Raw genomic sequence first — 144,179 nt, forward strand, 5'->3', positions numbered from 1 at the left:
TCTGAGTCAAACAAGCTTTACTAGAGATCCCAAAACTAATAGCGGAAGTGAGAGAGGGAGAGAGGAGGGCACAAGATATAGCTACATGTACGCTAAGTTGTATTGAACATGAACATGAAGATATACATGTGAACCCCTTAGGGTTAGGGTTAGGGTTAGGGTTTGTCCCTATTGCCCTAGTGGTATGGTGCAATTTACACCATCCTCAACACCCCCTCTAAATTGCACTGGGTAAGTAGAGGGTGCATGTACAAGACCTTTTGTGAATTTTGTTTGGTGCATATGATAGCATCCAAAACTGAAAAGAAATCAGAGTATATGTGTGTGTGTGTGAGCACGATGACTACATAGTGGAAGCATGTACAATAGTACAACTTATGAGATCATCATGCATTTCCCCCTCTTAAGTTGTCAGTCATCCTTAACCTTTGGGAATGAAACCCAGAAGATAGGCTGAAGGGAAGAGGAAGGAAATATGCAAAAAGTCAAGTCCACCACTGGTGACTGCATGAATGCCTGCATGTGGTTGCATGCTGAACATGTCATGTGTTGCCATGGATTGCGTAGTTGCTTTGGAGAAGAGGCATCTAAATCTAAAGCTAGTCAATGTAGCTACTATGAAAAAGGAATCTGATAGGTTGTGACAAACAAGGGTCTCACCAACCCAAAAGAACTGAGAGCAATGTGTGAGATATGCTACAGCAGAGCTATAACCTCTATTGAATAATGCGGGGTCAAAGAAGACCGCATAGTCGGTGTGGACAGAGTGATTCAGGGGCTAAAAATATGGGTCTGAAGGTGCAGGTATGATATAACGCTACTCTACTGAAGAAGAGGCCCGTAAAACTGACAAGGTATAGTGGCCTATCAAACCTATGTGCTCAACCATCATGAGCTAAAGGTTGTCTAATGTGTGCATGGCTAAACATCCATCAGCATGGAATGTAGCATTTGTCAAAGGCTTGTTAAGAAGGAGTTGATAGTTTAAAGGCCTAGAAGCCTAAAATATAACTAAAAATGCATAACATGTCCCTGAAGCATATGCGGTGCCGAATGCTGATGTCGGGATAGATTTATAGTCCTAGATCCCCAACCACTAATTTGCATCAAGTATGGACTGAATATGATAGCCATAAGTGCATGATGAAACATTGAGTCTCCCCATGTTGTGCTATGGTTGAACCTGAGGATGTCCATTGCACTGGGGTAGTACTGCACTGATGCATAAATATCCTTATGCTGAGGAATGATCTACTGATTGGAAAAGGTGGTGATCTGGATCCAAGGAAGGTGCAATGTGGCATGACTAAGCCGATGCTCGAATGTCTTGAAGAATGATGTGCTAATCTCTATTGCTCATGGAATCTATGTCTAAGGTATGCTCTATAGAGGTGAAAGCATCAATGATGGATACTAGAATGGAATTACCTAACGAGCTAAATGCACTATGGCATAAATTTCTACATGCGATAGAAGATGTGAGTGCCTCATACTGAGGACTTACCTACTACTGAGTAACTGCATGATCATAACTGCTAAACTCCTGCTACATATCTGCATCTGGTGTGATAGTAAGTGGGGTCAGATCCATGTATGAATGTGATGGTTGTACATCACTAGAGTCAGACTGCGCTGATCTAGATGGGACTACCTCATGCTGAGGGCTTAATGTCAAATGTGCCTCATGCTAAGGGTTTATCGAAAAATGTGCATGATCAAAAACTGTGAGATGATTGATGCTAACATGTGGAACATATGTGTCCAATCTCTCAAGGCCAATGAGGCTTGAGTCATCATCGTCGTAAATTGGTACATACCCTATGGCTTTAAATGGTCAAAGAAGTTTCTCTTTCCACTCACAAATCTCGTTCGGAGTCATGAATGGTGTAATATCAATTGCATGATGTGAATAGCTCCATGTTGGAGGCAGTCTAGTGCTTTGTCCAAGAGGCTTACCCATGTACGGCGCGAGTGTCTATCTACCAATGAGAACACTATAAAAGGCTAGCACTGAGGGGCTTATGCTGAACTGTCAAAACCAAGTCATGGTGAGAGAACTACATGTGTGTGCAAAGTATCAAGCCTATAAAATGATGGTGATAGCTGTGTGTCGAGATAGCCAAGAGGTTATGTAAGGTTAATTTGTATGCATGTAGGAACCAATGCCAAAAATAGTCAACAAATATGACTTTACATGGGTGGCATGTGTGTGTGCAAGAAGAATGAAACTATCCTAAATCCGAGAAGGAGAACTCTGCTAAGTGTCACACTGAGGTGCTGAAGTGCCAAATCCCAAGAGAACTAAACTGGTGTCAGATGTGTGAATGTGTATGCCAATGATAGATCCGATAGGACTGACATCCCTAGAGACTAATCGGGTAATGTGGCAATGGTTGACTTGGCTTGGTGGAGTTGGATCTCCTCTATGATTGTGCTAGTCTATAGCTAGACTACATGTCGAGGCGCAAAATGCAGCAAATGAATTTAGTTCTTTCATTTTTATGTGTTGGGCATACTGCAATGGATCAGGAGGTGGTTCAAATGATCAAGAATCAATGATACTGCCTTGTGGATAGTTAGATTTTAGATCTAAGGTGCTCACTGCTGTGTAGAGCACAATCTGGCAATCATTTTTTCTTTTGGATCACCATGAAATTCCACCTAGATCAAAAGTTATGGCTCCCAGAGGATGGCCAATTTTTTATCCCAAGAGGGTTATCAAAATGATGTGATGGCATGGAGGGTGATGTGGCAAACTGAGATCACATGTAGAAATGCATTTTTAGATTTCTCAATAATAAAGGCTCCTTCATATAAATAGGTGTTTTTAGAAGCCCATACATTGAAAAGATATGGGATGAAAGGAAGAGAAACATTATCCTATTATCCATCTAAAGAGATCACCAATGGTGTTGATTCATTAGAGGTACATTATATTATCTTAGTTTTATGAATATAATTAGTTCATATATGAAAGATAAGCATGGTTAAGATTAAATTGACTTATTTGTGTTTTTTTATTGCATAGGATCCTAATCCAAGTGATGTTTGGGATAATAACATTTCTTATCCAAGAATGCTTGTACCCACAAAAAATATTACATGTGGCTAATGGTTTTGTGAAATTGGTGATTGAAACCTATGTATAATGAGAAGACTATTGAGTTGCAAAGAACTTGCTTCAGGAAAAGGATAAGCTATGGATTCCTTACAAGAACAACTAACGATTTGAGAAAAAAATTACTGCTCCACATTTGGTGAATCTCTTACTTATTTTCACATGAAAGATGATTCACACACACACACACACAAAATGACATTAAAATTTTATTTATGAGATTCTTATTAATACCAAAAACATGACATTAAAGTTAACTTTTACTAGCTTTTAAAAATAGCCAAAAATTAACATGAATGTGCGATTTCAAAGGCTAAAATGTTACATTGAAGAACTGTTATCCATCAAAGAGGTTTATTGTCTATGTCTTAACAATTTCTCAAAATTCTTATGCATAGTAGTACTCATGTTATGCAGTGTAATGAATTCATCAAAACTTTTAAGCGCACTACTCAATTTACACTTGGTGTTTGAAAGAATAACTTGTAAGAAACTTAGCAAAACAAAACATTATACTTGATAACATATATTATTCATTAGTTGATTAAGAAATAATGAATAAATTTTGTCACACATATGTTAACAATATTATAGATTTTTTTCAAAAGGTTTATGGATCATTGAATATAGTAGAAAGAATTCACATGAAGAAGCAATATTGATTATAGTATTTAACTATTAACTGGAGTGGAAAATACAGTAGTGCAAACAACTGAGATACATGTTTGCCATGTAAAATCTATTTATTTTTCATAATTATTATTGCAAATACTATAACCTTTTTTTTTAACTTTATGTACAGATATCTTAAACAAATGATCTAATAATGAATTCTTTACCTTCTTGAATGTATCTTTGTAGGCTGCTATTTTTCAAAGGGGGCAATGAGTAAAGATTTTACACAAGGATTCACAAGACATAGTTGTATTAGGGACACGAATTAGTTTAGATTCTACATAGATTTCATAGTGTACCCACAAGAGTTGGTTATGTAATAGTTTGAGTTGGTTATGTAATAGTTTGAGTTGATGATGTAATCATTATGGATGCTTGTATATTCAAAGACAATGACGAGTCAAGCCATAGGCTTGAATGTTGCTTGGAAACTCTCCCAAGGGGTCACTAAGAAATATGTAAGATAGTGCGTGTGATCAATAGAAGGGGTTTAATATTTTTATGGAGTTACAAAAAATATACATACATAAGGGGTTTTTTAATTCAAAAAGTGAAAATTTTCATACATAAGACATACTTTAACCATCTAAAAACTTACAAAAGGGGTGTATATTATAGGTTATAAAAACTTGTAGGTAGGGGATTATTTTAATACCCCTTGATCACACGTGTTATATGGGATTTTTACATAGTAGCCCCCCCAAGGAAACTCTCCATGTAGCATCTTTATAATTTTACATTTCTTTTTAGTGTTAATAACGTTAGAAAAAATAGTACATTCGTATCAAATTTTACAATTAAAAAGCTCTTAAATGACACTTTTATGTTGTTTATGACATAAGAAATGTCAATTGTGTTTCCGTATCTTGCCATTTATAACATAATAAAGAGCAACTTACATGTCACATTATTGTGGCCATTTTCAACATGAAAAATGGCAATTTTTATGTCATCTTTTTCCATTTCAAATATAATAAATGCCAACTTTTATGTCACATTTTGCCATTTCAAACATAATAAATGGCAACTCTTATTGCATATTATTTCTATTTTTTTCACATTTGATCTCAAATGTAGTTTCATTTCATACATTAAAAATGGGGGGGGAAATGGTAGTTTTGGCCTGAGGGAGTCCCCCTTGTGTAGAAAATGTATACAATGTGCATTTAAAAGGTATATATAAAACCCTTCTGTAACCCCTTTTCCCTATTTCATACTCCTATTGCCAATTTTTGGGTCAATACTTGTATTTCTCCTATAAATATGAAATTTGGAAAGCTTGTATTTTTTCCCCTTCTCTTGTGTATGTCAATGCAAGTTAAAGTGGACACTACTTGTGTGTGTAGACACTACCTCTGTGTGTGTGTGTGTGTGTGTGTGTGTGTGTGTCCATTTGTACTTTTTCCTCTTGTACATTTCAATGTAGCTTGGAGGAGACACTACCTATGGATTTGGATTTGACCATATCCTGATCAAAATTAACCAATGATGTGATCACTTGGATTTAATTTGTGTGTCCATTTTTTGTAAATAATTTTCATTCCCCCTAGTTCTATGCGAATGCTCACATGAAACTATCGTAAAATCAATATTCCATTTTCCATTGTGGATCTTCATTCTTCATCATGCTAACCACTTCTAAAGCAAGCTCCACAAAATTATTCTCCGTTCCTCTTTTTCCCTAGTCAACATACTTTCCTACTCTTCATGAGTTTTAGATAGCAACCTATTACAAAGACACTTCGAGAATATTTTTCACATTCCACCATTGAGTTTATATTCATATTGTGAAAGTTTTTTACAACTCTCCATCTCATCCATGTTACCTTCTGCACATGACACAAACTTAGTTTTTCTCATAAGAGTCTCTCTCTCTCTCTCTGTCTCTCTGTCTCTCTGTCTCTCTCTCTCTCTCCAACTAGATGATTTATTCTCATGACCATTTACCAAGATTAGGAGGCCAAGAGATTCAAAAGTGCTTCTAATAACACATTGCCAAAAAACTACCAAATAACTATACAACCAGCTACTCTTATAGGTTGGAATGCTCCTTAGACTTGGGTCCAAACCATGCGGAGTGTTCCTAAGGCTATATTTCTTAAAGATGATGCACTATACGTCTTTATTTTTTTGATAATTTGGTGAGGGGAATGACAGACCATGTCAATAGACTTGAGTGCTCCTAAGCCTAGATTGCTTAGAGACTATGTAGTAGGCATTATTGTGAGCATTCTACTAGGGGAATTGTAGATCATGTGAAGAGATTAGAGTGCTCCTGAGATTAAACTACTTAAATAAAAGCATAAATGACTTGATTTGATGATCATTCTACGAGGGGTATTGCAGACCATGTTATGAGACTAGAGTTCTCTTGAGGCTAGATTTCTTACAAACTACACATTTGACTCTTAAGAACATTCTACTAGGGGAATCATAGACCGTGTTAAGAGACCAGAGTGCTCCTAAGGCTAGATTCCTTAGAGACATGCATTAGATGACTTAATTCTTGTGAGCATTATACAAAGGGAATCATAGATCATTATAAGATACCCGAGTGCTCTAGAGGCTAGATTGCATATAGGCTATACATTAGATGAAGTGACTCTTATGCTCAAGGGGGTCACTACATATAAAACCTATATATCACATGCGTTCAAGACCTATTTGTAAAACCCCTTATTTGTAAATTTAACTATCATGAATAAAACACACCCATTTTCTTTTCAATATGTAAATACTCCCTTGATATGATACCCTTCTATATGTGAAAAATGTGTAAAAAGGGAAATTTAAAAACTCCTTCTGTTGAACCCATGTTCTATGCTTACGTATTTATGAGTGACCCCCCTAAGCCCTTATGAACATTCTTCTAGAGGGCCATGTCAAGATATTGGAGTGCTCCCAAGGCTAGATTTCTTAGGGACTATGCATTACTTTGCTAGGGGATTCATGGATTATGTAGGGGCTATGCATTACTTTTCTAGGAGATTCATGCACTATGGTTAGACATAGTGCTTCCAAGGCTCTTACTACTCGTGCATGCAAGTCTGGTTCCATACACCACTTGCTTGATTTCCACTATAAGCTTTTATCTCCTCTCAAAATTAGTACCATCCATGCTATACTTATCAAGAATACTTAGGGAGAAGCTATAGAAAACATTTATGAAGAGCTTTAATGGCTTCCATCTCAAGAGCATAATGACCATTCAAGTTGAACTATTGTGATAGGATGTAGAGCATGAGCTTCACGACGGGTAATAGATGCAAAAGCCTTAGAGAGTTTTATATATTTCACTTTCCCTTACTCTATGAATTCTTCATCTCCTTAGCCTTCAAACACATATATTTAACACTAGTTTGATGGAAGGATAGAAAATGACGTAGGACACTTTTATATCTTGTTAGCTTAGCCAATTCCTATAATTATTCAAAGGCATTGATAAGGCATTTTGGATTTTGGTTATTTGCCATAATAGCTTATGTGTTTTAAAAAACTTGGATTATTATGGACGATTGAGTCTTGAACTTATTACTTTGAGCTCTACCTATTTAAGGTCAACCTAACACTAAAATTTCAAGCTATCTTGTCAGCTTTTAGACAAAATGTCCATAATTTACTAATAGTAATGATTTTTGTTAGAGTTTGTAAGTCCTAGATTCGAGGGATAAGTATAACACATATGTTTATATTTCTTTACTTATATATAATCATACTTAGTATGGCCTCAAATGTAATTTTAGTAAAGGATAACAACGAGGCGATATTCGATCTTTTGACATGTCTAACAAATTTCTAACTCAATTGTCCTTTGTATATGTTCAATTGTCCTTTGTATATGTTTTCAATAGGATATTATGGAGTAGCATGAGTATTTAGGGGACCTAATATCATGTAGACCACCAAATTCACACCTTATTTTGATTGTTACTTATGTTCAAGTCATACTAGTTTTAAATTTATATGTAGAACACTTACATATGAGATAATTCAAAACTATAAAAGCGAGATTTAATGTGCAACCTATTTTTATGGTTAAGCTTTAGACTAGTTAAGCTCTTTTGGTTGTAGACTTTATTGTGGTGTGGTTACTTTTTCCTATAATAGAATTTTATTATTGCTAAGATATGAAACTATTTGGCTTTTATGTGTAGTATATAAAGATGCTCATTTATGAAATGCGACTTACAAATGAAACCACCACTCTCGTTAATTGCTAAATCAATCTTGCCAAAATTATTTTTTAACAAGATTTTATCACTCTTAGATGTTTGAGATACTTATAAACACTTTGTAAAAAAATGCTAGCTCATTTAAATCATTGTTATTTTTAAGCAAGCTAGAAAAAATTTCTATTTCAATACTACCTGGGTGAACAACTGTGTTATCATACATTTATCAAAATTTTCTAACCACATGTAATGGCTCCTTTTATTATTCAAACATAGTCCTATGAGTCTAACTTAAGATCAAGCGTGGGGATCATCAAAAAGCACAGCTGCACCAAGTTGTAAGTTTTTGCCAAAAGGTGAAAAAGACACTTTTATGTCTTGTTATGCTACCGAAATAGTGTGAACTAAAATATTGGGGAGCCTAAAAAACCAAGAAGTCCTTTCTAGACATGATAGTTTAACACTAAGAAATGCTTCTACATCAATCCCTCGAAACCACAAATGAAGGAAGAGACTTACAGTGATGTAAACTATAAATATGATACTAATAGTAGAGATTGGTAGAGTATAGATCAAGCCTCTTCAAAATGGTCTCCTAGGAGAAAAACACGTGCAAGATCTCCTTTGTATAAGGGTTGTAAACCCCATGCATACATCACAAATATTTTTCCATAAACTGGAATTTGGAGCTTTGAATCTTTACCTTTCTATCACCACTGCTTGATGGTGAATGAGAAGTTGGTAATTGAGTCTCCAATGAAGTTTGCAAAAGTGTGTTGATGCATAATACAAATAGTAAGGTTTGGATCACTTGGATCTTATAGCCTTGGACATTCACAATAACTCATATAGAAAGACCAAGAGTGCTGGAAATCGATTTATGAAAGAAAACAATATGGCCTAATCGTGTCTTTCATTGCCATTGCCACTTAAAAAAGTCAATCATTTCCATAGAAAGAATGATTGTGCTAGAATTCAAGGGTGCACCCACTTTACATCTTCCTCTCTTGCTCTACTTCATACATATATATATATATATTTATATTTATATTTATATTTATATATACATACCTTTTAATATATATATATATATATATATATATATATCTTTTACACTACCACGTGAAGGAGTCAACTACCACATGAAAGGCTAGTACACCGAGTGTGTCATCATATGCATTAAAAGAATTCATAAGAACCCAAGGCATGCTACCAAGGACAAGTAGGCTTTAAAGGTTCTATTGTAATTCAAGCATAATTACATAAGGTATTTACTTAATTCTATCAAGATTGCAACTCAAAGATTATTTCCTTGTGTATTAGGAAGTTGCTAAAATTTTAAGGTTAACAATATATACGATTTGTATTTCTTCCCTCATCTAGACATCCATTTTAAAGCACCTCCTATTGAAGCTGAAACTTTGATAGTGCTTCCATTTTTTGTTCGAAACTTCGCTCGCATAGCACCAAGGGCTAGGAGCCTTAAATTTTTTTGCATAAAGCAAATCAAAAAATGAAACAACAATAGACCAAAGCACCAAGGACCAAGAGCCTCAATATTTTTTGCATAAAGCGGATCAAAAAATGAAATAAACAACATATGCTCATCAAAAGTAAAAGTTATCAATCGTCTAACTCTGATTTGAATGGGAAGTGTTGCCCTAGGAATCTATTGTCTCCCTCTAGATTTGTCATATAGTGTGAGTTTAGGGGAAAGTAGCAAATTTAGTATATCTTAAATGGCGGCTTCATAATATTCTCATTAGGCTTGCCAATGGTTGGCTAAGGTTGCAATGCCCAAAATTGCACATGAACCAAAGGTACACAAAACACAAATAATGCCATTAGCTTGGAGAAACATGCATATTTAATACTAGAAAGATATCAAATCATTGATAAGTCCCATTTACATTGTGTCCTTGCTACCTTCTATCAAATTAGAGTGGGCTTAGGAGATAAAGTGATCTATGACCTCACCAGCTAAAGAAACAAGGACTGTTACATTCTAGAAAAAATGCAAAAACTTGAATGGATCATTAAGATGACACCATCTTGATCTAAAACGTAAGATCATTTAAGATGACACTGTCTAGATCTAAAATGTAAATACATCAAATTTCCATCCTTGTAGACAACAAAGGAAAGAAGATCTACAAAAAGGAACACTAACTTGGTGGCTACTGATTTTCAAAGTAGACTCAGCACTCAGTTGACAATGTACATGACCATGAGCAATTGATATAGAGACTCCTTGGCCATGGCTTGCTATGAACACTAATTCAGCATCTCAAATAGGAGTGGATGAAGGAAAACAAGGGCTGAAGTAGAATGGACCAGAATTAAAGCTCAACCATAGCTTTTGACGATAGGATTTCATAAGACTCTAGCAATGCTCTGGATAATGCTTGTGTGATGCTTGATTCTATAAATAGGATGATGTTTCAAATACTAGCCAACTAAAATGTGACCATTTATCTTCTCTGTTGATGTTTGGACTAATCGGACACTACACCTTCATATGCTTTTTTAATGCCTCTCATGTACTCTATCAACACTCTATCCATCCTTCTTGTAACTCCTTATTTTTGCCCCTATCTTTTTCTATGGTGAAACTCCAATCGACATTGTTCACATGCTTGGCTTCTTACACTTGCAGCCCCACTCCTACTTTGTTGCTTCACTACCTTGCCAATATGATAATGGATTTATCCCTTTCCTTTTCCCTCATCTCTGCTTGTGCTTGAAAAAGATGAACAACTTTTATTCTCGCGGTCTTTCTTCATCAGGTTTCACTCTTCATTGTGCCATCTTGGGCTAGCATTTGGTCTGGTCTTATCTGGATGCGTTGACCTGGCTAATTTCCTAAAACCTTTGACAATTGAAATGATCAAAACCTTTACGATTAGTATATGCTATAGCAGTTGACGAATCTGCATCGCAATTGATCACATAAAATTATTTCACCACGTTTTAAGCTTCCTAAAACGTCAAGCTAATATAGCTCCCCAGATATGTAGAAGCCTTCAGTTTTGTAGCTATTCATTATAGTCGAAAGCCTTGGTCAATCACGCGGTCAAGGAATGGGGTTGACGAGAGGGGAAAAGCAATTGACAGAAAGAGGGAGGGTGAAATGGCAAGGAAGGCATGACAATGCATAGGAAGAATGGCAATGAGGAGACACAGAGGATGACAAGAGAAGACGAAGGATGGCAATGCCATCCAATAAGGCAAGGGACATAGGCATGACATAGGTTTAGGTTTCCCGCTACTATTCATTTTATTTGAATGTGACACGTATAAAGAGACAACCTAGAGCTATTGAGAGAGAAGTTAGTCAATTATAGATTGTATGAATTTTGTTAGAAAAAAAATTCTATAAAATTTTCCTTTTTTTATTAAATTCCTCATATGAAATCTATTTATACTAAGTAATTATTCCCTATGTTAAATGCATTTGTTAGTTTACGTGGACCTCTCATGCTTTGAGGACACCATGTTAATAAAAAAATTCAAAGGGGGTTACCATTATATTATGTACTGAAGATTTACCAGTATGCCCCCCCCCTTACATGAAAAATCAAAAGTGCCTACAACTCTTCAACACATGATACATCGCTATTGACTAATTTTTCAATCACATTGGGAACACTTCCCCCTTATGTACAAATACATTATAGCCCCATACATCAAGTATAAACCTAAAGAGTTCATAATTTTACACAATTTATATATGACTAATATTGTTAATTGATTAGTTAATTTTTTAAATACTATTATTTTAAAAATATATCTTTTGGTCATTTTTTAAAAGTTTTGCATAATTTGTAATACTAATATATTGTCAATACAATTGGGAACTATGTGTTTTTGGAAATACTATGTACGTTATGATTTGTAATTATATTAATAGTAACTATATCTTATTATTTTGAATTGTCATTGAGTTTCTTCAAAAACCAAAAACATTTCCTAATAATGAGTGTGGCTCCCATAAAAAATTAAAGAACTCTACAATACCAATTCCCATATAGATTAAATCAAACCAAGGAAATGGAGAAAAGGAACACTCTATCTACTATCTAAATCTAAAAGAATAAGAGCACAAGAAAAGAAGAGTCCCCTATTACCTCTAAGATGAAAGAAAGCCCTAGGAATCCTAAAAGATGGGTGAGGAGGAGCAATACTAATAAGAAAGGATCTAAGAAATCTTAAGCTCTCTTTTTGTATAAGCGTTTTCTAGAAACCTTCTTCAAAAAAGATAAGTATATGATGTTAGCCATGTATTTTGTTTATCACAATCAAAATTAAATGTACATTGATCATGATGTAAAACATGTAGTTTGTTTCTCAATAAAGAATTGCCTTCTCCAAGGATATCATATCAAATTTGTCCTTTGAAATTGGCAATGTGCATGGAATCTGCATAGGATACAGTCTAATTCTTCACACCATATGAAATACACCTGGTGAAGGTCTTTTTTGATCATGTTCTTTTTGCATACCATATTAAGGTTAGTATGTTATAACAATAAGTCAATTCTTTTTTTTTTGGGTTAATCATGATACAATGCATGCACAAAAAAGACATGGTTCCATTGATCTTAATTATCCTCCCAACAAAGCCAAAGGATTGGATTGAAATTTACAATCCACTTATAGGGATATACCACGGAAATGTGTAGGGAAACAAAAAAGATACACTTGTATCACACAAGTGGTGCTTGGTCCTTGCACTCACAAGGCACGGGCTAAGGGTCATCCATTGGCCCTAGTCAAAGTGTGCATTGAGTTACTTCTAGGATCTCCATGATATATTGGCAACAATAGCACGTTGTATTGATGATTTTATGCAATCTTGAATAGCCAAAATTTTAAATATAAACAACCCCCAAATTATTGTCATTCTAATGAACATTAAACATTAAAACCAAATTGTACTTGATTGTAGCAAGTCATCTTTTGGTGCTTAAGTGTAGCCTACTTTTCAAAACGAATATTTAATATTCTAATGAAAATTTCAAATGTATATATCTACTATATTATTTTTTGGTGAATTTTCATGGAATTGTTTAAAATTTTATAATCGTAAAGGCTAAACTTAGCTCTATTTTTAATTTCTGTTCAAAGATCCTTGCCCATGTATTGAGCTTCTTATTTGCATAGGAGCATATAAAATTTCACAAGCCTTATAAAACTTTGCTTATTGACAAAACTATGCAAAAAAGTCATCCTTGTTACTGACCCTTTTATTTCAAGTTCTCAACAACTGTTCTCCCATCAATTCTTAGGCTCTTGAGTCTCTCTCTCTCTTGTGATTTCATTCAAAATTAAAAAATCCAAATTCCATGCCTTACTGCTAATTCCTCACACACTAAGGTTTGACCTTTATGCCATTGCATATGCAATATTTTCTTGCCTTAGTAGTGCTTTATGCATATCACTTGTGTCAATAATGCATTATTCAAGTTGCTTGTCTCATTCTCTATACCTTGTCTTTATTGCTTTTGATTTGGAGGCAAGGAGGAAACCTAAACCTTTCATCAAGTGGTCTTGCAAACAAGCCTAGGGTACTAGTTATAGTTTTTCATCTTCTATTGATGCAAAATAAATCATAATATTTTTGGCCCAAAATGATGATGGTGCTTGATTTTTTCTACCACTTGGCTACCAAGAAGAGTCGAAGGAGTTTTAGCAACCTTGCTAAGGCACTCAACATCCAAGTGTCATCCTTAATGCTGTTAGTATTGCACAGCATCAACAACATGAATCCTAAGAGTTCAATGTCTTTGGTGGGAATCCGAAGAAAGAGCAAATGTGCGATGAGGTGGCACGATTAAGGGGAGGCAAACAACATCTAGAGGGCCAAAGCAATATCAAATGGCGCGATTACACTAGCAAGCCTTGGTACGCTGCCCAGTAAATGGGTAGGGGAACGTAACGCTGCCGTGAAGGTCCAGTTAAAGTGGCAGTGGCCATAATTTTTTTGAACGTGCCAAGTTGCCAACTCACCTGGGCACATGCAACCCAGGTGGTCTTCTCTCCAGAGTCATCCACACTCCAGTTTCACCTCCCCCGCTCACACCCGTCCTGTAGCCTCGTCCAATTTTCCCGCTTCATCCATCGCGCCTCCCTTCACCTGACAATGTGCGCGTGCCTCCCCTCCATTCGGACTCCCACTTGACAACACGTGCACGCGTCTCCCCTCCGTTCTGACTCCCGCCTAACAACACTTTGCTTGAAGTTCGTCTTCTCCCAGTACGTGGCGTGGATTTTCGTATTCTCCCCAGATTTCCATCTGCTCGAAGTCCATTCGTTTGATAGCTGTGCAAATTTCCATCACACTCGAAGTTGGTCCAGATCTCCCCAGCACTCAGATTTCCGTTTGACAGCATCCAGTCAAGATTCCCTCACTTGACGGAATTCCACCTGAGGAGTGAGCACATCATACATGTATTTGTGATTTTATTTTTATTTTTTTGAAATTAGAACATACTCACTCTCTAAAATCTCTCTCTCTCTGCACATTCATTCTCTCCACATTTGAGAAAGATATATTTCTACTAATAATTTAGTAGAAATATCTCTTTCTCAAATGTGGAGAGAATGAATGTGCACATTTGAGAAAGAGATATTTCTACTAATAATTTAGTAGAAATATCTCTTTCTCAAATGTGGAGAGAATGAATGTGCAGAGAGAGAGAGACAGAGACACAGAGAGAGAGAGAGAATTATTAATTTAAAAAGTTATTATTTCTAAAATTATTAATTAAAAAAGTTATTAGTAGAAATATCTCTTAGAAATATCTCTTTCTCAAATGTGGAGAGAATGAATGTGCACACAGAGAGAGAGAGAGAGAGAGAGAGAGAGAGAGAGAGAGAGATTTTAATATGTTTTTATAACAAAGAAATTTTTAACGTTATAATAATATATTTTTTATAAAATTTTTAAATATATTTTATGATCATAATAGTTCCATAATCATTTAAGATAATAATATTATAGTATGTTTTTAAGATAATATAAATTTATAAGAGAAATTTATTATGTTTTAAAGATACTATTTTTAAAGATGTTTTTAAATGAAGCAATTCGATAATAATAATTAATATTTTTAGTAATAATTCTTAGGTGTTGTACATCTTACTATGTTTTTAAATCTCTCTCTCTCTCTCCCTCTCTCCCTCCCTCCCTCCCTCCCTCTCTCTCTCTCTCTCTCTCTCCCTCTCTCCCTCCCTCCCTCCCTCTCTCTCTCTCTCTCTCTCTCTCTCTCTCTCTCTCTTTCTCTCTTAATATTATATCAAAAACATATAATATAAATAATTGTTTTAAAAACATATTTTAACATAAATTTTAAGCAATTGTATCTTAAAAAGATTAAAAATAATAGTATCTTGACAATTGTTAAGATACTATTATTTTTCCTATGTTTTTAATAATAATTCTTAGGTGTCGTACATTTTAATATGTTTTAAAATCTCTCTCTCTCTCTCTCTCTCTCTCTCTCAATATTTCAATATAAAAAATATATTATATTAAAACATTTAAAATTTAATATAAAAACATTATATGTTTTTATTATTTTAAAAACATTTTTTAACATAAAATTTAAGCAATTGTATCTTAAAAAGATTAAAAATAATAGTATCTTAACAATTGTTAAGACACTATCTTTTTAATATTTTTAAGATACTATTATTTTTCATATGTTTTTAATAATAACTCTTAGGTGTCGTACATTTTAATATGTTTTTAAATCTCTCTCTCTCTCTCTCTTTGTGTGTGTGTGCACGCGCATGCAAGGCAAAAAATGATATTTTATTGATTATGCTTTATTGAATGGTACTCTCTCTCTCTCTCTCTCTCTCTCTCCCCCTCTCCCTCTCCCTCTCCCTCTCCCTCTCCCTCTTCCTCCCCCTCGCCCTCGCCCTCTCCCTCTCCCTCACCCTCTCCCCTCTCTCCCTCTCCCTCGCCCTCTCCCCTCTCTCTCTCCCTCTCCCTCTCCCTCTCTCCCTCTCTCTGTCCCTCTCCCCCCCCCCTCTCTTTGTCTCTCTTTGTCTCTCTCTCTCTCTCTCTTTTAAGTAGACTTTGCAGTATAAACCAATTAATCATGCCATTTAAATTACTCCCTCTAAACCCTTCTCACTAGTTGATCATGGGATTTTATTTTTAGTAGACGTTGCCACATATAGTATTTGTGCCTTTCACGATTCAATTGCTTGAGGTAGCAATAGAAAGAAGATAGTTCAAAGCAAAGGTTCAAGAGGAGTGCAAATGACTAGGATCTTGCTATGAGAATGAAATGATCATGTACATGTGAAGGCATTAAAGAATGAATGAAGCATGAGAGAGACACATGAGGAGAATGTGAAATAGGGCACGTGGAGCTCACGGATGGAAGAGAGGTCACTTTTAACAAAATCATCAAGAGGGACCTAAACCATCTTACCAAAGACCATTTGGGATAGAACCCTTAGTGTTATGTTAATAAGAAGGACCAAAACCCACCTTTTACAGAAGTCAAGAACTCTTCCACTGCCCTGTTCAAGGATGTGGCCTGTGTTATTCCGTCCTGGCCAGGTGGCAAGAAGAGAGCCAAGGCTCTTCTTCCATGTCTAAGGAAAGTGACCCAAGTATCTTTATGAACAGAATATTTAGAACCCCCATAGACGAATCAGTATCTTCCAGCACAGCATTAGAGTGTTTGCAGCTGATTTGGAGCTGTGTATTTTTGGGTCTCTCTGCAATTCCCCCAGGGATAAATAAGTACAACGTTCGAACCAGAAATTTTGCTCTGAGGTGCAAAGCAGGGTTTTGAGATTGTGCAAGGATCTTCCTCTGTGTCACTTGCAAGCTTTGAAAGGGTTTTGAGATTGGGCTTTCAAAGGTATGTTTTATCTTTCTTGTATAGTGATCAGAGAGGTGCTTCTGCATGTTGTGTTGGAGACCGATGCATTTCCATCTTTCTGTATTCCTGTATCAGAATTTTGCTGATTACCAATACCAAGAGTGAAAGATCTTCTCCATAGTAGCGTAGATCTCTCTGTGCAGAGCCTTTCCTTCAAGCTCCTCTTTCTCCAGTTGGGTCACTCTGTCTCTCCTCTCTTTCATCATCCGCGCGATCTGCGCGGGACTTTGGATCTGTGATCGTGGTCCCTTTTCGCATAATGGGCGGAGACGCTTCGTTCGTTTTTGTTCTTTTCTTGAGATGACCTTCAAATCAACTGAGATTTTGGAAAGGTTGCGACGAGACTTTATCAACTTCGTATAGTGCTTATATTGTTGACAGTCTCCGCAGGCTTTGCAATCGCCTACACCATAGAAGTTTCAGGAGCTCTTGTCGACAATGGTGGCGAAGGGACCTGCGGCTCGCGAATATGAGTGCCAGCCGCTCCTCGGTAAGATTCGCTTTCCATGTGATTAGTCTTCATCTTGATGGTATCAACGGACTGTTCACCGCGAGAGATTCCTACGTAAACCGTTTTATGAGAAGATGGGCGGTTTTTGAAGCCTAATTTGAATGTTCATACATCGTCGTAAGAAGGATTAGAGATTTTACGGGGAACGTAGGTGCGGAGCATTTTCTTGATTTGGATCGCCCAGATTGTGAGATGAACGTTCCCGTTGATTTGATGACATGCAGAATACAGGACGGTCTCTGGAGTTGCTGGCCCTCTCGTGATTCTAGAAAAAGTGAAGGTACGATTCTGCCTGCTTGATATCATGGTTCAGAGTAGTCAGGTGATGATTGCTTGCCAAAATGATAGTTTGGATTTTAATATGACTGCAGACCACTATTTGGAATTTTTCCTACCCTAAAAAAGACGATGAATCATGTGGCAGGGCCCAAAATATCAAGAAATTGTTAATTTGAGATTAGGTGACGGCACAACGCGCCGAGGACAAATCCTGGAGGTTGATGGTGAGAGGGCTGTTGTGCAAGTAAGTTCAGACAGGACAGGATACTCCAATCTTATCTGTTTCTCTCGGTGTCACATTTGGCAATGCCTGCATGCACACGCACACGCACACAAACTGGACCATATGGCTCCTTAAATATAAACTCCCCTATGATCCGTTGGAACCTTCGGAGCTGATGTAACGTTAAAATCTTGTTCGTGCATGCACATGTGTGTGTGTGTGTGTGTGAGAGAGAGAGAGAGAGAGAGAGAGAGACACGTGAGGGGCTGAGGAACAGCTGGAGAACGATTGCTAAACAGTGGACTGAGACCAGGCTGATGTCCTTTGCATGTAACCACTCTCTGACAGACTCATAATGAACCTCAATGCACGAAGCATTAGTTTTATTGGCAATGGCTCGAGTGGGTCTGGTATCTTTTGACGGTACCTTCAATTAACCATCAACTGTCTCAACTATATCCATTCCCGTGTGCCTGTGGTCCTGTCCTTGGACTCCTATTATGAGATTGCTACACAGGTCCTGTCCTTCGACTCGTATTATGAGGGTGCTAGAGATGGTTGTTTCTTTCAGAGCCCAAGACCTAGGAGGAGAGATCCAGATGAGTAGCCTAATCAGAATCTGAGAAGCCACGAGCACATAGTATACTCCCTCCAGTGCTAACCAAGCTGTGAAGCTCCATATATTCCCTCCAGTGCTAACCAAGCTGTGAAGCTCCTTGGAAATAACAGGATTCCTTTTTTACCATTGTCTACTGAGTGGTCTGTTACATTATGAGCTAACCCTAGTTAGCTTGTATCTAACCTGGGTGATGCATCCACCTCGGTCATATTGGTACCAGACAGGGTGATCAATCCTTGAGATTAAGGTGTTAGAACATATAGGTCAATGCGCTCTGTGTGAGCCCCAAATGATGGTTGCAGGAGGGTTTGAGTTTAAGGTATCCTTATTGGGATTGATTGGCATCTGATGCATGTGCCATGGCAGTGTACGATGCCTATATGGAGGGTATAGTCTGCCACATGGGATGGGCAGCTTGTGGGCTGTCCTATGGGCAGAATGGAGCCTAAGTCCTGGAGCTGGAAGGGCTGGCAATATATTCTATCTATAGGGGAGGCCGTTGCCTGCCTTGTGACCTGACTAGGGGTCCGATCTGGCATTCTAAGAGGTCGGGCAAGAGCAGGGTGGGCTAGGTTGGTCCCTAGAGGACAGGTTGGGCTTCATGCAGGTGGCATCGGCCCCTTGATCTGGGGTGTCTAGATCTGCTGGTTGGCCAGTCGAAAAGGCCAGTTGGTCTGTTTTAGAGGGGGCCAGACAGCCCCTTCATTAATTATAAAGATCTAGAGAGAGAGAATAGTATTAGCACCAGTCTAGTTGGAGGCTGATGTAGGGAGTGAATAGGAGCTCTGGATCATAACCTTGTACTCTGTCTAAGACAGAAAATGACCCCACCCACAACCGACGGCCCCCCCTGCCAACCCCCTTCCCGGACGGCCCAAAAGAAACTATTAGAAATTTAAGAAAACGATACAGATCAGCAATCCATGGGATGCTTGAGTAATTAAACGAGGAAGCTGGATGCTATGCTATCTGCATCTCAGGACCCCAGCTCACTGCCTAGAGCATGCCCGAAACGTACGAAACGTTTTGAGCCACCCAAAAGTTCAAAAGGCCCAAAAGTGCATTGATTTTTAAAAGAAAAGTGTTGTGTATCGATTTTGCCGCCGTACTGATTCTCCATGTGTCAAATCGCCGTACAGCCCGTCCAATCATCAATTGCATGCTCCAGCCCTTTCATTGCAGTCCGTACACACCGTACATCATAGCCTATAATGGCACAATCTGTACACCCCGTTCGGCACAGGCCGTACAGCACGTACGGTACAGGCTAGCATGTACAAGCAGGCCCTTCAGCCCTTGCAAGATACAAGTTGCTGCTGCCAGCGTGGTAAGTTCAAGTTACCATAGTCATTTCTTATTGCAGGCTGCAGCTTATTATTGATCTTGATTCTCGTCTCAGCTCATTACTCTTCCATGGATCCTTGAGATCTTTTTGGACCATTATTATGCATCCACTCGAAATCCTTCACATTTCCTACATAGTGGAGGCTTCAGCTGCCAGCAAATTGTGATGTAAGCTAAGGCCATGGGCTTTTGTTTTTTTTCCTGATTTTGCAGGCAGCAAGATGCCTCGTGATTCGCTATGGGAAAATGTTACATTCGAGTCCAAGTATGGTGGCTCAGGTGCTAAAAAATGGAAGTGCAAGTTATGTGGTGAGCGGCATACTGGTATTGGGACCAGGCTGAAGGCACATTTCTCTCACACCTCAAGCTTTGGTGTTGGTCCGTGTGAGCAGGTTACTGAAGAGATTTTGAACCAACTTAAAAAGGTGGAAGTCCAAGGTAACATGAATGTTGACAGGACCCCAGTGTCTTGAGAACTTGGACCTGCAAACCAGCACAGAAAAGCAACCACAGAACAACGATGGAAATCGCAGGCATGCTCACCACCCAACCACAACATCCAGGTCCCGGATGTCCCCTCCGAGCTACAGGAGGAGCTGCTGGCACACAAACCAGCGTGGCATCCCATACCACCAGTGGCGCCCACAGGGGCCCTGGATCTACTGCTGGGCCTCAGGCTACGCTAGAAAATGGGTGCACGTCCATCCAGGATCCAGACCAGGCAGGAAAAGCCAAGCTTGCTTTGACTTGCGTGACTGATAACTCAACCCTTGGGCTCCTTATATACACTTGAGCCTAGTGCTACTAAAAATAGTAGAAACCCTAACTCGTCCGTTGCCCTTGCAACTCAACCTGAGAATTGCCTGCCTAGCCCCTAGCCTCCCCTGCTCCCCTGCCTACTTGAGCTAGTTCTATATGCCTAAAACACACGTCAGATATGGTCCATGCACATGACATGCTCCCCTTCCTCTAAGAACTCACTCCTGAGTTCATAAGAAAGTACAGAATTTCTCTTTGAAGGTTAGTCAATGTCTCCCATGTAGAATCCTCCTCGACATGATCCGTCCACTTAATCTTGTATTCAGTGATCGTCCTATTTCTATTTTGACGTTCACGAAATCCAAGAATAGTTTCAGGTTCGTGCAGTACAAAGGTGAAATCTTCAACATCTATAAGTTCTTGAGGAGTTACTGCTTGATCCTCAGCACCCAATACTTCCTTTAGTGTGCTGACATGAAGAATTGGATGAATTCTTACATTAGGAGGCAATTCCAGCTCATATGCAACTTGACCTTTTCTTCTAATAACCTTAAACGGACCACAGTATCTGGGGGATAATTTCCTAACCTGTCCAATACTTAGGCTCTTGGATTCCTTGGGAATATGCAAATATACCATTGTTCCATTAGAGAACTCCTTAGGTGAGCGATGTCTATTAGGATAAAATCTATCCCTTGTCTTGGGCAATTCTAGTAGGCTTCTTGGCAAAATGCAACATGTTGCATGTCTTGCAAGAATGTCCTAGCAGCATCATTCTTGATTCCTTTGAATCCAACCATTATTGGTGACTTAGGTTGAAACCTATACGTAAGCATAAAAGGACTCATACTAGTACTTGAATGCTTTGTACTGTTATAAGCAAATTCAACCATGGGTAAATATTCTTCCCATGAAGACTGCCTCTTGGAAACATATGCACAAAGCATATCCTTTAGAAGTTGGTTTGCAACTTCTGTCTGGCCATCAGTCTAGGCATGTTCAGAGGAACTCAAATCGAGAGTGGTATCTAACTTGTCAAAGACAAGTGTTCAGAAACTTAGAATTCCTATCACCGACTATGTCAAGAGGCAACCGAGGTCCCATACAAACAAAATAATTGGTTAACGAACTGCTGAGCCAATTGACTTGCCTTTGTGGACGGGTTACTTGATTCATATAAATTGCAGGTCAAGAACAATAAATGCACTTCTTTGCAAGAGGCCATGAATTACGCGCGTATCTATGATGACACAATGGCCATGGCAAAGGGTGCATCCACCTCATATAAAAGTTGGGAAGAACAAGCGAAAGTTCTTCCAATCTTCTATTGGCACCGGGGAGGGGAAGTCTTCAGACAACACCTCCTAGAAGAAACCAAATTCGACTCAGAATGGCAAAGCACGTTTCCTCCATACCTTGAAGTTGAAAAGGGAAAGAAGTTGTTTCATTTGTGAGGAGTGTGGCCACATGAAGGCGGAATGTCCAAAGCGCAAGAATCCTACAGCTGCTCCGGGACCAAAGTTGCCTCTGGGACAAGGAACTAAAGCCAAAGGGGCTACACAGGCGATGATGACAGGTATTTCTGTGAATGCTATTGCTAGCCAGCTTTCTTGTAATTGCACTTTTAATAACTCGTTAGGGACACCCAAATTCACATTCTCTTTGACACATGCAGTTCTTACAACTTTATTAACTATAAACTTGTGCAGAAGCTGAATCTACCTACGACACCTAGCCATTACACCTATGAGGTGCAGCTCCCCGCTAGGAAATAGTTTTGAGATCGCAAAATTCAAGATGTTTGCGCGTTTGTGGCAATACCGTGATAAAATCCATGGAGATACTTTCCCGTTTATTACTACCTGCACTTTGAAGGAGTTCAGCTTTGGTCGCTTGACAAGTGCAGCAACCTTACTATATAGTTCTAAATAAAATTTTGCTTCTTAGGCCAATAAATAGTATGTTTCACAAGAGAGAGTCATGTGTACTCCAGGATGTCCTGCACTAGGTGCATCAATCCCAGAGAATCTTGGATCTAAGATACGACACATCCGGTACACAAATTTTATCGTTTCGGAATAGCAAGCCATTCCAACTGATCCATTGACATCCTGCCACTTGTACAATAGGTGGCATAATCCCGGAGTCTTGTTCAATCATTGAGCTCCCATCCTGGACCTTCTTCCAATATTGACTGAAATGACTATCAGTCGCGCAAAGTCCTCTCAAGGATTGAAATAGGTCAAAGGATATCTCAATAAATGACAACGCATTTACAAACTTGATTTGACTTAAAGCATCAGCCATGCTATTCAATGAACCTTTATGATAAGGTATTTCAAAATCAAAATCTTGCATTAGCTCAGCCCATCTAGCCTTTCTTTCCCTCAAATCCGAGCCATCACATACACTACAACATAAAGTTCTTTTTCCATCGTTGGCCAACAATATTGAGTGTCATCTAGCTTTTTACTCTCAAAAGCTACTGGTCTACCCTCTTGGAATAACGATGTGCCAATTGCATAATCACTCGCATTGGCTTCTAAACATAAGGGCGGTTAGGATTAGGTAGTGCAAGAACAGGTGCTTCCTTGACACAATCCTTGTTTAAATCTTCATTGCATGAGATAGGTTGATTGGACTTACGTCCACGACCTTTCAATACGTTGGTCAAAGGAACTGTGATCTTGCAATAATCTCGGACGGACTTCCTAAGAAAGACAATAAATCCGAGGAAAGAACGAAGTTGTCTCACAGTCTAAGGTACTGGCCATATACCTAGATGAATCCAGGAACATTCCCAAACTCATCTTCTAAAAATACAACATAGTGCAGTGGAGAGTCACTCATAAGATTAAAAACCATAAACTCCATCACGCATAGCAGGGTTTAGCTACTATGACATCCTCACTGACGGTCATCAGCGCCCAAGAGTGGGTGTAGACCATAGTATAAAAGTATGCTCTCACACATACAAATCCACACACCCACACATACTTGAGTATCCATTTATACAAAGTCTTCGTACTGAGTTTCTGTCGGCACTCCGGAGGTGAAGGGCAAACTCAGCCATGACGAAGGCTAGCACTAAAGGAGAAGGCTAATCAAAAAGTAGTCCAAATCTCTTCATTCAAGCTACAATTCCTTGTGAAGTCTAAACGATTTCATTTTAGTCTCTCCCAAACGAGCATCTAAATCTAAATCTAGCTGATAGGGCAACGCACCATTTAAGATAGAAAGAATTATCGCAATACCAGCACGCCACAACTTGGACGAAAACTTCACAAGATGAAATTTGCATGTCCGCTAATACGGCAGAAGCATATACCTAGATGAATCCAAGAACATTCCCAAACTCATCCTCTAAAAACACAACATAGTGCAGTTTCAATCTCACGAGAGTCACTCATAAGATTGAAAACCATAAACTCCATCACGCATAGCAGGGACTAGCTACTATGACATCCCCACTGACGTCATCAGCGCCCAACAGTGGGTGTAGACCATAGTATAAAAGTATGCTCTCACACATATAAATCCACACACCCACACATACTTGAGTATCCATTTATACAAAGTCTTCGTACTGAGATTCTGTCGGCACTCCGGAGGTGAAGGGAAAACTCAGCCATGACGAAGGCTAGCACTAAAGGAGAAGGCTAATCAAAAAGTAGTCCAAACCTCTTCATTCAAGCTACAACTGCTTGTGAAGTCTAAACGATTTCATTTTAGTCTCTCCCAAACGAGCATCTAAATCTAAATCTAGCTGATAGGGCAACGCACCATTTAAGATAGAAAGAATTATCTCGGGGTCTTCAGCTACCACACTAGCTGTCGCGATGCGCAACAACTCCTCTACCTTCACCCATCAGCTCACACATGCGCCATATGACCTCCAACCACCCTACGAGCTCCTTTGACCCTCATCTCTCCCTCATTCAGCCAGCCCATGCCTGCTCATTGACCAACCATCCTAGAGATCCGTTGCTCATTCACTTTGGCTCGCCATGTGGACCTTGAAAGCACGTTGAGAGGTGAAATCCTTGAGGGCAGATTCTCTGATGGACCAGGAGGAAGAGCCACGAGGGACTGTGAGAGGACGGGAAGTGAGACAATGCCAATCACCTTGCTTTACAGATTGGAATCTTTACCAGAGCGTTGAGAAGAGTGGACTTCCCAACATTAGGCAACCCACCAATTCCTTGAAACTCTAATAGCTTGAGCTCTAGGGACTAAGTCAATGTGATGATCTACTGCCCTTTCGGGAGGTAGAGCCTTGGACAGTTGGTCTGGGAATACATCCAGAAATTCATTCAACAACTTCTTTAATTCTTGGTGTTCATACACGCTTAAATCATTCAGAAACAACAAATGAAGAAAGTGGAATCAAAACACATTGATACATGTCATAAGAAGAAGTTTGTGCATCGCATATACAATAGGTCCCTGAGAAGAGGGAATAGCATCACCATGAATAAAGATATGAGTCCAAAAAAGAAAGAGTATGATCCTTCCACCCTATGTGAATATCATGGGTTCTAACCACTCAATGCCTAACAACAAGTCTACATGGTCTAGGTGTGTCACATAGCACATCAAAATGTCAATGTATTCTTGAATCTGGAGTGGAGGGTCATGATTCCATATGGGTTACAGTGGACCGATTGACAAAGATGGCTAGATTTTTACCTACTAGATCAACCGTTACAAATCCCAATAATGTAATAGGATCCATCTTTGTGGCTCTTGTCTGTAAATTTGAATTTTTGGAGATAGACTTTAAAGGTGAGATTCTGCTTGGACATATCTAGGGCTTTCAATCCCTACAATATTGTAATCTTCATCTTTCTCCAAGAATTCTTTCCTTAAGACTACTTCAAATTCGGTCCAGGTGGAGTGTTTTGGCCGCAACTCCTTCCACCAGAGTAGAGCTTTTCCGCATAAATACCTTGCTACAAGTTGAATCTTCTTATCATTAGGATAAGGGTGGAATTGGAAGTGCACTTGCCACTTGTGCAACCAAGTGTCTACCACTTCCCTCGTCTTGGATTTTTGATCTCTAGGATAGGGATTTGGTGTAAATATTCTAACCCAACACTGAAGCTAAAGTGTAGGCCATCTTCTTCGGGTTGTATTGATGCCCTTTGGGCCCTGGTATGTGCCCTTCACCTCCGGAGTGCCGACAGAAACTCAGTACGAAGACTTTGTATAAATGGATGCTCAAGTATGTGTGGGTGTGTGGATTTGTATGTGTGAGAGCATATTTTTATACTATGGTCTACACCCCTGTTGGGCGCTGATGACGTCAGTGGGGATGTCATAGTAGCTAGTCCTTGCTATGCATGATGGAGTTTATGGTTTTCAACCTTGTGAGTGACTATCAGGAGATTGAAACTGCACTATGTTGTGTTTTTAGAGGATGAGTTTGGGAATGTTCTGGATTCATCTAGGTATATTGGCACTTAGGTCACCTAGTACTTTGAGTGTCTTATGACACCTAGTACAAGTGGTACCACTAGGACACTAGGTCCTAGGGTTCTCTTTTATAGTACTTAGTACTTTCATCTTCATTCTACTAGTTGATGTGACGGCTTCCACTTCTTGCTCCACTCTTGTGCATCCTTTTGCTTCCGTGAGCCTACGTAAAGCATCCACTTGAGTGAGTGCTTGAAATGGTGCCTGGTCAAAAGAGTAACAGAAGCTTGAATTGCTTGGAGTTCCTGTGTCAACTCCGAGTGATTCGCATTAACCAGATCAAACAGTCGCATTGAGAGTGGTCGTGAAATCACTGAAAGCTTCCTTTGTAACCAGATCATCATAAAGACCCTGGTCATCCCCTCCTTGAAAATCCATGTCATGCTTCCCCTTGGGAAGCTTGGGATTCGTTGTATCAGCCATGAGGGTGTCGTGGCAGAGAAAAGGAGGGCTTTGGCTGAATTCGAAAGAGAGAGCAGCCTAGGGAAAGAGGTCAGCAGGGCGGGATTGAGGTGACAATCCAAGCAGCGAGCTAGGGGCTGCCAGAGAGAGGAGGAAAGAGGCAAAATCGGCAAGGTTGAGAGAGAATATAGGGGTGAATGAACTGGGCTATGGAGTGGGCAGAAACTAAGCCCGTCTGAGACGAATGGGTGAAGGAGAGGCTGACGCAATTCCCTGCTGCATCAATAACTCGAATTCAAGGGGCTGGAGAAGGGTGGATTGAAAGCTTTATAGGCTGAGGTAAATCCTAGCTTTTAGAAAGCAAAGCTATTCTAAAGCTAACTTGATTTAGCCATCCACCTAAAGTGGAATGCTTTTGGCTTTTAGGGCTTCCAAGCAAGGTGACTCGTCCAGCGAAGTCCTAGGCCTGGCCAGCCCCAAAGATCTCCTTCCCTTTCCTTACAACGCCTACCCTAAATCCCTCAGCCAGTAAGCTCGTTGCCCCTCCTAACCTGATCCATGAATTCACATCATCCCTACATGGCTTCGCAACAGCCTTATACAAGTCTATGCCTTAATCGTATAATCCTCTACAACCACGTTTGCACGCCAAGGAGTCCCACTCTAATCCAACCCTTGTAATCACGAATCTTTCTCTACCTGGTTTTTCAACGATTCATGCACCATCTTCAACCATTTCTACCCAATCCTAATGTTGATGATTTCTTTGCCGTAACTGGTGCGTCCACAAGCACTTGCAAGGATCCAAAGCAAATTTCGAATTTGAGCCATATTTGGAAGAAATTTCGTCCACACCGTCTCTCTATGGAGATTTATACCTCAGGAGTTGGCTGTAATACCAAATGACATAACCCTAGAACTCGGACCTGCAAACAAACATAGAAAAGAAACCATAGAATAACGATGGAAATCGCAAGCATGCTCACCACCCAACCATGACATTGAGGTCCCGAATGTCCCCTTTGAGCCACGAGCTGAGCTGCTGGCACACTACCATATCTCCCAACTAGATTCCAACCAGCTTGGTGTCCCATACCAACAGATGGCCCCCACAAGGGCCATGGATCTATTGCTGGCCCCGGGTTATGCTAGAAAGCAAGTGCGCATGTGCAACACGATCCAAATCTAGACCACCAAGGAAGAGCCAAGCTTGCTTTGACTTGCGTGACTGAAAATCGAACCCTTGGGCTTCTTATATAGAGTGTTGCTAAAAATAGCAGAGACCCTAACTCGTACGTTGCCCTTGCAACTCAACTTGAGAATCGCCTGCCTAGCCCATATCCTCCCAAGGCTACCTGAGCTAGTCTTGTGTGCCTAAAGCACACGTCAGATATGGGCCATGCACATGATGAATCCCCCTCCATGAACTCTTGAATTGGGAATCCATTCGAGGAAATGCAGGTAATGCAGTATCTAGGAGATCTCGCACTATTTCAGAGGACTTGGAGGGAGATCTCTCACACATAGGTTGTGAGTGGGATGGCCCCTCTTATCACACCTTACGCACATCACACCTTTGCAAGGAAAAGGAGTCTTTGCAGAGGGAGCTGCAACCACTAAAGGCTACTTGGGAGAAGAATGGGTGCACATTGCGATGTGATGGTTGGTTGGATGTGAGGAGGAGAAGTGTATACAATATTCTTGTCTCGTCATGCAAAGGCATGTTCCTTCATGCCATTGATCCATCCATTGCTGGGATTGTGGTTACAGGTGAATTTATTTGGTCCCATATCCGCCAAGCTATCCTTGAAATCGGACCTCAAAACATTGTGCAAGTCATTATAGATAATGGCTCCAATTGTGTGTTTATGGGAGTCATGCTTGAGGAAGAGTTTCCTAAGATTGTTTAGTCAACTTGTGCAGGCCACATCCTTGATCTCTTGATGGGAAGCTTGATTGGATGAGCAAACTTTTCTCTGAAATTTATCACTAGGAGGCCCAAAGTTTTGAGCATGTTTAGGACAAACAATGATTTGGATCTCCTAAAGCCCACCACCACATGTTTTTCATACATGTTTATTGTGTTGGAGATATTGCTAAGAGTGTGACTTGGCTTGTCACGCATGTGGTGTGTGGTCAGTGGTGTAGATGGGATGATAGGGATGAACCCAAGTCTTGGGCAGTTTGCGAGACAATTGGTGGCGAGATGTACATGTAAAGCCTCTATATATGTCTTGTGACCCACATATATGGAGGGTAGCACCATTGGGCTTCTATATGAGTTCATGGACAAGATAGGGAAATCCTTGGATGCTTGCACTGCTTTACAGCCCAAGAGGTCCTTCTCTAACTAGTAACCATGCATATTTTGCCTTGGTGCTTGCATAATATTTATTTATTTTCCATTAGACGAATTGCAATGCTTGCTAAGGTTGTGTTGCATCCTTAACGTTTGAACTCTTATGTAGGGTTCAAGACATTAGGTAGATATGTAACAAGCATTGGGATTGGTTTCATAGGCCAATCCATGCGGCCGCACATATATTGCATCCTCTGTGGAGGAGTGAGAGCTAGGCATTGTGTGAGGAGCTTGAGGAGGGTTGGACAAGGTACGTTACCGCATTGGTGGATGGTGATGTAAATCTTATGAGGATCAAGGTCTCATGTTCCGCAATATAGTCTCCGTGTTTGGAAAACCAACTGCTTTGCTTCGTGACATGCAGTTGCAACTAGTTTCCTGGTGGGAGAAGTATGGCATTTCTACCCAGAACTGGTAGGTTTCTAAGTTTTTGGTAAGATGTTTCATTGTTTCTATTGTACTCTTTCTGTGTCTCTTTCATTGAATATTTGCATTTCTCTGCAAATTGCAGAGACACATTGCCATGAAATTTTTGTCCCAGGATTGTAGTTCCAGTCTGTGTGTGAGAGAAATTGGAGTACTTGGGCTCTCTCACACCAAGAAGAGAAATAGGCTCTCTTGGAGAGACTGGTTTTTGGTCATTGCAATTTGCGGTTGCTAGAGCAGAAGGGGAATCCCATCAAGCCACAACAAGTCAATCTAGATAGAATTGACATCAACAAAACAAAGGACATTCTAGACATTTCTCAGGAGGAGAGAGACATTTACTCCATGCTTTATGCGGAGATTACAGCTCCACTCATGCAGCACGATCTTCTCAGAGGGCAAGTACCAGTGCTACACCAATTGCATCAAATGCTAGTACCAGTGCTGCACCACCTGCAGCAAATGATGATACATTTGAGGAGTCATCTGTTGCTAGTGAGAGTGACGATGCTTGATTCTATTATGCTTTTTAGATTCATCATAAGTATTTAGTATCTACTACTTTCATATTTTGCTATGTACTCAAAGTACACCAATTGCATCAAATGCTAGTACCAGTGCTGCACCACCTGCAGCAGATGATGACACGTTTGAGGAGTCATCTGTTGCTAGTGAGAGCGACGATGAAGAGGCTGTGGAGGATGACTCATGAGTCATGAGTCATCACCACTGAGGAAGGACTTGACTCATGAGCTCATATCTGTCTTTAGTCCTTACTCTTGATTCTATTCAGCTTTTTAGATTCATCATAAGTATTTAGGATATGCTACTTTCATATTTTGCTATGTACTCGAAGTGCCTATTTAGTATTAGGCTTTAGCATCATTTCAGCTTTGAACCTCTTGTCATGACTCATGTGATACACGGTCATGAATCATGGTTCATGATTCCATGTATCTTTTTCAATTCTGAAATATATTATATGACCATTGATGCTTGAATCTACAATGATGTGTTGTTAATATCGATTCAGAAACTAGTAATATGTTTCAAGCATCCAATTTCAAGTTCTAAATGACATATCAAATGCATGTGCACTATGTTTCATTATTTTTTTTGAAGTATTGCATGGCAACGTACCTGCCAAGACTTCACCTAGGGCATGGCAGCTTGGTTGATGTAGGGACAACACGCTCTCCCCAGTGAGATGGTCTCTCCAACCTACAGGATAGATGGTTTGAGCGTCACTTGGATACCCAAGACACGGTCCGTCACTCACCAGAGACTTGTGTTCTCTCTGGAGGACGGCGTCTGGGAGACTATGGCTAGAATCGCGGCCTGGAATATCTGGGTAGTGAGCTGCAATATAGTGATGGTGGGGCAGCAGATTTGGCCTGCAGCCACCCTTGTCAACATATGGTGTGATATCATCTACACCATATGGGCCACATAGGGGCAAGGCATGGAGGCATCTAGGAAGACTGCCGCAAGATGGGAGTATTTCTGCAAGGCATGTTTAATATTCTTGCAAATGGAGGGATCCGCAGACATGTTTTTGAAGAATTTCCGAAGCCAGCACAAAGGGTCCATGGCTTTTGGGGTCCAGTTAAGATCCGGGATGGTCTCCTCTCTCTCCTCCATCTTGCTGCTGGCCCTTCTCATGTGGGCAAAGGTGCTCAGCATCTCCTTGGGATGTTGTTGTAGCTGACTCTATACCCTGATGGCCGGCTACCTCCCTGGCCTGCTTTCCTACTGTGCCCGATGGGTGCCCACGCAATGTGCGTCTGCTTTCCCAGCATATGACCCTAGATGTGCGGGTGCCAAATCAAGGGCTGCTGCTTGAACTTATCGTTGCTTTGGGGTGGCTCTGATGAGAGATGCCACATACACTCATCAAGCTCCACATCAGTGGCAATCCCTTCCCTGTGAGAGGGGCTGTTGTAAAGATCCATTAGTGAGATTGCTGCCACTGTCCTCTTATGCAGGGGTTGTTCCTTAGGAGCCTTTGCCGGAGCAGAGGGCTATTATATAAGAATAGTAATGAAGAAAGGCTGCTGTATACTACATTGTAGCCATTATATCTTTGGAATTTTGGCTTTGGTATGTTTAGGATCCTTGAAGGTCGAATCAGAATCCAAAGTGAGGAGCTTCAAGGCCCATTTTTATTTTAGTTCTTAGGTTTCTACTAATTTGGGAGTTCTTATGGATTTAAGTAGTATTTTGTTTTGGTATCCCCCCCACCCCCTTGTAAATTAATATATTATCATCATTTTTTAATTTTAACAATAGTTAAAAACATGGTTGGTTTGGGTCATGTACCTAAAGGTTAGAGTTTGTAGGTACGTTAGGTACTATAGGTAGTTTAGGGAAAAAAATTAGGCATAACTTAAACTTGCGGGCCATCTAATAGATGTACAGCTCAGTTCTCCCACACTGCCTGTGATTCCTTCAGTTTGTAGACTCTTGCCTGCTGGCAGCAATCATGTGAGCCTTATGCAGCCCACACTGCGACCCTTGCATGAGCACATGGCTATTGGCTAGCCTGTGTGGGCATTGGGACAAGCTCCATTTCGTCCCTGTAGCATGGAGACCTGGCTGCAGAGCTGCAGCCTTCACAGTTTTGGACAGGACTCAGGTCATAAAGCAGCCAGGATTCTAAAACCTGAAGCAGCCGTGAACCTGGAAAACTGTGAATCATGATCAGGTGGGGTCTGGGCAACAAGCTTGTGCAGCCGCCAATGTGGATGATTCTTAACTCTTGCAGCTCGCAGCCTTGTATGTCCAATTCGTCATGCGTGATTGCCCTTTGGGCAAGACATACCATTATTATTTAAAATTAAGTTGAAACTTCGAAGTTTAAACAGTGAAGTTGGTTTTAATTCCCCCATTTCTGTTGCAGTTCAAGTTTGAACATGATAAGCCTTCTGCCTTTGCCCTTCGTTTTGGCTGAGTCTGCCTTTCACCCCTGGAATGCTGGTTTGATGATGGGGATGCATGGATATGTGAAGAGCATATGCTTATAGTATGGTCTACACCTATGATTGGGTGCTGATGACTTTGGTGGGGATGTAATAGTAGCCAGTCCTTGCTATCCATGATGGAGTTTAAGGTTCCCAATGTTGTGAGTGAGATTGAGACTCCACTATCTGATGTGCTTTCAGAGGACGAGCTTTACCTAGGAATGCAGGACTTTCATCAGTTTCCCGGACCTGTCTCAGCCTTCCGGCATTATAGTGCATTTTTAATTGATACGAACTGAAGGGTTCTTTAAGAGCTATTTTTGATATTGGATATACTAGACTAGACTGCCATTCTGAGATGCTAGACTTAATTGCCACCTTTACATGGTTGGAAATTTTGTTCTGCTGCTTTATTTAAAAGATAATTGTGCATCTTTGAATTTCCCAAATGTAGGGATGTGGGGGATGTAGAGTGTTGGAGTCTGACCTAATCTAGACTGGATTTGGTTCAGTTTTAGAATTTCAGAACATTTTCTCAGCCTCCTTGCTAGAACATTTTGTTTAACTAGACATTAGCATTAAGCCAGGTTAACTTTGCTGGTATTAACTATCTAGTTTTCAAATTTGGCTTCAAACAAATACATGTTTTATGTTATTCAGGTGGGTATTAATATGTAACAATTCATGGTGAGTTGCGATGTGTAACACTTTCAGGTTAATGTTTAGATATAAAGGACTGATTATTTTTCCTTCCTTGGCAGTAACATTAATATCTAAAATGTTAAGCTGCAAGTTTGGTTGACAGGTCTGAACATACAAGTTCTTACTTTGGTTTACAGGTGTTTGAAGGAACTGCTGGCATTGATAATAAGCATACCACAATACAGTTTACAGGAGAGGTAGGTGGTGGCAAACTTGAAGCAAAATGGGGGTTTCATTTATTTCTCCATGCAGTCCAAAGTTGTCTTCTGCACATATTGTGATGATAGTGTCCTTCTATATTTTCGCACTGTAATGCAGGTCTTAAAAACCCCTGTCTCTTTGGACATGCTTGGGCGTATATTCAATGGGTCTGGGAAACCAATTGATAATGGTCCTCCTATTTTACCTGAGGCTTATTTGGACATTTCAGGTAATTTGACAGAGTTTCTTGGACTTGTAGATTGGTGATCTTTACCATTTATTTTTTGCTTTTATAAGATTCTAAAATAAAAGCAAGTTTTCATTCCTTTAGTGTGACCACCAGGATTTAACCTTTTGACAACTTGTACATTATAAGGCAGAAGTTGCTCTGCCAATATCTGCTTATGTTTTCCACTCTTGCTTTGCTCTAGTTACTGTATACTAGGACTCCGGAGTGTATATGACCTAGGGCGTACCTCAGATGAGTTGATCAGCCACGTGGCCACTAGGCTTACTATTTGATGAAGTGACTTACCACGTTGGCCAACATGTGAAGTGGTTGGACACTTCCAACACAAGCAAGTGCACATATGGAAAGTTTACGGTGCCGAAAGAAGCCATGAAGCGTTCACAATGGAGATGACAACCGAGCTGCTGTGCCAGGCCCTCATCTTCCTTTGCCATTGGAAAACAAATCATAACTCTTGGGACCTGTGCCATTTCGTCAAATAAGCAGGAAAACCAGCATCCACTTGTCAATGCTGTGGCTTCCCAAGCCATTATGGCTGATTGTGTTCACATGCAATAGTAGTGGACCCGTGCCACAACCAGCTTGCAAACATTGTTTGGTCGCCCATTGTTCACAAGCTGTCCTCCGCACTAGCTACGAATTCGACCTAAAATTTGCCATAGATATATTGCCTACTTCTGCAAGGCTACTGGTACCTTACGAAACCAATCTTCACCATGTAAACCAGCCCAACTCTAATCAAACAAGGCCTGTCCAACCTTCTCCACAACACATATATTCATGCAGCAAAGTCGATGCACAAAGAGCATGCCTTGATGAGCTCTACTCATGCCTATCATCTTGACCATAAGCCAAGTGCAAATTTTGTATCAATTTCAGAATTGTGATTTCAAGCATAAGATCGTAGTAATCAAGAGACAAATCCAAAAACGAGAAGATAGAGTCGATTTTGTTACTAAATGAAAAACCCCTTATAGTTTAGCCTTGGCTAACTTAGAGGTACGGCATTCTCTTGTATCTGCAAGCTACGTGCAATCAATGTTAGAGGTTGGAACACAAATACAGACACACGCATGGTGTAGGCCAGCGGTCACCACCCCAACCATAGATTTTTGCAAGGATCACTCCAAGCTAGAGGCCAGGCAACGTGGACCAATGAACCCCTATGTAAGACTATGCATCCCATATTGCACAGCCCATGTTTGTATCGATGTTGTTAGGAAGACATAGGCTTGGACATGCTCCATCCTACTTTATTCTAGTTGGTTATTCTTAGGAGGCCCCACTCTCAAGAATCCCCAAATGAGCCAAAGCTCACACTTATATAGGCATAGGTGTTCTAGGTGTCTCAACCCTAAGATTAACCTATTTGTACCAACGGTACATCATGAATTATCCCATGGTTAGGTTACATGACCCTAGGTTAACACAATCTTCATAACACTAGCCATGTTGTATCCAAATGTGGACATAACACTTACGACTCCCACACTTTTCTTAATGTTGTCTTTACCTCGTCTTCAATTAAATGGTCTTGGTTTTTGATACCATGTGAGAGATTTGTTGTACATGAATGCACAAAAGCCGAAGCCTGTATTTGCAAGACTAGTTGAACGTGAAGAGCAACAATAGATGAACAACGTGGTTTGAGAGCATAGCAATGTGCTTTATAATATGCTATAAAGCACGGTCATTCATATTAAAGGCCAAGGCTTGTGCTTTTGGATGTGGTATAAATCATATTCATGTGCCTACCTATGCCTCATAAGCTATGTATGTGTGAGAGCATATGTTTATATAGACATGCACGGTTGGGTGCTGATGATGTCGGTGGGGATGCCATAGTAGCTAGCCTCTACTATGCAAGATGGAGTTATGGTTTTCAACCATGTGAGTGACTGTCATGAGATTGAAACTGCACCATGTATTGTGGCTGGCCGGCCTATGCAGCCAATTGCTGCATCAATGTAGATCTTGGGATCTTGGTGTTTGTGTCTTGTGCTATCTATTCTTGGCCATGGTGCTTGGCCTTGTACCATATTTGCTTTAAGGTATCCTAAGTATTCTCTGATGGAAATGAAGAGAGAGAGAGAGCAGGAAGCAAGAGAGTGTGAGAGCTGAATGCCAAATATGCAATAGAAGAGTGAACCGAAATACAAAGGGGGGATAAGGTTTTGTCTAAGTGACAAACCTTATCCTTCACTAACCGTAGTTAGTGAACTAACTGTGGTTAGGGGGAAAAACCTCTAAATGAGGGAAAAGTGCCCCTAACCCACTTATTGTCATTATATTGGTCACTGCCTAGAATATATCAATAATTCTAACACCCCCCTGCAATGCCAATGTGTTAGAAATTACCCAACAGAGGGTACGCACAGCGGAAGACTTATAGTAATACCCAGGAGCTCACATAGTGTGCGTGTGGGGTGTGGAATCACAAAGTTCTTAACTTAATGTGCATAATATAAATGTGCAGACTCATCAATAGACAATGAACCAGCCAGATAGAGAAACCACCAAAATATATATTTCTGTCCAAAACTATGGACACAATACAAAATAGATAGATCGAGAGTCCGACCAATGGTGTGGTCCTCTGATCTAACCACAAGGTCCTTCTCCTATCTGTTGGCTATCTCTAGACTCGAGCCCGCGTGCTCCACCTCGAGCGTCTGTAGACTTTCCGTCCAAAACGATCCTCTCCACCTTGCTGTCTGGAAACCAGCCAAGGAAATGATCAATCACGAAAAGGAGATAAGTTTAGAGCACTGTGAAATGCCTCAAACTTCTCACGTGGAAGTGCTTTGGTGAAGATGTCTGCAACATTGTCATGTGTTGACACATAGATCATACTGATCTCTCCTACATGCAACTTCTCTCTGACATAGTGATAGTGAATCTCAATGTGCTTCGTGCGAGCATGAAACACAAGATTCTTTGCCATTGCTATAGCACTCTGACTATCAGTGAGAATCGGAGAAGGACCCTCCAATGAAAGATGAAGATCAGCAAGCAAACGACGCAGCCAAACACATTCAACTGTCGTTGTGAAAGCTGCCCTGTACTCAGCTTCACATGAGGAAGTAGCCACAGTAGATTGCTTCTTGCTCAGCTAAGAAATGCAAGCTTTGCCCAAAAAGAAACAATTACCACTTGTGGATTGCCTAGTGTCATAGTCTCCAGCCCAATCTGAATCATTGTAAGCATGCATCTGCAAGTCATCCCCCCTGGGAAACATCAAGCCATAAGACTTTGTGCCTTGCAAGTAACGGAAGATGCGTTTTACAGCCTACCAATGTGTTGTCTTTGGGCTGTGCATATACCTGCTCACCTGAGATACTGCAAACTGAATATTGGGCCGTGTATTGCACAGATATATGAGGCATCCAACTGCCTGACTGTAGAGTGTGGCATCTATAGATTCTCCTGCATCATACATTGTAAGTCTCAGCCCTGGCTCCATGGGAGTAGCTATAGGCTTGCAATCTTGGATCCTGAATCTATCCAAGAGTTTTTGAACATACTTGGATTGAGACATAATGATACCATGTCTCTCTTGAATGAATTGGATCCCCAAATAATAATGTAACATGCCCAAATCTGACATATCAAAAGTGGCACTCAATTCAGCCTTGAAATCTGCAATTTTATCACCATTTGGCCCTGTGAGCAGTAGGTCATCTACATAAAGAATGATGACCAAGATTTCCTCCCATCCTTCTTGATGTAGAGGGTACTTTCAGTTGGACTATTGCTGAAACCCTTGCTAGACAGAAAGGCATCTATCTTTGCATACCAAGCACGGGGAGCCTGTTTCAGCCCATATAAAGCTTTACTCAGCTTACATACCTTATGTGCATCATCTGATACCGCAAAGCTTGGAGGTGGTTTCACATACACCTCTTCCAACAAGTCTCCATTTAAAAATGCTGTTTTTATGTCCAACTGATGGACTTTTCAATCCAAATGTGCAGCCATTCCAATAACAGTTCTGATGGTTGTCATCCTGGATGTAGGAGCAAATGTCTCCTCATAATCAATGCCCTTTTGCTGAGCATATCCTTTGGCAACCAGCCGTGCTTTGTACTTGTCAATGGACCCATCGGGGTTCCGTTTGACCTTGAAAACCCATTTTGTACCGATGGCATGCTTACCTGGTGGCAAATCCACAACAGTCCAAGTCTGATTTTTCTCTATGGACTGAAACTCATTGTGCATGGCTTGCATCCAATGCACATTATCCTTTGCTTCTTCAAAAGAGTCAGGCTCCTCTTCATTAAGAAGAGTCCCTGCATAAGCTGTCTCAACTGAAAGAGCCCCCCTTGCATGCCTTATGGCACTACGAGTCCTGCCAGGCAATGGAGCCTCAAGCCTACTCTTCCTGAGAGTCTGAAGCAACCAATTCGGGACTGTTTTGGCTGCATGTATCTCTTGAATCTCTTGCCTGACAACTTCATCCACACCCTGAGGTGGTACTAAATCAGCTGGTGGCTGAATAGGGGCATGTGGATTTGGAGGAGGTTGCTGTAAATTCTGAGTTTCAGTGGGGGAACCAAATGCTATAGGAAGCATCCCCTCAAACACATCATCTGAAGAAGCTGGAATCTGAAATTCAGCATGTGTATATGCTGAATTTTCAGAGAATATAGCATCTCTACTAACAAAAATCTTGCGTGTAGCAGGATTGTAGAGACGATAGCCTTTGCTTTGTGAACTATATCCCACAAAAATGCATTTGAGTGCCTTATCTGACAACTTGTGTCTAAACTCCATAGGCACGTGGGCATATGCAACACAACCAAAAACTCTGAAATGGTCCATTGAAGGCTTTCTCCCATGCCATGCCTCATAGGGAGTGATTGTCTTCAAAGCTTTTGTAGGAGCGTGACTCAAAATATAGTTGGCACACATGAGGCCTTTAAGCCAAAACCTGAGGCAACTTCTTACTTGTGAGCATGCATCTATCCATCTACATGGCAGTGCAATTCTTCTGCTCAGCTTTGCCATTCTGTTGAGGTGTAAGCCTCATTGTAAGCTGATGCGTGATGCCTTTCTCCTTCAAAAATGTCTCAAATTCATGAGACATATACTCTCCCCCTCGATCTGTGCGAAGTGTCTGCACCTGGAGTCCTGTCTCATTCTCAACCATAGCCACAAAGTGTTTGAAATGCATAAACACTTTTGATTTTGCCTTGAGACCATAGACCCAAGTGTAGTTGGTGAAGTCATCTATGAATATAACAAAATAGAGATAACCCCCAAAAGCAAGTGTCCTCATGGGACCGCAGACATCACTGTGAATAAGCTGTAATTTCCATGTAGCTTTCACTGCACTATCCTTCTTGAAGGGAAGTCTATGCATCTTGCCAAGGATGCAACCTTCACATGCATGTGGAGGAGGCGACTCCAAAGGAGGCAATGCATCAACCATATCATGCCTCTGAAGTGTCATTAAGCTGCCATAGCTCATGTGTCCATACCTGGCATGCCATAACTCTGCATTCTGCATCGCAGTTGTGGGAGTGCTCATTGATAATGCAAGATTGGATCTTTTTTCATATAGATCAAGCTGAAAAAGACCCCGATACAAAGTGCCAGACAACATCAAAGCATAGTCATTCTCTTTGTCTCTGACTGTGCACTTGTTCTCATAAAAAACAACCTGAAATCCTCCTCTTTTGAGTGAGGACACTGAAAGAAAATTCTTCTTTATCCCTGGCACTGTGGCATCAGTGGATGTGAGAATAATGTCTCCCACTCCACACACTGAATAAGAAGAATTATTTGTACAAGTCACCTTCTTTTTGGTGGGTGGATGATGCAGAGATACAAACAGACTCTTCTTGGAAGTGATGTGCTTTGAAGCACCACTGTCAAAATACCAAGTATGAAGTGTCTCATCGACACTAAGAGAGCATGCATCCTTTGAAGGATCATAACTGCAAGTCAAGAAAGCATATGGGTCATCATCATTAGTAGCTGTAGCATCTGAACTACCCACTGAAAAATCTGAAGTGCAAGACAGAAAGGCATAGTTCTCTTCCACAAAGTTGGCTGCAACATCTCCCCCATCATGAGAATGTGGAGCTGATGCATCTGACACAGCCATACCGGAATCCCTTTTCTTCTCTTTGGCTATGTGCTTCTTGCATTCTACAATATAATGACCTGGCTTCTTGCAATAATGACAGAGGCCATTCTTTTTCTGCTTATTTGTATCACCCTTAGAGGGCTGTCCTGAATCAGCTTTATGCTGATTTGTGGGCTGATTGGCATGTGGCTTTTGCTGCCCTTTACTCTTGGGCTTGAACGTGGAGAGCATGGCATGCTCGCCAGTCCGTGTTGCCATATTTCTGCGAGTCTGTTCCTCTTGCAACAGAAGTCCTACCAACTCGTGAAAAGAGAGAGGATTGCTCCTCCCCTCAATGACAAATTCAATGACAAATTCAGCAAGGTGTGGAAACCGAGATAGGACTCGGGAAGAGAGTTCCGAGTGGTGGTGATCATCTCCGAATCCGGAATGAATTCATCAATATTCAGCAATTGTTCCCTCAAGTCTTGAAGCTTTGTGAGGTAGAATTCATGGAATCTCCCTCATCCATATGCGTATGTGAAAGCTCTCGCTTCAGAAAGGAAACTCTGGCATCATTTCTTGCTGCAAACATACTCTCTAGTATCTCCCAAGCTGCCATAGATGTCTTGCATGATCGAATAATGGAGCGGCTGCTCCAACTACTTGTGCTGCATTTGCACTTCTACCCCTGCCTCCAGCTGTAGGAGTGACAAGTGTAGCTGCTGTATTTGGTCTTGCTTCATCTCCATTGACATAATCCCAAAGATGTCTGCCAACCAAGATATTGCGAACCATGAAACTCCACAAGGAGTAGTTGGTGCCATCCAACTTATCCTCCTGTGTGAGTACTCCGAACAGGTTGTTCTGAGCCGTTTTCACCAGATAATCTCAAAAAATACAGCAAACTGATCAAGTAAAATCCCTTCCTGGGATGTAAAATGCACAAGTAAAGTCTGCAAAGAAAAATCTGCCCACAGTGACAAATACTGTCACAGCCTATCAAAGGCTCAAAATGCACTTCAATTATTCGCAAATGCTCTCCAATGTCACTCAAAATGAGTCCAAAATTGCCTGCAACAATCCCAAAATGCTTGTACATTGCCAAATTGCATCAGAAAGCCAAAAGCCCCAATTTCTTCAGGGAAATTGCATCCAAAAGAGGGTAAATTGCCTGAAAACCCAAAAATGCAAGAAATTGCAGTGTAAAGCAAAAAGCCCTAAATTTTTGCAAGAAATCGCAACTCTAAAGGGGCAAATTGACTGAAAGCCCCAATTTGCAATTTATCTGCAAAAGAACCAAATTCTACTGCCAGTGTCTGCAAATGACACCCACAATCCCAAAATGCACTTGCTTGAATCCACAGCGAATCAATGCTTCCTTGCAAAATGTACGTGCAATTAAAATAACCTACACAGAGAGCCTTTTGCACCACAACACCTGCAAACGAAGCAGTCACGTACTAGTTGTACGGACTACTGTAGGGAGATGTGTACATACATTGTACACCATATGGTTGTACGGTCACATGTGCGCAGGTAAGGTGTAGGTACACCGTACATTGTACGGACGTAGAAAGTGAGCTGCACATGTGGCAATTGTACTGTCACCGTAAAGCGCTGCTTGCAGGTACGAAGGTTTGTGCTGTACGGATTGCCTACAGGTACGGCATATATGCAACTGACACAGGTACGGCAGATATGCACAGTATGGTTAGCAGCGTGTACGAATAGGTGACGTAGCTGTACGGCAGATGTTGGTATGGACGTCAGATCTGGTACGAAAGATGTATAGAACAACCAACTATGGTTGTATGGAAAGATGCGCTGGTAGCGAGCTTCTCACACTTGGGCTAAAGCTTGTGGGTGAGAGCAGGTCTGGGAGTTCTAGCTGCTCTGATACCATATGATGGAAATGGAGAGAGAGAGAGAGCGAGAGAGAGAGAGAGAGAGAGAGCGGGAAGCAAGAGAGTGTGAGAGCTGAACGTCAAATATGCAATAGAAGAGTGAACCGAAATACAAAGGGGGAATAAGGTTTTGTCTAAGTGGCAAACCTTATCCTTCACTAAGCGTAGTTAGTGAACTAACTGTGGTTAGGGGGAAAAACCTCTAAATGAGGGAAAAGTGCCCCTAACCCACTTATTGTCATTACATTGGTCACTGCCTAGAATATATCAATAATTCTAACATTCTCACTAGATTGTGTTCTTATTTGGACACCTAATGTGTTGAGCATTTATGGACTGACCTAGTACATAAGAGGGTGGAGCATTCGTATCTCATAATTTGGTGGCCTTTTGTCTGTACACATCTTGTTGCAAGTCTGTGGGAATCCCTAGATGTTTTTCTGTAGACGGACTTGTGAACCTCTTAACCTTCTTGAGCATGGTGTGTACAGGCAGCTCGATAAATCCAAGTGAGAGAACATATCCTGAAGAAATGATCCAAACTGGCATCTCAACAATTGATGTGATGAATTCCATTGCTCGAGGTCAGAAAATACCTCTTTTCTCTGCAGCAGGTTTACCGCATAATGAGATTGCAGCCCAAATTTGTCGTCAGGCAGGTCTTGTAAAACGACGGGAACAATCTGAAAACTTATTGGAGGTAAGGATAAGAAAAGCTCTTATACCGTCAAATCTGGGTGACCTTTCTTTCGAATCAGGATCTTTTCTTTGGAGTTCTTTTTTCGTTCATTTGTTGTATTTTCTCCTTTCCTTGCTTCTCAGGGTGTTCAAGATGACAACTTTGCTATAGTTTTTGCGGCAATGGGTGTGAACATGGAAACTGCACAGTTTTTCAAGAGGGATTTTGAAGAGAATGGTTCTATGGAAAGAGTCACATTGTTCTTAAATCTGGTAATGCTGTTGCTCTTTTATCGCCCAAATGTTTTTGAATGAATTTGAATCTTGATCATGTTTCTTTCTTTTTATCATGCAAAATGTGATTGCGGCTGGTCTTTTATGTTAAACAAATAGTCAACATTTCCAATGCTTAATGGTTCTGTGGATTGTGGCTGGGGTGCATGATTATTTTGAAGTCTAATGTGGCCTTTTTTTTTGCATTAGAGATCTTCTGAGTGTGCTTTCGTTCTGGTGCTTGCATTGTTAATTGGGTTTTTGCATTGAATTTACAGAACTATGTTGCCAAGTTTTCTACTGTATACCCACTTGTCAACTGTTTGTGTTAACGTTAATTACATTTGCTTGGCAACAAGGTTTGTACTGAGACTTTTCCCCACTGAAGATGAAGTGACACACTCTTATATGACCTGAAAATTGACAAAAACACTGTAACAATGAGGTGGAGCCATCACAGTATGTGGTGGTGCTGTCCTCCTGATTCCTGCTAACTTGGTGTTGATGAACTGGTCCCTGGCACCTTTCCCTTTCCCTTGTCTTTGGGCTTTTCTTTTCCCTTGTATTTGTTCGTCTTTCGGGGCATAAAAGTTATTATACATTGTACTAGGTAGTCAGCCTGTGTTACATCAGTTTAAGACTAGTGCTTTTCCATCTCTGTATACTTCACTTTTGTTGATTTTGTTGTCCATTGTTGCTGAGATTTCCTCTTTGATCAATTTGACCTCATTGGTGATCATGTCTTGGACTTTGGTTACCAACTGTGGTGCAGGTGCTGCTTCCCTGTGTATACTTCCTATATGATGTCTTGCTTGCCATTGTTCTCCATCTCCTTCACTTTCTTCCCGAGAGCTGCAATGATAAGTCTGAGCTCCCTTCCTGCTGTAGAAAATATATCTGCTCCTGTGAGTCTAATGCAATGTGTATGGGCTGGGTGTTGCTGCGATGTCGGAGTAGGAGGGTTTACTGATAGGGGTTGCAATGAAGGTCTTCACCTCTGGGAACTCCATGTTGGCCTGTGAATAGCTGGAGGCCCTCTTGCTGTCTCTAACACGCCAGACTGAGCCCAGGGGCTGAAGATAGAGCTACCGCCTCCTGTGCGACCTAGATTTGAGACGGCCTGCTGCTGCTCACACCGCTGCTGCCGGGACCTAGTCCTGGGCGCCGCCTCTTGCTGGTGTACTGCTGTACTGTGCTGCTGTTGCAACAGCAGACGGAAGGAGACAGGAGCAGGAAAGGCTAAGTGCTAGGTGCTAGGCAGGAACGGGAGGTGCAAGCGGAGAAGCAGCACGGGAGCGGGAGAGATGGACAAAGCGGGAGAGCTAGGGAGAGATGGACGGAGAAGAAGCACTGGAGCGGGAGAGCTAGAGAGAGATGGCAATGCTTATGTAAAGTTTCTATTCTTTCTCAGTAGATCCTAGAGAGTCCGGGTGCCCAAGCTGGGCATCTATAAAGGTTTAGTGTCAGCACAAGCATGGTGTATAGAGTTTCTCTTTTCAAGCAGATGTGCCTTCCTGCATTTATTTTGGAAGCTATAGAAAAGTTTTTATCCTCCCAAAATCCCCCTTTCCACGTTCTTTGTGTAGTTGTCTGTGAACTCCAATCTTAGATAATTATTTGTGTTGACTGTTTCCATGGGCTCTCCTTCAAAGGTGACATCAGCTTATTTATTATGTGTCCCAATCACCATTACTTTTGTCTTATCTATAATGGCCTACATTTTCGAGCGTCTGCAGAACTCTCTTAGTGCATCGAAGTGTGCTTACAAGCACACTTGGAGAGAGAATTTATTAGAAGTCCTGAAGACCAAAGGGCCTATGAGACTGAAAGTGTTCGAGGTCTTCAATGTGTTGTTGTGTTGTGTTTAATCTAGTACAAGGTGATGAAGGGGAAGCCACCGCGTGGGCAAATGACTTCATCTTCTTGCTACCCATAAAGCCTAGCCGGACCTCTCCCAAAGATAAGTTGATGAATCTAGATGGGATCAGTTATCTCTCCATTTGAGTTGCAGATGATGGTGGCTCTTACTCTTGTGTATTCCTGCCGGCGATATATTTATGTCAAAAGAAGTGTAGACTGTGTATTTCTGTCGGATGATCAACGTCCAGTTCCATTAATGAAAGAAAAAGATCAAGCTGCTCGTTCTAGAGCTGAAGTGAATTGTGTCCTGGTTGCATACATTCTCCTATAAATACTTGGCCTCTGAAGTGGCGGTGCTGTTTTGTTCAAACCACTCTCTTCCAGTTCTCGAGCATGAAGTTCGTTAAGAAGCGTTCTAGGCCTGGTTGCTTTCTAAGCTGTGCTTCTCTTGCGTCCCTGCACTACTCCTAGGCGGCTATCTTCCATGTGGGTTGGTTCGAGTGGTTGAAGTCCAAACGGCATGCTATGGAGCTCGTTGGAGATTTTGGCTGTGAACTAAACAGAGTTTAGCATTTGAGGGCTTGGAGGTCCTCCATAGCTGCACTAACCCCATGGCCTGAGCGTGCCCAGCTAGGAGGTGGAGAGGCGACTTGGTTGAAACGAGAGGGAGCTAGGTTGAAACGAGAATGAAAGAAAGAAATATGTATTGACGTGTGCGGGAGGCCTTGCGGGCCTATGAGACAAAGTACAAACCAAACGTAACTCATACAAGCAAAGGGATCACTAAGGTCCTTGTTGAATGCTAAAGTGCTAAGCTAGTGAACAAAATAGCATCATGTGCTCAGAGCTAACGCTCAGAGTACACACACAAGCTGACTTCTCGTGAATGCAAATGGATGCAATGCATGCAGAATTTGAATGCCAATTGGCCCTCCAATGGGGAAGAGTGCCCTCGTGAGAGTACTTGTTTCTATTTCGACCTACATGCAAAGTGTGTGAGAGATGGCGAATGAATGCAAGGTGAATAGACAATGCTACGTGAGATTCACAATGAAGGGTGATACCCTTTCATTAATTTCCCTTGAGATCACTCAAGTTCCATCTTCCCATTTACACCTACCCTTAGCCTATGACCCATGCATCTACCATTCAATGCACCTTAATGCACCCCGTCCTTCCTATTGCCCCTAGGACCTAGACACGTGTGTGCACATTTTTATTAATAGAATAAGTGTCTCATGCTCAAATTCAATGCCGTTTGAAGGAGTGGCTCCAGCTTGACTAGTCCTATCTACTAAGATGATCCACCGCCATAACAAATTGGTCGGTGTCCATCATAAATACATATACATGTTACACCATTGGTGCATAATATATAATAATGTTTTAATGTCTACTAATCACGGATTAGTGATTTCTCTTGTCATGACACTCCCTCTTGCTTAAATGGGTAGAAGTCCTCTTCTGGATCCTCTCTTGTCTCTTTCTCTTGTGTACACTTTCCTCTTACTTTTCCATTTGCATCTCCTCTTCATAATGTGCAAATAGTCTTCTCTTGGTAGCATACGATCTCTTCTGAATCGGAACTTAAATCTCATCTTCAAGTTCTGGTTCCTCTTGATGCTGAATATTCAAAATGCAGAAGTACCACTGCAGTGCCTCTTCAATATCTCTTCATACTCAAAACTCTCTTCTAAGTATCAAGCTACTGAAATCTCTTTATACTAATTTGCATCTCCTCTTCATAATCTGCAAATAGTCTTCTCTTGGTAGCATACGATCTCTTCTGAATCGGAACTTAAATCTCATCTTCAAGTTCTGGTTCCTCTTGATGCTGAATATTCAAAATGCAGAAGTACCACTGCAGTGCCTCTTCAATATCTCTTCATACTCAAAACTCTCTTCTAAGTATCAAGCTACTGAAATCTCTTTTTAGTAACTTGCTCAATAAGCTGAAACATATTCTCAACAAACTGGTCAGTATTCAAAAGATGTTCTCTCACCCCAAATGTGTTATTGAACTAGGTAGACCTTGGCCATAGTTGATTTTGCGATGGAGAACTACTTAGTCTATAGAACTATAGGCCTTCAATCCATACACCATTGTTGGCTGAATGGATAGCATTTACTCTTGGTTCTATGTTGACCATAGAGTCTTGGGATGAGGAGGTAGAAGCCTCACCCTCCTTGCTTGGATGCTTTGTCTTTCCCTTTTACACAATTCGTTTTTGAAATTTTGGCGGATGCCCTGTCTTATGTTTCTTACATCCGAAACATTTACCCTCCTTAATTAGCTTTTTCTTCTCATCGTCAGTCATGGAAGGAAAGGGGATCCAACTAGGACGTGATTGGCTGTTAACATTTTGTACAATAGCTTTCTCGTTTCCTTTGTTGAACGGTTTATGAGGATTCAATTTCCTCTCAGCAATCGTCGCCAATTTAGTGAGGTCTTTCAAGGTGGTTGGGTTGAACATTTCAACCTCATACCTCACTTTTGGGGTTAGGGCTGCCAAATACTTTTTCCTTCTATCATCCTCGCTCTTCTCAAGTAACTCTAAAGAGAGTTTCTAGAAACTAGCAGTAAATTCAGCGTTGCTCTCGTTATCGAATTGCTTGAACCTTTCCCAACGGAAGGTCAATTCTTCTTCATGCCTCGGAGGCATGAAAGTGGCCTTAAGCTGCTCTACAAATTTGGACCATTGAAGAATAGGCTCTTCTCCAGTTTGTAATAAGGACCACCACATCAAAGCATCCTTCTGTAGATGCAGTGTGGCAAGAGCAAGCTTCTCGTGGTTGGTCTTATCTTGATGGGCAAAATATAGCTCAAAATGGTGAATCCAATTGAGGATTTTACCCGCCTCTCTTGCTTCATCATACTTTGGGAACTCTATTCTCTCTCGAGGTTGAAATTTGGCTCTCTTCGAGGGGGTAATTAAATCGTCATCCCCAAAATTCAGCCTCTTAGTCCCTAATTTTGTCATAATGGACTGCTCAATCATATGGCTAAGTTGAGAAACCAGCTTATCAACAGGAGACTCCTCTCTCCCTCTTGCACTTGGATTATATCCCATGTGTACGGGATTTTGAGTTAAAGACATAAACTCAGCGCCTTGCTCTTGGATGGACTCGTTTCTCCCTTCATTTCTGAAGGAAAACTCTCTATCAAGAGATTCTTGAAGGAGAGATGAAGATAATTCTATACGTTGGTTATCATACTTAATATGTGTGTAACTCTCATCTACATTATCCTCTTCAGGAGGAGGTGATGGTTTTCTCTCCCTATCTCCTTCTGGTAGTGGAGGAAAAAGGACAAGTTCATTATTAAATATCCCTTCTCCTTCCATTCTTTCCTTTTAGTAATACGAGAGAGAAAATGACTTGCTGTAGTTTCAGAAAAGGGTTTTATTTTATAGCAAAAGTCAAGTATTGTAGAGTTGGTGGTACTTATCCGATTCCCGCTTCGTATGTGTCGAAAAACCTCTTCAAATGATCTCTTCTTTCTTTTCTTTTAGCCTTTCTTCCTTGTTTTTATGCTGTAAACTGGTACACTCTGTTTGGGCTACTTGCTTTTGAGCGGATTGGTGCTCTAGATACCGTTATAGGGGGTACTTGATGGGTGGATCACCTCCTTAAAATCTTATTCCGATCTGACTTTCTGTTGGGGAGAATGGGGGTCCTCTTTTTCCCACGGTTTAAGGGTTTTAAGGGTCTATTCGCAAGGGGGGGAGTCACCTCCTTAGGACACCCCGTTCCTCATCCAAAGACCCAAAATTAAGAGAAAGCCCTTACCTCAAAGACTCCAGAATTCAAAGATTGCAGGGCTCCAAAAACTTTTCTCGCTCAAAATAAAAACAAGAGGACAATCTGCAGGCAGCGTTGCGTTGCTGTTTGCTTCTGCTGGAGTTTGCTACCACCCTTCTGTCGGAATTTGCTATCACCCTTCAAGGTTTAGGGTCTCGTGATTGTCGTGCCGGCCTTGGTCAAAGTGTGCCCTCATCGTGCGGCATCTTTAGAGCGCTGCACCTCTTCCGTCCATTGGCTTGTCCTTTGTGCGCAGGTCTGCTTGCACGTGGCCCCCCAGTACGGACCCTTCTCCCATGCTACGCTTGTTGCCCATGACTTTGTTTCGTATGCTTCCGGCCTCTGTCTCGCTGCACTCTTCCTCTTTGCCCGCAACCCATGTAAATCATAGGTTGGCTTAGAGAGACCACCACAGTGGTTTTTGGCGTAATAATGAGATGCAATCTATCATTTTGAGCATCGCCTCAGTGCACTAGCCACCTGTCGTCGCCTAGAATTCAAGGTTGTCTTCGAGAGACCACCGCATGCAGCTTTACCTTGGCTGGACTATTAAAAAACAGCCATCAGTAGAAGACTCTGTTGTATTTGATTCCCATATAGCCCTTCACAGATTCAAATGACACTTTGTAGGGTACACCTCCAGATGCTTCTAGCAATTTGCAGCCTCCTCGCCAATGTTCAGCCTGATTTGCAGGCACTTAATGATCATGCAATTGATCAGGCCGTTGATGAGGAGCAAGCTGTCATTAGACAGCAGAAAAGAGTTCCAAGGTTGCTCTACGAGACAACAAGCAAGCTAAGCCCTTGATTGATCACACCAGCGGTGCACAAAAACAAATGCATGGCAATTTGCTTCACGTTGCTTTGATTGCTACTGCTTGTAGTGAGGAACCTCTCTGTTGTAAGGATGCATTTGATAGCAAAGAATGGATGGATTCCATGAGAGCCAAACTTGATTCCATTCATGCAAATGGCACATGGGAGTTGTGTGATTTGCCAACAAGCAAGCATGACATAGGCACTAATTGGATCTATAGATTGGAGCGCAAATCTGATGGCATTGTTGACCACTGCAAAGCTTGCCTTGTTACGAAAGGCTATGCCCAACAACATGGCATTGACTTTGAGGAGACATCCGCTCCCACTCCAGGCATTACGACCATTCGGAGTGTTATTGCTCTTGCATCTCACAAGCATTGGGAGGTCCACTAGTTGGACATTAAAACCACTTTCCTTCATGGGGATTTATTGGAAGTGGTCTATGTCACAGGCTTTAGGATTTGAGGTTATAGGTTCTAAAACTCAAGTAGGCCAGCTGAAAAAGGCTCTCTATAGTTTGAAGCAGGCACCACGGGCGTGGTATGCCAAGACATTTTGCTATGCCTTGGGTTTCAAGACAGCCCTACAGAGGCCACTCTAAGTGTTCGGAAGAGTGAATCAGAACTCGTGATTTTAATTCTTTATGTGGATGACATGCTTATCACTAAACCCGACACACAGAAAATTGCAGATTTGAAGGCAAATTTGCAGAAATCATTTGCAATGTAGAATTGCACTACTATTTGGGCATCCAATTTGCTAATGTTGAGAGGGGCATAATGATGAGTCAATTCAAATGTATTGGACAGCTCTTGCAACGCTTCTAATTTGAGGATTGTAAGCCAGTTTCTACTCCAGTGGAACTTGCGCCCATTTCTCTTCCAAAGATGGGAGTGCCCCATTTGATGCCACTCTTTATCAGCATGTTATGGGCTGCCTCATTTACTTATGTCATACCCAACCTGATTTGCAGTATGCCGTTTCCCAGTTAATCAGGTAAATGCACAAGCCCAGCACACAGCATTGGCAAGCAATGAAGCGGGTGTTTCATTGCAGCATTTGGGATTGTTCTATAGTGAGATTTGCATGCATTCATGGACAGTGATTGGGTAGGTAGTCTCACAATGGCAATTGTTTCATGCTTAGCCCTTCATTCATTTCTTGGCTCAGCAAGAATGTTACCTACAACTGCTACTTCGATTTGTGAAGCTAAGCACAAGGCAGCCTTCAAGCCATTGCAACCAAAGAAACATCAGTCCAATTAAACCAGCACCGTTGAATTCTTTTTCTTGCTGGCTGAGCAAAGCTATTGCTGAGAAGTCAAAATCTCCCTCTCTCTCTCTCTCTCATACACGGTACGAGGGCCCAAGACAACATGTCGGGCTGGAACCCCCAAAGGATTTTTATTTGATCAGAAAAAGTGTTTACAAGCTTCAGCTCCAAGCTGAGTTACAAAACGTACGTACATCTTTTTATAGAGAACTCACAAGCTCATTCTTTCTTGGCAACATGCCACTTGTCCAAATCCTAGACTACCTCTAATTACGTGCCTCAAAGGGCAATTGATCTTGTATTTGTTAATGCAAACTTGCATTTGCTTTAACAAGTTTATAGCGAAGTGCACTCCTGAACCATATATTGGATTTCAGCCTGATGAGGACTTAGAGTCGGACACTGATGCACCTAAGCATGAAGATGATGATGGGGCCCATGAACATGATCATGAGGCTCAATAGAATGAGGGAGAGGCCTCTATGACTATGCCACCTTTAGACCATTAGTCTCTTAATCTATATATCATGTACTTGACACTCGAGTCAGTTTTTCCTATTTTGTATTAACTCTTGAGGCCTTCAAGTATGCCCGAGGCATGGCCTCCTTTTCTTGTATTTCCATATCATATGCTCTTCGATCTATAGTATTCTAGCCTTCTATGGCATTATTCACATTGCAAACATCTTCACTAATGTACTTTTCAGTTTTCTATGGATTTTTGTTTGTTTTCAAAAGTTTAACATGAAATGCAAAGTTTAGATATGCTAAAAGTGGTTTCCTTTTCATACTTTGGTATATTCCATGTGATGTGATGACGTGTCATTCCCATTCCTTTTCCCTTGGTTTTCTCTTCTTGAAACGTTCCCATTTCCGAGTAACTATGGAAGATGCACCCATGGTCCCATCTTTTGGAACCAATGCATTTTCCCCAATAAGCAGCCCTCACATACATGTTTTGTAATTGCTTGCATGGGAGAGAGATCTACCACCATGTCATTTGAATGCATTTTCACCAAATTGTTAAAGTTTAGATGCCGCAATCTCTCATGCCATAAGTGAGTATTGGAAATCACTGATTCAACAATGGCATTAGCTTCTATAGCAACCCGTTTTTCAAAGGTAGCAAGGTGATACAGCTTGCTGTCAAGTGTCCCAATGAGTACAATATAGTTATTGTGCCAGTTAACATCCACAAGTGTCACCGTATCAACTGACACTGATGTGACTTGGATCTGACCAATTCCTTTCACGGGATAAGCTGCATTGTTTGCACAAATGACAATGCCCCTGTGCAGAGCATCAGTCAAGGCCTGAAATAGAGATTTGCACAATCCGGAGATGCATGCTTTAGCCTTTAGTTTTATCAATTTCAGATCCTAAGTCAGCTTGGTATTTGACTGCGGTGTTTTTAGTGGCAGGCCATAACAAATGCAGTCATCTTGAGCCATCATTGCTGCCTCAAGAGAATGATCTTGGGCACATGAGCATGTGTAATTGCAAGAGCTTGCTGCTGTTTTTCCTTTTCCAAAGCAATGCGCTTCCGACATTCAGTGATGTCATGGCTGTACTTCCTACATAATTACAACGCTGCTTCTTCCCGCTAGGAGGAGAAGAAGATGACGAGGTGCTAGATGAATGTTTGGGCTTGTTGATAATTTTGCCCCCTTGTCTCTTCCCTTGTGATCGGTGGCAAAGTGTTAGAATTATTATTATAATTCAGCAGTGACCAATGTAATGTAATAAGTAGGTTAGGTGCACTTTCCCCTCATTTAGAGGTTTTTCCCCCTAACCACAGTTAATTCACTAACTACGGTTAGTGAAGGATAAGGTTTTGTCACTTAGACAAAACCCATCCCACTTCTTGTATTAGTCACTTCTTCTATTGCAAGCACTACATTCAGGTCTCTTGCTCTCACACTCTCTTTTCTAACATTTGGTGTCTTTGCTTCCTAGCCCGTAAGCTCCCTGCTCCCGCAAGCTCCCGTCCATACAAGTCGTATGGACTCATTCTGTACAGCCCATATCTGAGCCGTACCTTTCGTCCGTACTGTCGTACAGCCGTACAAGCTCACAGAGCTCTCGCTATTTGTACATCTGCATATGCTTCCGTACATTTCGTACAGTGTCTGTACCATCAACTAGCCTGCTAGCACTCTGTACATCTGCACTAGCCCGTACAATGTCCGTACATCGTCGCTATCAGTATCCATACTGCCAGCTGCCATGTGCCGTATTGCACCATACCGCAGGTATTAATTCGTCTGTACATCCGTACGATCTGTCCGCGTCGTACAAACCTTACGTACCTGATCTCATTCCGTACATTCGACTGTACAACTGCGTCGCACATGTGGCACTTGCAAATCGTCCGTACAATCGTACAGGTTTCAGCATTCCGTACACTGTACATCGTACGTACGGATTTTCGTACATTTTGCAGGACCTTGTACTTTTGGTTGGCATGTGTCATTAGTGCAAGAAGCGCATGGCCAAAGAAAGACCAGATACAACGCCTATACCTGTCACTCCTACAGCTGGAGGCAGGGGTAGAGGTACAAATACAGCACAGGTGATTGGAGCAGCCGCTCCAGGAGCTCCCACAACAGAGCAGAAAAGAAGGGACTGTAGAGATGCACAAGCTCTTTCAGTAATTTCTCTTTTTGTCAAGAGGTTCATTATACCTCATATTTGGTCATGCAGATTTTCTTTGGCAGATTTTATTTGTGCATCTTACATCCCAGGAAGGGGTTTTACTTGTTCAGTTATCTGTATTTCTGAGTTTATCTGGCAAAAATAACACAAAGGCCTAATCTGCATGAGTAGGAGTCCTATTTTGATGACTTTGCTCGTCCTGCAGGACTCTTGCAGGAGTAGAAAAACAAGCCAATCAAAAGAATGATGGTTGGGATTACCCATGGCTACTAGCCTCAATGTCGTAGCAAATCCTTGGTATGAGTCAGAAAACCCGTGAGTTTGGGACAATCTCATCAACATTAATGAGATGCTCTCTAAAATCCTTGACCTGTGTGAGATAGACATCCATGCTGTACCCTTCATTCATCTTAACACCATCCCATCTGCTAGCATGAATAGGCAACCCTAGCCTCATTTCGAATCTGATAGAGTTTGGCCAAAGTGTCCCATGTAGCCTTAGTTGTCTTGCAAGATCGAATGTGAGGTGTAACTTGCCTTTTGCTCTTCATAGCAATCATTGCATGTGCCTGTGCATCTCTCTTATCCCAACGAATCTGTTTGGGTATAGAAGGCACTGTGGGAGCAGTGGTAGATGAACTAGAAGTGATAGTGGTAGTGGCTGCAGGGGTGGCAGATGCTGGTGCTGGAGAGGTAGGTCTATTATTGGATCAGATACAATACCCTTGAAATTCTTGGATACCACAAGTACGACCAAATGGGATAGTTGGTACCATCAAGCTTATCCTCAGCTGCAAACATTTCAAATCACTCATGGTTTGCCATTGCAAATGAAAATCCAAAAAAAAAAAAGTGCCCTGCAAATGTCAAAGTCTCAAGGCTATCACTGCAATGAGCTGGCTGCTCAAAAGCGGACTGCAAATCTGAAAGTGCAAACCCAAAAATTACAGCAAAAGCTCTAAAATCGATTAATACCAAGTAGGCTGCTCAACCATTGAGCCAACTGCAAAATACTGCACAAAATTGCTACGTGAAAGTAGAGTCCTCAATGCACCAATGCCAATGCAAGGCAATGGGAGCACCGCTAGTGTGGGAAAAGCTCCAATTTTTGGAGGGAAATTGCACCAAAAAGAGGGCAAATGGGAGGTTGAGCCAAAAAGAGGGAAAATCGAATAAAAGCCCGAAATTCGTATGCAATCAAACAATGCTTATTGCAATGTGCAGCCAAAAAACTCAAAAAGCTCCGATTTTACTGCAAATGCAAAAAATTCCAAGCCAATGTGAGCTAGAAACAAACCCAACCGCTGCAAAAGTTGCTGGAACTGTGAACTGGTAAAGGATCTTGATTGTACGGATTTCCACGTGCGCTGCATAGATCGCCATGTGTCAAAACTTATACGGACAGCAGTGTGCGAGTAGTACGGATTGAATTTTGACAAAAAATGTCGAATCTGTACAGTTGTACAAAATGTACAGACATCCGCACTGACATGTACGGATAGGTTTGAAACATGGTCGCCTATGTACAGACAGGTTAGAAACAAAAAAGATAAATTAAAATGGAATCCGAAAACAATCGTAGGACTGTCTTGTAGCTTTGGAAAGAGTTTTTTTAGTCGTCGAGACTAGAAGCTGAGCTTCTTTTTGGCAGACACAATCTGCAATGATAATGAAAATGACCAGAAATGGCTTGGGAATAGCTGAATCTGCAAGTGTGTACAAAACCCATGGAGCTGAGACATTTGGTGAAATAGAATACTAGAGACTGCTACATAGTTAGTACTTGTTGTGTGCTAGCCCAAGTACCTTGTTTGGGTATTCCAAAACTTCTTTTAGGTAGCTTCCTAGCTTTGTAGCTGGCTCTTACAAAAGATTTTTCAAGTTGCCTTTGCTGTCATCATTATTAAAGTCTTCGAAAGACCGAAGGTCTATGAGACTTAAGAAAATCAAATATAGTAAAAGCTAAGGGACAGAGCCATTAAATCGGTCATCCACTCGCAAGGCTGATGTATGAGATGAGATAAACAGATAGGTAAGTACACCATGATGTCTTTGCGGGAGGGCAAACATGGCCTACATAACTGTCGCCATGAGAGCCATCAGTCATGGTGGATCTCTGCAAGGGAACTAATGGGTCAGCTATTTGCCAAGGTGTCTGAACCTTTGTACAAGAGAGGAAGTCAGTGACAGGATGTTGCTGATGCTCAACCTTGGCAGCCTACTTAGGTGCATGTTGAAGAAGTCGATCTCTATGTTGTCGAACCTCGGGTAGGAAGGTTGCCACATGTTACTAATCGGGGTGGGCCAAGAATCTTCTGCATGTCGCATAAGGTGCAGATCCATCCCTCATGTGGGATGCCCTTTACTTGTTTTGTGTGAATACGCAGTTGGTGAGAGGACATTTGGAACGGCCCAATTGAGGACCTTGTGTGCCAGAGATAATGCTGTTAGAAACTAAAGAGTCCAAGAGATACAAAAGACGACAAACTAATAGGTCTGATAGGTTATGTGAGAAGGCCAACCAAAGTTACCAAACTCAAACTAGCCCCTAGACTAGCCCTTTGAATAGAGCTAACTATTCAGAAAGCTAAGGGTGAGAATTTAAGTCAAATCGGAGTATTTTGGTCACCCAAACTGAAGTTTTAGACACACAAATAAAGAGTGGTTAAAATAACTGTACTCCAAAATTCAGCATGACATGTGGCATGTTGACGTGGCATGCTGAGGCGGCAGTTTTGACATGTGGTATGGACACATGGCAGCCTGTGGGAACATGCGGAGTGCCATGCATGAACCATGGCACCACTGGGAACTCCAAACCCCATGCAGCCCACCACGTGTCAATATAGGAACTCCAGCCCTTATGCAGCCCACCAATTTTCAAGGGAGCCAGCCCCCATGCCTAATTGGGCACTCTCTCGCATGTTTTTGAAGCTGCCCCCAAATCTATAAAAGAAACTTCCCCCCCCCCCCCCCCCCCCCCCTCTTCTTGCTCGTGCATACTGCCTTGCAGCCTCTCCTTCTGCCTCTGCAGCTCCTTTTGTACACAGTCCAGCAGCAGCCTCTCCTGCAGCTCCATCTGCAGCAGCTCTTTTGCAACTGCTCCTCCTGCAACAGCCTTTACAAGCAGCTCTTTTTGCTCCTCTGTAGCAGCATCATCTCTTGTCCTCTGTAGCAGAAGCTACCCCTACAAACAACATCTCTGCAGTAGCAGCAGCCCTTCTACAACAGCCTCTCATTCAGCCCCTTTCTCTGCAGAAATTCCTTCTACAGTAGCTCTCCTACAGCAACTATTCCCGCAGCAGCATTTTTCTCTATGTGATCCTACTCCCAACAGCTATCTCAAACTGGAGTAATAGTTTTACATTGTTTTCTGCATAGTTTCTGAAGTTGCATCAGGATCTAGAAGCACACAGTTATGCTAAATGATACACTCCTTTTCAAAGCTTTGGCTAAGTGTTACTGGAAGATGTGGTAATTGTGCATGTATCTCCCCTCAGGATTGGGGACCCCTTGGAGCCTTGAGTACCCTAGCTAGGCTATCTCTTGAGACACTGTTGTGAATATAGGCTCACTGCTCAGCCTTGAGCTTCATTTTCATGTCTTGTACATGGCTCTAGCTATAGTCTAAGTCCTTTCAGTTTGGTCTCTCAGCCTTGTGCAACCTAAGTGCATATGTTGACACACAGCCTGAATACACATGCCATATTGACTGCAGCTGAGCACCATTGAGCAACTCGTCTCTGCCATAACCCTTAAATACTACTAACCAAGATCCAATCAAGCAGTCTAACAAGTACCCCTTCCTTCTTGAAGATATATTGACATTCGGGACATGCTGCAACCAAATCTGTGACAAAAATACCATTCACTGGCTGCAAGCTTATGTGCCAGTAAGTCCTCACTATTTTCTGTCCCGGCTGTGAGTTTCAGATGCAAAGTGCAAAAGTATTTGATAAGGAATAGGATAATATTCAATTACTTTGGGACTCTTTTTTTCTTTACTTATCTTGTTGGACTCTACATAGTTGCACTGCAATCCTCCCCTTTGCATTCTAAAGTTTCTTGTGTGAATTATATGAAGCTGGTCATCGAAGGATTAAACATTCTCGTATTGGGGTCTTAGTAATACACTGAATTCCTATTTGCTGCTAAACTCATTTGTACAGGGTCTTGTCCTCAGTGGATGAAAGGATTGTGAATTCTTTAGAAGGAGCAAAACAAATCCCCGCGTTCCCCCCCCCTCCCCCCCACCTTTTGGCTACTCTTAGCTTTCTGTTCTCTCTTGATATGAGGCTTGATCATATGCTGGTCCCTGATGTAATGCATTTCCCCCCAAAAGTAAATTAGGTGATAAATAATCAGGGCAATACTCCACATGACATAAGACTCCGATCAGGGCCCAATTTACATGATGTGATCTTCTTTCACCATTTTCCCCCCCTCACAATGTAATGGGATTTGAAAGTAGGTCCTTACTGTGTCTTGCTGCAAGTTTCGTATGCAAGCTGAAAGCAATTTGATAATGAATTGTATATATTCAATTTTACATTGCTGCACTCTAATGCTCCCTTGAGTTGACGACTGAAGTTTCTTGTGTGTAACTCATTTAGATGAAGAAGGTCAGCAGCTGACTGGTGTCCTATTAGTCCCATTTATCACATAAATATATTCCTACAAGAATCCTTTCCATAGTGGATGAGAGGCTTTTGAATTCTATAAAGAAAACGCCTTTTGCGTTCTCTCTTGATATGAGGCTTGATCATATGCTGGTCCCTGATGTGATGTATTTTTTCCCAAAACCAGTTACTGAAGTTACGTGATAAATAATCAAGGCAATACTCTACATGACATAAGACTCGGATCAGGGTCCAATTTAGATGATGTGATCTGCTTTCACCTTTTTTCCCCTCTCACAATGAAATGGGATTTTAAAGTAGCTCCCTACTGTTACTTGCTGCAAGTTTCGTATGCAAGCTGAAGCAGTTTGATGATGAATTATATAATAAATAGTATTATATTCAATTCTACATCGCTGCACTCTAATGCTCCCTTGGCATTTAGTTCATACTGTGATGGTGGAGTTGACGACTAAAGTTTCTTGTGTATAACTCATTTAGATGAAGGTCAGCAGCTGACTGGTGTCCTTGTAGTCCTATTTACTACATAAATATATTCCTACAAGAATCCTTTCCTTAGTGGATGAGAATCGAGATGCCCCCGCCTCCCCCCCCCTTTCCCGGTTGCCACCCCCCCCAAAAAAAAACCCTATTTCCATATAAGGGTCATTTAAATATCCAAAGGTTCTAATAAAATCTTTATTGCTGGGTTTCGTAATATTTCATCTGCAGAGCTGTTGAAGCTGCACGGACTTCTTTTTTAATGTTTCTGAATTTTGACTTCTCTGTGTTTTAGGTTGCTAATTTGTTCAAGGTGCACAGTGCACTGATATTGCTTAGGTGATTTATGTCTTAAAAGCCACCTTTTTAAGGGTGCTGATTTGGTGCATACTTGTTATTCAGGCCAATGATCCAACAATTGAGCGCATCATTACCCCTCGGATTGCTCTTACTACTGCTGAATATCTAGCTTATGAGTGTGGAAAACATGTGCTGGTTATTCTGACTGATATGAGTTCTTACGCTGATGCACTGCGAGAGGTATATCTGAAACACTCAATTTTCCCACCCTTCATTTCAATGTATTGGTGCTGTTTAGTGCACTTTATGGTTGAAATTATGATGAGTCGTTTGTTTGTCTCTTGTGCTCTCAGGTGTCTGCAGCACGTGAAGAAGTGCCTGGACGTCGTGGATACCCAGGATACATGTACACGGACTTGGCGACAATATATGAGCGTGCAGGAAGAATTGAGGGGCGGAAGGGATCCATTACTCAAATCCCCATTTTGACTATGCCAAATGATGGTGAAAACTTTCGGAAACCTCTGATGTTTTTTCCATGAATTTTCTGCTTGCCTTTTTTTTGGGGGGGGGGGGATATTTAATTGACAGAGGAAGTCTTTGCTTGCAGATATTACTCATCCAATTCCAGATCTTACTGGATACATTACAGAGGGTCAAATTTACATTGATAGACAACTTCATAATCGACAGGTGTGAAGATAACTCCCTTGTGAGAATTAAAAAAGTTACTTTTTTTTCCAGTGAAAAAGACTTCTATTAAGTATGAAAAAAACCTCCAAGAGTGTGAATCAATAACTAATCATGTCACCTAACTGCAATATTTTTACAGATTTATCCACCGATCAATGTCCTTCCTTCACTTTCCCGATTGATGAAGGTATTTTTTCCAGACTTTTGAATTGATAGCATTTGCAAAAGAAGCCAGAATAAAGTTTTTAATGCGATGCATTTGATTGTCACAGAGTGCTATCGGCGAGGGGATGACAAGAAAAGACCATTCTGATGTTTCTAATCAGGTAGGTTATTCTTAACTTAGTAAGCAGATGACATAGATTGTCTAATAAATGTTCTTCATAAACAATCATTGCATAATTGGGAACTTCCATGGAGACCAGTACATAGTATGAAGTTTTCCGTCAGTACCATGATGCAAGGAAAATCAAAGTATTATGCTTCGTTCAAAATCTGTCTCCATTTCGGGTATCTAATAATACCTTAGCATAGTAGCAAGAATACAACTTGGTAATGCTACATCTGCAAACCCAAATCTTATAACAAGTTGGCTGCTGTCAGAGTCGTGCTTACACCGAAGCGTGATTTCCAGTCGAAAACTCAATAAACTTAGAATGTTAGAACTTTAATAGTTACACATACCTTAAATGTATTCACACCACATATATCCACATAGCAACAGAAGATAAAAGAGATAGAGACAAGTACACCAGCATCTGACTGGGTGAGAATGAGGGCGCTCCTCCCAATTGGGTAAACCCAGTAGTACTTTTTTTAATAAAAATGATGCTTAGCCTTACTACGATGGTAGTACAAATCTTTGGACAAAACCCTCTGTGGGAAATCCAGAGTTATAGACAAAGACTCAAATATATGACTATTACAATCATTTTCCTTTCCAAACTGGGACTCAGATATACATATGACTGAGGATCATCCAAGAAAGCAACCATTGGCAGCCCATGGCCCGCCGGTACAATGTGGAGAAAGCCACAGAAATGGTCTTGGTCCTCGTTTCTATTCCTTAAAACACAGGAAACTCAGATTCTACCTGTTAGGGTTAGTATAGAAACCTTAGATTCTGGAAATATCAATCTTTTCAACATAGGAAAAACCCTAACGCTTGCGCATATTTTCCCAGCCAAGGTTTGAACCTTAGGCTGACGTGGCAGCCAAAGCTGATGTGGCACAGGAGGACACGTGGCAGAAGTCTTGGTAGGTGCTGACGTGGCGCACACGTGTAATTTGACACGTGGCAGGTGACGTGGCGACCACATGAGTGAGATGATGTGGCAGTCAGCTCAGTGGATGACATGGCAGGACATGTGACAGCTGACCTGGAGTGCCAGCTAGACAGGTGGCTGAGGTGGCAGACCTAAGGTTAAGCTAACCCCAACACAGTTAGTTTAACTCTGGTTTAGTTAGCTTGGCCTAACTTGACTCAACCAGACTACTCTGGTCACTGTAACCAGACTATGACCAGTCCAGTTAGTCTAGTTGCAGACTAACCTAACCAGAACCACTCAGTCTGGTTAGAGTAACCACCCGGTTACCCATCTAGTTACTGTCCCAAAAAACAAAAAGGACAGTTGCAGAGACTGTTTCTGCTAGCAGTTTTCACCTATCTGAGAGTATTTACTGTCAGAAAAAGCAGAAATCAGAGAAAAATCAGAGATTTGCACAAGTAAAGGAATGCATGCCTTTGTGCTCAGAAAAAGGGAATTAGATGCATACTCAGTGCTTTCTGCAGCAGCCAGAAAAGGGGCAATATAGTTGTTGATGCCTTGACAACTTTGTAGGTATATGCCTTGAGTTGACAGCCCGGTACTGGCATGGATTGTGAATGCAAGACACCTCTTGTTGAGGTAATTTTTTCTCTTTGAAAAGCAAAGGTTGCATGCATCAGTTGCATACACTGTGTGTGAGAAACTTGTAGATCTCAGACGAGTTGTAAGAAAATGGCCCAATCACCTATCCAGTGGGATTCACAAGATAGGGATGCACATCCAAGACAAAGAAGTGCGCAGCAAAACCAGCAAGAATTTGAGTAGATGGTACGCACTCATATGCAAGAGATGGAAAATCTCAGAAGGGATCCAAGAGCTCAGCATTTGTTTCAAGTAGAAAATATGCCTAATGCAACTTATGATGTGCCAATGCCAGAGGCACACTCTCGTGTACAGCCAAAGAAAGAGAGATCTCATAGGGGATGGTCTCATAGCAAGAAGAGATCGAGGCATCATCATCAATCTAACCATCCAGGAAAAGAAGGAAACACAAGAAGTCTAGGAAGAGTAAGTCTTCCAGAGAGACCAAGGAATTCAAAGAGGGAGGTAAATCTATCAAGTTTATGACCTATAATGGACAATATGGTCATACAGACAAAGCATTGCAATTCATTAGGCAATTTGATGTTGCATTCGGTTACATAAAAGTTTTCAGAATCCTCCAAGTTAAGAATGGTCGATTTGCACTTGACAGCAACAGCTAGTGCATGGTGGAGTGCACAGACCACAGATGGGTCAGCCCCAAAGAGGTGGAAGGAGTTCAAGAAAGCCTTCTATCAGCAGTTTATGCCTAAACAGTTTAGAGATCATGTTCTTCAAGATTGGGACAGTTTGCATATGGATGCAAGAGATACAGTGGATGTGTACAACCAAAAGTTTTGGGACGCTTATTTGCAGGTTGCACCTTTCAAAAAGATCTCCAAAGGAACCCAAATGAGAAAGTACAGAGCAGGTCTCAGTCCAAGAATCCAGGCAGTAGTGAATGCTTTGGGGGCAAAGAACATTCAAGACCTTATGCATTTAGCTTCAGTAGCTAGTCTTGTGACGTTACAAGATCCATCCACGGTACTATCCTTGCATGCATGATGTGCTGAAAGAAAGAAAACTGATTTTTCAAAATCAGAAAAAAAAGAGTATCCCAAGGTTGAAAAGAAAGGGTTTCAGCCTCAGAAGCCAAGGGGTACTCAGTTTTCAAAGTCATATAGAGGCAAATCCCTATTCACTCATGAACAGATAGCTGAATTCCGCAGAGATGGGAAATGGTTTAAGTGTGGGAAAGAGGGGCATATGGCTGCCCAGTGCTCTGAGAAGCCCTCGGGTTCTAAGGAGCAGAAAAAGCCACAAGTACCACCGAGGCCGATGGTGGGAGTAGTCCTAGATGTTTTGGGGAGTACCTCAGACCCAAAGGAAAAAGAGCTTTTGCTATCGTGGGGAAAGATAAGAGATCAACAAGCATTAATCCTATTTGATCCAGGGTCTACAGACAATTTCATATTTGAAGATTTAGCCCTGAGATTAGGGATAAAAACTGAAGAGCTAGGCAGAGCTCTTGATGCTGATCAAATGTTCCAGTGCAAGCTACTCCTTTGATTGGAAAGCTTCGTGTCCATGTGCAGAGCTATGTAGATCAGGAGGACTTCTTCATCTCCTCTCAAGCAGCATGATGTTGTACTTGGTACACCGTGGTTCCGTCGAAAGGAAGTAACAATAGAATACCCTGAGAGGGTGCTGAGTTTTATCCATAGGGGGGGAAACAACGTTTAGTTGCCATGAATAAAGGGGAGACTATCCCCATTGTATTTGATGTTACATGTGGTAAAGTAATAAAGTCTGCAATTTCCGCGTACATGGTTTTTGTAAAAGAAAAAGAGAATGATATGCATGCTGAAATGAATGATGGAGACAAAGATAAATTTCAGTTTCTTGTAAACTTTAAAGATTTCTTTTCCGATGCTTTGCTAGGGGAGTTACCCCGAGAGAGACCAGAAGATCATCGGATAGAGTTAATGCCTGGTAGTGAGCCACCGAATAGACCACCTTATAGAGTCAATGCGACTCAGAGAGAGGAGATTATAGCTCAGGTGCAGGACTTGTTGTTCAAAGGGTTGATTCAGCCCAGCTCGTCTCCTTTTTGCTCACCAGTAGTTCTGGTACAGAAGAAAGATGGTTCTTTTCGAATGTGCATTGATTATTGTACATTGAATAAGATGACCATCAAAAATAGATTTCCGATACCACACATAGATGATGTGCTTGGCCAGCTCAGAGGAGCAATAGTTTTCAGCAGGATAGATTTAAAGAGTGGCTATCATCAAGTCAGGTTACAACCACAAGATGTGCATAAGACAGCTTTTCGCACTACATTCGGGTTATATGAATACTTAGTGATGCCTTTTGGGTTGACAAATGCCCCAGCCACATTCAATAGAATGATGGATCGCATCTTCCGAAAGTACAGGCATTTCATGGTACTTTCTTTAATGATATCCTAATCTTTTCAAAGACAGAAGAAGAGCACAGGGAACACCTTGCTTTGGTATTTCAAGAACTTCGAAATCATCAGCTTTTTGCCAATAGCAAGAAAAGTGAATTCTTTTTGGAAGAGATCCATTATGTGGGGCATATAATATCCAAGAATGGGATACCGATGGATCTTGCAAAGATTCGAGCCATCCAAGAATGGCCTGAGCTGAAAACTGTGCATGAAGTCCGTAGTTTTTTGGGACTTTGCTCCTATTATAGGAGATTCATCAGGCATTTTGCTAATATAGCAACTCCACTACATGACCTTACTAAGAAAAATGCAGCCTTCACATGGGGAATATCACAGAAGAAAGCATTCAATACACTCAAGGAGAAGTTGACTATAGAGCCTATTCTTGTAGTCGTGGATCTTTATCAACCTTTTGATGTTGATTGCGATGCCTGTGGAGAGTGTGTTGGGGCTGCATTACATCAGAATGGACATGTAGTAGCGTACGAGAGCCGAAGATTGCGTGATGTTGAAAGATATTTGGGAATCTATGAAAAAGAATTGTTGGCTATAGTTCATGCTGTGAACACATGGAAGCTCTATCTTTTGAGTGCAGATTTTACTGTTAAAACAGATCACCAAAGTCTGATATATTTTCTAACTCAAACAAAACTTTCTGAGAAGCATATGACATGGGCAAATATGCTGTCAATGTATCGTTTTCAGATTGTCCATACCCCAGGAATTCAGAACAAAAGGGCAGATGCCTTGTCCCGAAGACCTGTGGGTGACCAAGGTTCAGACTGGGAAAAGTACCTACCATTAGTAGAGTTTGCTTACAATAATACAGTACACAACTCTATAGGGAAAGCCCCCTTTGAGGTCATCTATGGAAAGGTGATTCTGCCACCTATCCTGAGGACCAAGGACGAAATATTTACAGCTGATCAGTTTGTGAGAGACCTCTAGACAGCTTATAGCCAAGTCCAGACAGCAATTGAAAGGTCTCAAGAGAAGCATAAGAGAGCTGCAAATAAGCATAGGAGACAGTTAAATCTCAAGGAAGGGGATTGGGTACTTTTAAAGTTCGAGAAAGCTAGGCTCCGCAAGTTTAAAGACAAACAGAAAGTGTATGCAAAGTTATCCCAGAGAACCACAGAGCTGACTACGGTCAGAGAGAGTTGACTTCGGTCAACGAGACATGGCATGCGCCAAGAGGGTTAACCACGGTTAACCAAGATGTGCCAACTTCGGTTGGAGAGACTTGACTATAATTAAGGCGCCTCGATCCTTGGTCAAAGCCTCTTAATTATAATCAGGAGTGTTGACTCCGGTCAACTAGAGAAAAAAAAAAATCTTTAAATTTGTTATGTGTGCACATGTGCTTAGTGGGGACGTCCACCGTGACTAGAATTAGTCCACAATGTGTTATTTGCATGCAAAGTGCTAACAATTAATGGGTGCCGTGGTGGTGCGCTTTAATTAATTGTTGCAGGTACTAGGAAGAGTTATTTTCCTAAGCGCTACGGGAGCCTAACAAGAGTCTAGGAGGCGGTTCGCGTGACCAAGTGCTTCGAAGGCTCCAGAGTTGCCCTTAGTGGCATGTAATTAGGAAAGTAATGTAGAATTTGACAAGTGGCTTGTTGCCAAGAAAGAGAGCCTAAGAGCTCATGTAATGATTCATTCACGTTTGGATTTTGTATGAAGAGCTTCCACGCTAAACTCTTGTACTTAGTTTTCTCTCAAGGAATAAAAACCTTCAGGGGGGTCCAGCTCGATGATTGTCATGGGCCCTAGTGTGTCTGTTGAGAGAGGGAGAGATAAAGAGAGTGACTTTGCTGTCTTTTACGAGGGAAGATTTCACCGGTCACCCTCTATGTCCTGTAGTGGTCTGACTAACCCCTGTTGCTCTCTCATCTGTCGTAGAAGGGCCTCCCTGTGTCGCCACATCTCCATCAGGTAGAGTTCGATACAGACCTGGTCATGGAAATGGATCAGTCGTGACAAAGGACCGAAGCCATTCCCCTCTAGGTAGAGATAGTGGTAGCGTCCTCGAATCTCATAGTAGGCTGGGCAAATACAAAGGAAATGCTTCTTTGTCTCAACCGCCCCCAGCGTACATAGCATGCAGATCCGCTGCTCTCTAGGTATACCCGCTGCTCTCCTTAGTTAATGGGATGAAATCGGCATCTGACCAATGGCAATCCTCAATGCATGAGATACTCCTCTATCCTCAAGATAGTGGGGTCTGATAATGAATCCCTCCTTTGATACTCGCAGGAAGTGGTTGCGATAGAACTAGGTCTTGGTGGGGAGTTCCTGGTCCTCCCCCCAAGTTCGGGATGTGTGAAGCTGGAGGTCTAACTGTATAATACGGTTGATCTCATCTTGCGGGATCAACTCAAGAGGTGCATCCATGCTGTACTGAAAGGGGGGAAGCCTATCCATCTGGATACTGTGCCTGGCAAGCCATGTAGATATGCGTGCATACCATGTGTCTGCCGCGCTCTCTGCGAGTTGTTTGGATGACTCTAGGGCCAAGCTCGGGAGTGTCCAATGGGGTAAGTCCGACACCCTGTGGATGAAAGATGGCATCAACCTGGAGAGGTGTCATGGCGAACTGTGCCTGTACTATCTCATGTGGAACTGAGGGCTTATATCCGATCATCCTGGATCCCATCGCCACCTGTAGCCGCTCGAAACTCCTCCAATTTGTCCTCGGAAGATCGCATCCCCAGAAAGGTGCTGCATACATGACAGTCGGTCACACTAGTGTGTCGAAAAGCCAACCCTTCGTTCGTGGATCCTGCTTCCCTTGTATGGTTGTTTGTAGCGCTACCATCTCCTTAAGCATCTCATTCTCGGCTCTCATCTCTTCCATTGCTTTGCACGTACCTTTTGGTACCCCCTGCATATCTCTCAATTGCTGTAATTCTGTCCCCATGGCCTGCAATTTGTCCTTGAGGTTGACCTTGTCATCTTCCCATGCCTCTTTCTTCTTTTCCCATTCATCCTTCTTCCCTTTCTCCGTTCGCCATTCTTCTTGCGTACGCCCTCCTTGCTTCTTGATTTCATTCAGGGTCTTGTCAATATGCGTCTTTTCTGCCATCAATGCCACATTAGTGGTCTCGAGGCTATCGACCTTTTCGATCAAGGCCTATATCTCGTCTTGTTTAAGATTCTAAAAAATTCCTTGGATCTGAACATAAGGTACCATTACAATTCCAAACAGTACAGGTCTGGGTCTCGGTGCTCTAAATCTCATAGACCCCATCCCCCTATGGGACCAGCAAGTACTGAGTGTGTGGATCACTCTAGGACCTGTGGTCAGCAGCAGCACATATGGGTGGCTGGAGCAGATATGTGAGGCTGTGGGATGCTTTGGAAATGGCTGGAGCAGAAGGCCCTGCAAGGGGTGCACATAGGGCAGCACACATGGGGCTGCCAGGGCCATGATATAGGCCCCGCAGATAGCGACAGCAAAGAGCAAGTTGGGAAGTGCAGAGCAGGTTGGACCAACAGATGCTGCGACATAGCAGTCAGGTGGCAGGTCTGGATCAGACCTGGGTCAGCAGTGTGGTCAGGCCAGTCTGCAGACCTGGTCAGCTTTTTTTAAGGGCATTCCAGCCCTATATGAAGGGTGCAAGCTTTGGGCTCTCTCATCCATTCTTTGTGCCTCACAACAGCCTGCTTGGAGGGCAGCAGGGAGGCCAAGAGTTATCCAGAGGTGCCTCAGCATAGACTGCATACTGAGAAGCTGGGAGGCCCAAGGATTTAGCACTCTAGTCTGCAGATCACCTTCCGGGGTGAGGATCATTCAAGGTGCCATGTGCATCATCCATTGGCTGCAGACAGGAGCAGCAAGAAGGTCAAGGAATGGGACATCAACAGTACCCCACCATAGGTTGCAGACGGAAGCAGCAAGGAGGTCTGTCTGGAGGGCATCTACTCAGCCCACTGAAGCTCTTTGAGAGCATGAGGGTGACAGAGTTTTGAAGCTGCCAGGAGGAGCTAGGAGAACCATTTTGTGTTACCTGTGGTCCACATCTAGGCAGTATCTTATCTACTACACACAGTGCACACCTTTGTATAAGGTTTTGTCCATCTTTGGAGCGATACATATTTATTGTTTCTACATGGTTCATCAACTGTCTGCATCTATCTATATTCACTTGTTACACATTACGGAAAGGAGTGAGATTTGAATTATAATTGTGTGATTTTGGTTATCGTTTTACACAATCTTCCGCTGCGTGAGTGTTGGCTGCAGCAAGCAACCTCTATCTCTGTTTTGTAACATGGTGTCTGAGCCCCAAGGAAGTCTCACTAGTGCATGACCCTTGAAGGTAAGAACCTTTGGAAGGAGATCTCGTAGTCTATTGGCCATGACGAGAATGTCACTATCTGAATCTTGATCACCCCCCTTCTTGCAAGGGTACATGTCCTGCAGACGTAGAAGATGATTCCCAAAAGCTTGACTCCATCCCAAGCTTTGGGGAGTTGGGGAAGCTTGATGTTCCAAATTACCTCTTTGGAAGATGAAGATCTGGGGTAAGGATGATTTGGGAGATTATGAAAGGAGTGGAGCTAAGGTCTCAGCACTTAAGAATGCTGCCGGGGTAGTGGTGACAATAGCTGATACCGATGCAGTCAGAGTGGGTACTGCGCGATGTGGTGGCCCTAGCTGTAATTATTGGCATGGCTGCAGGCTCGTCCTCTTGCATATTCAGCTGGCAGACATGGCATTTCAAGAATAGACCATTCTAAAGGACATATGAAATCAACAATACAGCTAGAATCCTCGACCTCGAGATTGATTTCTACAACATGTATAGGGAGAAGAGGGACACAATAAAGGATTATATCACAAAAATGAACCTAGTGAGGGATCAGCTCTTAGCAGCAGCAGTCGGTCAGCAAATGGATTCGGCTCGGATGGCTAGGCTTTTGCTTGGCATGCTCCCCAGGAGCTATAAAGGTTTTGTGACAACCATGGTTGAAGGGCAACGGTCGGCACCGGTTACTTTAGAGGAGCTAGTGCACCTACATCTCCAAGAAGAAAAGCTCGAGAGAGGAAGTTCGGCTGATCCGATGGCAAAGCCTTTGCTGCACAAGGAAAGGGCAAGCCTGGCAATGACAAACCCAACAAGAAGAGAAATAACAAAATTGATGATGAGGATGACTCTTCATCTACTGGAAGCAAGATAAAGATTAAATGGTTTTATTGTGACCAGCCATGACATTTTGCGAAGGATTGTAGAAAGAAGGTTGATTAGAAAAGGAGTACTCCAATCAAGATTCAGAGGAGCCAAAGCCAGCAGTAAATGCAGTAACAGAATTAGGAGATCTTTTTTTTGTGACAAACTGAGTGTTGCCGAGATAAGGTATGCAGATTTTGGTGAATATATTTTTATCTCTGACATTGAGAGATGGTCTCATGAGTCTGAGCAACCAAAGGCCTTTGTGAAGGTGGAGGAACAAAGTGTTTGCTCATGCTGTTCTGAGACCAAAGCTGACATTGCTTGCATAAGGAGATGTCTGTCTTTGAGGAGATCTTAGGAATCGAAGTCTGAGCGGTACAGCCTACAGGGATAGTGGAGATGGTCATACAAGGAAACACATGGATGCAATGGGTGCCTCCAAGTAGTATCTGGTCTGTTATCAAAGCAAACAATCAAACGGGTGGATCCAATGGTATGCATATTCTTTGTGCATACGTTAAACTTTAGTAGCGTGCTTTGGGCAAAGTGTTTGCCTTGTGTTTCTTAGATGCTGAGGAAATGGAGGGTGAAAGCCTTCTTGATAAAGAGAGGGGGAAGGCCTCTATCTTGCCTCCCGCTTCAATTTGGAGTATGTGGGAGGCTGTTTAGAGCTGTCCTATGGCTATTCGTATGGCATGCGAAAGGTGGACCTTGAGATACCCTTGGTATTTGGATGAACCCATCATTGGTTAAGTGAAGAAACTGCTCCTTGAAAAGGCCATCTTGGTACCATGAGTGAGGACTAGAAATACCCATGTTCGCTTTGCATTGAGTTCAGTTGGTTTGACTAGGGAGTCAAAGAGGATGGATTTTGTGTTGACATGTTATAAATGAGCCTGAAGGCATTCTCTCTCTAGCATAGACCTTGATGCATGTCCTCTTGTTAGACGGGCCTCAGCGGTGGCTGGCCTCATACTTAAGCAAGGTCGTGCAAATGTGCATCCAAAGTTCAACTGCTCCCCCTTAGGGAGAAGGACTCATGCTGAAATGGGCATTGCTAGTGTTGAAGGTCCTAGCCCTCGTTTTACCAAGGTCGACCTTCATATCTCTGTTATAAGAGTGTGTCTCTAAAGCTCCCAAATGTGGCTTAGAACATCCGCTATGTTTGAGATCAATACCAAGTCATAGGCATATAGCAGGATCGGAACTAGGGTGTCTGCAAGAGCTGAACTTCTGCCCCCTAATGTATCAATGAAAGAAGACATTTTGCCTAGAGAGAGAGAGGGAGAGAGAGAGAGAGAGATGACCATCTTCGGGAGGCCAAGCAGGCCTATGAGACAAAGTACAAACACAAAGATAACCCATGCAAGCCATTGTGGGCTGAAGTAGAGGGTGTGCTAAGGCCCTTCGTTGAATACTACGCTGAACCAAACTCAAAATACAAGAGTCAAAACTAGTACTCAATCTCATAGTGAAAATACATAAGCCGGTGCCAGGGTGGCTCTCAATGAGCTGTGAAAATGTCTAGTATTTGTGTCTACTGGCTCGTCTCTCTCTGCGGCGGTGGGGACGTGGTCTCCGTGATCTTTGTATCCAGTGGGCCATGTTGATAGTGACACCTCTGAGCGGGCAATCCCCTTAGAATATGGTTGTGATGGGATGTGGTCCATCTCTGCATCGTGTGTAGCTCATGCATCTCTAGCTGCATCTCTCCTCGTTGTCATTGCATCTCACTGATCTGCTCAGCCCTCATATCATCGATGTCCTGCTGTAGACTCAAATGTGTAAAAGTCTGTGACATGTCACTGGGCACGATCTATCTCGGTCTCATGTGTCATTGTCTTCTCTTGCTCTCTGATACGGCGCAACAAGATCTTTCTATGCCATCACATCTCCATCAGATAGGGACCAACACAAACCTGGTCCTAGAAGTGAATCATTCGGGAGAGAGGCCCAAACCCGTGTCCCTCTTGCAATAGGCAATAATATCGTCCTCAGATCTCATAATATACAGGGTAATTACACAAGATGTGCTCCTCTATCTCCACCTCCTCCAATGTGTATAGTCTACAGATACGGTTGTGCTTGTGGCTCTCCTTGCTTCAATCTTCAGCTAATGGGACGAGAACAGCATCTGCGGATGTGAGAGAGAATTTTATTAATGTCCACAGGAGACCAAAATGTCTTTGGGACAAAAGAAAAACCATCTAATACAACAGCTTAGGGAGGGCACATGGCAACTCCCAAGGATTGCATAAAGCAACTGCCGTTATTTTTTAGAGTACCTAAATTGTATCCCGAAAAAAACACATATAGTTGGCCATACATCAGTTTAAGGCTGAGAGTCTTTTGGTTTTGATTTAAACTCCTTAATGAGTGCTATTCCTCCGCAGTACACTACCTTGCGCTGGCAATTAGTTTCGATTCTCCTTGTAATCGTTGGGGGCCCTGTTTGCTGCTGCTTTAGCAGCGGTACTATTGGTCCATGGAGCTATGCGTCTGGAGAACTCGTCAAAGGCTGAAGAAATCATTGTAGGCTTGACGGCTAGGTTATCCTTTGCAAGCTCTTTGGCGGTGGATGAACTAAAGATTCAAGGAGTGTTGCTGGCGGAGTAACTGCAAGCTTCGCTAGGTTGCATATGCTTGATTGAGGGCTTTGCATGGCTGATAGCTATGTGTAGGGGATGGCGGCTGGCCTAGTTCAGCCTACTGAATACACTTTACAGGTCGCGGGTGATCACAACAGTAGGGCTGTGCACAGGCGCCGTCGTACGAAGGATTTTGTTCTTCAAAAGTACTTTGCAAAATTTTCTGGCTACTCATAGTGCACCCTACCCACGTTTCATTGAGCCTGAAATGTTTCGAAACGTGTTGCACGTTGCGAAACATTGCAGTTACAATGAAACACGTTTCATTGTGACTATGTCCTTAAATAATGGGATGAGACCCACATGTGTCCAATGGCTATCCTTAGTGCATGCGAGACTCACTTATCCTCTAGGCACTGAGGTTTGATAATCACCACATCCTCTGATACCCTTAGAAAGTGGTTGCAATAGAAGTAGACCTTGGTGCCCCCCCACCCAAACACCAAATTCCGTGACATTTAGAGCTGGAGCTGATCCAACCGTAAGATACGGTTGATCTCATCTTGTGGGAGTAGAGGGGATGGGGTATCCAAGCTGTACTAGAAGGGGGAAGTTAGTCCATCTGAATACCCTGATTGGCAAACCATATGGATATGCGTGCGTACTAGGCTAGTCGTCTAGATGACTAGTGTGCCAACCTCGGTGGTCTCCAGCTGGGCAGGGCCCAAATCTAGTGAAGCCCTGCCCAAATCTTGTGAAGATATGTCACTGTCTGAGAGAGAGAGAGAGAGAGAGAGAGAGAGAGCGAGCGCTGGCGGAACTAGCACCTGCCTCTTGTTGACTGGCTGGTGCTGGCTGTTGGTGGGCAGCCAAATACGCTACCGAAGAGCCTCTTCGGGGGTGCGGGCTTGTGGAGGGCAACCAAAAAGGCTGCCTTAGTCAGCTTGACTGCAGCGGGGTGCAACCTTTGCCCCAAAGGCTGTTGTGAAGCCCAAAATAGTCTAGGAAGAGTGGAGGCAGGAGTGGTATGATGGCAGCAGCAGAGGGTAGTACGGGGTGGAGAGGGAACCGCCATGTTTTTCTTTTTTTTGGGTGGGGACGTTAAGGGGAGGGAAAGAGAGAGGGGGGGGGGGAAGTTAAAAGCGAGAGAGAGAGAGAGAGAGAGAGAGAGAGAGAGAGGTGAAGCAAATCGCTCTTGTGAGAGCTTGAGAGATGAAAGTTCAGAGGCTTGGGGTGGAGTAGGGAGTGTAGATTGGGGAGCAAGCTCAACGCTCACAGGAATGGAGAGGGGAGTGGAGTTAGTGTTTAGGGAGGCTAAAAGGACTGGAGTGGCTTGGAGAGCTGAGGGAGACTGAAAGAAGGCAGCCTGTGGCCCATTGCCACGCGGAACTCGACGGAATAGTGTTTCCCATGTTTTGGAACACTGTTCCCACATGATCTGGGTTCCAGCCCTCCAAGCGTTCGGCACTTTCAGGATGTTCCCCTGGTAACTATGCTTGGTGAGTATGCACAGGCTTTCTCTGCACCCTGTTTCCATGTTTAACGATTCTAAATAGTTTAGTGTGCATTGCTGTAATTTACTATCCCGAGTAGCAGACAACATCATGGGAAGAGTTTTCTGCCACAAGAAAATCATCCACCTCTACAGATGCCCATGGTTGATTTCAACTTGTGATTCCTTGAGGAGAGAGGTTAAAGTAGCGAGAAGGATGTAATTGCAGTCTATCTCAAGGAATTAGAAATTCAATACTAATCAAAGATTGTTAGCTGTGTCATTTTTCCTTCTTTATGTGGATGATAGCATCAATTTGATAGTTTGCAAGCGTTGGTTTTTGCTAGCTCTATGCAAACTATGCAATTGGAAAGGACGTGCAAGCAATGAAGGCTGTAGTTGGTGAGGAAGCATTGTCTTCGGAAGATTTGGTGAGCTATCCTACGACATTCCTATATTTTTCATTCTAGGCTCTACAAATTCAGTCTCTTCTGATTCCTTGACATTGGATGGAGTCATAGTCTTGATTGTGCTTCCTTTTTGATGCAGCTATACTTAGAGTTCTTGGAGAAGTTTGAGCGCAAGTTTGTCACACAGGGAGCATATGACACTCGAGATATATTTCAGTCCCTTGACCTTGCTTGGACTCTATTGAGGATATTCCCAAAAGAACTGCTACGGCGCATCCCTGGGAAAACCTTGGACCAATTCTACAGCAGAGACTCTGCGCTTTGATCAAAGCATTCGTTCTCAATGTCACTGCAGCTGTGGTTTAACATTTACAATTGACTGTTGGAGATTTGTAGTCTCTTGGAAATCCATTGTTTTTATTGAAAGAGTTGTCATTTAGATCCAGTGATGTTAGGCATACTAACCAAGTTGTGCAGTTGATTAAGGCTCTGTGCCGTATGCTTTAGCTCTTGAGATCTAATAAAGATTATTTTAGTTTCAAAGAACAAAGAGGTCACTTGTTCAATTTGCTGCCTTTTGTGAAGAAGCGTAGGCTTGTGCCTTGTATGGCTTGGCTTGCAAGTATAATAAAAGTGGAAAGTGGCTGAGATTATAATGCTAGGCTTTTAGAGAGCTAAGAGTAGAGGCTCCATCCGTATGACATGTCTTAATACCATTTAACTCAGTCTACACATCTCTCTCTCTCTCTCTCTCTCTCTCTCTCTCCCCCCCCCCCCCCCCAAAAGGAAAAAAAAAGGGCTCCCCCCCTACGGCATATCTTTGTGAGAATGGGAGAGAGAGCAAATGAGGGCAAGAAGCAGGAGAGAGTGAGAGCTGAAAGCTTAGTTGCAAATAGATGAGACTGAGAGAGATACAACTGAAGGAGTGAGATAAGGTTTTGTCCTAGTGACAAAACCTTAGTAGTCACTAACCATAGTTAGTGGACTAACTGCGGTTAGGGGGAAAAACCTCTTAAAGAGGGAAAAGTGTCCCTAACTAGCGTATTAAATTACATTGGTCACTGCTGAATTATATCTATAATTGTAACACCCCCCTGCAGTGCCAATGTCATGTACAAGGATGATTAATCATCAAACGGATATAAGTTCAGGGCATTGTGAAATGCCTCAAACTTTTCACGTGAAGTGCTTTGGTGAAAATATCTGTAACATTGTCATGTGTGGACACAAAGATCATACTGATCTCTCTTGCATGCAACTTCTCTCTGACGTAGTGATAGTGAACCTCAATGTGCTTCGTGCGAGCATGAAACATTGGATTCTTTGCCACTATAATGGCAGTCTGACTATCAGTGAGAATTGGAGAAGGACCCTCCAATGACAGATGAAGATCAGCAAATAGACAACGCAGTCAGACACATTCAACTGTTGCTGTGAAAGCTGCCCTATACTCAGCTTCACATGATGAGGTAGTCAATGTAGATTGTTTCTTGCTCAGTCAGGAAATGCAAGCTTTACGCATAAAGAAACAATTGCCACTAGTGGACTGTCTAGTGTCATAATCACCATCCCAATTTGAATCACTGTAGGCATGCATCTGCAAGTCACTCCCCTAGGAAATAACAAGCCAAAAGACTTCGTGCCCTGTAAATAATGGAAGATGCGCTTAACTGCCTACCAATGCATAGTTTTTGGGTTGATCATATACCTGCTCACCTGAGATACTGTAAACTAAATATCAGGTCTAGTGTTGTAGAGATAAATGAGGCATCCAATAGCCTGACTGTAAAATGTGGCATCAACTGATTCTCTTGCATCATGCATTGTGAGTTTCAGCCCCGGCTCCATGGGAGTGGCTATGGGCTTACAATCATGCATGTTAAATCTATCCAAGAGTTTTTGCACATACTTGGATTGAGACATAACAGTGCCACGTCTCTCTTGAGAGAACTAGATCCCCAAATAAAAGTGAAGCAACCCCAAATCTGACATGTCAAAGTTGGTCTGCAAATCAGCTTTGAAATCTGTAATATTATCTTTATTGGACCTTGTGAGCAGTAAGTCATCGACATAAAGAATGATGACTAAAATTTTCCCCCCATCCTTCTTGATGTAGAGGTGCTCTCAGTAGGACTATTATGCAGCCCCTTGCTGGTCAAAAAAGCATGAACCTTGGCATACCATGCACGAGGGGCCTATTTCAGTCCATACAAAGCTTTATTCAGCTTTCATACTTGAAGTGCATTTCTTGAAATTTCAAAGCCTGGAGGTTGTTTGACATAAACCTCTTCCAACAAGTCTCCATTTAGAAAGGCTGTTTTAATGTCCAACTGATGAACATTCCACTCAAAATGTGCAGCCATTGCAATAACAGATCGGATGGTGGTCATCCGGGATATAGGAGCAAAAGTCTCCTCATAATCTATGCCCTTTTTTTGAGCATAGCCTTTGGCAACCAGCCTTGCCTTGTATCTGTCAATGGAGCCATCTGGCCTCCGTTTCACCTTGAAAACCCATCGTGTACCAATGGCATGTTTACCTGGTGGCAAGTCTACGACATCCCAAGGCTGATTTTTTTGAATGGACTGCAATTCATCGTGTATGGCATTCATCCAATGCACATTGTCCTTTGCTTCTTCGAATGTTGCAAGCTCCTCCTCATCGAGAAGAGTACCTGCATATGCCGATTCCACCGAATTAGCACCTTCCATGTGTCTTACTGCACTGCGAGTCCTGCCAGGTAATGGAGCATCAATCTTACTCTCCCTCAGAGTCTGTAACAGCTAGTTTGGGACTGTTTTTGCTGCATGTATGTCTACAATTTCTTGCTGAACCACCTGTTCCACTGCCTGTGGAGGTGGCAAGACATCCTATGGTTGAACTGGAGCATCGAGAGGTGGCTGTAAATTCTGATTTGCATTAGAAATATCAGCAGGGGAACCCAAGGCAATGGGTAGCAACCCCTCAAAAGCATCCTCTGAAGAAGAAGGCATATGAAATTCAGCTTGAGTGAGCTGAATTTTTTGCAAATATCACATCTCTACTGACAATGATCTTGCGTGTAGCAAGATTGTAGAGATGGTACCCCTTGCTTTCTGCACTGTATCCAACAAATATGCACTTAATTGCCTTATCTGACAACTTATGCCGAAATTCAACTGGCACATGAGCATATGCAAGGCATCCAAAGACACGGAAATGATCCACTGAAGGCTTTCTCCTATTCCAGACTTCATAGGGAGTTTTTGTTTTCAAAGCCTTAGTGGGAGACCGATTTAAGATGTAGTTGGCACACATTAGACCTTCAAGCCAGAATTTGTAAGGCATGTGTTTGCTTTTCAGCATACATCTGTCCATCTCCATACGAGTTCTATTTTTCCTCTCAGCTTTGCCATTTTACTGAGGGGTCAGCCTCACTGTGACCTGATGCACAATACCCTTGCCTTTCAGAAAAGCATCAAAATTTGCAGATAAGTATTCCCCACCTCTATCTGTGCGCAATGTCTATATCTTGAGTCCAGATTCATTTTCAACCATGGCTGAAAAGTGTTTAAACACCATGAACACTTTTGATTTGTGCTTCAGCCCAAAGGCCCATCATCAATAAAAGTAACAAAGTAGAGATGACCACCCAATGATGGAGTCCTCATGGGACCATAGACATCACTGTGTATAAGCTATAATTTTCGGATAGCTTTAAATGAACCATCCTTTTTGAAGGGGAATCTATGCATCTTACCTAAAATGCACCCTTCACAGGCATGTGGAGGAGGTATCTCAAGAGGTGGCAATGCATCAACCATAGAGTGCTTCTGAAGTGTCATCAAGCTGTTGTAATGCATGTGGCCATATATGGCATGCCATAACTCTGCATTCTGCATGGCAGCAGTAGGAGTAGAAACTGCAAGAGCATGGGCTGCTCTTTTCTCAAAAAGATCAAGCTGAAAAAGCCCACACAGCAGAGTACCAGATAACTCAAGGCATAATCATTTTCTCTGTCTCGGACAGCACATTTGTCATCCTCAAAGATGACCTAAAATCCAGCCCTGTTAAGAGTGGACACTGAAAAGATATTCTTGGTGATACCAGGCACATACAAGACATCTGAAAGTTTGAAAACTGAGCCATCAGTGGCGATAAGCTCAACTTCTCCTGTACCACGACTGAATATGACGAGTTGTTGGCACAAGTGACTTTCTTACCAACGGGAGGTGGATGCAAGGAAGTGAAGAGACACTTCCTAGAAGTGATATGCTTGGAGGCACCGCTGTCAAAATGCCAAGTATTCAGTGTTTCATTGACACTGAAATCTGATGCATCCGTGGAAGGATCATAACTGCAAGTCAAAAAGGCATCTGTATCACCATTACAAGTGGTTGTACTATCCCGAGCATCTAGAGCAGCCAGCCTAGAATCTGAAATGCAAGATAAAAGGGCATAATCTTGTCCAACAAAGTTGGCTGCAGCATCCCCACCGTCAGATGCATGAGGAACTAAATCTGAAACAACCATACCAGAGCTATTTTTCTTCTCTTTTGCAAGCCTTTTCTTGCATTCTGCAATGTGATGACCTGGCTTTTTGTAGTAATGACAAAAACCCTTCTTCTTGGGCTTACTTGCATCATTCTTAGCCTTTTGTGAAGGCTGTCCTGACCCACTGGAAGGCTCATTTACTGATGTCTTTGCCTGTCCCTTTCCTTTTGACTTGAATGTTGAGAGCATAGCTTGTTCACCTGGGTTTGCTCTTCCTGAAGCAGAAGTCCTATCAACTCCTGAAAAGTGAGAGGATTTGCACCCCTCCTCAATGATAAGTTTAGCGAGGTATGAAAGCTAAGATAAGTCTCAGGAAGAGAATTCAGAGTGGTGGTAATCATCTCTGAATCAGGAATAATCTCATCAATGTTCAATAATTGCTCTCTAAGATCCTGTAGCTTTGTGAGGTGGACTGACATGGAGTCACCCTCTTCCATATGTGTATTACTTAACTCTCTTTTCAAGAAAGATACCCTTGCATCATTCTGGGCTGCATACATGCTTTCTAAGATATCCCACGCTGCCTTCGAGGTCTTACACAAACGGATATGGAGAATGATAAATCTTTTCACTGAAAGAGAGATGCATGACAAAGCTAAGGCATCCCGTGAATCCCATCTCTTTTGTTCTGGAGTGGTGGCTACAGCTGCACCAACAACCTGTCCTTGCAACTGCACCCTGTGCACGACCTTTTCCACCTCCTTTCTGGGGAGGGGTATTAGGTGCCATACTTGCTGGTCGGATCTCATCCCCATTCACATAATCCCATAAATTGCGAGAAATCAGAATATTGCATACCATAAAACTCCATAGGGAGTAGTTGGTACCATCCAACTTGTCTTCTTGTGAAAGACCACCGAACGGGAAATCATTCTGATTTTGCTGGGCCATATCTGAGAAAGATATTTTAGCAGATACAAAACTGAATTCCCTTACTGGGAATGAAATGCACAACTCCCAAAAAACACAGCCAAGCACTGGCTATAAATGCAACTCAGATTTCTGCACTTGCACTGTCAGAAATCTGTCCAAGCATCAAAAACTCTCTAGAATCTGCCAAAAGTGCTAGTGTGAACTAAAATCTATCAAATTGCTCTCCCGACACAAAAGCCCCAATTTGTGGTTTGAAATTGCAACCAGAAAGGGGCAAATTTACTAAAAGCCCCAAATCTGCAATTTCTAAACAAAAGCCCCAAATTTCAGATTAGATCTGCAAAAGCCCCAAATTTCGAGTTGAAATTGAGCCAAATTTCACCCAAATAGCTAATCTCCTACAAAAGCCCCAATTTCTTAGCCAATCTTTGCAATTTGCTTGCAATGTGTGCCAAAAAATGGACAAAAGCCCCTAATCTAACAAAATGCCCAATTCATAGGTCATGCTCAAATCTGTCCAAAGATTGCTCTGCCAAACAATGGCTTCTTGCAAAGTCTACCAGCCAAATGATCAACTTTAAGAGTGCCTGCAGGAAAGGTCAAATGCAACTGTACGACCTGTACGCAGAAAGTGCGAAAGGTACTATATGGTCGACACAGGTTGTACGGCACCACACGTGCAGGTTGTACGGACGAAGGTTGGCGACAATGTACGGAATTTGGTGCAGGAGCCGTACGGTTTGTACGGCGGTAGTATGGCACAGGTACGTACAGGGCTGCAAGGCCTTCTCCACAGTGCGCCTGCAGTGCTCGACTCCACGAGCTTCAGCTATGCCAGCACGTAGCTCCATCAGCCTACGATAGCCTAACGGTAAGACAATTCAAACGACGCCTCGCTTCGTGACAGAATCTTTGTGATTTTGTCAGCATCTTCATCGAAGTCTTCAAAGATTTCGGTGAGTCTCCCTGTAACATGTGGTGGCCACCTTATCCCAAGGTCACTACCAACCTTATCACCTAAGGTCAGTTGACTAACACGTGGCCCGTGTGCCATGTCATCATTACTTGCCACATCATCTGTGTACAAGCCTATCTGCCACATCAGCAAGTTGACCAATCAATGCTTGCCACATCACCCTAACCCATGGTATCCACATCATTTGCTACCTTAGTTGCCAAGTCAGCAAGTCAAAGTCAAAATGCCACATCATCACTTTGACCAATCAATAGTCAACTGCCACCTCATCATTGTCATGTGGCACACAGTCCCTAGCCAGGCATTGTTACCTCCTGTCATGCACACACAGGCTCTGCATGTGCACCCAGCTGCCACATCATCACAGAGTGCTTCACAGGCACACCTCTTGCTAGGCACAGTGCCACATTATCATTGCATATGACCCACAGTGACACATCATCATTGAGCACCATTTGCACTCCTTTTACCCCTCCACCTAGATCAAGTCGTATCTCTTGATCCAGGAAGAATTTGAGGGTGCTCCAAAAAGAAAAGTCACTTGATTTTTTGTGCTCTACCCGCTCGTCACATCACATGCACATTTTGATGCAAGTATCACTCACATTTTAGCCTCATTGACAAATCAACTTCCTACATGTACATTAGTCTCTACATCAATGCATTTGATCTAGCACTTAAAAAGAACAAAAGAAAAAAAATTATTTGATGTTCTTTCATCGATTGACGGTTGGTATCGATCTAGATCAGAGTAGACTAGATTGCCATAGAGGGGACGCTTGGAATCTCCCCAAGTTGCCAATCTAAGCCATGTCTAAAATTCTTGACTAGTACCTACTCGAAATTAATACATACGCTCACATATGGTTTCACATCATCACATTATCTGAAACTTAACATTCATCAGTTCAGTGAGTAGACTTTAAAGTTGTTCAGAGGCATTGCCGATTGTTTAGTGAGCAGATTGTATATTATTTGATTTCACATACACATGCTACCATTGTAAAGCTCTTTGGCTATTTCACGACATTGTGTACATCATTTCAGCCTTGTAAAGCCTCTTGGCTATCCTCGGCATCATTTGCCACAAGCCTTGTAATATAGATTGGATTTTATATATTGTAGTTCTATCTTCACCGATAGTTCAAATTTCACTTGGCACAGTCAACATTTTTGCAGTTGATTCACATAAATATTTTCATAACACTTTGAGTACATTTCTTGCACCATGTCTATGACTAGCAACCTCAATCTGGAGGCATTTGCTAAGCTAGACAACTCCAATTATGGCACATGGAAATACTGAATGGAGACCATTCTAGTACTTCAGGACAAATGGGAGTATGTCGATGGATCTACATTTAGACCATTGGATGATCCAGCCACCAGTAGCTTTACTCCACCTGTTGTCATAGCACCAATAGCGGGATCTACAACGGGATCTAGAGCTACACAAACAATTTTTGTATCTGTAGCAGATCCTACCATTGTCCGAGCTCAGGCAGAATGGGATAAGAAAGACAAGTATGCATATCATCTGATCAAGCAGAATGTGTAAGATGTCATGCTAGGACAGCTCAACACAGTCAAGACATCGAAAGAATCATGGGATATGTTCACAGCTCTCTACGAGTTCAAGAACACTTCCAAGATTCTCACACTAAGAAACCAAATCAACTAGAGTTTTCGCAATAGCAGTGAAACTGGTCATGCTTACGTACTCAGGATAAAAGACTACAATAATCAACTTGTAGCAGCAGAAGAGACTATGGATCCCATAGAAATGGTTCAAGTAATTCTGAATGGACTAGGAGAGGGATACGAGAATCTAGTCCAAAGTATTGCAATCCAATGGCAAATTCCGACACTGAAAGAGCTCCAGTTAGTCCTACTTGGTGAAGAAATCAAGATGCAAGCCATTTAAGCACAAAAAGGTCATTCTAATGATTAGGCATTCACAGCTTCCGACAGAAGGAGAGGCAGAGGCAGAGGTAGATCATTCTAGAGAAGTGGTAATCATCAGCAACAACAAGGTCATCATCAACAAAGTCAGAATCAGCATGAGCATCATCCTTAGCAACATCGGCAAAGAGAAAATCATTCCAATCAAGGAAGATTCCAAGGATGAGGGAATGCATCCACCAATGTGTTAAACATTCAGTGCAACTACTATCACAAGTTTGGACACTATGAAAGAGATTGTCGCAAGAACTAGTACGACCAAGGCAGTCAATCCAGCAGGGAATTTTCACACGTAGAGGAAATCATCGTGGTGGACATTCTAGTCATAGTCATTTTGCAAATGAACATGGGAATATGTTTCTTGCAAATGAGAAAATGCAGCAAATTGATATAGTGTACCTAGACACTGACTATAATCTAAAAGAGGATTTCAACTATCAAGTCGACCAATGTTATGGATAAATTTATCTAAGGAAAAAGGCATTAATATGTGTGTGTGTTTGTATATGTGGCAATAGTATAATAAAATATGGTGTGCATAGGGCCCAGGGTTGAGGTGGCAGGGCATGACCATGTGCCACCCTTCCACGTAAGAGGACCCATAAGGTGTGTTGTACATAATCCATGATAGTAATATCATAAAATGTACGGTGGCATGGCTCTCCATGTGCCACCCCTCCACCTAGGCTGTATTTAGTGAGATATGGCTCAAAGTCCATGGGAGAAGTAATATAAAATAAGTGGAGATGGATATTATATTGAGTTATTCCCTCCATATGGGATAGGCCCATGTGGAGGAGGTATAGAAGGTCCAAGAGAGCAAGTTAAATAATAGGGAAAGTAGGATGAGGTGGCAATATTCCTTGTGCCAACCCTCCACTTGTCCTCCTAGAGGTTTGAACATATTATAAAATTGGGAAGAGACCAAGGGAGTATCATAGACTGGAGATATGGGGCTTGATTTATGTGGAAAATTGAGGCAAAGGGTTGTCGCACACAATTGAGAGTGCGTAACCGCCTAGCCCACATGGGAGACTTTTCCACACACACCATGCATGTGGGAGGATACATTAATTGGGAGAGACCCCCTCTTTTGGCTATAAAAGGAGGGGGCTATTCCTTGATGAGACACGCTCATTCTTGTAAAGCCACCTAGCTAGTACTTTGATATTTCCCTCCCATCCTTTCTTTCAAATAAAGTATGGTCCTCTTCCCTTGATGTCTCCATCTTTACATTCCTCCTCCTATCATGCACATGCTTCTCTTCCCCCTCTCCCTTTCCCCTTGTGTCATAGTCTCCCTCTTTATTCCCTCCCCTTCTAATTTCTTTTCCCCTCCCATGATAACGGTTCGCCCTCACGATCTCCTTTCCCCTATGGCCCTCGAGCATCGCCATGCTTAGCCTCTAGCCTCTGGTCTTGAATTCTTTTCCGACTAATACAAAGCAGAACAAGATCCTTGGTACATCGACAACGGTGCATCATCTCACATGACAAATCATTAGGAATGGTTCACAGAGATGAAACCATTAGAAGGTCAAAAAAATTTCATCTACACAGCAGACAATACACCAAATCTAGTTCAAGGGACAGGTGTTATCCCTATGAACAATTTCACTGGTACAAAAGGATTGGTGAAAGATGTACTCTATTCCAAAGCTTAGCAAGAACCTTTTGTCAGTAGGTCAAATGACGGAAAATAATTATCAAGTCATCTTCGACGGAGATGAATGTACTATCAGAGACAAATCCAAAAGATGTTAGCTAGTAGCAAAAGGTGTCAAGGAAGGACGCTTATACAAAATGCTAGCTACCGTACCAGATAAGCATGCCATGTCAGCTCAACCGCAACAGATGCCACTATCTACAAAATGGCACAAGAGATATGGTCATGTCAATTTCAAGTATGTGTTAGATCTCACGAATCAAAATATGGCAATAAGGATTCTGAAGCTACAGTTTGTTGGAAAAGTTTGCGAAGCATGCTGCTTCGACAAATAAAAGCAAACCAACTTTGGCAGAAGTACCTCTCGTGCACGAGGTATTCTTAATTTGATACATACAGATGTATGGGATTATGCCCAGACCCGTAGCATCAATGGTTCACTTTACCACTTGGCTTTCATCGATGACTACAGTAGATATTGTTGGGTCAGAGAATTTTGAAGTGTTTTCTAGATTTCAAGAATTCAAAGCCATGGTAGAAAACCAAACAGGCATAAAGATCAAAGTCATGAGATTAGATAGAGGAGGTGAATACATGTCTTCAGCATTCATGAACTTTTGCATTATCACAGTATATTGTTGTTGGCTTTGATTCATCAAAGTAGTCTATTTCTGACAATAGTCTTCTGAGCCATATAGGCTCACATGCACCTGTAGTGAGTACCCTATATTCTGCTTCAGTCTTAGACAAAGAAACAGTTGGTTGTTTATTTGACAACCATGATTGTGACAACCATGATATAGTACCTCGACCAAGGAAAAATGCATATCCATGTGTGGATCTCCTGGTCTCATGATCTCTGGCATAGTCATGTCACAATCCATGCAACCTTGAATGACTTCCACTGTATTCTATCCCAAATTGTATTGTACCTTTGATGTATCTCAATACTCTTTTGGCTACATTCCAGTGAGACTGTTTTGGATTTGCCATAAACTGTGCAAGTGAACTTACTACATAACAAATATCTGGTCGTGTGATAGTCAGATATATAAGAGATTCAATGAGCTACTGATAGTACCAAGTTTCAAACTCTATTCCATGGGAGTGGATGCAATCTTGCAATCTACCATATGAAATTTCTTCAAGAGATTGTCAACATATTTCAGCTGACTCATAAAGGTGCTGTCTGAATCTCGCCAGGACTTAATTCCAAGACCATAGATCTTTCATGTCGAACTTTGTAGATAAGTCTTGTTTTAGCATTTTGATGAAGTTATCATTGCTTTCGATCACAGAGAGTATGCTCTGCATTGGACTTCATGTATCCCTGATCAGCAAAGTACTTCTCGATTTTGTTGTACCAACTTTTGGGTGCTTGCTTTAAGCGGTAGAGACTTTTCTTGAGATGGCAAACCTGATTTTCTTTCCCTATATAACCTGTTGGTTGTTATATGTAGACTTCCTCATCTAGGTAACCATTGAAAAAAGCATTCTTGACATCGACCTGGTACACATTCCATCTGTTGAGTGTCACTATCGATATCAAGAACCATATGGAATCCATCTTTGCTACTGGGTCATAAGTCTCATCGTAGTCTTGACCGTATTGCTATGCAAATCATTTTGCAACTAATCTGGCTTTATATGCTTCCATATCAATTGTACTTCACTTTGTATACCTATTTGTTTGCTATGGCCTTCTTTCATGGTGGAAGTCACATAATTTCCAAGTATTATTCTTGTACAAAGCTTCCATTTCTTCATTCATAATAGCAGTTTGTCATTTTGGCTTGTCAACTGCATCTTCAAAGTGCACTGGCTCTTCTATAGCCATGATGGTAGCCATAAGATCATAGTTGGTGATTTCCCTAGTAGATCGTCTAAGTTTCTATGGTCCTTCTCGGGGTGCTTTTGGCAATTCTTACTCTTCTTCATCAACCTTTTCTGTAGAAAACTGAGTAATCAATATGTCTTTCTCCTGTGTATGTGAGGTTTTCCATTTTGGTTCCTCATCAAAGATTACATCTTGGGAGATAATGACCTTTCGGTTGATGGGATCATACAACTTGTATGCTTTGCTTTCTTTACAGTAGCCAACCATGATGCATTTGTGTGACTTTGCATCTAATTTTCTGTGATGATCGTCATGTATGTGGGCATATGCTATGAACTGAATATGCGAAGATGCCCAATGTGTGGCTTGTGTCCAGTGAAGGCTTCATAAGGTGTCATACCCTGAACCGGTTCAGTCAGAAGCCAATTAAGCAAGCAGTTTACAATGGCTATTGCTTTTGCCTAATACTGATTCAGAAGATGCTTTTCACTAAGCATTGCTCTAGCATTGTCTGCTAAAGTACCATTCTTCCTTTCAGCTCTTGCATTCTGTTGAGGAGTATTTGGATGTGAATTGTCTTTAAATGCTATGACTTCTGCAAAATTTCTTGAATGCTGGACATGTATTCACCTTCTCTGTCTCATCTCATGACTTTGATCTTTTAGCCTATCTGGTTTTCTACAATGGCTTTGAATTCTTGAAATCTGGAAAAGACTTCAGATTTCTATTTCAAAAAGTAGACCAACAATATCTACCATAGTTGTCGATGAGAGTCAAGTAGTAAAGTGAACCATTGATGTTGCGGGGTCTTGGCATAACCCCATACATTTGTGTGTCGCAAATCAAGAATACCTTGTGCTTGAGAGGTGCTTTTGCCAAAATTGGTTCGCTTTTGTTTATCGAAGCACCATGCTTTGCAAACTTTTCCAAGAAACTGTAGCTTAGGAATTTCCATATCATGATTTATGAGCTCTATCAAGCTTTTGAAACTAGCATGTTCATATCTCTTATGCCATTTTGTGAAAAGTGGCATCTATTGCAGTTGAGCTAACATGGCATGCAAATATAGTACTGTAGCTAGCATTTTGAACAAGCGTCCTTCCTTGACTACTTTTCCTACTAGCTAATATCCTCTGGATTTGTCTCTGATAGTGCATTCATCTCAATCGAAGATGACTCGATAGTTGTGTTATGTCATTTGACCTACTAACAAGAGGTTCTTGTTGAGCTTCGGAACATAGAGTACATCTTTCACTAATCCTTTCGTACCAGTGAAATTGTTCATAGGGAAAATGCCTTTCCCTTGAATTGGATTCGGTGTATTATGTACTGTGTAGATGACATTCTTTTGTCATTTTAATGGTTTCATCTTTGTGAACCATTCCTGATGCTTTGTCATATGAGATGATGCACCGTTGTCAATGTACCAAGGATCTTGATCTGCTTGGTCGACTTGATTACTAAATTCTCCTTTTGAATTGCAATCAATGTAAAGATAGATTGTTTTAGCCTTTTGCATATCCTCGCCTGCAAGAAACATGTTCTCATGTTCATTAGCATAATGACTATGACTTGAATGTCCACCATGATGATTTCCCTTGATTTTGTTGCTGGATTGACCGTCTTAGTCATACTGCTTCTGGCGACAATCTCTTTCATAGTGTCCAAACTTATGACAATAGTTGCACTAAATGTTTGACACGTTGGTGGATGCATTCCGTCGTCCTTGGAATCTTCCTCGATTGAAATGATTATCTCTTTGTTGGTTCTGATGTTGATGAGGATGATGATTCTGTCTTTGATGCAGATTTTGTTATTGAATATGATCGATTCACTAGAATAATCTGTCTCTGCCTATGCCTCTACTTCTATCTCAAGCTGTGAATGCTTGATAATTGGAATGACCTTTGCATGTGTGAATGGCTTGTGTCCTAAGTTCTTCACCAAGTAAGACTAGAGTTCTTCCAATGTCAGAATTTTCCATTGAATGGCAATACTTTGGACTAGATCCTCGTATCTCTCTCCTAGTCAATTCTAGATGACTTGAACCATTTTTGGTAGATTCATGGTCTCTCCTACTGCTGTGAGTTGATTGTTGTAATCCTTCATCCTGAGTACCTAAGCATGACGGGTTTCACTACTATTGTGGAAACTCTAGTTGATCTGGTTTCTCAGTGTGAGAATCTTGGAAGTGTACTTAGACTATAAGAGCTGTGAACTTATCCCATTTTTCTAAATTTGATGTCTTGACTGTGTTAGGCTGTCCTAGCATGGCATCTTGCACATTCTTCTTGATCAGATGATATGCATACTTATCTTTCTTATCCCATTCTTCCTGTGCTCAAGCAATGGTAGGATCTGCTATAGATGTGGACACTGTTGGTGAAGCTGTAGATCCCATTGCTGCTAGTGATGTGGCAACAGATGGAGTAGAGCTACTATTGGCTAGATCATCTAATGGTCTAGGGGTAGACCCATCAACATACTCCCATTTGTCCTAAAGTACAAGAATGGTCTCCATTCAGTATTTCCATGTGCCGTTATTGGATTTACCTAGCTTAGGAGATGCCTCCAAATTGAGGTTGCTAGTCGTAGACATGGTGTAAGAAATGTACTCAAAGTGTCTATGAAATCACTATCTGAATCAACTGCAAAAAGTTGACTACATCAAGTGAAATCTAAAATGTCAGCGGTGAAGATAGAACTGCAATATATAATCCAATCTGTTACAAGGCTTGTGGCAAAATGATGTCGAGAATAGCCAAGAGGCTTTAGAAGGCTTAAATAAAGTACGTAATACCATGAAATAGCCAAATAGGCTTTACGATAATGGTATGTGTGTGTGAAATCAAATCATGTGCTATCTGTCCAATAAACAATCGGTCAATGTCTTTGAACACTCTGAAGTCTACTCACTGAACTATGGAACGTCAGGTTTCACGTAATGTGATGATGTGAAACCGCATGTGAGTGAAGGGACTGACTCCGAGTAGGAACTATTTATGAATTTTTTGGCATGGCTTTGATTGGCTACTTTGGAGTTCTCTCCGCTATGGATGAACTAAAATACTCTAAAATAGAACTACGCCAACCATCAAGCGATGTAAAAGTAGCAAATAATTTCTTTTCTTCTTTTGTTTTAGGTGCTGGGCTAGATGCATCAATGTAGAGGCTGATGTGCATGTAGGAAGTGGATTTGTCTCGCCAAGGCTCAAAAGTGTGTGATAATTGTGCCGAAATGGGTGCATCATGTGATGAGCACATAGAAAACAAAAAATCAAGCATTTTTTCTTTTTGGAGAGCCCTCAAAATGTTCCTGGATCAAGAGATACCGCTTGATCTAGGTGGAAGTACCAAAAGAGGGTGCTAGTGATGATGTGTCACTCAAAGTCACATGCATGTGTGTGCCTACCAAGGGATGTGCCAGTGGAGCAATGAATAATGTGGCAAGAGGGTGCACATGCAATGTGCACAGTGTGCCTGGTAGGAGGTCAGTGTGCTTGGATAGGGGACCAGTGCCACTTGGCACATTTTGAGGTGGCAATGCTGATTGGATAGGATGAACTGGCACTTCACTGACCACTATGACTAACCCAGGGTCAAGTTGACCTACCTCGCAGTGGTTAACTTGGCCAAACCACTAACTCAGGGTTAACTCAAGTAACCCTAGTTCAATGCTATCTACCATGTGTCAATAGGGATGTGGTTGATGACAGATCTGCACGTGTCAAGTGCACCTTTGTGTGGTGAGACTAAGGATAAGGTGGAGGCCATGTGGCATGTGTGTGGTTAACTACCAGAAGCTTAAGGGATGCTAACAAAGATTTAGATTCCGTTCGAAGATTCTGTCAACTAAGATCTGAAGGGGTGCCGTTTGTAGATGCAGAGCGTTGCAAGGTCGTTTGATTCTTCATCGCATGAAGGACGATGCTATGGTCTTCGTCCTCACAAGTTCATAGTTGTTGGAGCTTGGAGCCTTGTAAGAGCTCGACTATTGTCGTTGCAAGTTGAAAGAGCTAGTTCATGTGAAGGCTATCAGTGGTTGCTGGCCGTCATCACCTCAAGAGTCATGGGTGTTTGGAAGCGGCTTGTGTGGCAGAGCTGGAGGTGATGCAGCTATAGGTTCAGAAGGTTATCGTTGAGAAGGCTTGTAGGGGGCGTTCATTGTGCGATGGAGACCTCACTGCTGCATGGCAAGTGACCTGCTGGTTGGAGCGTCCCATGCAGAGGAGGGCTTTACGGCTGGCTACAGGCTTTAGATGGTTTGCTGATCCATTGTAGGCTGTGCATTGGCCATCGTGGAGGGCCGTTGAAGCTTGTTGTCAAGGCCAAGGCTGTTCTGTCTGTAGAGATTGCAGCATCGTTTGCTCATTGGCTGAGGTGTAGAAGTTGGTGGCTCGTTTGAGGACTAGCGCTCATAAGGTGCCTTTCTACTGGCGTGCCAGTTGCCTTAGTTGGATGGCTATGGCACTGTCTTGCTTTAGTTGCTGCTACTGATTGAGTGGTTAGAGTTGATGTTGTTTGTGGCATTCTCAATGCCCAAGCATAGAAAAACCTTTGCTCGATGCTCCTTGGTGACCTCTGCTTCTTCTACCACTCTCGTAAGTCGAAAGAGATTGTTAGAGATGAATCTCTCTTTCTCTCTCGCAAAAGATTATGAAGGAATCGCTCTCTTTCTCTCGAATCTCTCAAGCAAGAAGAGAGGATTAAGTCTCTCTCTCTCGGACAATGGATCGAATGGAAGGAGATTAACAAAAATCTCTCAATCTCACATGGACGGAAATTTCTCTCAAATGGATGGAATTTTCTCTATCACTCTTCAACGGAAGTGAAAGAACACTCAGTCGCTCTCAATCTCTCGATCTCTCTATCTCTCTATTTTCTTGAAATGGACAGAATTCTCTCTACAGAATTGAACAGAAGGAACTCACCGTCACTCAAGAGAACTCTCAATCTCTCAATCACTCTCAGTCTCTCAAGGATCGTAATGCCTCAATGGAAGGCAAGGGAGCTATGATACCATGACAGAATATGAAGAGGGGAGAGGAGAAGAGTGGAGATGAGGAGAGAGGGCACAGCTAGAGAGAGCACAACAAATGACTATTTGTACACTAGATTTAGTTGAAATTGTAGAATATATACAAACCCTTTTAGGGTTAGGGCTAGGTCATCTAACCCTTTTTTTTATAGCACTCTATTGGGTTAGTGCTATGCTTATATTATCACATGATGTCGAGCATGGTTTCTCAACATGCCTTGGATGCTTATCTTAATTGACATACATAAAATTCTAGTGATTACTGGTAATTTCTATGCTCCACATCTATGTATTTTTAAAGGAAAGTTTCTTTGGTTGCATTTATTGTGTTTAAATATTTCATTAGGCACTCATTCGTTATGGATCTCCTCAGCAAGGTACCAACGCTAAAGAAACATTGAACAATGCCTCAAGTTGTTCGACATCAAGAAAAAGTGGAGATTTATCCTCTTTTGTTCGAAATCTTACCACCAGTGGCCTTGTTGGTGCCTCAACTTTCCCCACCCTCCAAGGTGTCTCACAGGTGAGATTAACACCCATCTTGGTGAAGAGGATTTTGGCCTCAGCCATAGGGGTATCCCCAATTGGCAATACCCTCAAGAAGTGGTCACGATAGAACTGGGTCTTGGCAGGGAGCTCCTGGTCCCCTCCGTAAGCCTGTACTGGAGGAGGTCTAACCACATGATAAATTTAATTTCATATGTAGGGATCGACTTGGGAGGTGCATCCATACTGTACAGAAGGGGGAAAGCCGGGATTGGTAAACCATGTGGATACACGTCCCTACCAGACCACGTCTACCCTACTCTTTGCTAAGTGTATGGATGACTATAGTGCTAGTCTCGGTAATCTCCAGCAAGGTAAGGCCCACACTCTGCGGAGGAAAGTCACTGTTTGGAAAAGGGCATCAACCTGGAGAGATGTCATGGCGAACTCTGCTTGCACAATTTGATGGGGTACTGAGGGCTTACTTTGAATCATCCGAGAACCCATAATCACCTGTAGCCACTCAAATCTCCTCCACTCTGCTACTGAAAGGTCGCTCCCCCCAGAAAGGTGCTGCATACATGGCAATTGATCTCACTAGTGTATTCAAAAGCTAGCTCTTCGTCAATGGATCCTGAAAATGCGCCTGAAAACATTGCCTCTCAAGTCGGGCCAGAGCCCCTTGTTCAGGTGTGAGGTGCTTTGGCTGCATGGGTCATTTGAAAACTAGCCGTGAGAAGACTACTCCCAAGTATGTGTAGGGCTGTACTATCTCCACTGGCTCTCCTTGGTAAGTGAAACCATGTCGATGCAGCACAACGCGCGAGGTGTTGAAGATCATTACCTTGGTCTTCCCAAGGTTGATTGTCAAGTCTCTCTCTCTCTGCAAAACACTTTTAGGGCCTCTAGGCGCCTCTGCAATCCTTCTGCTGAGGACAATGAAAGGACTATATCATCCGCATATAGCAAAATCTGTATCATCAAATTCACCAGATGTTATTTTTTGTTTTCCTTCATGAGGGCTCGCCTATAAAAGGATGCACAAGTGCTAGTCTAATGGCATATCGTCCGTCTGTACTACTGCGATTCTCTGTTCAAGGCTTTGAAAAGTCTACAGTCTTTTGCTTTGGTGATGGCAAGTGTTCGCAAAGTAGACATGTCTGAATGCATGGAAGGTGTTTTGTCTTGCTATGTTATTGTTTTGGCGATGTTCTAAAGATGCGAATTCGTTTGGAGTTTGCTGTGGGTGGTGCGTTGCTTTTGCCATTTTCTCTTTGCGACTTCGAGTTTTGTGGCTATGGCGGATTGGAGCTCGCTAGCTACAGCGGACTAAACCTCGTTGGCTTTGGCGCATGGAAACTCGATGTTTTTGGCTATGGGGCTCTCCAACTAACCCCGCCCTACACATCTTTACATTGTTACCGGATTGTGAATGGAGAACTGACGAGATTTAGCCCAAATTTGATCGCAAGTGTAGCGTTTATGAAAATCGTGACAATGAAGTGACTGTAGACAATCGTGGATACAGTAGCAGTGACAATGATCGGATGGTTTGCATCATTGGTGGAGTCGCGGCCCTTAGTTCCCTAGGAAGGTCACCTGTGAAAGTGTAGCTAATAAGTGTTGCTCCCTACAGTTGCCAAGACTCAACCATTGGGAAGAACATTTGCTAAACTCGAACCAGATTGAACCACAACCTGATCCCCGTAAGGAGCCTCAGGCTGATAGAGAACGGGTTCTAATGCTTTCCGCTCCCTCGATTCCTCGCTCTTTGCTTCCCTTTTGGATCTCTACTTCACAAGCTTTGGCTAGTTTCTTTGTTTTATACTCAATCATAGACTTGTGCGACTGTCAAAGCATTCGTTTGTTATGTGGCATGTATTTTCTGTCCATTTCTAGATGGTTGAGTTTGCTGGATTTTTCAAACACTCAGGGTTGCGAAAATAAAACATCTTCATGCCTTCATTTTCTTGACCCTAGAAGCATTCGGTTCTTCTAGAGCTTGCATTTTCCATCCGTACTCAAGCCATTGAGTTTATTGTTTAAACAAGCAAGGTTCAAAAAATGAACCTAGTTCATGCTTTCATTACGTTTTTCCCTTTATGGTTGTGTACTTCTTGGATACAAAGGCCACGGCCTGTCATCACCAAGTCATTTTGTAGTTTTGTTGTCTTTTGTTGTTATGTATTCGTCTGTGTGGAGCATAAGTATGTTTGTTTGTTGAGAACTCCAAAAACTGAGCTGTTCCTGAATGTATTGCATTTATTTGTTGTATGCTTGCTTGTACTACAATGCTATGTAGAATGTACATTGTGGTTTAGTATTGTGTGATTGTTTGTGAGAGTACATTGATGTCTTCGAGAACCGTTGGATGACATTCTTAATGGAAGGCCCAACATTTTAGAATTATTCCAATGGCTCTCTTTCACTAAAGAGACACAGAATTCATAATTTACTTAGTTTTTGAAGCTGTTAGAGCTTTATCTACTTGTAAGTGATAGAGTCATTTAAATACTAAAGACTTTGTAGTAGTTACCATTGCGCAAAAAGCTTTGTAATTTCAAAAGCATTATTCCAATGGATGTAATTTGTTTTGGGTCCTGCAAGGGTCGTTTCTTGAATATTACTATATTTAATTAAATATTAAAATCATATTGAAATCTATGGTGCAGTAATATTTAAGTAATTTTGTTCTTGGGCCTGTAAGGTATATGCACATGTTTTTGTCAATTTCATTTTGTAATGCCAATTTAAAATTTTCATTTGTTTATTAAATTTGTTCATTATGTGTGTTACATATTTTCCAATGTTTTTTTTTCTTTTATTCCGTATTGGCAGCAAGTAACCATTACTATAGATGTCTGTACCCTTTGTTTTCGTCTGCAGCTGTTGCTCAACATGGTGAATGTAATTTTTTACAAGCTCATTGTGAATAGTAATCTGGAATAATATATGCAAATTTAATTGAAAATCAAATCTTACTTTGTTAGTCTAAATATTCCAAATTCACGAATGGAAAATCATAACAGATTTAAGTTTGTTAATCTCTAAACAAAATTGTATATTTTTTAGTTTAAAACAAATAATCATAATGAGGGTATCTTATACTATAGTTTCTTCCTGTTTAAGCATAATTAGTATTAGCTAATACGAGATTTGTAGTTTTGTATCTTTTGTATACAAACAAGTATGAATCATTTATTTCTTTCCTAAAACTTTATTGTCAAAACAAGTTAGAGGAAAAAACTTCATTACTACTTTAGTTTGTATAATAGGCTTGTAAAATGCTATGTAGGAATTCCACAGAAAATGATTGATAGTAGTCAGCCTTCAAAATCAAAGTTTGTCACAGTTAGAAAGAAGCTTCTAAAGCGTAAAAGGAAAGGGGAAAAGATTGTAAAGAAGCTAAGATTGTAAAGAAGCTGCTAAAGCTTTAGGATTTTTTGAGTTTATAAGTATACATATGCATGTATAGTCAAAGAGTAATTTATGAAGATAAACAAATCCCATATCTACGTAGTTTAAAAAATTATTGATATGGATGTATCTTTCATAATTTGTATAAACAAATGCTTTTGTTTCTTGAGAAATTGTATGTAGCATGTATGCTTTTTGAAATGAATATACAGTTTAAAGCTATGTATCTAAATAAATTAATCACTTAAGTGTACTAAATAGATCTTTAAAAATGTAAGGTTCTTATTAGATTTTTTTAAAATCTCACTCTAGAAAATGTTTGCTATAGCCACCACATTAGAATTGGAAGATGTAACTTTTGAGCTAGCATAAAATATTAACATTATAGTAAATGTGTATTTCAGATTCAAGTAGATACTATAGTAAGGACAATGAAGTAGTCCCTGTTGAATCTGATGCGGAATCATCCAACTTTGTTGTTGTGACTCTTAATAAGAGCTCTACAAAATGAATGTATGATGAGGTAGATTCTTGGGAAGACAAACGAGTAAAGTTAGAATCTCCAGAAGAAGATAAGGCTTACCATACTTTAACTATGGAGTGCTTTGATGAAGTGACTATTGAAAGTGAGTATTCACCTAGTGAGAGCGTTATTTATTCACGAAGTTGACCTATTTGTTAAGAATGGGATATTCAAAGGTAGAGTATTGAATAAATACGGAACTTGGGCCTTACAAAACGTCAATTACCCTGCTAGTGCAGATGCAACAATAGGTGGGAAAGGAAGATATGCCCTCGGCCTACACCCCTCAGCTACTAGTCACTTTCTCACTGCCAGACAATGACAACGACGAAGAACCCTGAGCCTTCTTTCTCCTTCCTTGTGCTTACGGGTCAAACTTCTACGGCCTCCCCTTTAGTACAGCCTCTCCTTACCACCTCGACATCACCGCGAGGTTCTCTAGCTTACGTTACAGCTTCTCCCTCGGCCCCCCCTCCCTTGGTTGTCTACAAGAGACCTGTTTCACGGAATGATCCTATTGGAGTCCCTGTCAAAGTCCGCAATGAAGTCACACCTCCCGACTTCAAGCCTCATGAGCCTAGACCAAGAACCAGAGTTTAAAAGTTGTGCCTCCATCTGCAAATCCCAGGAACGATTGTACTTCGGGTGGTGGCTCATTTGGCTCCCAAAGAAGAGCCACAAGATACGACAGTATAGATGGCCATTTTTGGTTAATGCTACTGTTGCTTCAGTTGAACGGATAGTTACTGATACCTTTAGGGAAGACACTGTTACAGATCAGAACATGTTTTTGAAGTCTATTGGACTTTTTTGAAGTTGTATGTATTTGACTTTACCATATTAATATAAACCCACATTTTTCAACAAAAAAAAAAAGTCAATTACCCCACGACTTTGAAACTAGATTTAATTGATAGGGAAGGCGGAGGTTGTATTTCTCTCATGATAGGCGAGGTTTACTATGCCGATTTTATCAAGACGTTGAATATAGGGGATTGTATAAAAGTTACAACTTTTCAGTTTGTAATAGAAATACTTGGAATGATGGAGGAACATCTGATCACACTTTAGTGTTTGATCCGTCAACTAGGGTCGAACACTATGAAATGTTTGCAATTGACCCAATTTTAGTTCCGACCACTAGTATTAGCAAATACAAAGACGATTGCAAGGAGATAATTAGCAAGGGACAAGGGAAGTACTTGCCATTGGCTACAATTGCAGAAACAGTAATTAAGCTTGGAAGCTGCATGCGGCAAATGGATGAACTTATCGTTGGGGACATCGAAAACACGGACGATCTTATTACGATAACTTGTTATTGTAGATTGCTACATTGACAATTGCAATGACAAATCTACAGTTACACTAGCAAATACTAATATGCATCGGCATTGCAGTTGACATTTTGGAACAACCAAGGCTCGACGAATTCTATTAAGATCGTTGATAGGTTTAAAGCTGTGGGGTTCTGCCATTTTGTTTTGAGAAACATAGGAGCAAAGAAGAATAGCCAGCCAATTGCACTCAATATGCTTGATCTGACTATTATGGCACCTACACGAGTTCCGTCAATATTTGCAAAATTAGCTCGAGTGGTTCACCGGCATATTCATTAGATCGGCTATGAAAATCAATTAACATTTAATTAGTGTACATTAGTATATAATGTCATAGAACAAAGTGTAATGTATTGAAATTTAACATTTGCTATGTTATATTAATAGATAAGCGGCGTACTGATTGTGACGAGTCTCAACTCAACATTATATGAGCATGTATGCTCATTTTGTAAAGAGGAAAATATCTTAAAGGAGAACACTATACCTCGATGCTTGACATGTGATCGGATCATGATTTTGGAAAAAATTCCTAAGGTGAAGGCACTGATTTACAAGCTTAAATGGTGGAACCGTGGATGTCACATTGAAGAACACATGGGTTGATAAAGTTTTAGACTTACCTCGACCTTTCATAGAATTACTAGAGGACAACACACAATTCCAGAAATCAGAACTATTCGACCAAAGAATTGAAGGAAGATTTCTTGTCAACATGCATGGTCTTGTGGTGGGCTTTATTCCTTTACGTCGTAATGGTGCATGAGTACCTCATCAACCAAGCATGCAGCACATCACATAATCCCCCCATTGTATAGTAATAGATATTCAGCTCAGTTTGTTTTCAACAAAGTGGTAGCCTAATCTTTTGCAACTTTAGTTTCCTTTAGTACATAGTTCAAGCTTTCCACTGAGAGTGTTCTTTACATACCATAAAACATGAGCTTGTAAGTTTGGTTATTTTGTAACATGGTAGCACTGATTGCTACATGTTACTTTGTAAAGAGATGTTTACTTTTTAATAATACAAAAATGTACATAGAAAAAAGTTTTATTTGGTTTATTATTTTAGATATATTGAGACAAGCTTATTGCTTCTTCAATATAATTGTACTATACTGACAAAGTTAGCATACTCATGATATTTAAGATATGGTGACACAAGCTTATTGCTTCATCAATATAATTGTACTATACTGACAAAGTTAACATACTCGCGATATCAAAGCCAATCTTACTTTAGCAACTTCGCAAAATATTACTCATAACATATTGTTTTATTTTGCTTTCCCAAGTGAACCTATTTATCCGTTAGTGTTTCTCATTAAATTGCCAAACATATTGTTACCTTTATTTAAAATTTTAGACCAACAATAATATTAATTCTATGGGTCAAGAACAGTTTCGTAATACATCTAATTTAGCGCACACACAATTTAAATATCATTCCAAACTTTCCAGTTGTTTTGATGGTTTTAGAGCCTTGTTCGAGAGGCCACTCTGCTAGTATCAGGATTCCAAGCTGCAGCTCCTGCGAGCTTCCCCTCCCCCCCCTCGCCGTTCGCTCTACCTCCCCCTAGCTCCTCCCCTCGCCGCGACCACCCCCACCCCTTCCCCTCCGCCCTCGACCCCCGTCCCCCCTCCCCCTCACCCGCCAGCCACCTCGCTGCCCCCTCGCCTCACCTCCGCTCCAACCCGCCCCCTCGCTCCAACCCGCCCCCTCGCCTCTGCTCCAACCCGCCCCCTCGCTCCAACCCACCCCTCGCCTCCGCTCCAACCCGCCCCCTCGCCCCCGTTCCAACCCGCCCCCTCGCCTCCGCTCCAACCCGCCCCCCTCGCCCCCGCTCCAACCCGCCCCCTCTGCTCCAACCCGCCCTCGCCCTCGCCTCGCCTCCGCTCCAACCCGCCCCCTCGCTGCTCCCTCGCCATCCGCCCCGCTCCAACCCGCCCCCTCGCTGCTCTTTCACCCCCTCGCTTCACCCGCCCCCCCGCCTTCATTCCGCTCTCCCCGCCCCCCGCTTCACCCCTCCACCCCCGCCACTCCAACCCCGCCCCCCCCACCCCTCCGCGCCCTTCCGTATTCCCCGCACCCCGCAGCCTTCCCCCCGCCCTCTGTTCCGACCCCCCCGCCCCCTCACTTCGCCTCGCCCGCCTCACCCCCAGGCTCCACCTCCCGCTTCGTCCCCCTTCTTGGGTGGCAGCCTGTTTTTCCTCATCGGAAGCTTGCAGTTAGTCTTGGCGGTATGGCGGCCCCCTGCCCGGATCCGGAGGCCCAGTCGGACCCTCCCTCTCCAGATGCCTACCGCGTTATCCTGATAGAGCAACAATCATCTCGTGTTCAGGAGGTTGCCATTGACTTTGCTCGTACCTCTGTTTACGGTAGAGTCATTGGACACTCCCCCTCCAGGTCTACCATCAGGGACTGGCTCCAGTCCACTCTCCTGCTAGAGGATGGCCATATTGAGGAGGTGGCCCTTATGGGAAGGGGCATCTTCTGGCTCAAACTCTCCAATGAGAAAGCTGCGAGCAACCTGATTGCAGGTTCCCCCACATCGGTGGATGGGAAGATTATCATGATAGTCCCGTGGTACCGTGGATTCAGCGCAGAAGATTTCGATGTTCGGTTCCGTATACCTCGCCACCCAGTGACACTAGTTTTTCCAGGGCTTGCTACTGAGTTGCGGCCGATTGTCAGGGACTTGGGCTCCCACTTTGGCTAGGTTATGCACGACACCTTTGCCGACGCGGTGACCACGGCAGGAGCTCCCCGAGTCCGTGTGGCTGTGGCGGATCCTGCAACTCTCCCTGCAGTGATCGAGATTGTGACAGGTGCCGACAGCATCACCCAGAGCATGATTGTCACCGGACAGCCAGGTCAGTGCCTACGGTGCCACGGCTTTGGGCACTTGGCGGCTGCTTGTCCACGCTTCGCCAGCTCGTCTCGACCCTCCCCGCCCCCGCCCCCTCCGCCCCCACCCCCCCCCCCGGACAGCCACGTCATGAGGAGCCGAGGCAGTCGGAGTCTGGTCCAGAGGTAGTGGGCGGTTGGACCGAGGTTCGAAGGAAAAGAGGAAAGAACAAGAAGATTTCGGATAAAGGCAAGGAGGCAGAGGTTACCCTTCCTGCAGCAGCACTCCAGAGACCTGACAGGCAGATGCCCCAGGGACCTGGGAGAGCTTCTTCTTCGACGGCAGCCCGCCCTCCACAGCCTCAGATCCCCCTCTCTCCCGCTCCCCCGCCTTCTCCCCAGTTTCCCCCCCCTTCGCCCAACCCGCAGTTTCAGCCCCCGCCTCCTCTTCCTCAGTCTCCTCCTCCTCCCCCTCAGCCCCAGTTCCAGATGCATCCCCATCCCCCCCCCCTGTCCCCCTCGCCTCTCCTACAGAGTTAGCTGCACCGTCGGCTTTCCAGCCGAGTGCAGCCCCCGCTCCACCTCCTCCACCTTCTCCGCCAGTCGCCTCCGTGGAGTCCGAGTCACCTATCCCGCAGCCTCCTCCCCCTCCCCCCCCGCTAGCAGGACACCCGGAGTCTATACCACTAGTGGAGCAGGCTTCCCTTCCCGCTAGCCCCTCAGTGGCAGACTCAGCTGGGTCTCAGCTCCAGGAGAGAGAGCTTCCTCGAGACTTTTACAGATCTGGCCCCTGGGACTACCTGGATGTGGCCGACCTTGGGACCTTCCCGGCTTGTCTCGACATTAGTATCTTCCTGCTCCGCAAAGGGGCGGATGGGAAGATTGTTGCCTTGGCTCCCAGGGATGGCCCTAGCTTCGCTTTCACGTTCCTCAGCGATGGCACCGAGACCTGGACAGACGACTCGGTTTGGGAGGCTCTCAGAGAGCAGACACACGCCCAGGTTTGCTCCTGGATAGGCCCGTCCGGTGGGCAGCTTCTCGAGACTCAGTGGTCCGAGGGCGATGTGCGCCTGTGGTGGCGTTGCGCCGCCAAACGCTTCCGACTGATTGTGATCCTCAGACCCCCCCTGTCATGGCCTCTCCCCCAGGATGTCAGAGCTTGGTCAGAAACTCCGAACCTTCTACGGGATGACCACTTCAGAGATCTCGAGCTGGCTCGAGAAAGCATTTGCTCATGGCACCAGAGGCCTCTCGCCATTGCTGAAGGTGTTGAAGAACGGGCAGGACGACCCCGTCTCCCCCTCCAAACCTTCTCATAAGCGGCAGCGCCTCCATTCCGATATGTCTGATTCTTCTTCGACTTCGACCGTGAGCAGACAGTTGTTCGCAGCCCCCCGTCCCTCTCCATGAGCCTACACCTCGTATCCTGGAATGTGAACGGGTTTTACTCTTCGGGCACCCGTGGTCCCAGGAAGCTCATTTTGCGACAGGAACTTCAGCCTGCAGTGATTGGTCGATTGGATGTACTTTTGCTCCAGGAGCACAAGCTTTCTGCGTCTCATTCCCGTAGCTGCGGGAAGGTTCTCCCTGGACGTTCCTACACTTATTGGGAGCCTTCGATCGGCGCACAGGGGAGGAGTGGGGGTGTCTGTACCTCCGTGTGCGAGCAGTTAGCCCAGGAAGTTTTCGGTCACGGCACGTTGATCCCAGGCCGAGCCCTTTGGGTAGGCCTGAATTTGGAGGGATCCAAAATAGGAATCCTCAACATTTATGCTCCCACAGACCTCCGATGCAGAGCCACCTTCTGGAGGACACTTACAAGAATTCTTCCAGACATGGATTCCTGGATTGTTGGAGGAGACTTCAACAACCTGGAGACCTTGGAGGACCAGCAGGGCAGAGATCCGGAGTTCACAGGTATGGCTCAGGCAGAGCAGTCAGCTTGGGACTCTTTCATCTTCGCGACAGGAGGGAGGGACAGTTGGAGAGACCCGTCCTTCCGGCGTTGGCACGGGAGCCTGGACTTCTCTTGGGGCTTCCGCAGGGAAGGAGGCAGACTCCTGGAGAGGCTTGATAGATTTTATGTCAGTGATTGGGCCATCAATAGAGGCGGCCAGGCGGGTATAGTTCCAGGGACGACACTCTCCGACCATGCGCCTGTGCTCCTATCATTAGATTCGGCAGCCCAGACTCTCCCCCCCCGATCATGCAGGATTCCCGACTCCATCTTCTCGAGGGAGGACGTGCGCAGCAGCATTTGCAGTCTTTGGGACAGAGACTGGGGGGAGGGCGTGGATCTGGTAGACTCGGTCGCACAGGCTCTGCAGGAGTCCAGCCAGATCTGCCAGCTCGCAGCCCTACAGGTTCGACAGGATTGGTGGGGCAGAGAGAGAGCTCTTCGTAGGGACCTAGCCTCCATTCAGCGACTCTAGCAGGCTTCCCCGGGCTCGGAGGAGCTTCGGATCCAGGCCCTTCGAGCCAGAGCCCTCCTGGAGGAGACCCTCCAGCGTCGCTCCGAGTTTTCCTATCACGCCTCTCTCTCCTTCTGGGCCCGGAAGGGTGACCGGATGTGCAGGGAGTTCTTCAGGACGCACGGCCAGAGAGCTGCAGGTGATCAGCTTCGGAGTCTCAGGGCAGCGGATGGTCACATCGTTACGGATCCGGGGGAGGTCCTGGGGTTGGCCACTGACTTCTACAGGACCCTCTTCCAGCAGGACCCGCTTGCCCCTCGTGCTAGTCATGCCCGTGAGGAGGTGTGGAGGCACATTCCACCCCTGGTCCAGCCTAGCATGCAGGCGACGTTGTTGGCGCCGTTCACCTCGGATGAGATGTTGGAGGCCTTGATGGCTATCGACGGACAGAAATGCCCAGGTGAGGATGGGCTATCCCGAGCATTTTTCACCTCCTTCTGGGACCAGATCCATCAGCCCCTCCTTGCAGCTCTGCAGGGGATTTTCAGCAGCGGTCAGATGCCAGAGAGCCTTTCCTCAGGACTGATTTGCCTCATCCCGAAGGGAGGAGATAGACAGGAGATCCGCCAGTGGCATCCGATCACTCTCCTTACCACTGCCTACAAAATCCTCGCCAAGATGATCAGTGCCAGAGTTCGGCCTCTACTCCTAGACCTCGTCCATGACACTCAGACTGGCTTTGTCCAGGATCGCAGTATCCTGGATAATGTCTTCACCTTTTCAGAGGCAGCGGAGTGGGCTCAGTACAGCGGATCACACCTTGCCATTTTACTTCTCGACTTCGAGAAGGCCTACGATCGCGTGGACTGGTCCTTTTTGGAGGGGACTCTGGAGCGGCTAGGTTTCCCGGCAGGTTGGATTCAGGGTATCTCAGCTTTGTACAGAACAGCATCTAGCAGAGTCATCATTGGAGGCAGGATGGGTGAGCGCTTTAGCTTGGAGAGATCAGTACGTCAGGGCTGCCCCCTGGCTCCTTACCTGTTTCTCTTCTTCGCCGAGGCCATGACTTACTACCTTCGGGCGAGGTCCACAGGGCTCAGGGGTGTTCGCCTTCCACTCCGAGAGGACACGGAGCTTCTGGACTCGGAGTACGCAGATGATACAGCCCTTTATGTCCAGGACGATGAGAGGATGCTAGAGAGGGTGCGGATGGCCCTGGAGGTTTTCTGCTCGGCCGCTGGTGCGAAAATCAACTGGAACAAATCAGTTGGTTTTCTCACAGACCCGGGGGCGTGTTCTCAGTGGGGGTGATTTCTGGGTTTCAGATGGATTCCACGTGGACAGACAGCTAGATAGCTTGGCTTCCAGGTTGGCCTAGACATCACGCCAGCTCAGCAGTTTCTCTCGGTGCTAGACTCCATCCGACGGAAGCTGGCTTTCTGGAGCACTGCTAAGCTCTCCCTTGCAGGTCGTGCCTTGGTAGTTAACCAGGTCCTCCTAGCCACGGCTTGGTATGTGGCTTCCTGCTGGTGCTTCTCGAGATCCAGCGTGGCGCAGCTCAGGAGGTTGGTTCGGAACTTCCTTTGGTCTGGGGAGGATGGGCATAGAGATACCAGAGCCAGGGTTGCTTGGCAGACAGTCATTCTTCCGCAGGCTGAGGGTGGTCTGGGGGTCATTGATCCAGAGCTTCAAAGTCAGGCCTTGTTAGGCAAGCTTATCATTCGCCGTTTGACCCCAAGGGGACAGACGTGGAAGATGTTACTTCAGCAGGGAGTCGGCTCTTGTGTCCCGTGCCGAGGTGGAGAGTGGCTACCGTCCCTCAGGTGGATCTTCACCTCCGCCCCGCTCACTCAGCCCCGCTCCCCACTCGTTCGTAGCCTCCTCATGGTTTGGAGGCGGCTCCGCCTCAGTCTCATTCAGTCCCCTCCCAGCTGTCAGGAGGAGATCGATCGCCAGCCGCTTATCTGGAACGGTCAGGTCAAAGATGCCGAAGGCCTTCAGTTGGGGGAGAGATCACATATCAGGTGGGACGGCTGGATGAGGGGGCCAGCCCGATCCCTTCGTGTTTGGAGGGATACGTACAGACATCTGGAGATGATTGATCTTGCAGACGCAGCTGGAGGTGCACGTGGAGCCCAGGCGAGACGCACGGAGATCGACGGTGCAATTCCAGCTGCTTGGTTGGTTCCACCTGAGCATCAGATCCTCATGCCTGGTGACACCCGCTGGCTGGGACAGTTCACCCCCCGTGGCATTCCACTGGTGATCGTAGGACGTTTGGATGACTCCTCTATCTCCTTCTTCGCGGTTTCTGGGGATGGACGACTCAGGAGAGAGGGTGCGCTCATCGACCCCCTACTCCTGTGGCAGAGGGTTCGGGTCGTAGGCCTCTTGGGGAAGGTCTGGCGTACCGACCCTAGCATCGAGCAGGACCAGGTGCAGCTTTGGCGTCTTTGGCTCTGGGAGGGGCGGGCCTTGTCAGAGCTTGAGTGGGACCCAAGAGAGTGGTGGTGGCCAGAGATTGTGACAGGACAGGGGCCGACCTCCTTCACCTACAGTACGACTCTGGGCAGGCGAGTTCTCGGGAGGATGCAGAGCCGCCCCCCCACCCAGCGACCCAGCTGGTACGCACAGGGCATTTCCAGGTTCTTTTTGCAGGCATTCTGGAAGGCCTTGTGGGAGAGCTGGCGGCCGCGGAAGATCTCATACTTCCTATGGCTTCTTGCCCACAAAGGTCTTCCAGTGGGGAGCTGGTTGAGGCAGATAGGCCAGGACGGTTGCTACCAGATTTGCCATGCGGATGAGGAGACACCAAAACACTGCCTGTGGAGCTGCACTCGCGCCCAGGAAGTGTGGAGGTGGACTTTTGGGATTCTTACTCGCGCAGCACCAGAGCTAGGATTGATCACTTGGGGCACGTTCTATTGGTGCAGCACCGCACCTGGTCTTCATCACTTATTCGAGGCATACCAGCAGGACCCCACTTTCCTTATTACACAGGGGACGTGGGGACCGCTCGAGGGCATCCCACAGCACCTAGCAGAGGTTGATACAGGAGTCCGGGAGAGGCAGCCAGTCTGGGAGATTATTAGCTCACAGGGTGGCACATCTGGACCTCGCGCTGCGCGCGCTGCGCGCAGATCCTAGGTGGCACCTCCTTATCGACTGCCCAGATCATGGCGGAGATTTGGAGTGAGATTATTCATACTCTCAGAGGCCAGTGGGATCAGATTCAGGGAGACTCCCGGGCCGGTCAGGAGAAGCGGAGACGCTTCCTCCGGGCTTGGGACACACAGGGCCTCTTCTTCGCGCAGACTACGCAGGGCCTTCGGTGGCATTACTCACCACCCCGATGGCTGTTCATTCATACTCGTCTTTGTTTCTGCATCGAAGACTTATTTTTGCAACATGTTTTCTTCCACACATTCAGTTTCGAATTTGAAATACACCATTTTCATAAGCAAATTGAAGCTCTCACTTCTAAACTAACACAACCTACATAAAAGCCACAAAAATTACTTCTCGTAAGCAACCCGGATATGCTAATTTTCCCATCTGCAATTGACATAAGAACAACAAATTATACTCGTTGGACCAAAGACATGGGTTGTGTTTTAGAAAACATGATTAATGAAAACACACTCACTTCTACCACTGAAGCGATGGACATCTTAAATCAGAAATTCCCATAAGCTATTCTACATAGTGACATTGTCAAATGTAAGATTTTGGACATTTAAAAAAAGCAAAAAAAGTCCATAGCAAAACACAAGCATGATTGTACTAACCAAGACACTGAACAACACAATCAACTACAACATCATAATGAGGTAACAACAACACTTGTACTAGAACAAACCTCAAGCTCACAACTGAAAATGACGACATGCAAACGTAAGCGAGCATGCATAATAGATGAATGTATAACATTACAAAAATACTCAAAAGCAGTTGGAACTACTTCAAAGTTCGTAGAAAAATATATTACCTCAATTCAAGACACTCCAAAATACGAATGTTTATCATGTGAGTGTTTATTGTTTAGAAAACAAACAACATACGCAAAAGAAATCACACACTTGGACAATAACCAAGAGACAACAAAATGTTCCTTTCGAAAAGAAGAAACATCGAATTTGCAGAGAATGCAAGACATCAATAAAACTAAATACCATGCCAAAGTATTTTGTTCCTTACTAAATAAAGCAAAACATAGTGTTGTTAAATGTGGTAATTCTTAATGATATTGAAGAACGATTAGTTGCTCCAAGAATAGCATTTACTCAAATAAGAGAACTAACACATGGTGGCCAATACGGAATGCATGGTAGCATTGTAAATGTGATGGCTGACACGAGTAAAATCCAGCATATATTACCAAGATTTATTAACGATGAATCATCAATAATACTTGGAATTAAAAAGAAACTATAACATAAAAGCGCATACTTAATTGGGAAAGTCAGGCCACCTATTCTTATGCGAGTGTTACATACACTTGTTCAAACATCACTTTACAAATCTAATAACGTTCAAATCAACCAACAGTGGACACATCATTTGCAAGAAATCTTGTGCTCTCACAGCAAAATATAGAAGATGGCAAAAACAACCAACAATCATACCCAAATGATGCTAATGAAACTTATACAGATACTTTCATCCATAACATCATTACAAGTGAATATGTCATAGATTACAAAACTGATATCAACTACATAGCCCCTTGCGAAAATAATAGACCCTTGGGCCTATTTCAAGATAAGAACAGTGAAGAATTAAACTTCCCTACACTTTTCTTTGGCTCAGAAAGATATATTTGAAATCCTTGACGAACATATCAAGACATCGCAAAATGGCAATTAACACACAAATCTCTTAACTTCTCACAAACTATACCAAACTTATTTTTCAAATCAATTAAGGTTCTTATTAATCAAGTAATGCAATCCATTTGGGTACGATTGCGCAAAGGTGCACTCCAAAACAAAGTATTGTGCACTAAAGATGTTTCAAATGATACAAATATTGAAGCCATTCTAAAATCTGAAATTGGTTACAGAGACTTTGAAAACCTTTGTATCTCTCCGGATCATAATAAAAAACTTAGGAAAGATGCACTCGCAATGATGAGGCAACTAGGTCCTCCGTCTTTGTTTATGACATTATCATGTGCCGAAAGAATGTGGGAACCTTTGACATAATGTCTATATAGCATATACTCAACTAATAACAAACAAAATATAACACCACAACACACGAACGCTGACACAAGAGACTTAATAAGAAATAATCCAACAATCTGTGCAAGTTATTACACTCATAAAATCCAATAATTCCTCAAACTAATAATGAAAGATGATGAAATACTCGAAAAAATACATGATTACTTCTTTGTCAAGGAATTCCAAGGGAGAGGAAGCCAACATGAACGTGGTATCATATGGATAGAAGATGCGCCAACATAGGGAATTGATGATAATAATGCCATTATATCTTTTGTTGATACCTACATAACATGTGACAAAAACGTACTACCATAAAAAATCAAGGATATTCAAACACACATCTACATGCCACAAGAAGAGAACCAACAATTGCATATTGCATTATCCGGAAGCCTCCACTACATGAAACAATGATTCTAACCCCTTTAGACACCAATGATCACATTAACAAAGCAATGTACACAGAAATTGCTACATATTTGCATTGTATAGATACCGAAACAAATCTTACATTCACCGAGTGGATTGGTAATATCGAAATAGACATATCAACATACGTACTAGCAATACGATCACAAATAGGAAAACCAACACTATTCTTGAAAAGACAGCCAAAGGACATTTTCACAAATGCTTTTAATCAAAAAATGAGTTTCCTATGGCAATCAAATATGGATATACGATACATCATAGACCCATATTCAGCCACGACATACTGCACCTCATATATTACAAAAATGAATGACACTAACAAAAAGCCTCCAACACAATTAAAACTTGCATACAAGACGACAGTCTTGCGTACGATAGATTACGAAAAATGGGAAACACATTTTTACATGCACAACAAATGAGTGCACAATTGGCATCTTTCATTACTCTATCTTTACCCTTACATAGAACAACAAGAAGCTTCTACTTTATACAGAGCACTCATCCTCAAACAAAAAAGACAACTACAGCACCTCCCCAGTGAATCCACCAACGTAACATGTGACACTATCATCAATAAATATACAAAAAGGAAAAACATGGATGACATTTGTCTCCTAACATTTGCAGAAGCAAAATATAATTGCGACAATGGCAATATTAAGAAAAGACGCAGACCAATAATTAAAAGATTCGTAAAATTCAACATCATTAAGGATTTGAAACATTACTATCAAGAATAAGTACTATTATACTATACTTTTAAAGACGATGAAAACATGAACTATTAATACATGGTTCCTGGCAACAAGCCTTCGATTCTGGCCATGACATTATACTACAAAATAAGGCTTTATACACACAAGAAATTAATGATGATCAAAGAGCAGAAAAAACCAACATCCCACAAATAAATAACTATGACACTGATAATATTAACAACAATGACTTTGAACAAAATAACTTCCCTACATATGACATTGCATCTGACATGTGGAATACATATAAAAAAAAGAAAATCGACAATTTTATTATTTCAGTTAAGAAACAAATCCTAATACACAACGACGAAATGATTCGCTCTCTAAACAACGAACAAAGACAACTGTTCAACGATATTATGATACGAAAAAGGATACATCCAACAGAAAAAATACATTTATTTCTCACTGGTGAAGCAGGCACATGCAAAACATACGTTCTGTTACTTATAGTCCAAGGTTTGCTCCGATTTTATAATCGAACCATTTCAAATGTAGATTATGAGCTACTACATGTATTAATGCTAGCTTACATAGGAAAATCAGCTTACAACATAAACGGCCTCACTATATATGACACATTACACTTACCATTACAAACAAAAAACTTAACCTCCCTCTCAAGGGAAAAGCTTGACATACTAATCCGTCTTTATGAACAATTACAACTTATTATGTTTGACGAAATTCATTAGTAAGAAGACGCACTTTGGACTTTGCAAACCTTCGCATGAGAACATTTAAAAGAAACCATTCAAAATACTTTGAAAATGTCGATATCATTTGCTGTGAAGATTTATATCAAGAGAAACCAGTGAGAGATAGCTGGGTATTCAAACCAAAAGAAGATTCGTTACAAACAATAGTGAACACATATTGGCACACAAAGCCACAATGCTATGAGCTCAAAAAAACAATATAGATTAAAGAAGGAATGCTAATTGAATTATGTGCAAGAAACATTAACCAACAAGATGGATTAGTGATTGGCACAGATGGAGTTTTCATGAACATGTCTATCTATACCACAATAACGGCATCGTTTGGATTCAATTTCAGAACCCGAAAATTAAAAATGAAACCTGTCGAAACAACTATCATGCATACACTACAAACATCAATCGCAAATGGATACCCATATTATACACAGAGCACAATGACTAACAATGAAAAAGCTAGCTTTCTCACTAGTAAGAATCCGCACGCACGGCCTTGCATACACAGCACTTTCATGTGTAAAAAACATAGACAACCTTTACTTACTTTAGCCACTCCAACATCTTCTCGTAGACAAAGATGTTCACGACGAAATGAAAAGACTAACAACTCAATCAAAATGGGAAACATTGAACAACAAAATCCACCAATGCACAGACACAACTATACTGATACAATCTTTAAACACTAGGTCATTACATAAATACAAAGACGATATACAAGCCACAGAGTCACTTATCGATTCCGATATTATATGTTTACAAGAAACAAGAACTGAACATTGCCAACCATATCTAACATCTAACTTCCAATATATAAACAATCATACCAGTTGTACCCTAGTCCGAAACAACATTGTCATTGAAAATTTAGACAAAATTTTACTACACGAAATTAAGATCACAACAACGAAAATGAAAACAAAAAACGAAACATACGAAATTATTAACATATATAGACCACTATCCAAAAACACAAAACATTCTTTTAATTACTTCGCAAAAAATTAGCAACAACTACTACCACACAAAAAAGAATTCTCATCGGAGACTTCAACATTGACATGCTTTAACAAACAAAACAATCACAAATACTACAAAACATTCTACAACCTTCAATGCCATCATATCACAACAATATATGAGTCACAACTAGATCACATTTGGACCAACAGACCTGACAAAAAAAAGGACAGTGGATCTGCGTACACATATTGGTCAGACCATTCTATGGTCTACATACTTGTCGATAACTAACTATCTCAAACAACCTTTAAACAAAAAAAAAACACCCATTAATTCTAGTCCTAAAACAAACCCAACCATTAATTCCAAACCTAAAAAACAAGCCTTAAAAAAACTAGAGAAAATAAAAAATCATCTAGAAACCCTAATCCATATAACTTCCAATGACCTTGAACCAACTCCACCTTAAAAGAAAAGAAAAAAAAAAACCACCATTAATTCTAGTCCTAAAACAAAACCCAACCATTAATTCCAAACCTAAAACAAACTAAACCAAACACCTTCCGCTAACAAACTTGCAACAAACTAAACCAAAAAAAAACAATTTCACTGACAGACCCTCATCCACGCACCTTCCACTGATCTTACACCTACTACACCCTTCTCAAAGCAGGGCCTCAGTGGACCCTCTACCTTGTTATTGTTGTTTCATGAATACTTTTGTTAAGCCAGTTCTATGCTAGTCACAAGTTTCTTCATTTTTGGGTTTCTTTGCACTTTGCATTTTTAATGACACTTATGCCACCCATGAGTTTTAAAAAGGATATAGAAACCAAAAGCTCAGGAATGACGTGCTTAAAATCTTGCCTTTTTCTTCATATTTGGAAGCTAGGTGACTACATTTTTGGAAATCTAGCTGTGTACCTATTCCGTGAGTTTAAATAATTGATTTGAGCTCCACACCAAGAGACACATCATCCAAGCAAGGCCTCCTTCGCACGACCAAAGAACATTCAAGTTAAATATCATTGACGGTTGGCGACTTCCATTTCCAAATTCGAAAAAGATCAACACTTTGCAACAACACTTACCTGTTTCAAAACAGAGAGTGCGGTCTTTTTACGAATGCAGCTGTATTGATAAGAAGAGGAAAAAAGGACAGTGCCACAGAATTTCCCAAAACAAGCTATCAATGTATATACTTCGTCTGACGTTTTCCTTTTCTGTAATAAAAATGTATAGCTACTCTATTAATAAAACCAGCGATGTACTGGTCAAATTAAATACAGCTAAGAATAAAATTTTAAGAGACTTTGATGGATAATGATACAGTCATAAATCAAACGGGTATTATCCCCAATTTTTTTCTTAGCTGCTCAAAGACAAAAAAAGTGACAATTGTGTGGGGTGCTATCCTCATCCAAACAGGTATAAACCCCTTGTATAAGCCCAAGGGCCCTTCTGACCGCAATGTTTTCCAAAAGCAATCAAAAGTCGATGAATAAAGCACACCTTGGCCATCAGGATGCACTGCCTGCTGCATGATTCTAGGGGATAAAAGTAACATTGATCAGTAGAAATCCAAGGGGCAGATAATCAGTTATAGAGTGTCTCCAAAGATTCAAAGAGATTATAGGTTTCTGCAACTTTAGGAAAAAACATGAAACTTTTAAATTTGAGAAAGCATTCTTGCAACAAGGGGGGGTTCATTAAGCCCCTCCCCTGAGGCAAAAAAACTACTCGAGTCTTTATTTTCAAGTAATATTGAACTTTCTGTTAGGTAAGGGAAGCGCTGGAGCCAGCCAACCAAGAAGGGGAGTGAACATTGGATACATCGTAGTATGAATAGGGTTTAACTTGATGAAAAGTCATACGGTAGCTTTGTTTTCTTGATTCCAATGAATATGTGAATGATATTTATAGATTCGACAGCAGACTGCAAAAAGGTAGTGTATCGATTGTTACATTGATTATGAGGAGCAAAGCATCATCCAAATCTAGGATCTGACAGACTGCTTGCTTATTCAGATCTCAAAAAACACAAATACCTACCTTTTGCTTAAAACGGATAATATGTATATAGGGAAACTCAGCATGCAGAAGTTTGCAGGCCCATCTCACTAAAAGATCAGGAACTTGTGTATTTTCCAGTGGGTGATTGTGAGTTCTTCATTCTTTTAGAAAAATCAATTGGGGAGTTTCTCATAAAGGAGGTGAACATTCTGATAATAATGGCATGTTCACATGCTAACATCAGAAGAATTTACCTTGTCCTGATGAGATCTACAGGTGAGATAACGACAGCAGTCACGAGTCCTGCAATCATTGATGATATTAAATGGCATGATACACCTTCTTGTACAATCCCAGCATTCAAAAGTGCATGCTTTGAATGGTCATAGCTTGGAGCTTGAGCAGCATTCAGCAAAGCTGCTCTCTGCATGGTTGGTCCAAGCCCTCGGTACAGACCATGTATCCCTTCTGTACGGGCAATTGAAGCAAATGCTTGAAATGGGCCACTGTAATTCCATTCAGGGTGAGCTCCTGGAATGGAAGACAGTGTGATTATGTTAGCAAAAGAACGATAACAATTCCAGCAACAAAGTAAACAAAACTTAGCAAGAAGGAAACTCTACAAAAATAAACGAGAGGGATAGAAATCAAATCTTTGCAAAAAAAAATCAAGCATTAATAGAAAGTTCTTCTCTTTGCAAAAAAAAAATCATTGCAAATTGATTAGAAATTGCAGCTGTGGATTTAAGCAACGAGTAGCAGCCAAAGCAGGCTGTAAATTTGTTGAAAGTCAAAGTGAGGCTGTAAGTCGTTCACATTTTAAGGACTTTCAAGACACGCATGCACACATACCACTCAGATATGTGTGCACACACGCACACTATCTCTCTCTCTCTATATATATATATATGTGTGTGTGTGTGGTGGGTTTTTACCTCTTTTGAGGTTTCCCACACAGAAATATAAAGATTTCACTAAAAAAAAAAGTGTGTGTGTGTGTGTTCTTTATTGGCTCGGAGCAGATTTATTGAGCTTGTTTCTCCTATTGTTTCTTTGCAAAAAGCTTCAATGCTGGAAATGTCTTTTTCAGATATTGAATTGGATGAAGCCCTCAAACATTTGGGTAAACATAAATCCCTTGGCTGGGATGGTTTGATGGTTGAATTTTTTGTAGCCTTTTGGGCTGAATTGAAGGGTCCAATCTTGAAGCTCGTTAATGTAGCCTGGCAGCATCAACATCTTCCTTCAGCTTGGAAGCATGGTCTGGTTAAGCTTGTGCCCAAAAAACCCCTATGTGAGACTATGGATGACTGGAGGCCCATCACTTTGATGCCCGTTATATATAAACTTATTGCTAAAATGTTGGTTCATCGGATAAAGGATATCCTTCATGATGGACTTCATCCCAGGCAATATGGTTTTGTTCCAAGAAGGAAATATACATGATAATATCTCCAATACCCTCATCGCAATGGAATATGCAAAATATTCAGCTCAAGATGTTTTGGTCATGCAGGTGGATGTGGCAAAGGCATTTGATACTGTAATCATGTCTAAACTTGGTTTTGGGCCAAAGCTAGCTAATGTCATATATTGGCTTTACTCAGATTCCACTGCTCAATGCTTTATAGGGAATCATTTGTCTGAGTCTTGGACTCTGGAACAATCAGTTCGACAGGGATGCCCTCTCAGTGCTTTGCTCTATGCTATTGCTTCACATCCTTTGCTTCTTTATATGGATCATCTGGTTGATACTGGACAGTTAGTGGGGCTTCAGATTCTTGGATCACAGCCTCTCATTGCACATGCATATGCAGATGATTCATTCTTCATGCCAAAGAATAGTCCTCTGGAGCTTTGCTTATTGATGGATACCCTTTCTGATTTTGGGTTGGCAGCTGGTCTAAAAATTAATTTTCAGAAATCAAAACTCTTTGCCTCTCAAGCATTGCGACTGGCATGCTATCCTTTGGCCCGGCCAGATTATTCATCCGGAAAACATAGTAAGACATTTGGGTTATCCAATTGGCTGGAAAATCAGAAATAAGCAACAAATGTCTTGATTATTTAACAAAATTCAGGACAAATTAGAATATTGGAAGATCTCCACTTGGCCTTTGCATGTTCGGCTTCGAATTGTCCAGTCCATTGTTTTAGCTAATATCCGGTTTTACCTTCCTTTATTACATTGGTCATCTCGAGATCTCTCTTCTTTTATGTCTCAAGCCATGGAGATTTTTTGGAAAGCTAAGCTTCATAAAAAAGCTTTAAGGCTACTCAAAATGGACCTGCTTTGCTCTCCAAGAATGCATGGTGGTTTGAATATTATAAACGTCAAATTTCATGTGTTGGCAAGAAAGATCACTATGCTCAAGACTTTCTTTCAGCAAGAGCAGCCTTGGTCTATCATGTTGGCATTTTTATGTGGCCAGATGCGCACAAATGCTTATGGACATTGGCTAGTTGATTCATCGGAAGTAGTACTTGGCAAGTTTCAAGGTAAAATCCCTGGTTGTCCATTTTCTACTGCCTTGATTCAGGATTGGAAGAAAGTGCTCTCTCGCATCAAATGGTCTCCCCATCCTGCTTCTATAGCTTCCTCGCTTCGAATGGAAAGCCTTCATTGGAGTGCTGTTTTTTACTCTCCTCTTGTTGTACAACAACCAATCAGAGCTTACAATCTCATGAAGTTGGGCATCCGGTTCATTGATGATGTAGTAGATACTCAGGGGCATATTCTCTCTTTTCCAGCAGCATGCCAACACTATAATCTTGGGATGCATCATAGACCCATATGGAAAGATATTGCAGATCTCTTACTCCCTTTGGTTCCGATTCCAACATTGGAAGTAAGAGACAGGCTTCAAGATTGGCATCTTCAGTCCTCAAGTCCAGGATTATCCTCTCAGCCTTTGCATCTATTGACTTCCATACAGGCTTATCGATTGATATTACCTCCTCCATGAATTGCTCATCATGCAAATTCTCTTTGGCATCTGAATAAGTCTTTAACTTGGTGGAAAGGAAAATTGAAATTGATATGGAAGTTGAAAATGCCATTGAAGCAGCGACTCTTTCTCTGGAAATGTATTGTTGGTATTTTTCCAGTGGGAGTGAAATTAGCTCAAAGAAGGATTGCCTCTCCTCTTTGTCCAAGATGTCATCATACTCCTGAGAGTATTCAGCACTTATTGTGGTTTTGTTCATATTCCAGAGACCTTCTGGACAAGATCTCCTATTCTTTATCTCTCAGATTTCTTGCACACAGGTTCTCGAGGTTTTTCTGGATGTTTGGCAGATTATCAGCTTCTTTGTCACAGTATTCTCTTTTCTTCCATTGGACCAGATACTGGGCCTTATGGACCCACTGGCTACAGCGAAATCATGCATATCTGAATTCACCCCTTCAGCACCCTTATGAGTTCTTCCACGCCTCATTGCGGCAGTCCTTATATGATGCCTTGCATGAGGAAGATTTGGATGTTTCTTGCATTCAGCTTTTCTTTTACTGTTTCTGATGGATAGGGCATTGGCTCTTTTCTCGAGCACTGCCCTGTTGTAAAATGGATGTTTCATAATATAATTTTCTTAGTTTCACCAAAAAAAAAAAATGTATGTGTGTTCTTTATATCATGCCTGTAACTCTCGGCTCTATGGACACTCCACTGTGGATGCTTATCATTTCTTCCACTCATCCCTGCATCACTCCCTTCAGGATGCGCATGTTACGTCAGCCATAATCCTAGAGCCATGCGGCGCGATTATGGTGAGGCAAGAAACAAAGAGGGCTTGACACTGCAACGGTGGATGTAAATAAGTGTGGCTAGGCATAAGTGGAGCCTAGCATTAGAGAGGGATGCCAAGAAGGGGTAAAGACTAAGGTCCCCTAGAAGGACACTTGGTATCTAGAACTCCACATGGCATGCAGTGGGCTAGGAGGGAGGATTCTAGAGGAAGCTCAAAAAAAGGAGGTTTGGGGAGAGGAACCTCACGAGTCACAAGTCACAAGAGACGAGCTCAAGGAGTGAAAATCCGAGGTTGGGTGGAAAAAGAGCAAAAGCCCTCTATGAATTAGTTGATGTTACATTGGTATCAAAGCCTCCGTTGCTGGCCTTTCGTTGAAGCTTAGCTACTCTCTTACAAGGCTTACATAGTTCTGCAAGTGCGGGCGGCTGGCAGCATGGAATTAATGCTTCGCGACATTAGCATTCTGTTCGACCGTTTCTGGATTGCATGAGCAGTTGATGGACGCAATAGCTGAAGGAACATGGTGGAAAGAGAGAGAGAGAGAGAGAGAGAGAGAGAGAGAGAGAGAGTAGGCTAGGGAGAGAGGAAGTGATACTCAAAAGGAGACATAATGAAATGGAAATGAAATGACTAGAGCAATGAACAAAAATGAGAGTACTCACATGTAGACCAAAGAGCTTGTAGCTTGATACTTGATTGATTTGGCACTAGACAAGTACAGCTCTTATATAAGAGCACATACACACATATGAACACCTATGCATATGGGATAGCTCCCAATATTATGTTTGAAACAGAGGGTAGAGTCTTTCAGATTTAAGGAGAACATGATATGCCTAACTCTCCTCTTATTTGTTCCATGGAATTGGAACGACTACTACACCAAGAAGAATGCGAGGTATATCTCTGTGAGCTTATTTTTATTGGTGATTTTATGTCTTCTGTATCGGAAAGAAGTAATATTGTTTTTTATTATGTTAAAAAGTATAAATCTTCTTTCAATGATTTAATGTTTGAATTTAAAGAGTCTGATTTACCTAATGGTTTACCCCATGAGAAAGAAGTAGATCATAAAATAAATTTAATTCCTGGATCTACCCCTGTTTGTAAACCCCCGTATAGGCTTAGTCAAACAGAGAAACGTGAGGTCGAAAGACAGTTAACGGAATATCTTAGGCAGGGCCAAATCCAACTAAGTAGCTCACCTTGGTATGCACCAGTTTTACTGGTACAGAAAAATGATGGTACTATGCGTTTATGCATAGATTACCGAGCACTAAATAAAATCACCATAAAAAATAAGTATCCTAGCAAAATACTTTACTAAAATCGATTTAAGATCAGGATATCACCAAGTACGAATTAGGGAAGAGGATGTCCCTAAGATATATTTTCGTACTAGGTATGGTCATTATCAATTTAAAGTTATGCCATTTGGATTAACAAATGCTCTAGCAACTTTCATGACACTTAAGACCATATCTAGGGAAATTTGCTGTAGTATTTTTAGACGATATTCTTATTTATAGTAAAACCAAGAAAAAGCATTTGGAACATTTGCGAAAAGTGTTCCAGCTGCTTAGAAATAATTCACTCTTTGCTAAAGAATCCAAATGTGAATTCTTTGCAAAAGAAGTGAAATACTTGGGACATATAATATCCCAAGAAGGGGTTCGTATGGACCCTGACAAAGTAAGGGCCATATTGAAATGACCACATCCTACAAATCTAGAACAATTACAGATATTCTTAGGTTTGTCAGGATTCTATAGGAGATTCATCTAAGATTACGCTAGGATTGTTGTTCCGATGACGGACCAGCTTAAGGGAAAGGGAAGCACCTTCATATGGGATGAACCTCAAAAGAGAAGTTTTGAAAAATTAAAAGTAGCTGTAGCAACAGCTCCTGTCTTAAAAGTAGTGGATCCCAATGAACCATTCGTGGTTGAGACAGATGCCAGTGATTTTGTTGTTGGAGTGGTACTTTTACAAAAAGGTCGACTAGTGGCTTTTGAAAGCAAAAAATTAGATCGTGCCCAACGGAATTACTCGGCATTTGAGAAGGAACTATATGCTATAGTCTATGCTTTAAAAAAGTAAAGGCACTACCTATATGTGCGAAATTTGAAATCATCTTTGATCAGGAGAGCATTAAGTGGATTTATAATCAGCCAGAGCTTAAAGGTAGAAAAGCTAGATGGGCTAAGTTAATGTAAGAGTTTGATATACAATTGTGACAACAAATTTCTGCAACCCCCTTTGGAATAAGATGAATGAGACCCTCTGTACATTCATTTATATATGTGTTTGAGTATTATACATAACCGGGGTAAAGGCACAGTGACCTTTAACCCCCACAACCTCCCACTTAAAGGACAATGTGCCTTTAAGGGATTATACATAACCGGGGTAAAGACACAGTGACCTTTAACCCCCACAACTTCCCACTTAAAGGACAATGTGCCTTTAAGGGAGAACAACCAGTGAGCATACTATCCAATGCCCATCAATACACGACAATACTCAAACCGTTGACTAGGTAGACTCTTCGTCAGCATATCTGTAGGGTTATCATCTGTATGAACCTTGACAAGCTCTATGCGCTTGTCCTCAAGTACCTCCCTGATGAAAGGGTACCTGACCTCAATGTGTTTGGTCTTTGCATGAAAGACCGGATTCCGTGCTAGCTGAATAGCACTCATGGCACTCTGGATGATCTTCTCAAGGGCATTTCAGCTTGCTGTCCCACCTGCATATCAGCCACATTTGGCTCATCATTTCCACCAATAGATGATCCATCATCTACCCTTGATTGTATACCTGTGAGAATACTTGGTGGTACCATTTCTTGCACATTTGGTGCATGGACAGCTTAACATATGCAGGTAGATTCACATCCTAGAAAGCAATTCTCCTCATTTCCACATCCTCATGGGTGTCTTATGCATCTTCTTCTCATTGAAGACTACATCATGGCTGCGTATGATCTTCTTTGCTTCTGGATTCCAGAGACGATAGCCCATCTCTCCACTTTCACCATAACCCAGAAAGATGCATTTCCTAGACTTAGGATCTAGCTTCTTTCGAAACTCTTTTGGCACATGTGCATATGCCTGCATATGCCTCACACCCAAATATACGCAAATAAGAGTAAGAGGGCTTCTTGCCACTCCATGCCTCTTCAGGAATACCACCATCCAAACTCTTACTAGGTGATCTATTGATCACATGCACTGCAGTCTTCATTGCCTCAGCCCAAAAACCACTAGAAAGACTTGCATTGGAAAGCATGCATTGCAACCTTTCTTGAATGGTACGATTCATCTTTTCTGCAACTGGATTTTGCTATGAAGTACGACGGGATGTGAGCTCCCTCTTAATCCCACGTGTATTACAGAAATGCTGAAAGTCATGAGAGAGATACTCTCCACCATTGTCAGTCCGTACCCACTGAAATAAGACTCTTGGTCAACTTAGACACATGTCTCACATGTTTCAAAATAAATGCAGACCCATTTGCAAAAGAAAACTTTATGTCACCTACTCCCACTATGTCACATGCATAGTCATTTTCAAGATGCACACAACCTGTCTTTCCACTGTCATAAGTGGAGAACCATTCCCTATGGGAGTAACATGGAATGAAGCACCACAATCCAAAATCCAATCTTGGGAATATGCATCATCTGAAGTAGTAAGCAACTCTGCAGATAAACTAGACATGAAGAGAACGTCATTGTCACTATCATGTGTGACTACATTGATCTCCTCGATCTTCACTTTTCCTTTGTCCTCCCTTGGATTCTCTTCCTTTTGATTTGCATTCTTTTTCTTATCCTTTTGCTCTCTTTTCAGCTTGTAGCAATCCTTTTTCATATGGCCCTTCTTGCCACAATGGTAACACTCAATGTTCCGTGCCCTGGATTTGCTACGAGACTTCCCTCTTTCTTGGGACTTCCCCCTGAACTGTGATCTGTCCCTTTGCACATTTAAGGCTGCATCCTGCGTGTTGCCATCCATAGACTTCCGTCTAATCTCCTCAGCCAACAAGCTACCCACAACATCATCAAATTTCAGTACTCCACTAGGTGCAGAGTTACTAACAACTGTACGGAAGGTATCCCATGAGGATGGCAATGAACATAAGAGAAATATTGCTTTAGTCTCCGCATCAAGATTCATCTTCTGAGCCTGAAGCTGGCTGAAAATAATATTGAATTCATTCAAGTGAGAAGCAATGGAGACCCCTTCCTTCATCTGCAGCTCAAACAACCTCTTCATAAGGTAAACTTTATTAGAGGCAATTTCCTTTCCATAAGTGGCACACGGTTTCTTCCACAAATCTTCCGTAGTCTGCTCATTTACTACTGTGAAATAAACTGACTCTGCAAGATGAAGTCTAATAGTAGATTTTGCTAATGCATCCGACTCATTCCAATCATCCTCAGACATATTTGCAGGCTTAGCTTCAATCCCTGCCAAGGGTTTAATCTGCTTCTTTTGAATAAGCACATCCCTTATTTGTTCTTTCCACAAAGAAAAGTTTGTTCCATCAAACTTTTTAATGCTAAAAAACTCCTTTTCAGACATGGAAGAGGATGCCATGATGCAAATGAAGCAAAAATCCCAAATGCTAGTGCCTACAAGAGAGAATCACACCAAATACCAGGTGCACCCAAATGTGTATGCCATAATAGAGTGAAATATCACCAAAACTCATGTCTCAAAGCATCTGACTCATGTGGATATACTATGCATCCATATGAGCAAATCTGGCCCAAAAGAAAATGCCAACTGCAATGGCAATCCAAAATGCCAATAAGTGCCAAATGACTCAAGCATAAACACCGTCCACTGACATATGCATTAATAATATCTCATCCAAGAGAGCATAGCACTATCAGTGCATCACCTGCAATGTGTCAAAGCTGTCCCTCAGCATAAAATAGCATCCATGTGTAAAGCGTCCATAAAAATAGCATCCCACAAGGCAATTTGGGCCTATCAGCGCATCTAATAAGGACCGCAATGCATCCAAATGGCCTATAAATCATCCCACTGCAATCTAATGCACACCACAAATGAGCGCACACTGCTCAAACTGCAACCAGAGTGATCTGCATAAGGTATGCTCAAGAAATCATAGTCCCACGGTAATGACCGCTACTGAAAATAGAACCTGAGATGCCTCAAAACATGGGCACCATTGCATAATCGGACTCAACAAGAAAATCTGCAAATATCTCTCTTCTGCCGGAACTCCAAAATCCCAACCGATGAGTGAGAAATGGGAGTCAACACTTATCCACTGCCATGTGGCATAAATCTAAGGTTTCAAAACCTTCGAATGAAAAATGCATAACAGAGAGACGAAATCGAATACATAGAGATCTATAACTCTGAAAATCCTCCACCGAATCGTGTAAGAACTGACAAGTAGGGGTTTTTGGGTGTCCGGAACGCAATGGAACAGACGGTTTTGAAAACCGTGGTCTCAATCACTGGGTCCAACACACGGACTGAAAAATATTTTTGGAAACAGAGATATTTATAAACTCCTCCGGAGTGCAAATGATGAGCAACATAGAAGTTTTAGGACCTCCTGAGTCCACCGGAACTCACAAATCTGCAAATGGTTGCTCCAAACTTGAGTTCCAACACCCGGGCAGAAAAACGCAGAAACTGACACAGTGAGTCAGAAATCCAATAAAATGATCCCAGATGCAAGAATGAAGGTGTTTCCAAGCTCTTGAAGTGAAGTGGACACAAGCAAGCAATAGTTGCCTCTACAAGTCAATATGGAGTCTCTGTCATTGAACGAAACAGGGAAAAGCTCAAAAAACGACTTTTTCTTTGAAAACACTTAACAGGCTCTCAAAACCACTTCGCAAAACTAAAGTGACTTTTCCAAAGGTTCCTCCAAGGTCTCTACACACTCGGATGCAAGTAAAGTCACCCACAAAGCTTCCCACAGAGCTTCTCCTTCCTCCCACAGAGCTGCTGAGCTTCAAGCATTCACGCACGCTCAGCTAGATCACCCGGGCTCTGATACCAGTTGAGAGTGCTCTCAACGGAAATTTGTACATGGGAATACAGCCAGAAAGGTTTTGGTGGCAGAATACTTTTGGCCAAGTATGCATACAGATCTTCAGGAATGGTGCATCACTTGCCATACCTGTCAAGCTTTCGGGACACAAGCTGAATAGGGGCCCGCTACACCCCATTCTTGCATTAGGCACTTGCAAAAGTGGAGGCTGGATTTTGTAGGGCTTCTACCACACTCCCACCATGGGATATATTATATCATAGTGGCCACAGATTTTGTTACCAGGTGGGCTGAAACATGAGTTGAAGGACTTAATGGGGCCACGCTTGGAGAACAGGTGAATAAAATTCGCCTCAAGAGGTTTAAGGTGAGACATGTCATGTGAATAAGAGTGCAGAAATATGTACATCCAGATGGATGGAGTCGTAGATAGCTCCTATGGTGAAATAAGTAACGATTTCAGCTTCCGTCCACCGAGCATGTTTTCATACTTGGCAGACAAGGGGGAATATGTTACAGTAAATTTAGTTTATGCAAAAGATTGTTCATTGTAACCCCTCTTTGTACGGAGTCCAGAGGAAGATGGGGAACCTCCTGTGATCAAGATCCTGAAAACCTGAGGTGTTTGGGAGGAATTGTGTAATTAAATGTGTGTTGGGGTGGTCATGTTCTCATAGGGGGTACAGAGGTTGGGAGATTAAAAAACTAAGGTATAATGTAAATAAGGGGAAAAAGGAAAGATCTAGTGGATAAGGTGACGGGGACAAGAGAGGGAGGAAGAAGTCAAAAACAGGAGGACGCTGAAGGAATTCGGGGAAGGGGAAAAAGGAGAATTTGACTGGGACTGGTTTTTGGGGAGGAAATGAAAGTAGGATGTATGCACAGCTTCTAGTGTTAGCTTCTCCCTCCTTCACCCTTTTGCCTGTTTATGATATTTGTTTTGTCTTCTTTTTTCTTCTTCTCTTTCTTTTTCTTTTATTTTCTTTGTTCAGAAATATTAAAATTAGCTCGGTGTTCTACAAACTTGGCAAGAACTTGAGGAAAGGAAATATCTGCCAAGGTACATGGGAAGCTCTTGTGCCTGCTAGAGAAGTATGCTCGTCCATGATCAAGAGGAGAGAAACATAAAGATGACTTTAACATTTCAAGGAAGTTTTAGTCATCCAAATTTAATCTTCCACAAGGTCCTACACATCAATGCGAATGGAATTATTTGGGTTTCAGCTGTTTCTCCACACTAGAAACAATCTGAGCAAGCAGAGGTACATTTCAAGTGCTTACTAGGGCTTTTTAACAGGGAAGCATGCATTATCAAGAGGAGAACCTGAAAAATGACTTTACAACTCTTCTGAGGAAGAAAGGGACTCTAGCATGTCAGTCACTAGAGAAAAATGCATTGATCCATGGAGAGGTATATTTATAAAGTCCCCTGTGACAATTCAAGGCCACTACTGATTGATGTCATGTGCTTGGTCAATGTTTGTTGAAGATATTCAGATGTTGGATTCACAGTTACGCTGAAACGCGTTTCAGAGCCTGAAACGCCGTTTCAGAGAAGCCCCGTTTCCTGAAACGCGTTTCAGAGTCTGAAACGTTTCAGGACCCTGAAACGGCTGGCTGAAACGTTTCAGCCAGTCTGAAACGCGTTTCAGAGTTCTGAAACGTGCCATTTCAGACAACACAGGCTGCTAGGTCTCCAAAATCACATTTTTTGTCTTTTTGCTTTTGATTTTGGTCTCCAGGCTCCTTCCACTCCTTCAGCCTCATACTCTCTCCATCCTCAAGGTTTTCCAGCCCTCCTTCAGCCCCATTCACTCCATTTCCTCTCCTTTCTCTCCTGCAGCCTGCTTCAGCCCTCCATCATCATCTACTCCCCTCCCTTGCTGACGTGGCGTTTCCCCGTTTCAGCCCTCCCAGAAATCCCGAAACGTTTCCGTTTCCGTTTCCGTTCCCCGTTTCCCCGTTTCCGTTTCCCCTAACTATGGTTGGATTGGGTAATAGGATGATCTAACATATCTGTATGCACTTGTTTGCCCTTTCATCATAATCAACAGCACATAAAGTCTAAAGATGTACCCCACTCAAATATTTTGTCTGTAAATTACAGTAATCATGTCTGTATCGAACTTTTTAATGTAGGATGAGATAAGTTTACAGATCTCATTACATCTGAGATGAAGCTTTTCCTGAATTTTTCAGCTCTTACTAGATTAGTGCAATACTAGTACCTGTGAAAGCCCAAAATCATGGGTCAAAACTTGAACCTTCATTATTAAGGTTGCACAAAAGAACATCTGTGAGACTAGGATTGTGAGGTTACATGTGCACTGAAAATTCGGTATTATAACAACAAAAATTTGAACTCCTGTTCAGCTACCTCCCAAGGGTGTCTTCAAAGCTTGAGCTTGCATTCTGACCATGACAACATCGGTTGGATTTGCAACAGCACTGCCTATTATTCCTGCAGTTGCCCCAGCAGTAACCTTGATCCACAATGGGGTATGGGCTGGATCATCACCTCCAAGTACCTATGCAACAAGCATTGAGACATTTCTTATGATACTCATTACAGATTTAAACAAAGGTGAATAAGGCTTAAATATCTTTCGCAATGACACCTAATTCATACTGAAAATTATTTGTTAAATAGACATGAACCTCACCGATAGATTTTTCATCCTATCTACTGGAAGATGTGAAATATCACTTTCAGAGACATCAAACAATGAAGGACCAACGTGGCCAAAACTAAAAACAACTCACTTAGTGTATCGAGCGGGAGTACCACCAAGGGTGAATGCTTGTCTTGAGCAAGATCTAAGAAAATACCCATGGAGGGGGTGAAATAAGTTAAAAAGAATAGCACATCCCTACTCTAAGAAACCTCCTAGTATGATCTCACTTCGAGCTTGAGAGTCGGTACAATACTGGATTCAAAGGGTGTGTATGACTCCATTCAGATCTGTGTTGAAACCTTTCTACTCAATAGACAACCTCGATGCATCCTGCACACCAAATCTTCCAAAGAGTCATGCTTCGAGATTATCTCCCGAAGTGAGCCCTTGGAAAACGATACAAGAGAAAGAGATTATTGGCTACTCTTCAGTCTCCCAAGCACATAAATTTCTAGTCCACAACCATTTACCTCATAACGTAGCAACCTGGAAATTGAAAATCCCCCATTAAAGTTTGTCAAAGAGGCACTTATGAGATAGTCTACTATGTGCAATCAGTTGACCAGAGTGAAAAAAATACATTCACCAAAGGAAAAAGCACTTTGAGATTGTACTTGCTAGTCATATATTTTGGCACCATCTTTGTGAAATCAACAAGACCAGATCGTGTTATATTATTGCGTACTCTTCTTTGTCCGTAAATCTCTCTCACCTAATGATACCATGTTCACTCATTAGGGAAAGAAATGAATCTGAAGTTGAAAGGCATGTTCTCTCCTAGGGTCCAAATTATGAGACCAAAAAGCATGACCTAAAAGCCATTTACCTGACTTTGAGCAGTCTCTGGGATCCAGTTTGTGTTCCTAAACAATGGATGAAGCTGATTGCGAATCAACTGCCTACACCAATGATGTGGTAGACCATGCCATGGATATTCTAGCTACCAATCCTCATCGGGAGGAAGAAGTAGGCTGGAAAACCTTACCTAACCTAGTGCTGGAAACACCTTCCTCTTGTGTAGATGGGGACCCCTGTGACTACAAGACTGTTCTCTTATCTCCTCGTGGCACCTTCAAAACACTGCAGCCTGTGTGCTCTCCTAGAACTTCAGTGGGCTGCGTAGTGATGCCTTGCGAATGCATCTCCTTGCTGCTCCTATGGGCACCAACGGTGAGGCATTGTTTGCTCTATGATCCTTGACCTCCTTGTTGCTTCCATCTGCAGCTAATACTGAGGCACAAGTCACCCTTGATTCATGTCCTCCTTGCTGCTGTGTAGGCAGCCTGATATAAGGACCTTCTATAGGTGTTCTGTACCTCCCTGCTGCAGTGTAGGCAGCCCAATATAAGGCACATGAGCACCTCAAAGGCTAAATGATAACTACCCCAACCTAGGGCCTATATATAGGGCATTTCCCTTTCCAATCCTCAGTCCTCTATTGTTAGTCAACACAGCTTTAGGCATTATTAGCCAAAGCAAGGAAGACATTTTGTCAGGGATTGAGCTTGACCAAATGGAGCAGAATCTGAATTTCCATTTGCCCTTAGAGTCCTAGAGTTTCCACCTAGTATTAGGAACCATGCAGAGATCTCCAATGTCCCTGTTTGGCGCGGGGAGAGGGAAGAAAGAAGTACTCTCAACCCAACTGAACTCTTTACTGTAAACCAAGAAAGATCCCCTTTCCATTGCTGATTGCCCTTCCAGAGTTAAATTATGTTCAAGACAAGTGTCTGGCTTTGGTTATTTAAACTGAACTCTCTCCTAATCTCTCCTAATCTCAATCCAGGTTTTCCATCTTAGCTCATCTCTGTTCCAAAGTTGACCCCAGCATTGCAGTCCCTTTTTAAAGAGTAAAGCAGTCTTAGCAAAGTCTTTGTCAGAGAGAACATCATCCTTGAAGATAACAGAGACCCAAATTGAGTCTAATGTCATAAAAGCTCCTTTGCCAGAGAAGACAATTTGGCTTTTGATTCCTTCAAAGGCTATCCATAGTGAGATCCAAAGCTAGCTTCCTTTAGCTTTGCAGGGTTCAGGGTTACAAATAGCTAGCAGCATAGGGTATTTTTTCCACTTGGGAGCTCTCAAAGGTCTTAGGGAGTTGACATTCCTTAAAAGGATTTGGGCCCAATCCTCAAGAGGATGTAGGATTGCTTTAATTATCCAAGTTGAGGATAGTTTCAGAGAAGCCTGCTCTATATCTATCACACCTAAGCCTCCTTCCTGCTTGGGTTTGATACAAAAATCCCATCTGACCTTGGGTATCTTGACCCCCCAAAGAAATTATCTGCAAATTCAAATGAACCTGTCAATTCCAGTTCTAGAAGAGGACCAAGAAGTGAGGTAGAATATGATAATAGGATATATGCAGTGGTTGAGAACAGTTCTTCTTCCAGCTAGACTAGCCTGGAACCCTCTCCATTTCTCAATCTTGTTTAGAAATCCGTTCAAGAACCAATCCCATCTCTGTTTGAGAGAAATGTCAAAACCCATGGGATACCCAATAATCTAAAGACTGTGCCATGTTTGATTCTCATCCCCTTTGAGAGTTACATATTCAGTTTTGGAGTGGTTGATTTGGGAACCAGAAGCTTTACAAAAGATCTCTAAGGACTCCATAGCCTTTTTAATACCCTGAGTCTCATTCCTCAGGGTTAAGTTTATATAATCAGCAAACTGTTGGCATATAAGATGCTAGCCAGAGGGTAACTCAATGCCTTTCACCTTACCTTCTTGACTCTGATGTTGAAGTAGCCACCCTAATGAGTCTGCAGCAATTGCAAAAAGTAAAGGAGCAATGGGGCAACTCTGACTTATAGACCTTTTAAGGACAAAGGGTTGACTCATGATCCCATAGACACAAATCTTGGCTGAAGCATTAGTGAGAAGGAGTTTGATATATAAGATGAAAAGGGGGCCAAGGCCCATATCAGCCAAAGTCTGGATGATGAAGTTCCATTCAAGTCTGTCATATGCTTTATCAAAGTCAACCTTCAGAAAACATGTCCTGCTTTGTTTCTCTGGCATACTCGCATCCCTCCCAGATATTGATAATGACTTTAAGATGTCTTCCCTTTATGAAGTCTTTCTGTTCTGGAAGTATCCACTTGGCCATTCTATTCTTTACTCTCAAAGCCAATGCTTTAGCAAAAATTTTATAGCTACAGTTAAGCATAGTGAGTGGCCTCCACTTTCTTAGCTCTTCCTTATGCCCTTCCTTAGGAATAAGCTTGATAACACCCCCATTAATATGAGTAGGCAGCTTCCCATTATCGACACTCTCTTGCCATAACAGTAGGAGATAAGGACCAATAGTGGGCCAAAATTTTTTGTAGAATTCAATTGGTAGTCCATCCTCTCTTGGTGTTTTGCCATTTGCCATCACCTTGACAGCCTCAAAGAGTTCATCAATAGATATAGATTTTTCCAGGTACTTGTTATCAAAGCTAAGCACAGTGCTCTTTCTAGTATCCTTACATAGTTCCCTAGCCTTGGTAACTTCAATATCTACTTGTATAGTGGACGATAGTAGGTTCTGAAAGTGGAGATGAATGAGATCAATATTCTCCTCAATAGATAAAGCAAGAGAGTTGTCAGCTTTTCTAAGAAGGGAATAAGAATCTATTCTTGAATTCTAAGTTCATTTCGTTTCAAAACCAAGTCCAGCCTGGGCCTGTGGATCCCCCTGTCTGGCTAAGTTCTCCAAGGAAACAATCATGTCCTGAATGCTGTCCATTCTCTTAGCCCTTCTATACACCAGGAGTCACTGACTGAGATAGAATCAATGTGAAGGACATCAGCCAAATTGCTTTAACTCCTTCTTGGACACTTTTAAGGTCAAAGAATTTAGGATCAGCCTTAAACCATGACTCATGAGGTGGTTTTTTGTCCTGGGCAAAAATCACATTTGAGAAGGATTGGCTTGTGATCAGAGAGAAAAAGAGAGGAGAAGACCTGAGTCTGAAGAGAGCTAGTCTGCCTTACTAGTTCTTGAGAAGCATAGATCCTATCCAATCTAGCCTCTCTTCTGTTGGCTCTAACTTCGCTATTGGACCAAGTAAAAGTACCTTTCATCCCCATGTCCACAAGGCTTAGTTCTTTTCTTCATATCCTCCCAAAGAATCAGTTCCTTGCCTCTAATTACTATTCCTTTACATATCCATCTGTCAGTGGAGTTTTCCACCATGTTTTGTTCTCCCACCACAAAACATTTATTTCTTGCAAGCAGTAGTGATTCCCAACTAACCATTCTGTCATGTATACTGTTAGGGGCATATAAAGAAACCACAATGAAAGACTAACCCTGTAGAGAGCATTTGAGCATAATCCATCTGTTCAGTGCATCCAGTTCAACCCCTAGGATTCCATGGGAAGGGGCTTCTCTCTGTACACACTACCATTCCTATTCACCATTACCAAGGTGCTGGGCAGATCCTCAACAATGTCCCATTTTGATACAAACCTGAGGATTAGCTCTAGGATTAATAAAGTTTTCTTTCTCAACTCCAACTGTCTCTCCCAACCCACTACAAAGAGAGGCAATTTGGTTGCAGAGCGAGGGGCAAATCTGGGAGCTCAACCCACACAGGGCTAACGGTGGACCTAGGTAGATCAAGATTGAAGTTCTGCTTCCACTTCTCTAAGTAAAAAGAAAGCAAGGGCTGATTTGGAATGTCATAAAGTGTCCGTGCATAATCTCAAACCAGATCTGAGTGTTAGTGAGTGGCGGAGGGGCCCGTCCTTCTAGAAATCTCCGACAGAAGTCTTTAGAGTTGTCACTAAACAAAATGTTCAGTAGCTCCTCCTCATTTGGATGAACAAAGTCCAGTTTCTTCCTCCGTACCAGTCTACGGTAGTCGCGTAGCGTATCTGGTGCGCTCGAAAGATTGTTTTTTGTTTCGAATCTGAGCTGACGGCGTAAAGCCTTACACTCATCATCGTACCAACTATTACAGGGTACAGTCCCAAGGGGTGGTGGGCGGGTGGAGCGGGTGGTGTGGAGGAAAGTGTGAATGGCAGCCTCGTGTAGTGAGCGGGTGACAAGGGCAGCACGATCCTCTAAAAGGGGTATGAAGTCAATATAAGCGAGAAGAATGTACAGACGGCCAGAGTAAGAAGGTGAGTGATCCCGATCAAAGTGTATATCGTGGTAGGTGTCTAATAGTCCACATAGAACAGTTGAGAGCCTTGGAGGCCATGCTAGGAGACTCAAAGAGGAAGATAGGAAAACCTTTCCTCAGAAACCTAACATTGGTAACACTGATGCCTTGTCTTACCCAGTTTGTTCTCACCCAACTATAAATGAAAGCTAAAGGAGGTCTGGGTCCTGGAAGAAATCCTATCAGAGCATGAGTGCTAAGCCAATCTATAGATTCATATAGAAGATCTTCGTTGATAAAGGAAGCGATTTGCTTACATCTTGCAGATTTTTGGCTCTCACCAACAATAGCCTCTTTCTCTTCAGCAAGTGTGGAGCTGTTGCCTGGGGCCTGTGGGTCATTCTTTTCTTTCTCGCCTTGAAGGTGCTTTTCATTTCCTTCATTCTCTCCCCCATGCACCCAGTCATCCCCGCTTTGGGGGTCTCTTTGATTTGTGCTTGCACTTGGAACACCTCTGGAAGGAATGGTTCCTTCTTTACTTCCTTCTCCGTTGGAACTGTCTCGTCTTTCTGTGCCTTCGACTTCTGTCCGTCCTGGATTGGCAAAGTGAGAAGTAGTATCCTTTCGCGCTGGAAGGGAGAAGAATCCGCCTCTAGCTTTCTGCGGTGCTGCCGCGTAAGATACCGTGGCCCCCCCTCTCCCAACTCGGAGAGCTGACGGGGAGCGTCCATTTCTGTCATGTGGTGCTAGAGCTTCTTTCAAGACGGAAGATGCTATGTCTTGCCTAAGGGCCCCTGTATCAATTTTCAGAATCGACTGGCGGCATTCGGATGAGAAAGTATTCTCTTTGGCAAGTTCAGGGAAAGCGTCCTCGAATGTCAAATTAGCAGACCATTTTATATGGGATCGAAGATCCGGACGTGACAGGCTGCCACTTCTGTCTTCTTCTTCCATGTCATCATCAAAGTCTTTTCCAAAGTCAGGTCTAAGTGGTGGGTGGGGGAATCTAGTCTGTAGATCTTCGTCCCCGTCTCCGTCTCCATCCTCTATCTCCATCTCAGATTTTCCCTTGGATCATCCATGCGCACTATTCTTGTCCATTCTTCCTTCCTTTTTTGCCGTGATCTACTCCTATAGCATCCCATTTGCTGCTGTCTCTTGCGCAGTTATCTGCTGCTTGCAAACTTGCTCTAGGTACCTCCATAAAGCTTTGATATGACCCTGCATAACCAGCCTACTTATTGCTCGACCGGAGTAGACTGCTTGAAATCTCTTCGAACCAGCCTAGCTGTGCGGGGTGACATGAGGGCTTTCGCCAGGCCTACAAGCTAGTCCAACAGCCGGTGAGGGAGCCCCTAAGGTACCTAAGGGGTGCAAGATGCCAGGCGGCTGGAAGTCGGCCTCCAGGCAGCAGTGGCAAAAGCAAGGCAGACCCAAAGGGGCAGTCTATGGCAGAACAAGGGGCTGGAGGGGCGCAAATAGCTCGCAAGCCAGCATGGGAGGGGAGAGGGCTGAACGGCGGGAAGAAATCAGGGGTTGACGCTGAGGCAAGGGATGAAGGTGGAAGGAGAATTAGGCATGAGGGGGAGAAGGAGAAGAAGAGGGTGGGAAGAGAAAGAAGATGCAAGTGGGAAGGCAGGGGGAGGGAGTGTGCAGGGAAGCAGAAGCTTCACCAGAGGAAGAGTTTAAGACGTCCAGGACTGTCATCATGTCATGTAAGGCCTATAATGCAACCTACAACTACTCTGTCCGGTGACTTTTAAGTTTTGGAGCCGCATTGCCACCAAATGGTAATTTTCATAAAGTATGAGAATCTTTTGTGTCTACAACAAAGTAGAGGACAAAGTAGAGGAAGCTCCTTATTTTTTGAAAGTTAAATAAAAGCAATACCTGTCAAGCAATCTATAATCCTTCAATGAAAAGAGGGGTCTGTTCTAAAGCAAAAGATAAACTACTACCTATAATATATGATTCATTCAGTCTAAATATTGAAATGTTCTCCTGTACCAAACAAAACCATATACAAATGTTTGTGGATTGCTTTCTGAACATCTCAGGATTCATTTGACAAAAACAATATCAAACATACATGCAATGTTCAAATACATAAATTTCCTTACCACTTTCAAGGGTTCATAAGCTCCCATGCGGATACTAGAATAAGATGCTTCTCTCAGCAATGCTGCCCCGGTACCTCTCCACAGACCAGTCAAGCCCTCATTTCTACCAATTCGCAGAATACCTGAGAGAAGACTGCCATATAACCGCTCCTACATATCTCCATAAACACAAAATAAAAGCAAATACTCATATATTATTAAAAAATAAAAATGACATTTTGAGAACAATAAATATGGAAATTTTAAGACAGGAGACTTCTTCTAAAAACGACATGCATATTATTCCTGTTTTCAACAGATAAACGGCTAATGACAAACATTTGTTCTGAAATGTCCTGGATTATGGAAAGCAAAGTATCCCCATATGTAAGTTTTGTATTGATATGAAGAGAAAAGGAGCATAGTTCATTGAAAACAAGTTCACAGAAAAAACTCACTCGACTTGAAGATAGAGCACCATCCAGTTGCATTCGAACTTTGACAACATTGACAGGGTTTGTTACAAAAGCTCCACACATATTGCTAAGTCCAGCTAGTGCAGTTATCGTAAGACTTCCATGCCTAGTTCTCAACTGAGAACTAAGAGCGTGAGCTTGTGACACCCCCTCTGTAATCCACTTATCATTAGTTGATGTCAAGTATAAGAGATGGGTGGACAAAAATCATAATCACATACATATATACCTAGAACAGCTCTATCAAATACCCAACCTCTTCCAAATTTCCCATTCTGCCATCGTTTTGATACCCCTCAATCATTGTGTCACCTTGCTCCTACCATAATTAGTAAAACTTTAGGACTTGCAAAACAAACATATGGTAATTCAGTGAGGGAAATGATTATCTTAAGGGCATTCCTTTTATCTAATCAACTCACCCCACCTACAGAGGCTGTAGCACAATTATATCTCAATAACTGACCAGCCTACAGCGTAGGTCTGGGTGCAACGGCGTGAGTTGATTTACGCTATTCAACCCACGAACCAAAAAGGCATATCAAACTATGTATGTAGAATAAATTTAACAGTAAATCAGAAATACTTATTCAAAAGTTGAAAGAAAAACTGAGATCAAACGTATAGACAAGTACTTGTGCATAACTGCTCCAATAGACTTCAAATATGAAATATATCTGGGTCATTACAATGGTTTTTGGATGTGGAAATAAGGGAGGGTCAAAGGAATAGCTTGAGCTTTGACAAGAATGACACAATGGCATTGTGCAATCAAAGGTAATGGTCAACCTTATAGGACAGGAGAAAGAGAATGCATGATATGGGACCCATCTGAGGAAGCCCCATCCTGGTGCAACCCTGGTCGGCAGTCCCACAGACTGCAGTCAGCAGTCTGTGGAGGGGTTTTGAAGGAAGGCCAGTCAACCCTGTTCTGGTCCGCTGGCACACAGACTGGCCGCGGCCCAGTATTTATGGTCTGGTCAGCTGCAGCAGCAGTATGGTTGGCCACATTGGGGGCTTGTTGGGCCTATAAAAGGGTCCTCTTGGGGGGGGCATTAAGCAGTTCATCCATCAACAGTTTAGGCATTCCTGTGTGCAGATCACAATCCAGGTCAAGAGCAGCAGTGAAGGCTATGAACGTAGTTAGCAGATACGGAAGCCTCCCAAGAGGCATGTGGTAGTTTATCTTCTTGTGCATGCACATGTGTTGAATTGAAATAAAGTGGATGCAGTATCCTAGCACATCCTCCACACTAGCTATGTTGTGTTCTCAGTTGGTAATTGCCAAGGACATTGATTTATCTACCAAAAGCAAATGATATTTCACGTTAGGTAGGTAGGAGCAATTTGCATTAGCTTACACCCAGGGACTTGGGAAGAAACGAGGATAACAGAGAGAAAGAACGATGCCCAATTGCGAGAACTCTCTTTTATCTACCCCGAGGACCAGCTAGCCTTGCTGTTTTAGCTTTGATCTGCTATAGACAAGTGTAGGTTTGTTTTCGAACATCCCAAACAAGCAGTTCTAAGCAAACAAACTTAGAAAAGGAGGCTGATAGGGCAATGCACAGCGACAAAATTAGAAACAATATAGCATAATATCAGCAAGCACTTGGACAATAACTTTACAAAGTGAAATTTGCATGTACTATTAATACAGAAGAACCATATATCAGGAGTAACTAAAAGGGAAGCCGCACAAGAAAGAAAAGATTCAGATCCACCAGGGCAACTGGCGAATCCAACATATCAACCACAATAACAAAAAAGTAATTAAGGGCCAAAACAATGAACCAAAAAAGAAGAGCAGCAGAAAGCAGGAAAATGAAATCAGTAGCAAACATAGATGACATGCAAGTAACATTGCAAAGCAACCAAAGATAAAATCAGACCCATTGGATTAATGAGTATCAATGGTGGACTGTTGAGCAAAAACAATGCGAGAAATTTTAAAAGAGAAATAGTCTCCTTTACTCTGCCACCTCCAATGCCAGTTTTAAACTTTGACTGCAGAACATTATTCTGAGCCAAAGGAGATGATTATATGCGTGACAGACTCAAGAAATATGTGCCAATGATGATCAATTTCCACCATAAGCGTTGTCAGTAGACACACATGAGCAAAAGCCAAAAATGGTCAAGAGAAACCGGAAGGCAGTTGTGGCAATCCAAAGATGCGTCAAGAATAGTGAGCTGCTGACAGACAGAATGGTAAAGATGCCCAAACTAGACACGCCAAGAGCAATGCATGTGCCACAAGGTAAGTAAAGACTTGTATTATAAAATGAGGCTAAGTATGGCAGAAGAGGTAAACAAAAATTTGGCAAAGTTGCAAAAATGTAGCGAGACCCCATTCCAAGTTGTACACCGAAATTGAAACGGCAATCGTGTAAGAAACAATAGGATGTGGTCACATGTATGACCCCTTAAAAAGGCAGCATTTTTCTCAAAGAATGAGACCAAGAAAAGTTCCCTTTACCCTATTTTCTGGAAAAGGAAATTGAGGAAGAGCATGTGTGAAAGGATTCAAATTGTTGGACTATCAACTGAAGGAAGGATTGCATAGCTGCTGAAACCGGTGGGCAGCATGTTGGAGCATTTTGGAGCTTAGGTAGTGTGCACACGGTTCTAGTGTGAAAACTGTTGTGGTTTGTCTTGTGTGAGTTTGAAAGGTCAAGTGTCTATTGGCCTAGTCAAGAGTCTAGATTAGATTTTGGTGATGTCATAGATATTCTCTTCTGTGATATCATCAGTGATGTCAGTCTGTGTCCTCATGAGTCTATATAATGAGGCCTTGTACTTGCTATCAAACCCCCAATGAATCTACATCAAGTTCATGGTCCCATCTCATTGTTCATCATGTGATTGCCTCGTATCTCTCTTCATTCTCCCTGGTTCCTTCATGTGGTATCAGAGCATCTCCTTGTTCAGCTCGTGCTTCTATTCTTCATCTTCATGATGCTGGACCATTGCTCGTGACCTATAGCCTGTATTGCTTCACTGTTCCTCATGCATGCAGATTTCAGAAGCAGCCTTGATTGCTCTTATTTCTTTACCGCTCCTTGTTGAGAGAAACATGGAGAATTCTTTGGGTTTCATCGCTGCTAAAAGTGCTCTCAGAAGGCTGGGATATTCGAGACCAGCGTGATCATCTTTTGAAAATTCGCCCATTACAACAGTTCTTGAAGATGATTCTGTTACGATTTGTTGCTGACGAACCGGGATCTGGGTTGTGAAGTTTTACTGGACTATACTCACTTTCTACTGTACCTCATCACATTCGGTATTTCAAAATTGCCTCCGGCTCATATGGCGGGCTTACAGTGCTGGAGAATGACGGGAGGACTTTCCTACCAAAATTATTATCTGTATAGAAACAACGCAACAACTGTATACAAGACTTCATACGGTCCATAGAACCGATCATTGAATTTTGGGGTCATGTTCTGTGGCAGCTTAATGTTGTGAGAGCTCACAAGTACTAAGTCGCCAGCGAAGAACTCCACGTGCTTGTGCTTTTTATCATGGTATTTCTTCATGACTAGTTTACTCTTTTGCAAGCTTTCCTTTGCAATTTTCAACCGTTCTTGCCATCGATTCAAGAACTCCTCTGCATCAGGATCATCCACCTTTGGAACCCCCGAAGCAAGAGCCACTGGCGTGATGACTTCTTTACCTGTTGCCAAATCGAATGGCGTGAAGCCCGTGCTCCAATGCACCGTGTTGTTGTAGTGAAACTCAAGAATGTCCAAGTGCAGTGCCCAATCTTTTTGGTCGACTTGAACATAGTTGCGCAAAAGTCCTCCACAGTTTAATTTATCTTTTCAATCTATCCATCAGACTCAGGGTGGTACGATGAGCTGAAACGCAAGTGTGTCTCCAATATCTTGAAACTGTGTCTCCAATTGTGTCCACATGTCACTTAGAAACCTAGGATCCCGGTCGGAGACGATCGTGAGTGGCAACCCATGGTACTTGAAGATATGCGTAAAGTACAGATGGGCTACATGTTTTGCAATGATGGGCGATTCGATCGGAATGAAGTGGGCTTGCTTAGAGAAATAGTCTACAACCACCATGATTGCGGTGTAACCATGAGAGTTGGGGAGCGCAGTGATGAAATCCATGCTCACCACATACCATGGTCTTCATGGGACAGGCATGGTCTGCAACTTGCCTGCCCTTTTGGTCCGGTCGGCCTTAACAAATTGGCAAGTGGGGCATGTACGCACGTACTCCACTACGTCTTCGCGCATGCAGGGCCAGAAGAACATCTGACACATCCTCTCAAGTGTCTTTTTTTGCCATGTGTGCCCTACAAGTTTACGACACTCCCATAACAGAGCTTTCTTCAGATCCAAGTCATCTAGGATGTACAAGCGGTTCTCATAAACATAGAGCAACCCATTTTCTTCATTGTACCATCCCCCAAGGGACTACGCCCTGCTTCACGTCCTGAAGTAATTTCTGAGATTCCGCATCTCGTTCCATGGGCTCCTTGATCCTTTCCATGAGAGACCCTTTTACAATGCTAATCGCCATTAGCTCAACCTTACTGCTCAACGCATCCGGCATTGCATTTGCCTTGCCTAGTTTATGCTCAATCGTAATATCAAACTCTGCCAAGAAGTCTTGCCACCGTGCTTGTTTTGCAAAGAGTTTTGGTTGAGTTTGGAAGTACTTCAGCGAAATGTTATCGATTAACACCTTGGTGTGCTTGTCCTGCACGTAGTGTTTCCATTTCCAAAGACATTCCACCACTGCCAGCATTTCCTTCTCATACGCCGTCCATTGACGCTCTGCTGCATCCAATTTCCAAGACTCATAAGCCACCGGGCACCCATCTTGCATGAGCACCCCACCCAGAGCAAAGTCTGACGGATCTATCTGTATTCAAATGGCTTGCTGAACTCTAGGAGTTTCAACACAGGGGACGAGATCATGATCTCCATCTCGCCAAATGCCTTACTGCATTCATGATTCCAATCGAACTTCTCCTCCTTTTGTAGTAAATCATTTAGAAGAGCTGCAACTCGACTGTATTCCTTTACGAACCTCCGATTGAAGTTACAGAATCCCAAGAAGCTTCGTACTCCACGTACTGTTCTTGGCGACTCCCATTCTTTAACTACCTTGGATGGGTCCATTCTTCATCTTTCAGGAGCTGAACTCGATAATCTTGACGTAGTTTTGCGTGCTAGGCGACATTTCCTGAGCACAATGGCTCTTTCGTCTACTCTTGCATTTGTTGTGCCTACATCCAAGAGATTTTCAGGAACTGGTTCCCACATGGAAAACAAAGAAAAAAACGAGATCCAGAAGTACAAGCAAAGGTGTCAACGAGCCATTTCCATTATTGGCCTTAGTCTTGCGGATTCTTTAATCCATCATGTTGACTTATTATCCACTCCTAATCAGATCTGGATGAAGCTTGAAAGTATCTTTGGCAACAAAGTTACCCACTCTAAGGTATTCTTGAAACTTAAATTTTATGAGCTCAATATGCAAGATACTGACAAGCTTAGTGATCATCTTGCTTCAATGAATTCTCTCATCAGTCAACGTGCTAGTCTTAAATCTGAGCCTAATGACGAAGATAAAATGGCTATACTTATTAAAAGCATAAGATGTTCCTCAATTTCAATCTTCGCTTGAAGTTCTTTACGTTGCATCCACTACTTTTGAGGATATGGTGGCTCTTCTTTTGGAGAAAGATAGAAGGAAACTGGATGAGGACAAACCTCCAGACATCGAACTTGGTCTTGCATCCAATCCCACTTGGAAGGGAAGCAAGAAGATACAGTGCCGCTATTGTAAGCGGTTTGGGCATAAAAAAGCATTCTGTTACCAGAAGAAAAGAAAGAGCAAGCACAATATCATGCACACTTGGTTGCCGCAGAGGAGGAAACTCTACCTGAAGACCCTCCAGGCGAGATCTTTGTAGGCATTGCTGAAGACACCGAGTCTTTTGAGGACCCCTTTTGTTTCTAGTTCAATCTTTGCGTGTAGGGTACTTTGCCCGGGTTGCTCCCCAAAATGAATGCAATAAAAGTGTCCTTGTGCGTTCTTAAGAGGTACTCTGCCTTGAGTAGTCCCTCTAAAATGATTGTATTTTGTTTTTTTGTGAGCCTTAGCCATTGAGATGTCCACTTGCACCCATATCAGAGAAAGGGGGGGTGACTAAGTGATGGTCTCCGCTGCTGGTCGCAAGCTGATTGAGGGGATTACTCTAACATGGGAGGCGTTGACAATATAGGCCCACTCTCTACAGTATTGCGGTAGAGTTGGAGATCGGTTACTTCTTGCCGATGGTCTCACCACCATCGCTCCGAGGGGGGGTGTTAGAGCATTTCGGAGCTTAGGTGGTGTGAACATGGTTCTAGTGTGAACATGGTTGTGGTTTGTCTTGTGTGAGTTTGAAATGTCAAGTGTCCTTTGGCCTACTTTGGTGATGTCATAGATATTCTTTTATGTGATAGCATTAGTGATGTCTGTACTTGCTATCAAACCCCCAATGAATCTACATCAAGTTCATGGTCCCATCTCATTGTTCATCATGTGATTGCCTCGTATCTCTCTCCCTTCTCCCTGGTTCCTCACAGCATCCTCCTTTGAAGGATTGCAACCAACAGGCAGCATGCTCCCACGAAAGATGGAAGGGAAACAGTTGGAAGGGGCAGCACTCCTGTTATTGTGTAAAGTTCAGCCTCTTTGTTGGAAAATTCGATGATCCACCCCTTCCCTCGAAGGCACAGATGTCAACTTCCAATCTTCCTTTCCAAGAAGGGTCTCATGCGGACTTTAATACAATCATATCATATCATTATTCACTGGTTGATGTAGGGCTTAACACAAGCGTTGAATGGTTAGGGTAGTTGAAACAAACTCTTGACATGTCCACTGTCTGAAACTGCACATCAACAATTAGGGAAATTTGAAGCACAAGAAGGAAACGCCACTTCATACAAGGAATTACTTTGCAATGTAAGGGAGCTACAAACATGATGTTTTTGCCTTCCAAGACTTATGAGCAACAACAACTTAATGGAGGGAAACAAAGGGCTGAGGGTCTATGTCATGCAAGGGTGGCCTCTTGCTTCACACCTCCACTATGCACTCTTCTACTCAGACATCCCAAGGATCCACACACAAGATACATAACCAATCCCAAGATTTGAAATAATGCCAGGCCCCAAGTGGGGTGGTGGTTACAAGAGACACACCCTTTCTTGATTTTGCTGCAGAGGTGGTAACGAAGCTGAGTCACTCCTGGCTGCATGCTCATATAACTGCATTGATGCTCTGGCCATGGCCTCCTTCACGTCCCATCCTGGATCCTCCGCAATCGAACACTGGTCTCATGGGAGATCCTTGGTTCACATTTAAACTAACAGGTCGGGAGTAGCGATTGCACCAAAGAGACAACCATTTGCTAAACACTATGGCCTTCACCACCTCTTTACCAAGAGCTGTCTTTTCCATCCATCTTGATGAAGTCCTAATACTGCCAACGGGCATCCTTTATATTAAAAATTTGACCCAAAATGATTAGCTAGAAGCTGTCCTGTCCCTTACACCCACCCCATTGGCCACCAGGAAGAAATGGGATCAAGTGACCTCGTCAGGGACTTTGAATCCAGAGGCTGGAGTCATAGTGGCATATGAGTTACAAGGGAAGGTAAAACCTTGATCTTTGCACACGCTGAAGGCATCCACCAAGTCACCTGCATTTGCATGTTGATGATATACTCAAAACTAGAATATAACGGCTGCTCTGTCCAAGTCATTTGAAGTGACAAATTTGAGACTTAATATTATTCTCTGGGTATTTTAGTGTGGCAGCTTAGGTAAAATATTTAAAAGATATTTTGAAAATGAGTAATGTAAACCTTTGAAACTCCCATGGATGGAAGTGACAAGCTAACAGCTTATGACATCGCAGCTTTGTGGATGAGACCTTGTATAGATGGCTTGTGGGCAGCATATTTTACTTGATTACTGTGAGCCCAGACATAGCATATATAGTGCACAAGGTGAGTCAATTTATGCAGCCACCATGGGAGATGCATTGGAGAGCAAAGAAGATCTTTAGGTATCTAAAGGATACCATGTATTATAAGGTCATTTAAATGCGACGATATTCACCTTCATGGTTTCTTATAGATTCAGACTGGATTCATTGAATAAAAGAGATCTACTTCGCTGTATGTGTTCTCACTTGGATAAATGCAGTACAGTCCCCTGTAGCAAGTAGCAACAAATTGTTCCATTGCCATCCTGTGAATTAAGCTAGCATGGCAGTCAATGGCCAAGGCTTCTTCTTAAAGAAATGGCAATGACACGGAATGAAAGTACAGCTTCTTTTGTGATAACAGCGGCTATATATCTTTGGCAAAGGTTCTTAGATTCCTGCAAGGACAAAATGTTCAAATGTTTCATCACACGAGGTGGATCTTTTCTTTTGCCCCTACAAATCAGCAAGCAGCTGATACCTTCACCAAGCAACCGGGTTGCAAGAAAGACTATGCTGGGGTGCAAGATATAAAATTGAGCATCAAGATAGTGTTAAAATTAATGCTCAGTTTTAATGTACTGTTTGATATCAGTTTTAGACCAACGGTGATCATTCCACATAGTATGCTACATCATCATAGATTGCTTAAGTCATCCGAACAGGAGACCAGCGCATTTGCCGGACTGTACCCATGATCGTTTTACATAATTGAGCCCGCTAGTCACACACCCGAGTGAGCTGAAGTAGATCGGAGGCAGCAACTGACCTTGCCCGAAGGCGATTATAAGGTTCAAAGCGAAAGAGCGGGCGATAACAACGTACATGCCCAGCTCTTTTAAGTTGATGTCTTATTTCAAACGTCGTAAACCACAAATGCATCGGATAAATCAAAGCTCAAACTTGACATCGTAATGGGCAACAATCCTACGCCAGGAGATGCGGTTTGGGAAAGCTGATATGGAGAGGGTGGTGATGGGTACCTTGAGCTGGGGGCGGATCGGGTGAGGAAGCTTCTTCCATGTAAAAAAACGATACGATAAACGCAAGCTATGTGGGGGTCGTCGGAGAAACAGATAGGAGAAGGGAAATGGGAAGGAGTTGAATTGATGAAGCCAGGCGAACTGGGAGACTGGAGGGACTCTTGTCCAAAAGGTCTCCTCATCTAACCAGATTCCAGATTCCAGATTCCAATGCCTTTCGTTGACTTTAGCTGGTAAACACTCGTTCACCCGCCTCTCCCTGTGGCTCTCCTCTAGTGCTCTGATTTTGCCACGTGCTCCTCGCTTAGTTCCCTCTCGCCACCCCGTACTGCCGAAGCAACATATGTGACCCACTTGTGGGAGGTCGTGAGAAATGGTTCCCACGAACTGCCGGCTCCCTCCTCTCAATGCTCTCGTGTCTCTCCCAATGTTCTAGTGCTCTAGCCAATTGTGCTCCTCGGGTAGCTAAATAGCTCCGCTCACCAGCCCAGGTAGCTAAATAGCTCCGCTCACCAGCCCCAATTGTTGAAGTAGTGTATGGGAGCATTTCTGGGCAGTCATGAGAAATGGTTCCCACGAAGTACTGGCTCCCTCCTCCGCGTCGATCCTAACAAAAAAATCTGCAACATGTCCAACATCCCAAACAAAAGAACTATGATAGGATTGGTTGCATCAAGCTCCAATGGCAGGGGTCCTAAAATGCTCGCTAGGAAACTCATCTTTTCATCCCAAACAAAAGAACTATGATAGGATTGGTTGCATCAAGCTCCAATGGCGGGGCATTGCTTACGACATTGTGGTGTCTTGATTATAGGAGTGGCTCATGGGAATGCTTCGAGTGCAGAGAAAAATGTCATTTATACCCACCCTCACACTTGCCCATCCACTTGAGAGATGGCCGGGTGTGCTATACACACCAAGGGGACCGGCAGGGGGAAATCCACAAATAGTCCTACATCTACTAGCCTGAGTTTGGCTACCCTGCTTGCACATCCAGCGATATTTTGTAATCCCATGCCCCTTATAGCCCCACTTTGGGTAGCCAATGTGTAAAAATTTTCAGTCACACACCTCCCCCCACCATTGCTCCTGATGTTGCCACATGAATACATGGTCTAATGTCGGCACATTGATCTTGTTAGTTCCAATCTTTGCCACAGTTCACTCTATACACATCCAAATTCGTGATGCCACCAATAGGAACATGTAGCTCCTCTCAAGCAACTCAATAGTATCATTGCACCTTTCTAACATAGCTTTGGCAACATTTTACTCATCAAATTTCACCACATGGCCCTCGAGAAAGGCCCTATTGATGGCATTCTAACATGCATTGGGACATGCATTCATACTTATCTATCATTCCACTTCGAACTTAAACCAAAATGTGCATAGATAGCTTGAGTGAGATAAAGGTACCTTCACAACCCCTTCACAAAGGGAGTGCAACTTCCAACATAGCAACGAGCAATGGGTGAAGAGTATAGTGCACTTATAAAGAATGGCAATAAGCAATGTGTGAAGACCATAGTGCAATGGGTGAAGAGTATAGTGGAATGGGAGAAGACTACAATGCACTAACATAGACAATTTATGGTAGATGGGTTATAGAGTAAAGCTATGATCAAATGGATCAATTAATATTGATTGCCAAATGTTGTGCGCAATAATTTTGAGTTGGTAATGAAGAAATATATGCAATGAAATCACAACCATGATCACTCTAGCTTCCATTTTTATTGTGCCTCTACATCAAATGGCTGTGAAAATTTCTTTGTCAATGTTTATTTGGAAGAGAAAATTTACATGGCGTAGCTCGAGGGTTATGTTGTCAAAGCATAGAAAAAGAAGTTTAAAAAATCCTTCTATGAATTGAAACATACACCATGTGAGTGATGCATGAAATGCCATAATCCACAAGCGTTTTCTCAAAATGGGTTTTTAACTACCATTTATTTACATCACAAAAGCACAACAATGTATTATCCTGGTTGTTCTTTATGTTGAGATCTATCATTACACATTCAATTACTTTCTTGCCAAAATGGAACTCACAACAAAGTTTGACGTTAAAAATATGGAAGATCCACTAATATCTTAGTAGAATTCTTGAAATAGAATCATTTGACGTAAAAATATGGTAGACCTCCACTAATTTCTTAGTAGAATTCTTGAAATAGAATCATTTGTATGCTTTCAAGCTACTCCCAACTCCCATGGAGTTAAACACCAAATTGCCAAATTCTAATACATTCTTAGATATGGATTCCTTTCAATACAAGCAACTTATTGGAAGCTTGATTTACTTGATAGTAGCAAGGCCATACATCTCTCATGTGGTTGGTGTTCTCAACAGATTTATGAAAAATACCAGAACAAGAATTGACTGTTGTTTGCAAGGTAATCACCAAATATTTGGCATCTAAAGATGAGGCTTGATAGTGTAGATGTGTGCCTCTTGAGTACACCCATTTTCATTTTTGTATACTTCTACCAATGTGGCTGATGAAGTGTCTCTTACTTCTTGGTGCTTTTTTGCAATGCTTAGCAATGTGGCCATACAAGTCACAATAAGAATAACTTCATCCCTTCTATCATGTGGGATGTAGCTCTTAGCGACACCTAGTTCATTTTAACTATGAAATAAGCAATTGGGTGGAAGTTTGCTTCATTACAAGTTATCTCAAGTTTCAATTTCAAGTGAAAAAATATTTTTGAGTGGTTTATTTCTTGTAATTTGAGACCTTGTCGTGCTGACTAAGTCAAATTGATATGAGTAGAGCTTGAATCATTTGATCATGGAGTTCTAGCTAGTTATTTTAAACTATTGGAAGTACCACATCATAGCTATGCGTTCAGGCATAGACATGCCAATAGACGCGCCCGTAAGTTTTTTTAAGTTAAGGAAACACGTCTGTGTGTGTGTCTATAGGTGCTTTGTCTTATTGTGGAGGTAGAAAATAATCAAGCACAACACCAATAACACTAGCGACATCAGTATTAGCATGGAATCGCCCACAATACCGACCATCTAGAATGGCAAAACACAAGCTAGTCAAGCGTCCCCAACTAACCACACAAAGTATTCACTAGGACCCCCGCTGTGTCCGGTGCGCTCCTATGGAGTACTTTGCCATAGTCACACTTGACTAAAATAATAATATCCAAAGCAAGATATATCGGAAAATATAATTTTTGTAACATCCCTCTTGCTTGGATTGCAACTGACCTCAGTTGCGTGTTTGATTATAAGAACTAAGGAGGTCTGGAAAAGTTCAAAAGAACCGCTGAGGCATCCACTGAGCATCATCTCTTGGATGGTTCTTAAATTTGAGCAAGTATTTAGTATAGACATTTCCTTTTCGGGTCGAGTTATGTTGATGATCAACAATGCATTCGGGTTCTAGAATTTCTTCTTCATCAACAATCAATGGGGCCTCTTCATAGATAGGATGAATAGGTAAAGGTCCTTTGAAGGGCTTGAAGTGGCTGATATGGAAAGCATTATGTATTTTCCAATTATCAGGTAATTCAAGCCTATAAGCTAGATCATTAATTTTTTGAATCACCTTGAATGGTCCATAAAAACGTGGTGACATCTTGATTACTCGCCATTTCTCAACACTCTTCAATCTTCTTTTCTCAATCCGAAGAAGTACATAATCACCTTCTTTAAAAAGCATGTTTTTTCGTTTCTTATTAGCTTATTTAGTGTACTTCTCTTGAGCTATTGCAATCGCTTCTCGAACTTCTTTGAGAATATTTTGATAATCATGGGTAAATGCATCTGCTGCTTCCACTCTATGGGTTAATCGTGTGATAGGAATAGGTAAAACCTTCCCATAGATAATCTCAAAGGGTGCTCTTCTAGGTTGCAGAATGAGGATTATTATTATAAGCAAACTGTAAGAGATGAATGTATTTGTCGCAAGTCTTTGGTTAACTTCCTGCATAAGCTCTTATCATATCCAGAATAGTACTGTTTGTAACTTCATTTTGTCCATTCGATTCTGGATGAAAAGCTGATGAGAAGTTTAACTTAGTGCCTAGATTATGAAATAATGTAGTCCAAAAATTACTGCAAAACTTCGAATCTCGATCAGACACGATAGTCATTGGCAAGCCATGATAAACAAAGATATGCTTGATGAATAAATGTGCAGCTTGCTGAGCTATTAAAGTCTTTTTGCATGGGATGA

General features: G+C 42.3%; 2 protein-coding genes across 6 annotated transcripts; one reads left to right on the forward strand and one right to left on the reverse strand.

Moving 5' to 3' along the window:
* Positions 1–16,514: 16,514 nt before the first annotated feature.
* LOC147895933 (V-type proton ATPase subunit B 2) lies at positions 16,515–73,239 on the forward strand. Of its 5 annotated transcripts, none has more exons than XM_087382308.1 (16): positions 16,515–16,850; positions 16,947–17,043; positions 17,253–17,361; positions 17,607–17,662; positions 17,807–17,905; positions 33,068–33,127; positions 33,249–33,360; positions 41,850–42,058; positions 42,181–42,309; positions 58,239–58,376; positions 58,490–58,640; positions 58,747–58,829; positions 58,969–59,016; positions 59,102–59,155; positions 72,760–72,843; positions 72,962–73,239. In XM_087382308.1, exons 3-16 carry the CDS (start codon positions 17,310–17,312, stop codon positions 73,145–73,147), a joined length of 1,461 nt encoding a protein of 486 aa, XP_087238434.1. In that variant the 5' UTR covers positions 16,515–16,850; positions 16,947–17,043; positions 17,253–17,309; the 3' UTR covers positions 73,148–73,239. The 5 variants fall into 5 exon arrangements, with proteins under 5 accessions (XP_087238434.1, XP_087238433.1, XP_087238435.1 ...); XM_087382307.1 differs by having other exon boundaries at positions 17,262–17,361; XM_087382309.1 differs by lacking the exon at positions 16,947–17,043.
* Positions 73,240–110,035: 36,796 nt separating this feature from the next.
* LOC147895934 (uncharacterized) lies at positions 110,036–140,116 on the reverse strand. The gene is made up of 6 exons (XM_087383006.1): positions 139,981–140,116; positions 130,969–131,138; positions 130,532–130,681; positions 123,018–123,168; positions 111,102–111,378; positions 110,036–110,381 (listed from the first exon to the last, which is right to left on the reverse strand). Exons 1-6 carry the CDS (start codon positions 140,018–140,020, stop codon positions 110,174–110,176), a joined length of 996 nt encoding a protein of 331 aa, XP_087239132.1. The 5' UTR covers positions 140,021–140,116; the 3' UTR covers positions 110,036–110,173.
* Positions 140,117–144,179: the final 4,063 nt, after the last annotated feature.

This window comes from Dipteris shenzhenensis, chromosome 12 (genome assembly GCF_047967505.1).
Source record: "Dipteris shenzhenensis isolate YYH24624 ecotype China chromosome 12, Dip_SZ_1.0, whole genome shotgun sequence".
In the NCBI taxonomy this organism is placed as follows: Eukaryota; Viridiplantae; Streptophyta; class Polypodiopsida; order Gleicheniales; family Dipteridaceae; genus Dipteris; species Dipteris shenzhenensis.

What these genes read in the sequence shown, in the direction of transcription:
- LOC147895933 (XM_087382308.1), top strand. Translation starts at nt 17,310, where the DNA reads ATGGTGGCGAAGGGACCTGCGGCTCGCGAATATGAGTGCCAGCCGCTC. An exon ending in ATTCTGATGTTTCTAATCAG is followed by an intron (nt 59,156 to 72,759) that starts GTAGGTTATTCT and finishes GGTTTTTGCTAG; the next exon opens with CTCTATGCAAACTATGCAAT. An exon ending in CATTGTCTTCGGAAGATTTG is followed by an intron (nt 72,844 to 72,961) that starts GTGAGCTATCCT and finishes TTTTTGATGCAG; the next exon opens with CTATACTTAGAGTTCTTGGA.
- LOC147895934 (XM_087383006.1), bottom strand. Translation starts at nt 140,020, where the DNA reads ATGGAAGAAGCTTCCTCACCCGATCCGCCCCCAGCTCAAG. An exon ending in CTTATGAACCCTTGAAAGTG is followed by an intron (nt 123,169 to 130,531) that starts GTAAGGAAATTT and finishes CTTGTTGCATAG; the next exon opens with GTACTTGGAGGTGATGATCC. An exon ending in TTTGAAGACACCCTTGGGAG is followed by an intron (nt 111,379 to 123,017) that starts GTAGCTGAACAG and finishes CTTCCATTCCAG; the next exon opens with GAGCTCACCCTGAATGGAAT.